The sequence below is a fragment of the Meriones unguiculatus genome, chromosome 14 (genome assembly GCF_030254825.1).
Source record: "Meriones unguiculatus strain TT.TT164.6M chromosome 14, Bangor_MerUng_6.1, whole genome shotgun sequence".
Taxonomy (NCBI): domain Eukaryota; kingdom Metazoa; phylum Chordata; class Mammalia; order Rodentia; family Muridae; genus Meriones; species Meriones unguiculatus.
In genome coordinates this window covers 3,431,630-3,571,085 of record NC_083361.1, presented here as the reverse complement: position 1 = coordinate 3,571,085, position 139,456 = coordinate 3,431,630, and the positions used below count along the sequence as shown (strand labels likewise).

At 52.5% G+C, this 139,456-nt stretch overlaps 4 protein-coding genes and 2 long non-coding RNA genes across 11 annotated transcripts; 1 reads left to right on the top strand and 5 right to left on the bottom strand.

The window, feature by feature from the left end:
• Positions 1-20,112: 20,112 nt before the first annotated feature.
• LOC132647109 (uncharacterized) lies at positions 20,113-29,117 on the bottom strand. Its single transcript, XR_009585384.1, has 2 exons — positions 28,835-29,117; positions 20,113-20,349 (listed from the first exon to the last, which is right to left on the bottom strand). It is a non-coding gene; the product is annotated as an uncharacterized LOC132647109 (long non-coding RNA).
• An 844-nt stretch (positions 29,118-29,961) lies between these two features.
• On the bottom strand, positions 29,962-38,120 carry Dyrk1b (dual specificity tyrosine phosphorylation regulated kinase 1B). 4 transcript variants are annotated; one of them, XM_021660297.2, is made up of 12 exons: positions 37,151-37,329; positions 35,918-36,081; positions 35,073-35,192; positions 34,787-34,975; positions 34,384-34,531; positions 32,761-33,047; positions 32,055-32,201; positions 31,834-31,974; positions 31,518-31,553; positions 31,238-31,433; positions 30,780-30,886; positions 29,962-30,699 (listed from the first exon to the last, which is right to left on the bottom strand). In XM_021660297.2, the coding sequence occupies exons 1-12, from the start codon at positions 37,230-37,232 to the stop codon at positions 30,328-30,330; spliced, it is 1,989 nt and encodes a 662-aa protein (XP_021515972.1). In that variant the 5' UTR covers positions 37,233-37,329; the 3' UTR covers positions 29,962-30,327. The 4 variants fall into 4 exon arrangements, with proteins under 4 accessions (XP_021515972.1, XP_021515974.1, XP_021515971.1 ...); XM_021660299.2 differs by lacking the exon at positions 37,151-37,329 and adding an exon at positions 37,956-38,120 and having other exon boundaries at positions 31,238-31,553; XM_021660296.2 differs by having other exon boundaries at positions 31,238-31,553; positions 37,151-37,368.
• Positions 38,121-38,325: 205 nt separating this feature from the next.
• Fbl (fibrillarin) lies at positions 38,326-47,261 on the bottom strand. Of its 2 annotated transcripts, none has more exons than XM_021660303.2 (9): positions 47,121-47,261; positions 43,018-43,200; positions 42,814-42,921; positions 42,627-42,721; positions 41,703-41,873; positions 40,161-40,293; positions 39,175-39,287; positions 38,542-38,687; positions 38,326-38,449 (listed from the first exon to the last, which is right to left on the bottom strand). In XM_021660303.2, exons 1-9 carry the CDS (start codon positions 47,128-47,130, stop codon positions 38,425-38,427), a joined length of 984 nt encoding a protein of 327 aa, XP_021515978.1. In that variant the 5' UTR covers positions 47,131-47,261; the 3' UTR covers positions 38,326-38,424. The 2 variants fall into 2 exon arrangements, with proteins under 2 accessions (XP_021515978.1, XP_060222520.1); XM_060366537.1 differs by having other exon boundaries at positions 41,766-41,873.
• On the top strand, positions 38,573-38,997 carry LOC132647108 (uncharacterized). Its single transcript, XR_009585383.1, has 2 exons — positions 38,573-38,711; positions 38,910-38,997. It is a non-coding gene; the product is annotated as an uncharacterized LOC132647108 (long non-coding RNA).
• Positions 47,262-53,146: 5,885 nt separating the features above from the next.
• LOC110563270 (Fc gamma binding protein) lies at positions 53,147-89,717 on the bottom strand. Its single transcript, XM_060366536.1, has 19 exons — positions 89,663-89,717; positions 87,254-87,603; positions 82,612-83,182; positions 80,137-80,741; positions 78,261-78,822; positions 76,317-76,909; positions 73,077-73,662; positions 72,774-72,973; positions 68,849-68,990; positions 66,650-66,987; positions 65,852-66,425; positions 64,933-65,549; positions 63,894-64,437; positions 62,364-62,932; positions 60,973-61,546; positions 59,457-59,656; positions 55,133-55,516; positions 53,406-53,677; positions 53,147-53,305 (listed from the first exon to the last, which is right to left on the bottom strand). Exons 1-19 carry the CDS (start codon positions 89,715-89,717, stop codon positions 53,296-53,298), a joined length of 7,746 nt encoding a protein of 2,581 aa, XP_060222519.1. The 3' UTR covers positions 53,147-53,295.
• An 11,540-nt stretch (positions 89,718-101,257) lies between these two features.
• On the bottom strand, positions 101,258-138,699 carry LOC110563269 (IgGFc-binding protein-like). Of its 2 annotated transcripts, XM_060366534.1 has the most exons (20): positions 138,637-138,691; positions 136,615-137,862; positions 134,705-135,054; positions 130,122-130,692; positions 128,887-129,491; positions 125,734-126,301; positions 123,491-124,083; positions 120,195-120,777; positions 119,890-120,089; positions 118,670-118,811; positions 115,968-116,305; positions 114,791-115,364; positions 113,873-114,489; positions 112,834-113,377; positions 111,299-111,870; positions 110,419-110,989; positions 106,875-107,074; positions 104,104-104,487; positions 101,517-101,791; positions 101,258-101,416 (listed from the first exon to the last, which is right to left on the bottom strand). In XM_060366534.1, the coding sequence occupies exons 1-20, from the start codon at positions 138,689-138,691 to the stop codon at positions 101,407-101,409; spliced, it is 9,000 nt and encodes a 2,999-aa protein (XP_060222517.1). In that variant the 3' UTR covers positions 101,258-101,406. The 2 variants fall into 2 exon arrangements, with proteins under 2 accessions (XP_060222517.1, XP_060222518.1); XM_060366535.1 differs by lacking the exon at positions 136,615-137,862 and having other exon boundaries at positions 138,637-138,699.
• Between the last annotated feature and the right edge of the window lie 757 nt (positions 138,700-139,456).

Here is a 139,456-nt window from a genome sequence, read left to right as displayed (position 1 = left end):
CCTAAGCTCAAGATTGCAAGCCTCCATAGTGTGTATGCTTATACTAAAGGTTAAGATCAAGTGAGTTAGTTTCCCTTTTACTTCATAAAAGGCTTTTTGCCTTTTCAGAGTTCACCTTAAAAAATACTTACGCTGTTAACACAAATGTGCATGTCTACTGCCTTTTCTACAATGTATATTTCAATGCAGAGTTCAATTGTGATACTAACATGTCTAAAGTTTTGTCTCCTTCTCAAAACTTAAAAGTAATTCTTGTAAGCTACAGAAAGTCCACCTACATCCACCTCTCAGGACAACTGGACTCCAGATAAGTACTGCACTTACTGCCTATCTCAAAAGGTGGGACTCCTCCCCTTTCCCTGGTTTTGGGACTTCCTTTCCTGGCTACCAGACTGCTGTTTACTGCATGCAACCACTGGCTAGATTGGTGAGTTCACTCCATTTTCTCAGCATACACGCCTCTCTTGGTAGGGGAAGCTTGACCACAGAGCTCTGGCAACTTCCTACTGTCTTTTGAGACGGAGGGACCCCCCCTCAGCTGTAGCCTTAACTCTCTAGGTTTGACCCTAGCTGACCTCCATTTTAGGGCCACACTCTCCCTTGGGCGGTATGCCCCCTCTCTTCGGTTCCTCCCCCCCCTCGCTTGCTCGCTCACTCATGAGAAGGTCCCCTCTCTCTCTCGTGGGAAGACCTAGCTAGGCCAACCGTCGTGCTCCAGCCGTGCCTCACTGGGCACTGAGCCCCGGTCTCTGGCCAAGAGCTGACGAGCTATTGACCAGGCAGGACCCTCGCTCAGAGTTACACCTTCCCTTGGGACGACACTGGAAGGTCTTGACTTCTCTGCCCCCAATGGGAGACGCCCAGATGCCCGTCCTTCCAGATAGGATCTCCTCTGGAGAATTTCAGGTTTCTAACCTAGTGCCAGCTGGCACCAGGGCCTCTGAGTTTACATGCTTCTGTAACCAAACCTCACCTCAATGACAGATCAAAAACAGCCTTCTTTAAACATTGCCAGTGACTGGGTAAATAAAGTCCCGTCCAGGTAGATAGAGGTTCCCATGCACAAGCCTCATCTATCCAAACCTTTCGATGTATACCTACAGGATTTTTCTCCCTACTCAACTTTATCTTTTGCCTATATGTGTGTTTCAGTGTCCTGCCAGACACAGATGTTTCCTATAGCCACAACATCGCCAAAGCAGCTACAGGTGTTCAACTCCGACCTCACGGACTTCCAACAAGCTGCAGGTGTTCAGCTCTGACCTCACAGACTTCCAACAAGCTGCAGGTGTTCAGCTCTGACCTCACAGACTTCCAACAAGCTGCAGGTGTTCAGTTCTGACCTCACAGACTTCCAACAAGCTGGACCTTCCAACAAGGGACCTTCCCTCCCAGCCACTGGTGTTCTCACAGACCTGGGAAAGCATCAAAGCAGCCTATTCTTCCTGGACTTGGCCAACATTTCAGCCTTTTGACCTCCCTACAGCGCCCCCAGTGTCAGCAGGAAGTATCCAGAAGTATCTGTTATTCACTTGTTGTTAACAAAATGCTGAAGTGGTGTGCTTCAGGACCAGGACAATCGGCTCCAGATTTTCCCAGTGTTCCCCAGTTCCTACCTGCTGCCTTGCATGGCTGGCAACTCTCTCTGTCGACAACCCTCTACCCTAAATTTTCCAGGGCAGAGGCTTCCCCTACTCTTGACCTTGCAATGTGACCATTTTGTTGCTATAATTCTTCTCTCTCAACCTCTTGCATGACAACCAAGAGCTGCTTCCAATGAGCCTAAATTTATATACTTTAACTTACCTTATAAAAAGCAGCCCAAGCTCCCCATTTTTTAATTATAGAAAAAGGGAGGAATGTTAGTATTTTGGAACACAACCTGCTTCTTAGTTACCTGGCAGCCTATGATGTCATCATGTGTCCCCAGCAAGCCAGGTGACCACACCTGGAAGGCGTGCCCCCTTAAAGGTCTGATACCGACACGTGGTCCCTCTCTTACTCTCTTCTCTCTCTCTCACTCTATCTTACACTCCTTCTCTTTCTCTCAGGGCACCCCATCCCTCCTTTCCCCCTCTCTTTCCCCACCATGCCCTGCTACCCACTTCCTCCATACCCCCCTAATAAATCTCTTGCAGAGAATATCGGTTGTTCCCCTGCTTCTTCTTCTTTTTAGTTTTTAACAGGCTCCATCACTTAGCCATGCCCCCAGCCCCTGACTGGGGAATTCTAGAAAAGTCCTCTACCCCCTAAGCCACAACCCCAATACCCAGTCATTACTCCTGGAATGAGTTTGTTTCTGAGTGTTCTGGTACTTATAGCTTCTACCTGAGGGATTGCATCCTAAGTAATTCTAAACACCCTAATCAGAAAGGGCATGGGTCCATGTGAGTCTCCCTAGGGCATGCAAGAAGAGCTGGATGAGCAAGCACTAGCAGCTCATGCTGAGAAGTGGCTACAGCCTGTGGATTTCATCTCTCCTTGGCAGGGATGGCATTACTCTTTCACCTGAGCTTGGTGGTCATGCTTCTAACTCACTCCATCAGGGAAACGGAGTTCCAGAAGCTAGATGCTGGGAAGTCTTCCTGAGCAACAATGCTTTGAAAGGAAACAGGGTAAATCTTCCCATCCTGAGGTATGAAGAAACTGAAGGGGAGAAGCAAGACCAGCAGTAAGCTGTCTAGAAAGCATGACTCTATCTTTAAGGACACACAGGCATCAAGTGTGGGGATGCCTGACCTCGGCCCATCCCCCTTCAAGGCCAAAGGCACACAGAGTGGCTGAGACACCTGACCTGCTCCTGCAGAGGACCCTGGTCAGATTCCCAACACATACAGCAGCTCACAGCATTCGTAACTTCAGTCCAGGAGATAGATCTGCCGTCCTCTCTGGCTCCTGAGGCCACTGCATGTGTGTGGTACTCACACATACATACATACATACAGGTAAAACACCTATGCACATAAAATACAAAAAAAGAAAAAAAAAGTGCAAAACCTAAGCACACCAATCAAGGTTTGGGAGTGAGGCACGGTGATACATGTCTGTGATCTCAGCGCTTGAGCCACTGAGGAAGAGGAAACACCATGAGTTCCAGACAAAAGAGCCAGGGCTACTGGGTCTGAAAAACAAGTAAGCAAGCAAACAAATAAACAAAGCAAAGGCTGGGGCTGTAGCTCAGTGGTAGTGTCTGGCCCTGGGTCCAATCGTCACCACCACTTAAAACAACGTACAACAAAATACCATAACTAGGTCCGAGAAGTGGTTCATTTGGTAACGTCTGCTATGCGGACATGAACACGTGACCCTGAATTCCCAGGACCCTTATAAAAAGCCAGGTGTGGCTTGGTGCAGCTGGGGAGGTGGAGACAGGGGACCTTTGAGACTGGCATGTAGCCCTTGTTTTTAAACCTCTCCCTTATTTGGGGTTCCTTGAAGCCTCTCCCTTCCCACCCCCAGCCTGAGCCTGCCAGCAGAATTGAACAGTTCTTGAGTCGGGGGTGAGGATTAAGATTAATAAACTAACACACAATACATGGGACCTTTCTGAGAGGCTCTCGTGGAGATTAGACTCAACCAGCCCCTGGCTTTATTGCAGAGAGCTTTTAAGCCAGAGTAAAAACAGCTCATAACAATGGGTTAAATTTACAAGGAGGTGAAGCAAGAGGTGTGATCATGACAAGCTCTCCCACCTGCTGTCACAAACAAGGAGATGGACTTGCAAATTCTTCCCTGACTTCAGTGAAGGCCTGGTAAAAGCAGTCTTTCCGCTGAGATTTCATTGTCAAAGTAGCTACTAGAATAACGGCTCCCAACAGGTCTGCCTTTTTTATTTTTTAAAATTTGACCATAACTTAAGAGTTATGGAGCAGAAGATTGGGCCTGTCTTAGGTTGTTTCTCTCGTAAGATATATTCTTACCAGTCATCGGTACATGAATACCATCATTCATGCTCTCTCTTGGGTTGAATACATCCCAGAGAAACATTACCCATCTCTGACTACCAACCTCTGCTAGGGTAGACACTGGGGTTTGATCTTATGCAGATCAGATCAGCTTTAACATTCTAAAAGGCCTTCAGGCAGGTTTTCATTGTCACCGAAAGGAGTGCATCTCCTATCACAAGCCAAGTCCAAAATAACACTCCATAAAAGTGACTTAACAAATGACTCCTTGTGTAAATTACCAAGTCTGAGAAACATTCACAGGAACCATAGTAAAAGGCTGTCAAGCAATCAGAACCATTTGAAAGCTTACAAATACAGTTTGTTAGTTTACATTGAAGGCAGGAAACATTAAAGTTTGAATCTTGTTAACATTTCCAAACAACAAAGCAAAAGGAGAATTTACATAGGCAGTTACAGGGCCTCCCAAGAGTTTTTGAAGCAAGCTTGTTTTGGTCTGCTGAAAACCAGAGTCAGACCAAAGTTTGACAGTCAGTCCTCTTTTTCATTCTTCCTGATTTTGTTGAGAATTGTCCTTAATAACAGAACAATCAAGTCCAGTCCATTGTATAAGAGGTTTCTCTGCATGACATCTTCTCCCAGGAGCAGAATGAAGCAAAAGGTGGGTCAGGAGCTTAAGTCCAATACAGCTTTTCAATTTCAGTCAAGGCAGCATTTACTACTGTCCGCAGCCAGAACATCCTCCTCCTGGGGAACAACTCCTGCAAATCACACCAGCCTTTCTGGGACCCACCTGGCTCCTTCTGCATCCTGTGGAAAAACACAAACATACCCTCTTCCCCATATTAATATGGGGTCAGGGCCCTGACATATTCCAGTAATCAGATCTTTCCATTTTAGTTGGGCATAATTATCCTTGGTAATTAGGATGCCACAATTGATCAGCCGCAGAACAGCCTTGTATATCCATGTTCAAAAATTTTAAAATAAAGAGAGCATGATTAAGATTTAGAAATATGACTCCCCCTTTTTTATTTTTTGCAATTGGTTCTTAAGAGATTCATGGGCCCGTTCCACAATTCCTTGTCCTTGAGGATTATACGGAATGCCCGTTTTATGATTTATACTCATTTGTGCACAAAAATGCTGAAAAGCTAGGCTCAGATATCCCGAGCCATCATCAGTTTTTATAATGGAAGGAATACTAATTGCAGCAAAACACTTTAAGCAATGACATGTTTGGTGGCTTCTCCTGTTAAGGGAGTTGCCATAATAAATCCTGAAAAGTGTCAATTGGGACATGAGTTACATCCATTTGCCACAAATGATTGGGAGTCAAGCCTCTAGGCTTGACACCATAATGAGGTACATTAAAATGTTCAGGACAAGAGGAACATGATCTTACAATTTGTCTAGTGGCTTCTCTGGTAATATTAAATTGTTTTCTTAAGCTCTTGCTATTTTCATGATGTAATGCATGAGAATTTTGAGCCAATTCTTGTTGAGTTAATCCAACCAAACATGTGGCTTGATCTGCTAAATCCTTCCCTAAAGTTAAAGGTCCAGGAAGCCCTGAATGAGCTCTAATATGCCCTACATAACAAGGCTGTACATGGCTCCAAATACTTTGTTGAATCTCTCTAAATAGATCTTGTATTTGTTTATTAGCTGTATTAACATATGTTACAGTCTCTAGGACTTGCAAAGCTCTAGCTATATAATGGCTATCAGTATACAAGTTGAAAGAGGTAGAAGCCATATTTTTAAAGACTGCAGCAACAGCTCGTAATTCTACAATTTGAGTTGAGGCTGGCAATGTTTGCAAAACAAAAGTTTGTCTCTGCACCACATATATAGCTTTTCCATTTGAAGATCCATCAGTGAATACTGTTGGAACTTGAGGTAATGGCTCTTGTTTAATTATTTTAGGAAATACAAAAGCATGCTCATTGGCAAATTGAAGTAATTGATCTTTTGGATAATGATTGTCAATACGTCCTAAATAATGAGTAAAAGCTATGGCCCAACAATCTGCATTTTGAAATAAACAATCTACTTGCTGTTTGGTAAAAGGGACTTCAATTAAGGAGGGCTTTCTACCAAAGTACTTGTGAGATTCTGTGCGAGCCATTTGAACTAAACTAGCCACTGCTTCATAATATGGTGTCAGAACTCAAACAGGAGACACAGACAAGTGCAACCATGATAATGGTCCTTCTTGCCACAATACAGCAGTTGGAGTATGAACAGTAGCCAAAATATATGCACCCCATTCTTTTGAATAATGAATATATTGAACATGCTGCTTTTCAATAGCTAATTCTATCTTTTGCAAAGCATCACGAGCTTCTTTGGTAAGTTCCCTTTTAGACAAAGGATCAGCCTCTCTTTTTAAAATGTCAAAAAGTGGTTTTAGCTCTCCTGTAGATTTTTTTTTTTAAAAAAATTTATTTCATGTGCATCAGCACGAAGGTGTCAGATCTCTTGGAAATGGAGACAGTTGTGAGCTGCCATGTGGGTGCATGGGAACTGAACCTGGATCCTTTGGAAGAGTAGACAATGCTCTTAACCACTGAGCCATCTCTCCAGCCCTCTGTAGTTAATTTTAAATGGGGTCTTAGCCAATTAATATCACCTAACAACTTTTGAAAATCATTTAAAGTTTTTAGGCTATCTTTTCTTAATTGAATTTTTTTTGAGGCATAATGATCTGAGGATATAATTTATGGCCCAAATACAAATAGGGTGGCTCTGTCTGCACCTTTTCTGGTGCAACCACTAAACCTAGATCCTTTAAAGCTTGTTGTAAGTGTGTAAAAGCACTTAATAAAATCCCTTCATTTTTATGAGCCAGTAAAATGTCATACATATGATGAATAATATACACAGAAGAATATGCCTCTCTAGTTTTAAAAACAGCTTGAGCCACAAATTTTTGACATAAGGTCGGACTGTTTGCCATACCTTGAGGTAATACAAGCCAATGATACCTCTTCATAAGTTCTTTAAAATTTACTGATGGCACACAAAAAGCAAATCTTTTACAATCTTGAGGAGCAAGAGGAATAGTATAAAAACAATCTTTTAAATCTAGTATATTTTTAAAAGTATCTCTAGGTATAGCAGAAGGGGTAGGCAATCCAGGTTGTAAGGCTCCCATTAATTCCATGGTTTCATTTATTTTTCTGAGATCTTGTAAAAGTCTCCATTTTCCTGACTTCTTTTTTTTACAACAAAAATAGGGGAGTTCTAAGGTGAGTTTGAGGGAGCAATATTGCCGTTATCAAGCTGTTTCTGTACTAACTGTTCAGGGGCTTTAAATTTCTCAAGGGAAAGAGGCCACTGATTCACCCACACAGGATCATCCACTTTCCATGTTATTGGATCTGCATGAGTTACAGGTTGTTCAGTGACCTCCCCTAAAAATGACCCAACCCCTTTTTAGAATTTCTTGGGGTAGGTATTAATTGCTGAGCTTTGCCTTGTCCAGATTTTTCCAATCCTGAATTAAGCATCTGATTGGGAACTGCATTGCTAGGACTGTAAAGATACACTCCCATATTACTCATCACATCTCTCCCCTACAGATTCACAGGAAGGCCAGGAACAATATATGGTCTAAAGGTTCCCTGTGTCCTTCCTCATCCTTCCAAGTTAACTCATCACTACTTTGTCCAGGACATTGGCTTTGTCCTATTCCTCATAACTGTGTAATAGAGGATTGTTTAGGCCAATGCATAGGCCACTGATCAGCAGTAAAGACAGAGACATCAGCTCCTGTATCCAATAACCCTGTAAATTTTCTTCCATTAATTTGTAACACTAGCTCAGGCCGATTGGGACCAATAGCTTGAACCCAATTAGTATCAGAGGATCCAAAACCTGCATCTCCTCTCCTATCCTTTTTACTTGCATTTTTTGTCTGAACTTGGGGGGGCAATTGAGCTAATCTTTGACCTTGATTTATTACAGAAATTCCATTGGAGAGTGTGTCATAATTTTTATCTCCTCTTCAAAATCAGCATCAAGCTGGAGAAATGGCTCAGTGGTTAAGAGCACTGTCTGTTCTTCCGGAGGACCTGAGTTCAATTCCCAACACCCACATGGCAGTTTACAACTGACTGTAATCCAGCTCCAAGTGACTTGACACACTTACAAAATCAGCATCAATTACCCCAGGAGCTACTAAAATTCCCTGCATAGTTAGTACTACTTCTTCCTAATAATAATCCCATTGTCCCTCTAGGTAATGGACCATAAACTCCTGTAGGTAGGGCTTGCATCCCCATTTCAGGAGTTAATACTGTGTAGGTGGAGGAACTGAGGTCCAGTCCTGCTCTACCTGTGGCTGCTCTACAGAGGTCCTGAATGGATTTCCTTGCTGAGGGACCATGTTCTGTAGTGCCTCATAATACTGTTGCAGGGCCTGGGGCTGGCCCCCTTTCCAGTTTCCCTGTATTAAAGGGTTTCCTGCAGCATCTCTTTTAGACTTACAGTCATTAGCCCAATGCTGTCCTCTTCTACATCCTGGACATAGACTGGGTTCCTTTTGACTCCCTTCTTTTTTACTAGCATCAGGACAATTTTTTCTTTGATGTCCCATTTGCCCACAATCGTAACAATTTCCAGATATTCTATTATTTGGGCTTTTTTTTTTTCTGCAATAATGCTTCTTTAATAGACTTCCCTTGTAGGGCTGCAGCCATAGCCACTCCTTGAGTATAAAACAGCCCGATGTCTGAACATAACCTAATATATTCAGAAATATCTCCTTTCTTTCTAAAGGGTCTCAAAGCTGCTTGGCAAGCACTGTTAGCATTCTCAAAAGCCAATTGTTTTATTAAAATAATCCAGACTTTCATCGTTTATAAGTCTGTTTGCTGCTTGCATTAATCTTGCCACAAAATCTTGAAATAACTCACCAGGTCCCTGACAGATTTTAGACAAATCCTCCACCTGTCTACCTGCTTGTGGAAGCTTATTCCAGGCCCTCCAGGCAGCAGTATTTACCTGAGAATAAACGGCCACAGCAACATCCAATTGTTGTCCTATTTCCCTGTAGATTCCTTCTCCAAGCATGTCATAAATTACAGGAATTCCCTGAGCTCGATTAAGTTCATCTGTAACTTGACAATGCTCTGCAAATTCTGACTTCCGTAATAAATGATCTCTTCCTGATAAGCATGCTCTTGTTAACTGTTTCCAGTCCCCTGGGCAGAGGGCCTCAGTAGACAAGGACTCCAACAGAGCCTGAGTGAAAGATGCTGTAGGACCATATTGAGAGCATGCATCTTTCAATTCTTTTAATTGTTTAAAAGGTATAGGAGCATGGACTCTCGCCATATTACCCTGTCCATCAGGTTGCTCCAGAACTGGAAAACCATAAAACTCAGTTATATCTTCTCCATTCTGCCTAGCTTCTTGTAAAGAAGCTTGCAAAGGGGATACAGTTGCCCGCACAGTGGACAAAGGAAAAGATTTCCTTGTCTTTTGGGCCACTGCAACTGTAGCATTCCCAAGAGGAGGGTCCAAACCTGTAACCAATGATGGAGTTGGAGTAGGGGATTGAGCCTCATTTTCCCTAGTAGTTAATTCTCCAATTTTTCTGTTTATTTCCTCCAAGCCCCATTCCAATCTTTTAATTTCTTTTTGCCAAGGCTTACGCTTTTTAACATGCATAGCCTGAATTGGAGGGTATCTCTCAGAAGAATACTGATCTGGTTCTTCCTCCAACTCTGCAACCTCATTAGGACCTAAGTCTTCCTCAAAGTCTCCTTCTGGCAAGAAACTACTGTCATCAGGAAGGAAATACAACTCCTCTGGAGGAGCTGATGGTCTAATATAATTTTGTCTTGAAGCCTGCCATTTTTCTAACCTCCTTCTCTCTGAGCCTGAAAGTTTAACTTTCTCAGTTTCCTGCTGCATAGATAGACTACCTTTAAGTAAGTATTATACAAGTATTATTTTTGTATCTATACAAAAAACACTAGGCTAATGCCTTGTCCCATTTTTATTCTCGGATCTACTCACCGAGCCCTTTCTACTTAATGATGCGAGCTCGCCAACAACCGCAGTGTCCTTCACTGATTCCCTGTATCTCAAGTCCCACGTCCGGGCACCAATCTGCCAGAGCCTGCCAGCAGAGTCGAACGGTTCTTGAGTCAGAAGTGAGGATTAAAGTTAATAAACTGACACACAACACATGGGACCTTTCCGAGAGGCTCCCGTGGAGATTAGACTCGACCAGCCAGCAGCAGCCTGGCTTTATTGCAGAGAGCTTTTAAGCCAGAGTAAAAACAGCTCAGAACAATGGGTTAAATTTACAAGGAGGTGAAGCAAGAGGTGTGATCATGAACAAGCTCTCCCACCTGCTGTCACAAACAAAAGGAGATGGACTTGCAAATTCTTCCCTGACTTCAGTGAAGGCCTGGTAAAAGCAGTCTTTCCACTGAGATTTAAATATCAAAGCAGCTGCTATAATAGCGGCTCCAAACAACTCCCAACTCTAAGTAGGAGAGAGAAGGTTAGTGGGGAGAAGAGACACAGACCCCTTTTCTTCTCCTGGCTGTTTAGGGTCAGTGGGTTCTTTCAGGGCTCTATACCAATCTCCATCAACAGCAGACGAAGCCAGCAGGCTCTTCCAAGCCACTGTGCCTGGAGTGTTTCTCTCATATTTATATCCTCAGAGCCCTAGACCACGCCCCTCTCTGTGCCACACAAGCTATCAAAGGTGGTGCTCCGCATGAGACTAAATAAATAAATAAATAAAAAATCTGTTGTGGACAAACTGAAGCCCAAGTAAAACCCCACATTTGAAATTAAAACAAAAACATATTTACTTAACATCACTGAGTTTACAAAGAAGCTAAAACTTCCATTACACTGGCAAGCTAGCCTAGCATCATTGCCTAGGCTCATTGAGAGACCTTGCCTTAGAGTTACTGAAGATGACAGTCAGTGCTGAACCCCAGTTTGCAAGTGAGTGAACACACATGTTCACCGGCTGCCCACCACACACACACACACACACACACACACAGAGAGAGAGAGTGATAGATGGATTCTCTCATGAGATTGTCAGTGGCATCATATGCTCTCCATACCTATGGAGGCTGGAGGCAAAGGGACATGTCCCATGCCAGCTGTAGGTGGTCCTGTCCAGCCCTGGTTATTGGAAAGAAAAAAATGCTGAAAGATTCCTAAAGGCATTTTTGAAACCGGGGCAACTAATCTTCAGTCTTTCATCCTACCCAGCTGGGTGACATTGCTTCCTGGCCTGGGGCCAGCTTTACAGGGAAGGTTTGGCTTCCAATGCCCTTCTTGGGATGGGTTCATGCTGTGTAGTTCAATCTGGCCTCCAATTCACGATCCTTCTCCCTCAGCGGTGGAGCCCTGCCTAGAACCCCCCAGTGAGGGGCTGGGGTGTGGCTCAGTGGTAGAGCCCCTGCCTAGAATCCCCCAGTGAGGGGCTGGGGTGTGGCTCAGTGGTAGAGCCCCTGCCTAGAATCCCCCAGTGAGGGGCTGGGGTGTGGCTCAGTGGTGGAGCCCCTGCCTAGAACCCCCCAGTGAGGGGCTGGGCTGTGCTCAGTGGTAGAGCCCCTGCCTAGAATCCCCCAGTGAGGGGCTGGGGTGTGACTCAGTGGTGGAGCCCCTGCCTAGAATCCCCCAGTGAGGGGCTGGGGTATGGCTCAGTGGTAGAGCCCCTGCCTAGAATCCCCCAGTGAGGGGCTGAGGTGTGGCTCAGTGGTAGAGCATCAGCCTAGAGTCCCCCAGTGAGGGGCTGGGGTGTGCTCAGTGGTAGAGCCCCTGCCTAGAATCCCCCAGTGAGGGGCTGGAGTGTGGCTCAGTGGTAGAACACTTGCCTACATAGAATGCCCTGGTTTCTATCCCTAGAACCACAGGATGTGAGGGTGGAGAAAAAGAAAAAAATTGTTGTCAGAAGTTTGACCTCTTGTAGCTTCCCGACAACAAAACGTGAGAGCTAGAAGATGCAGGGGTTTTTCGGGAACAAGAGTGTGAGCTCATGGTTTTGAATTTGAACCAGAACTTTGTTGCTCAGGTCTTTTCCCTTGCATAGATGGGATTAGGGAGCATCCCTGCTGTAGCTCTGCTCCCTCGGGAGTGGTGACAGTTCTAACAAAATACTAACAACAAACAGTGTCGGGAGGTGGGGGCTCCTGTCTCCCAGTCGTTCCTGGGTGAATACCTACGGACAAATCTTTAGGTTCCAGAAAGTTCTCAGATGTCCACAGAAGAAGTCATGTTTTCCATCATTGTGGTTATGGCTTGGCAAGTGTCACCAAAGAAACTCATTGGATTTTATGTTCTAGTTCTAGAGTGTGCTTTCGCTGACATGTGATGTGCGGAGCAAGGGAGACCCACACAGACCCAGGGAGAGGAGGTGTGTGGTGGGCAGTGACTGGCTCAGTGAGTCTTGGGTCGTCTTTTGGGTAAGAACGGAGTTGGGGGGAGAATGGCAAACATCTGGAATTACCGCTGATGGCCTCGAGACACTGGGGACCTCTGGAAGGTACTGAAGTGTGTGTGTGTGTGTGTGTGTGTGTGTGTGTGTGTGTGTTTGAGATGAGGTCTCATTCTATATTGGCCTGAAATTGATGGCAATCATCCCGTGCCGGCCTCCCAAGTGCTGGGATTACAGGCAGGGGCCACCACGCCTGACTTCTAAAAGCAAACGTTTTTGCGGCAGAGGGCTGATGCCTCAGTTTCCCGCCCGCCAGAATGTTCCCTTCAGATATGTGCAGTCAGTGGCGTATCGGTTATCTGTGATGAAGCCGTACAGATTAGGGCCTGGCGAGATGGACCAGTGATTAAGAGCATTGGCTGCTCATCCAAAGGAGCCGAGGAGGCCAGGAGAGGATGTCAGAATCCCTGGAACTGGAGATGGAGGGTCACGAGCCACCGCAAGCGTGCAGGGAATTGAACCTGGGTCCTCTGCAAGAGCAGCCAAGTATTTTTAGCCACTGAGCCATCCTCTGCTCTCCTCCAGGGGCTCTCTCCTGGGAGCTCACTGATCTTCGTGAGGAGATATAAGGGTTAGTTTTCCAAGAAACCTGGGGCATTTTCAGCTAAACTTACAGAGACAGGGTCTTGGTATGTAGCCCACGCTGACCTTGAACTCAGGGCAATCTTCCTGTCTTGGCCTCTGAAAGGACTGAGGTGTGAGCTCCAGGCCTGATATCTTGGGAATGTTTCCACTCGTCTCTCCCTGCCCTCTCCGGTGGTCTTGAAGCGTGGGGGTTTGCTTATTTTTTATCATTCTGTTCTCTCTCTGATCTTTAGACTACATAATTGCTATCTTGAGGTTTGAATAACACTTTCCTGTTATTTGGGATCTATTGTTGTAGAGGACTTGTGCTATGGCTAAAGAAACTCCATTTTATGCTAGGCGTCCATCTTGGTACCCACCAGCCATTTTTCTGTCACTCCTGTCCCTGGAAGATAAGTTCCCAGCAACCCTCACTCAATGACGCATACCCAAAAATGGACAACCCTGACTGTCTACTTGTGATGATAGGACTAGCTTTTTTTTCCCCCTCTGTAACTTGCTTACACAGATACCCAGAGCTTGTTTGGCATTGCCTTAACCACTTAACTTGGCAGAACAAACCAGTTTTTTCTTGCTTCCGTGAATATTGAAGGTTTTCTGAGGGCTGGGATTACAGTACCTCTGCAACTGGCTGTTTGAGCGTATTTCTCTTTTTGTTTCATTTGACGTGGGGTTTCACTGTTTAGCTCAGGATGGCCTCAAACTCTTGGCGATTCCACTGCGTTGGCTGGGATTAGAGGCATGACCCACGAGCCCGGCCTTCTCGAACAGGTGGTTATTGAGAAGGCATTGAACATTGCATATAGTGTCTGATCATTCTCACAGACACCCTTTGTGACTTGCTAGTGTGAGGTGCCACGGTTCTTCTTTTAGACTCCACCTGCTATCCACAAATGACAGCTGCTGGATGAGGGGAAATTGTTTGTTTGTTTGTTTGTTTTTAATGGAGCAACACAAAATACATCAGCCACAATCCGGGGCAGGGCCCTTGCCCAGGAGTATTTGGTTAACACAAGTTGGTCACCATGGTTTTCTTTAGTGCCGTTTCCTCCCGCCCTCCCTTGAAGCAGGGTGTCTCTGTCTGGCACTGTTTCCTAACCTGTCCCTTTGTAGTCTGCCCGCCTCTGCCGCCCGAGTGTTGCATGAAAGACGTGTGCGCACCTCCTATGTGAAGCTGGGTCAAAAAGGATCTGGGAGGACTTGGGGAACTGTTGCTTCTCCCTCCCTTCCACCAACCCCCAACACTAGGTACGAGAGAAGGTTAGTGGGGAGGGGGTGCAGACCCCTTTTCTACTCCCGGCTGTTTAGGGTCGATGAGTTCTTTGGGGCTACACCAATCTCCGTCAACAGCAAATGCGGCCAGCGGTCTCCGCCAAGCTGCTGCGGCGAAGCCTTTCACTCCATCTGTCTCCTCCAAGAAGCCACACCTCTGTCCCAGGTCTTTGCAAACTGCCACCCCTTTCTCTCGGTGCCCTCCTATCTAGATCCTCAGAGCGCTAGCCCACACCCCTCTGCGTGCTGTGCCAGCCAGGCCATTACCAGCTGGCAAACACCACACCCCAAAGAAGGCAATTATCAGCAGGGGACAAACTAAAGCCCAAATTAAAACCCCGCACTTAGGATTAAAACAGAAAACATGTTTACATAACATAACCAAGTTTTTAAAGAAACCGAAACTGCCATCACAGGAAACAGAAAGGAATAGGATACAAAACAGTATATAAAATCATCAAGGAATAAAATAAAAACAAGCAAACAACAAGACAAAACGTGGTGTTGGGGAGCCGGTTCAGCAGTTAAGAGCACCGACTTCCTTTCCGGAGGACTTGAGTTCGGTTCCCAGCGCGCACCCACGCGGCAGCTCGCCATCTTCCGCCGCTCCTGTCCTAGGGAATCCAGTGCCCTCTTCTGGCCGCTGTGGGAGCTGCACGAGATCATTGAGCAGATGGGCAAGTGGGTGAAATTCATGGAACACAGGAAAAAGGGGAGGGAAGCAAAGCGCCCTGTTAGGTTCAATCGTGAGCTCCACCTCCGCACCCAAGGAACCGGACGCTTCATTCCACCTTGGACGGGACCCCAGCCACCTTTGCGCATGCTCCGAGCCTCAGGCACGCTGACCTTCGGTCCCCGCCAGGAGCAGTTACCTCGTGGAGGAGGTTTAATTGGCTCTTTATTTGAGACAGTTCCTATTAGCGGGTCCCCTGGGGACTGGGTAAGGGCTTGGGTGGGGCAGCGGCTGTTCCAGGAACGAGGTGGTAACTGCAGCTCCCCAGGGGCTGGGAAGAAAGGCGTCTGCTTATGTAAGAAGGCTGGAGACAGTTCTGAAAGTCACCAAAAAAGGAGCAGGAGCGGCGCGCGAGGCATCAATCAGGTGCCCTGAACAGGTGGAGGCCGGCGACGCAGCCGGCTGCAGGGCTCCAGTTACCAGCTGTGGGAATCCAACCACGACAGCTGATGCCAAGGGGGAGGGAGAGAACGGACGGAGGCCTGAGTCAGGGGAAACGTCGACTGCGGAGCACCCGAGGTGACTGCGGAATCACCAGGCGGCGAGCTCGAGCCTGGAACCCGCAGCGGTTCAGGCAGAGGGCGGGAGCGCCTGGGCCAGCCGCGGGGCGCTTCTGGGCTTCCCCTTACTTCACTATCTTCCTCTTGATCTCCCCTGCCCCCGTTAGTGGGGACTGCACACAGAGCCTTCTGAAGAGTGGATGGGAGCTCTCCCCCGGGCCACACCCCCAAACCCACAAAAGGGAGTCTAGGCGGGTCTGCTGCTGAGCTGGATTCCCAGCCCCTAATTTGTTTTGTTTGTTTGTTTTAGTTTAAATTTATTCTATTTATTTATTTATTCGAGGCAGGGTTTTACTGTGCAAGCCTGGCTGTCCTGGAACTCGCTATGTAGATAAGGCTGGCCTTGAATTCAAAGATCCCCTTGCCTCTGCCTCCTAAGTGGTGGTATCAAAGGCCTGAATCACCATGCTCAGCAATTGTTTCCTATTTCCTCTCTCTCTCTCTCTCTCTCTCTCTCTCTCTCTCTCTCTCTCTCTCTCTCGGTGGTGGTGGTTTCGAGACACGGCTGCTCTGTGTAACAGCCCTGGCTGTCCTGGAACTGCTTCGTAAACAGGGCTGGCCTCAGATACACAGATTGCCGCCTGCTTCTGCCACCTGAGTGCTGGGATTATTAAAAGCATGTGTCACCAAGTCTGGCTATTTTTTTTAAAACAACAAAACAAAACGGAGTTTCCTTAAGTTGCTCAGGGTGGCTCTGAGTCTGAAAAGTCACTCTGGCTACAAACAGACAGACTTTGAACTTGAGACCCTCCTACCTCAGCTTCCCAAGTACCTAGGATTACAGGACCGTCCACCAGAGCTGGTGGCTTTCTGGTTTGTTTATTTTTGTTTTGTTTTGTTTTTGTTTTCTTCTTTGTTATTTAATAATTTATATTCTGTTTTATTAATAAATTTTGTTTACCAGTTTCAAACTAATAATGCATTCTTGGTCACTCTCTCCCCCATTCTTTCTTATTTTCCTCCCATCCCGGCCTTTTTCTTCTTGACTCATTTGCTCTGGCAAAGTCGCAGTCCTCCTGCCTCTGGTGTTAGGATCACAGGCATGCAGCTCGAAGCCCCGTGGCAGCCAATGTTTTAACAAGCCCTCTAGTTTGAATTCGTTGTTTGTTAGGTCTCAGAAGCCCCGTGGCAGCCAATGTTTTAACAAGCCCTCTAGTTTGAATTCGTTGTTTGTTAGGTCTCAGAACCACTAATCTCACTTTGAGCTTGACTCTTTACCAAGGAAGCACTATCTTGAGATTTCTATCTCAATGAATTCATCGGTTCACAGAATAGCACTAGAAAACACAAGTTGCCCTGGTAAGCAGGACTCCATTTGGTGGGGCTATCTCCACACCCCCTTCCTAACAATAACGCAGTGGGGAGCCTGAGACTTACCAGCATTCGCACCTAGCAAACTGCTCGCAATGCAGGGCCCACTCCTTCATCTAGCTGCATGCACAGCTTTTTCCTGCGCAAGGGAGCAAGTTTTTCCTACCCTTAATAACCACCATTAGATTCTACTCAACTGTCTTCTTCTTATATCTCTGTATGAGGCCAGAAGGGCCTATCCAACCTGAAATAGTTTCTGGGTGCAGGTGTAATAAGGAAAAAAAAAGTGTCTATAGGTGGCTCCTTAGGGAGCCTCTTCTAGTTATTTTATGGCTCTGCACAACTGGACATGCATCTGATAGATGCGTCATGGGACATATGCAGCAGAGAAATTATCCTATAATCTCTAATCAAAATAGAGGCCACTCAGGCCAGACATGCTGGCATAAACTTTTAATCCTCACACTCAGGAGCAGAGGCAGGAGGATCTCTGTGAGTGTGAGGCCAGCCTGGTCTTCATAGTGAGGACAGCTAGGGCTATGCAGAGAGACTTCCTCTAAAGAAAGAGAGAATTGCCCAAACCACACCCCTCAGTGACTAAGCTCTCTTTCCTTTAGACCTCATGGAAAGAGCCCCCAGGCTGTGATCCAGGGCCCTTAAGAATCTTTTTAAAGATTTTTAAATTTTTAGATTTCGGCGTATGATTGTTTTGCCTGCATATGTATATGTCTGGTGTGTGATACGAATCCTTCTGCCAGTGAACTGAGCTAATTCAAGACATGTTAAAGTATTTAAATGCAGGGTTATTGGGAGCTAATTCAAGACATGTTAAAGTATTTAAATGCAGGGTTATTGGGAGCATTGGTTCATTGTTCCTAAAGACCTAGGCCAGGGACGCCACCATGGAAGGGAAGACAGAAAAGCGGGGTGGGGGGTGGGGTCAAGTGCATGTACACCAGGAAGAGAGAGGGGGAAGAGAGAGAACGAGAGAGAGAGAGAGAGAGAGAGAGAGAGAGAGAGAGAGAGAGCGAGAGAGAGAGAGAGAGACAGAGAGAGCGCAAGAACCAAAATGCCTGAGTTATATAGTGACTATCCTCTGGGGGATATTCCAGCCCTTCCCCCGCCTGCGGGCTGGAAAGTTCGGGGTGTGCCAGGCATGCGCTGTACAGGTAGGGACTGAGGGATGCTGGGAGAACCTGGAAGCAGGTCCACTTTGGTTACAAAGGCACCTCAGCAGCTTGGCCCAGGCCTGAAGCTCAGCGGGCGGTTGTCCTCCAAGGTCGAAGAGGGCACTGAAGCCCCGGAACTGGAGTTAACAGGCACCAGTGAGCCACCGTGTGGGTGCTGGAACTGAACCCCGTCTTCTGTAGGCGCAAGGAGTGCTCTTAGCTGCTGCGCCATCTCTGCCCTCCCTGTGTATGTGTGTGCCGGGGCAGAGGGATGTCTTCCCTGTGGCTTGAGCCTCCTGGAGCCAAGCTCTTCTATCTGCAGCCAACATGTATTGACTGGGGCCCACAAGTCAGCTCGTCACAGCCAGCCTTTGGGGGAGCTCAGAAGTGTCAGGCCCTGGAGACTGAGCAGGAGGACTGCAACGTGAAGGGTGGACGGTGTCACATAGTGAGTCCCAGGCCAGCCTGGGCTACCTGCCGAGATTCTCAACAATAAGGAAGCAACCCACAGGCATGCAGCGTGCGCGCACGCACCCCCATTGCCTCGCGCGGCGCTCTGTGGCGCTGAGGGGACCGTCTGTCAGTGTCACTCAAGTCCTCCTGGGAAATGCAAACTTGTGGCCCCCCGGCGGTCCAGCCTGGTGCTCCTGGAAGGCCAGGGTTGTGAGGTCAGAGCATGTGCGTGGATGGATCACCCCCTCCCTGCACATCTCTGGTCTTAGTTGAGCTGTCTCTCCAACTGCAGACACCGTCGGTAGTTGGGGTCTGGGTCCGGTGTTTCCAGGTCCATGGGCTGTTCAAGAATGAAACGGGGGGTTGGGGGGACGGCTCCAGTGGTTAAGAAAACCACCGTGCTCTTCCAGAGGACCTGGACTCAGTTCAGCACACACAGGCGGCTCACCACCCCCGCTAGCGCCATCTCTGGGGGATCCGAGACCTCTAGCCTCTAAGGCTTCTGCACTGGCGCCCTCCTGTGCATATTATCCTCCCATAAAAAAATAAAGAAGTAAAGGCCCGCACAGATTGCAAAGCAGCAAGGAAACTACCAAAGGGTCAGAGTGACAGCACCCACCAGAACACACTGCAAGACGGAAAGGGCCGCAAAGCTAAGACACTCTTCTGGGGCTGCTGGGGCCTCGCTCCAGTTCCAGGGACCCAGGGGACCCTTCCGCCCTCCACAGTCACAGTCACGCACACAGACACATAAATCAATCCTTAAACCAAGGTGGGCGGCTCCCGAGGAACAGCCGAGGGACTGTCTTCTAGCCTCGCCTGTGCGCGCGCACACAGCCTAACCGAATACACGCTAACCAGTGGAGTGACATTATCAAAGGAAACATGTTTTGCCTGCATGTATGTTTGTGTACCACACGTTCCTTGTGGTCCGAAGAGGGCACCAGATCCCCTGAACTGTAGTCGCAGACAGTTGCTAACAGCCATGTGGGCACCGGGAGCCAAATCTGTCTTCTTCAAGCATAGCAAGTGTCCTTAAACACCAAGTCACGTAACCAGCCCTAACCAACGGGCATTTTCTGATGACTTTAAATTGGGTGGCTTGTAATCCCAATGGCCAGAGGACAGGGACAGGATGGGGACCCCTGCAGCAAGCTGGCTGCCCAGAGGGGCGCAATCAGTGAGCTGTGGGTTCAAGCGAGAGACCCTTGGAGCCACCTGGCATGCACACACATGTACCTAAAATGCACGGACGCCCCACACGCGACGACACACACACAGATGCCATGGTGTCCCAGGGCTGCAGCAGGGCAACCCACGGAGCTGCGGAAACCAGCAGAGCTCCTGAGAGCTTCCTTGGGAGGGCTGTGGAGGAATCTCTGGAGACCTTTTGAGACAGGGTATCATGTAGCCCAGGCTGGCCTCAAAACTGTGCTCTCAGCGCCCAGGGGGCCGGGAGGACAGGCATGTACCACACCTACCCAGGAAGAAACCTACTAACAGCAAATTCAGACACCCAGCTGCAGAGAGAGAGAGAGAGAGAAGGCACCAAAAAGGTGGGAAGGCGTGGAAGCTGTGCTGATGGGTGCAGAGGGACCTGGGCCAGCGCGACCAGCAGGACGACGTCTAAAACACAAGCAGCCAGTGTGATCTGATTTTATTATTAAAATTTGTTGCATTAAAAACATATTCGTTTTTGCATGTGTATGTCATGTGCCGCAGAGGCTGTATGGAGTCCAGAGGACAACTTGAGGGGGCTGGGTCTTTCCTTCCAATATGTGGGCTCTGGGACTTGAACTCAGATCCTCAGGATTGGTAGCAAGTGTTTTCGCCTGCTAAGCCATTTTGCTGGTCCTAAGTTTAAATTTTCTAGTAGCCACTTAATAAAAACAAATATAAGTTAGTTTTAATAATATATTTTATTTAACCCAAGATATCCAAAATATTACCATATCAACATGTGAGCAATATAAAAATTATTTTTTTGTACCACATCTTTCAAATTGGGTGGGTATTGTACACTTAAAATATATCTCAATTCACACGAGCCACATTCTCAAGTGCTCCAAGCCACTGGACCTGGTGGCTCCTGACTGCACGGCACAGCAAGACCCTTGCTGTCTCAGGCCGTCGCACCTTGGGCCCCTTAGAAGTGTGGTATCTTGGGCCCTTCCCAGATCCCAGAGAAGTCAAATGCACATTCAAGACTGAGGAATTGGGCCAGTTCTGCTGAAAACACTCCTGTGGCCGCCTATTGCTCTCATGGTAAGTGCCTAACTATTGAGCCTGGCAACCATCCATCCAGCTATCCATCCATCCATCCATCCATCCATCCACCCACCCATCCATCCATCCACCCACCCATCCATCCACCCACGCATCATCCTAACAGCACTCATTCTGCGTACAGCCCCTGAGCACTGAGTGCCAGGCCCCATGGTGGACGGTCTGGGTGGTGCTGGGGACACAGCAGGGTAGACAGGCTTGACTTATGCCCTCTTGAGGTTCCCAGGCAGGCAACAACCATCATAAATACTCCTTTTGACTAGTGTGGATGCCATGTGCTTCTTACAAAGTTACAGTGAGCGAGGAGTATCCCAGGAGGCCTGACCTGGCCAGAGTGGACAGGGATCCAGAAACTAAGCCAAATAAGGGAAGCGCCACAACCGCGGCAGCAGCCACAAGCAGATTAAATGTCCTGCTGCAGGGGGGCAGGACTGCCAAGCAGCCGGCCTGCCGTTCGGAAGGGTCACTTTCAGCTGGAGAGAGGCGAGCAGCCAGGCCCTGAGCATAAGGTTACAGGGAGCTCTCCAGGGTGACGGCTGGAAAGTAGGAGAAAGGGAACAGAGGACTAAGAAGGTGCTCCGCTGGCCAGAAGATGACCAACTTGGGTCAAAGAACTGTGGTGAGCCGCTCTTTAAAAAGCTTTTCCGTTAGCCAGGCATGGCAGTACACGACTTTAATCCTAGTGCTTGGGAGGCAGTTCAGGACTGGCCTCATCTACAGAGTAAGTTTCAGACCAGCTAGGCCTAGGCTACACTGCCTCAAAAAGAAAAAGAAAAAAAAAAAGTTCCTGCTATTAAAGATACTGAGTTTGCTATGACAGCTGAGCAGGGGATGAAGCCGGCGGCAGAGATGAAGTGGGGCCTTTGGAACACAGGACTATGTTAGGGCTTTCTGCTTCTGTGTTTGAAATTTTCCCTGAAATGAAGAATTCTTTTTTCTTCAGACAGCTGAGGACACTGGGAAGTCTTAGCCACTGTGAAGGAAGGCACCAAAGCTCTTCCTGAAGGGAGAAGTCACAAAACCAGAGCTCTGACCCTCCTCTCAGAGGAGTCCGTGAAGAATGGGGCTAAAGGCACACGCGAGGGGCCCAGGGCGCCTACAAGCTAACAGCCAGTGGCACAGGCCTAGAAGCCCAGCATGCTGGGAGGTAGCAGCAGGAGAATCAGGAGTCAAGATCAAACCACATGGTGAGTTTGAGGCAAGCCTGGGCTACGGGAGGCCTTGTCTTCTCTTTTGAGACAGGTCTCACTGGGTAGCTCCCCAGTTGGTCTGGAACTCTCTATGCAGACCAGGCTGGACTTGAATTCAGAGCCCTGCCTGCCTCTACCTCCCAAGCATTAGGATTAAAGGCTGACCCACCATACCCAGCTTTTAAAAAAATATTTATTTTCTGTGTATGAATGTTTTGCCTGCATATGTATGTATGTATGTATGTGCGTGCCCATGTGTGTCTGGTGCCTGTGGAGGCCAGCAGAGGGCACTAGAGTCTCTGGAATGGCAGTTATGGATGGGCTGCTGGCTGCCTTGTAGGTGCTCAGAACAGAAGCGGGATCCTAGGAAGAGCAAGCGCTCCTTACTGCTGAGCTCACTCTCCAGCACCGAGACTCCTGCCTTAAGCAAAACAAAACACTGAGTTTCAACTCCAAACGCCTCAGTGAGAACCTGGGAAAGTAAAGGTGACTTCCTTTTGGGGCTGCTGCAAGGTGACTGTGTGTCTGGGTGTGACTGGGCTGTGGAGTGGCCGAGGGTCTGTCGGGGCCTGTCGGGGCCTGTTCCCAGCATGTCTTCTGGAGAGCTAAGTGGCAACTGACAAAGTCTACAAAGGGCTCAGGAGCTGCGCCTGGCGTGGAGACACCACCACGCATGGTTGGCAGTTATTGCTACAATTTGGGCTTCTGAGACCAGTCTGGCCTCAAATTTAGGATCATCCTGCCTCTGCGACTCAAGCGGCGGCACAGGCCTACGTTACCACACCTGGCCGCTAGCTACTGTACGACATGCATTCTCCACACCGGTCACTCTAAGATGGATCAGGTGGCCACACTGACAGCTCCTGGACCCTGCCCCACTGTCCTCACAGCCAGACTCCACAGTGGCACTCTCCTCAAGAGCCTGTCATCTACTCCGGATGCTGCGACACATGGCAGAGGCCTGACCTGAGTCAGGCTTATGGTGACATCTCAAGCAGGCGCCTGGTGGGCAGCTGGAATGTGTTGGTGACAGGAGCTGCAGTGTAGATGGGGCCCTTGGACCATATGGCGGCCAGAGCAGCACAGTCCCTCCCCCCCACTCTGCAGAGCCTTCGCAGGAGCGAAGCTCTCCCCAGACGCTCTTTTCCGCGTGGCCAGACACTGGCCACTTCTGTAGTTAGCTTTTCCCACACTGAGTTTAAATGGGCTGAGAAGGGTGCTGGGAGTGGGAGAGGAGGGCAGTGGAGGAGGCTGAGCGACAGGAGATGCACCCCAGGGACAGCTGTGTGGGCTGATGGTCACACTGGGGCAGGGAAGAAGAGAGAAACCAGAACGACTCTCTCTGATGACCATGCAAGGGCCACTCGGAGAGAGGGCAGGGTGAGACAGCTCATAGAACTTAGGGCCCAAAGATCACTAGGGCCAGGGGCAGCTTAGCAGGCCTCAGGACCCGGAGAAGAAACACTGGCAGGCAGGAAACAAGACTGTGATTGTGAAGTGGCCTGGGAGTGAGGAGGGCCCACACGGGACTTGCTAGATGCTGTCTCTGGGGCCAGCAAAGTGGCAGAGTGTAGCTGCAGGGAGAAGGGCAGGCCTGGGCCTCTGCTGGCTTCTGCCGAGATGACCAGTGAGACGAGAACAAGGCGCACACAGGGGCAGCCTGCTTGCCATAAAGAAGGTACAAAGGAAACAGGAATCTGTGTGAATACTGAGTGCTGACCTGAGCCACACACACAGAGGAATGCAGAGATGTGCATGTGTGTGTGCGCTTACAAAGATGTGATGTCATAGCTAGCCATCAGCTAGGACACAAGGCAGGGCATACCTCACGCCTGGAGGACAGCTCACGAGCCCCTCATGGTGCAGGGGCAGAGGGAGGGAACTCAAGGAGGGAGAGCAGAGCGGATGCAGGAGCCTGCTGGGAGACGACAGCAGCTGAACAAAACAACCTGAACCACAGCACTGGCTCTACCGGACAGTAACATCCCTCCAGCTCATGCTGACGTTCAACTGTTAGAGAAATACGAGAATTCTTATAAGAATCCACAGTGGCTGCTGCCAGCCAGAGCCACTGGCGAGGACTGCCGACAGGGGTGTAACTCAGGAGCACACAGCCCCGCAGCCTTCTCCTGAGCTTGCCAACCACTGTGTGTTACACCCTGGGAAAGCCTGGTACATCTGGGGACAGCCTCTGCATGATCCCTGGCACTTTTCTACAAAGCTAGAATTATTGAACAGGAAAATTTCCTCCCTACGGACTTGGCTCCTATGGTCTCCAGCTATCCCTTCTGACTCCCGCAGGCCTCACCTCCATCTGCTTTCCTTGACACCTCACACTGGCCAGATGTGGACCCTGGGTTCCCACAGCCCTTTGCTCCTCTTCATCTTGCCACCATGACTTGCCCAAGGTTGCTTTCCTATTTCAGCCTTGACTACTGTCTGCCTTGGCACTGGCTCGTGAGCTCTGTGCAGGCAGAGGCTGGCTCTGCCGTCACTTTGTCTGGCTCGTAGGAACACATGGAAAGAAACTGGGACTGGACTGCGCCTGACCTAACCTTGAGCCCTTCTCAGCTCAGAGACCCCTGGACTCCAGTTTCCACAGGGACGCCCGCCAGGCTACTGTTTCCTGCCCACTTCTCAGAGCCACATACATAAACGGTTCAGCCCCTGACCAACCAACCAGAGTTTAGATCCTCCAGCCGTCACAGCAGCTGTCAGCACATTCTGTGAGACTTGGTGTGCCTGCCTAGCAGAGCGCCTTTTGCAGTAGACACACATCACCTCAGCCCTTCAGCCACATAGCAGGTCCAGCACGGCCCTCCTGACCCTTGGAATTCAACTCCTGCTGGTCAAATCGGGACCAAGAATGGAGGAGCTGTGGGGAACTAGGCTGGAAGGGCATACAGAGTTGAGACAAGGGTTTCCTCAAAAGTAGTCGGCCACCCTCAGAGAAAGAGGAAGCAGCAGCGGCTCAGAGGCAGAAGCCTGCCTCAGCCTGGCAGCAGGAGAGCCTAGGAGCTGTCCCAGCTCCGGACTCAGCCCTACTCCCGGAAGGGCCTTCCCTTCTCATGAGCAACCCATGAGGCAGGGGGACTTGAGCTCAACACTCCTCAGACCCAGTAACCGCTCAGCACACTGTGCCCGTCCATGTCTGTCACCTCACACAGAGATGACTTGGCCAACCCTTCTTGGGCTCTGTGCTCTTATTCTTATACCCACTTCCGTGTTCCCCCTGTGACCTTACAGGGCTTTCACACTAGCAATATGGTGCCCATTCTCAAATGTGCTCTTCCACATAGCCGGTGCCCTCCTCCTTCCTACACTCAGGCTGCTCTAGGCCCCTCTCACCCTGCGGCAAACTTGCCCTCCACCGGACTGACCAGCTCACCTGCTACCACTATGGCCAAGCCAATGCATCAACGCCAGCTGGACTGAACCACTGGAATGTTTCCACACCTCTTCCCACGGGCTGTCAGGTGGCCTTGAACACCCTTAGAGCTCCAAGGGGCTGATGCTTTCCATGGCACTTGGCATCAAAGTCAAGTCCCCGCCACGGCTGCCCGTGTTCCTTGACCTTTTCCCCTACACGCCTGTCCAGTTTCCATCCTCTCCAGCATACAGTGGGGCCTCTGAGCTGGCTCTACTTTCCTGGCAGGGATGTCCTTCCTTTAAGACTCTCCTGTCTCCGTCTCCTGTCCTTCCAGCTCTCCGTGTGCACAGCTCTCATCTCCAGCATTTTACCACCATGCGCCCTGACCTGGGAGGCGGCTTTGGAATGACGGGGCACTTGTTTTGCTGCTGTAGCCCTGGCACTCCCAACAGGGCTCACAAAGGGGCAAACGTCTGTGATCGGGTAAACCAACAAGCAATGACAGGACTCAGGGCTCACTCGGACATCATGGCTTCCCGGTAATAAGAGGCTCAATTTGACTTGGCTCTAAAACAACTTGCTGGATTCCCTCTGAGCAAGTCAGAAGCAAGCTGACGCCACGCACTCCAACAATACCAAGGCCTGGCTGCTCTCCCCATATTGCCAAGGAAACAGCCTACAACTACACTCCTAGAAGTGAGTTGGTGATGCTTCTGCTCACCTGTCCACGACCCCCTCAACATCTACCTTAATGCTGCCAAACACAATGTCGATAGTGATAACTGAGGACTTACTAAAGGTAAGATACTTTGCAAAGTTTTAGAGACATCTCTGTGCCTCAGTTCTTCATCTGTAGGATGGGTATAACAACAGGACTATTTAGCTCTGAGGATTCAATTAGCTATCACATAATTACACAATCTTACTGTGTATGATTTTAAAAATACCTCCTTACTTCAATTGGCTATTGTTGAGTAGCATGGCATCCTAAAACAGCGTCATAAAATCACAATCGTTTATTTCCTAATTCTGGAATGTGGACAGGGGGAGTGGCCTGAGGAGGGTGCTGTTCCAGGGCAGTGTCAGCTGGGAGAGAAGATCCACCATGCTAGGCAGCTATCTGGCACAGCTGAGGGACAGATGCTGGACCTCTATGAAGAAATCAGGGAGCTGGTTGTGGTTGTGGTGGTGTGTGCCTTTAATCCTAGCACTTGTGAGACAGAGGCAGGCCTCCCAAGTTCTCTCAGTTCGAGGCCAGCCTGGTCTACAGACTGAGTTCAAAAACAGCTAGGGCTACACAGAGAATCCCTGTCTTGAAATACTAAAACTAAACCAAACCAAACTTAATAAAAAAAAAAAAAAAAAAACACCCCAACACCCCCCAAAATAAAGAAGCTGGGTGTGGCAGTGCATGCCTTTAATCCCAGCACTCTGGAAGGCAGAAGCAGGCAGATCTCTGTGAATCGGAGGCCAGCCTTGTCTACAGAGTGAGTTCCAGGACAGCGAGAGCTGTGCAGAGAGACCCTGTCTCGATAAACAAAAAACAAAACAAAACAAACAAAAAATCAGGGCACCAGGGGTGATCAAAGAGGCTATCAGGCATGTTAAGGCCATTTGGCTCAAATTACTGGCCCAACCATTACTCAAGGTCAGGGGCTTCCCTTTCTTGAGTAGAAACAGGAGAGAATGGGGACTATTTTTAAGTGCAACCATTGTAAAAACCCATCAGTGGAAACTTTAAAATATACAACTGGGGCTGGAAAGATGGCTCAGCAGTTAAGAGCACTTGCTGCTCTTCCATAGGACCTGGGTTCAGTTCCCAGCACCCACACAATGGTTCACAACTAGCCAACCCCAGTTCCAGGGGATCCAATGTTCTCTTCTGACTTCTAAGGGTATCCAGGCACGAATCTGCAGACACACTCGCAGGTAAAATCCTCATACACCAAAACAAGCACCAACACAGCTAACCTTACACTCTGCCCCACTGATTAAACTTCTGCAAATCTCCGTACATAGCCGGGGTGTGGGTGGGAGTATGGAAGCATGGACAATGACTCACAGTCCTCTCAGGATGGGCAAAGTGTGGTCCCTTATTCCACTTCAGCCTCTGGGTGCCGGTCATCACACTTCTCTCTGACCAGAGCCAATGCCAACCCTATGGTCTGGAACCTCATCCTAGGAGCCACATTAAACATTGCTCTCAGGTGTCCCTTCAGTGCTCGTGCTCCTGGCCACTTCCCAGGGAGCTCTGCTGTGCTCCCTGACTAATCCTACCTTGACAGCCAGTTCTTTCAAGACCGAGAAGCTAGCCTAGCTTCTCTGCTGTGTTCCTGCATCCCACACCACGGAAGCAAAACGCCTCCTGTTGCCTGTCCTGTGCTCTCAGAGGTGTTCAGCTGTACAGAGGGGATGAGTGGAATGCCCAGGAGGCTGCGATCGGCTCTGTGCTCATTTCACAGTGAGCCTGACGGCTGCCACACCTCCTTCCAGGTGGGAAACAAAGACTTGTTTCTAAGAAGTTCAAGGTTCCCAGAAAGGGGGGGGGGTTGAAAGACAAATTTTAGCCTGTGCCAGCAGCGATGTGACTGACACAAGGAAAGGGTTAAAGGAGGAATGGACAGGGATGACAGCAGTATAATTCCGAAGAGTGGTCAGGCAGGGAGTCTGGGCTGTCTAGACAAATGACCAGGAGAAGAGAATACTAAGTACAAAGGCCCTGAGGCCAGTGTGGCCGGAGCAGAGAGCGATCCAGCCAGCTCAGACAGGTGAGAAGGGCAGATGGTGAACCCTGCAGGTCACAGAAAGGGTGTGGGCTTCTACCCTGAGGAGATGGGAGTCCAGAGGGATTCTCAGCAGGGAGGGAAAATAGAGGTGCTGGAGCCTCTTTGGTTACATGGGAGAATGGCAAGGGCGGGAAGACCATTGAGGAGGACGTCACAGACTTCCACCTGCCTGAACTTACGAGAGTACCCGGAGATAATAACCAAGGAGGTATGAGGTCAGCCTGGAGCCTGGGGCACTGGTTCTCGACCACAAATACAAATGATACCCACACCCACTCCAATGTCCTCACAGGGCCTTCCGCTTGCCCTGCAGATGCCTCCAGGCTCAAAACAACCTTGTGAAATCAATGACTGGCGCGCACGTGTGCACGCGCGCGCGCGCACACACACACACACACACACACACACACACACACACGCCAACCTGAGCCTACTTCCTAGATGTGTGACGTTAGGCAAGTTAACAACTTCCAATTGCCCTCAGTATCCCCAGACTCGGAGAGGCCACTGCAGTTCCTGTCCTCAAGAACTCGTCTTTCAGAATCTTTTTACTGGGAGGCTGGGTGTGTAGAATTTGTGTAGATTTCTTGGGTTCCACCCCCAGCACCACAAAAACACAATAAAAAACAAAACCAAACCCAAACTATCAATGGGGGCACTCTACGTGCCGGAGACCGCCCTTCCCTGGCCCTCTCCATGGCATCCTTCCACTCAGTCGTCTGGAAAGCTCACCTGTCCTTTCCTGGCCTTCTCGGCACCACCCCTGTCCCGTCACACCCTAGGCGATGCTCGCCTAAGCGCCTGCTGCCAGCGGCCAGACCTGTCTTTTTCCGGCAACGTACTTCCGTATTGCCGCAAAACGGGGCTCCGCACCTTCTCGTGGGGCTTCGGGCCCTTGGAAAAGTCCAGCTCTCTAGGTAAAGATCCCCGACAGACCTTCAACGGTATTCTCCAAGTGATCACTGCCATCAACACTCCATGACTTGCTCGCCTCGGCCTCTGCACGTGCCCTCCCCTGCCCGGCCCAAAGACCCCACCCCCACCCCCACCCCGCAAGGCCGGCTGCCTAACGCTCTCTCTACCCAACCTGCTCCTGCGCACCATCCAATCACCAGCCGCTCTACGGACCCTCCAACATCCGGGCCTTACTATCAGACTCCTCATGCAACGCCTGTCCCCAGCCACGTGCGCAAAGACTTCTGGGCTTTGTCGTTTCCCAAGAAAAGGGAGCAAAGAGCTGGCCTTGTAGAGCTCCATTTCCCAGGAATCACTGCGCCCGCCCGTTGTGCGATCCTAACAGTTAAAACCAGGTGGTTTTTACAAGGCTGGTTGGGAGACAGCTGGTTCCAAATTGCCATGGAAACAAAAAAATCACTTACCTGGAAGGCAGGGAGCGTCTTTTTGCCCGGGAATCTCATACTCTGCAATGACTCCAGAGCGGGTTGGACACAGGTGGGGTAAAACCTGCCCACTGCCTGTCTGCTCCCGGATGGTATAAAGGCAGGCCTGCCGAGCACACCCAGAGCCTACCGGAGGGTTGCCTGACACAAGAAGCCAATTCTGGGTGGACTCTACGGAAGCCCTGACGGATAAGGGCAGAACATGCCAGTTCCTAGCAATAGGCCAGAAGGGGGCCTTTACTCTGGAAAAGGCAGGTGTGGGCCGGGACTGTTGTTTCCAAGATGCGTCTAGGTGCTCCAGCCCACTAGCCTCGGGCTGCCCCTCGCCTGCACCAAGCACTGTGATGTCCCCAGGAAGGATATACCCACACCACGAAGCACCCCTCCCACACCACCTTCTCCACCATGCCTCTGAGGTCAGGGGAGGGGGCCAAGGCCCTGCAAACGCTCAGGCAGGCATGTGAGAAAGCTTTTTACTGGGGGTACAGCGAGGAGGAGCAAGGCCATCTCCCCCTACCTGCCCCCACCCCCTCCGAGGGCCCTGGGGTAAGGGGGAATCTCCCCTCTAGCGGACCACCACTGTCTTTGGTACAATAAATAGAAAACAAGGGGGTGGGGGGAGCCAAGGGTCCAGGCTTAGTGGGAAGGGTGCGGCCAAACCCCTCTCCCTTGACCCCCTGCCCTGGGCCCCAGTCAGTGCAGGCCTCACCCACCCCAGCTGGGTAGCAGCAAGTCCAGTCAAGGGGAGAGATGAGGATGGGAGCCCAGGGCCCCCGGATGGGGGTGGGGTATGGCTTCAGGAGGGGCCCCAGGGAGGGGGCAGGGTCATGAGCTGGCTGCTGTGCTCTGGGGTACACCATGGAGGCCCAGGCGAGGCCCCAAAGTAGCAGGGTCGTCAGGGGGTGGGAGAGGTGGTCGGCCTCCCGTCATCCGAGTCCGGAGGGCTGAGGCAGCTGGGTGCTGGGGGGCAGGTGCTGGATGAGGTGGGGAGCAGTCTGGAGGGCTGCCCACCAGGCTCACATCCATCAGCTCTGGGGGGGGTGGTGACGTTGGTGATGGGGGTCGTCCAAGGCATCGGGGTTGGGGGGGTAATTGGGACCCAGTCCCCGGCAATGTCGAGGCAGAGGCAGGGGCTTGATGTGTCTTGTGGGGCACATCACCCCCCGCCCAGGGGCGCAGCGGCTGGGAGGGTAGGACCTAAAAGAGCAAAAGGAGTCAGGGTGCTGAGACCCTGAAACCCCAGGCACCTGCCACCCACCTCCAAGGTTTCACAGTACCTGGGGGCTGTTCATCTCACAGTCGGCGATAGGGGGCCCGGGGCCCCCACAATATCGGTTGCTGTAGCGGTAGGCCCTGTTGTCACTGGAGGAGCCACTGGAGCCTCCTAGAAGCACCAGGTCAGGAGAGAAGAGGGCAGAGGCGGTAAGACGACGGCAAGGGGCGAGTCTACTCACCACCTAGCCCCTAAGCTCAGACTTTGAGACCAGAGCCCGTGTGAAGGCTCGAACACCCCAACTTGGAAAGCTAGGGTCAGAGTTGTGTGGGAGGCTAGCGTCAGTTTTAGGGGGTGGAGTCTCAGGCTCAGATCCAGTCAGAGGTCCTGTTGGTCACGTGGGACTGTCCCACCCCACTGCGGAGCTCAGGATCCAGTAGCTCCTGGGCTCTGTGACAGAGGCCCAGTGGTGAGGCCACCCGGGGTGGGCCCTGCAGCACACATCTGACACTGGGCACCCACCAGAGCTGGAGATGGAGCTGGCGGTGCTAGAGGAGGGGCAGGTGTCGAGGGGCGCCGGCGAGGTGGAGGCACTGCTCCCTGCCGGGCCTGTGTTGGTGGCCTCGTCGGCCGTGCGGCGGAAGAAGCCATGCTGCAGAGCGCCCAGCGGGCTGATGCGGGCGGCGGGCTCATACTCCAGCATGCGCAGCACCAGGTCCTGGAAGCGGAGGTAGTCGGCGGGGCTGTGGCCCGGCTCCCCCGCCCGCCGGCCCCCGGGCCCGCCCGTCTGCACGCCCAGCACCTCCTGCAGCCGCCGTGTCCCGGGGCCCTGGTAATCCTGGCAGGGAGGGGGTGGGAGGGGGGGCAAGAGAGTGGCCGTCAGTGGGCAGGAGGGGCAGGGAGACACACACGGGGAAACAGAGGCACAAGAGAAAAAGAGGAAAAGAGAAGCTAACAGGAGCTGTGGGGTGTGGGGGGGTGATGGGGTGGGCGGGAGAGGAAGGAAAGGACAGACAAGGGTGAGAGGAAGACAGGGAAAGACGCAGGGAGAGGGGAGCCCCAAGTGTGAGTGAGGGGCCACCCAAGGAGGGTTAAGTGGCACAGGGCAGGGGCCGCACCTTCCTGAGTTCCTTTGTCCTTCGTAGGGTCCAGCCACCCCCAGGCAGCCGCTCAAAGTACTTTCGAGCCTTGGGTGCTTGCTCCAGCATGGGCGCGGGCGGGATGCCCAACACCTCCACAATGCGGCTCATCTGGTCCACCTGTGGGCACGCGGCGGTCAGGGGCGCCAGGCCGCCAGGCTCCACCCCTCCACCTCCAGCACACCCCTTCCAGGGCACACCTCATTGGAGCCACTGAAGAGGGGCTCTCCTGTGTGCATCTCCACAAGGATGCAGCCCAGGGACCACATGTCGATGGCCAGGTCGTAGGGGGTGCCCAGGAGCACCTCGGGGGAGCGGTAGAAGCGGCTCTGGATGTACTGGTAGATCTGGGGGAGGGACAGTGGTCAGGGCACCTGCGCCCCTGCTGGGTCCACTACATTAACTGAAGACAAGCCCCTGCTTGAAAACAGGACAGAACCCCTCTAGCTCTTGAGGTCCTCAGCAATGTTGCACAAGCCACGGTCACTGTCTTGCTCATCAGCCTCTGGTCCTCGATGGCCTGCTTTAACCCTGTCTCCGTCCCCAGGTCTAAGAGGGCTGGCCATCCCACACTGTAGAACAGTAGCAAAGCCTTGGGACTTGGCCTGTTCACAGCAGGCTGCAAGGCTTCACGGTCCCCTACCCGTGACATGAGAGCAGTCAGCAAAGCGCTGCTCAGGCTCAGATCACAACTGCATTCCTCTGAGGAGCTGCCTAGCCCTCAGCTTCACCTCTTCTCCTCTTTGCTTGGGTCTTCTCTGCCCCCTTAACCTCTGATGCCCTCCCTCCAGGTGGGCCTCCCTAAGACCAGTACCATTTCTAGGGCATCAGCTTCCAGGGCCAAAATGAAGCTGTCCCACGCCATCCCACCCGGGCCACTGGCCCTGCCCAGAGTCAGAGCCGCACCCGCTGGCCAAGCTGGCAGGAGCTGCCAAAGTCCACGATCTTGATGGCGCTGCGCTTAGGATTGCAGAGCAGGATGTTCTCAGGCTTGAGGTCACAGTGGATGATGCTGAGCTCAGGTGTGGCCAGAAAGAGCAACGCTGTGCAGAGCTGCTGCGCCAGCTTCCGCGTCAGGTTCAGCGAGACCCCTCGGAAGTGTGTGTTGCGCAGGAGGTCATACAGGTTGTAGGACAGCAGCTCAAACACCAGGCACAGGTGATTCCGGAACATGAAGTGTCGCTTCAGGTGCACTGTGGGGACATCCGGCAACAGGTCAGACACGCTGACAGTGCAGGTGGCCGGGGCCACACAGCCGCCACCTCTGGGAAACTGCAGTGAGCCTTCAGGTGTTTCTGCACCCACTCACTGGACTGCCAAAGCATGTTAATTCTCCTGAGGCTCTCACACCTTCCAATTTTTACCAAATGGAAGGTTCCTGCCAGGAGGAGCAGTGAGCTTGACTGTAACCCCAGCACTTGGAAAGATAAAACGGAGGATGGTGAGCTCAAGGCCAGCTTGGTTTACACAGTGAATCAAAAAAACCCACCCCCCAAAAAGCAAACAAGCAAAAAATCAAAAAACAAAACCACAGGGTGGTGTCACTTAGCGGTTACACTACTGTAAGGTAGGGGCTGGCCAAAGGGTGGTAGCATGTTTGCCTAGCGAGCACAAGGCTCTGGGTTCAATCCCCAGCACTGCAGGGGGGGGGGGGAAGTACTGTTACCTCCTAAAAGAACTTCAGAACAGTTCTATGCCTCATTTCATTTTATAACACGGAACCAGGCCTGGTGGTATAGGCGTGCTGGCCCAGGTCTTTGCACACTGATGCTCCAAAAGTTTAAGCTCAAGGCCCATCTGGACAACTCAGTCAGTGGGGCCCTATCTCAAAATAAGTAATAAAGAGGTATGGAGCTGGGTGCAGTGGCGCACACCTGTAATCCCAGCACTCAGCAGGCAGAGGCAGAAGTTCAAGGCCAGCCCGGTCCACAAAGCAAGTCTATGACAGCCAAGGCTACAGAGAGAAACCCCATCTCAAAAAAAAAAAAAAAAAAAAAAAAAAAGGTCTAGAGATGTAGTTCTGGCATGCGTGTGTGCGCGTGCGTGTGTGCTTGCCTAGTATAAATGAAGCTCTGGGTTTGATCCCCAGGATAGCAAAACAAAACTTTGGCAAAAAAAAATTCCAAAAGTACCACCACCAGCAAAAAACAAAAACAAACCTACACAAACAAATGAACCTGCTTTCCTCTTTGCTGTATCTATCTTTGTGGCAAAGGCCGCTGGCTAATCTCTTTAGAGTCTCTTCCTGGAGGAACTGAAGACTGGGACACATCTCAAGAGTCAGAGCTCCAGAGGCCACTGCTTCTCACATTAACTGTTGAGTATGAACGGTCACCTCATGTACATGACAGCCTTGGTTTCTTATCTCCAAGACATGCACAAAATTGCCCTCTCTCTCAGCAGGTTGGGGGAAGTTAATTCAGCTGAAGTGCTCGCAGCACAGTCTGGCCTGAGCTCAGCAGGAGCATCCCCGGGGCAGGGAAGCCGCAGGTCCTCACTGAGGCGCGTCTGCTCAGGTGCCGCCCTCACCTATGTAGTACTTCATCTCCGTGTCGTGCTGGTTCATGAGCTCCAGCAGCCGCAGCTCGATCTGCGCCTGGTTCAGGAAGGCCTTCTTGTTCTTGATGATTTTGATGGCCACCAGCTCCTGGGTCTGGTGATCATACGCTTTTACCACCTGCTGAGACAAGGAGAGTTACCTGGGGAGGGGAGGCCCGCCAGCCACACTTTCTAACGCTACAGCTCTCAGCCGTGCTCCCACCCCTTGCACTGGATACAAAATGACACGCTTCTCTTACAGGAGCCTTGTTGTTTATACTTTTACAGAACAAAGATGGAGGAAACTAAGTGGCTGCTAGCAGCAGTGAGCCACTGCAGGTAAGTGAGCCACCAGTAAGGTTGGTGGCCCACACACGGGGTGCGTGGGGAGTACCTGGCCAAAGGAGCCTTTGCCAATGAGAGAGTCGATCTCGTAGCGCTCCAGCCAGCGCTCGCCACTGCGCACAATGTAGTCGTGGTTGTCGTCGTCATAGCCGTGGTTCAGGACCTTCTTCTCCTTTTTGGTGCTCGGGTCCTGGGGTGGCGCCTGTTGGGCCCGCCGCTTCTTCTTCGCATAGTATACCTGCTCAGGCACCCAGGAAGGCAGACCCTTGAGCGACCCGGGCAAGAAGCCAGGACCCTCTTCCACACCCAGCCAAGGAATCCCATTCCCCACCCACCTCATTGATGTGCTTGTAGGTCTTGATGAGGTCCACCGAGAGCTTGCGCAGTGGGGCTGAGGTGGCGTCCCGGAAGGCCAGGGGCAGTCTCCGAGGCAGTAGCCGCACATCAGGCAGTACCTGCAGTAGAGCGGGGAAGACACTGAGCACAAGCCTTCACCCTCGACGTCCAGGGAGACGGAGAAAGCTGACAACACACTGCCCATGCCCACATCCATGTACTTCTGCTCAAGGACAGATCCCACCCTGTAGAGCCTGACACACACTGGGGACTTCCCTAGGCATCTGTTCATTGTGCAAAGAGTGACTGACCTCTGAACTACTCAGCCCCTGGTCTGCTCAGCCATATATGGGTTCTGTCCCCCAAATGTCTGCATCTGAGATCACTGTTTCTGGGAACCAGGCCACCAAATCCCTGTATCTCCATGTCCTCACCCTCAAGTGAGTGTTACTGCCCAGTTCCTAAAACTCTTGGTTGGCATTGGACTCCCTGGGTCTCCCACTGACCTCAGCTCAGTTCCTTCTGATCCTTCCACATTTTTTCACCCCAGACCTCTTCCTTGTTATGAACTCTCAGACCTGTGTTTCGGTCTGCTGAATGCCAGTTCTAAGCCTGACCTGCACTACACTTGCTTAACCCTCAAAACTGCCCTGAGAGAGGGTTGTGGAGAAGCTCAAGAATTCAGTCCTCAGCAGTAATGAGGGCGGACTCTCCAAACTCCAACTACCTCAAATTCTTCCAGCATTGTGAGGCCTCCAAAATCTCCAGAGGTCCTCCAACAATCATGCTGTTGTCTGGAGACCCTTCTGTCCTCAGGCAGCTGAGAAGCCAGCTGAATGCCTACCTGTGTGTGTTCCTGGGGCCCTGGAAAGCCAGAGAAGGGACCATGGCCTGGTGGGACGGCCATGGTGGGCTCAGAGGGCCGCAGGGGTGTGAGGCCTGGAGCGGGAGCCCGGCCTGGGGGCGCCTTCTCGCATCCTGCACCTCGGCTGCCACCGCCGCTGAGACCTGAGAGCAAGTAGGAAGTGGGGAGGAACATGGAACAAGGCGGTTTGCAGGTCAGGGCCAGGGAGAGAAGAGGTGGACATGAAGAAGGGGGCAGGGCAAGCGGGAGGCAAAACGAGTAGGCAGAGCACCAGCACCAGGCAGCAATTCGGAGACAGAAGAGAGCGACAAACAGGTTGACTTAGCCATGTCCCTCAACAAATGATGGGACAAAAAAATGAATGAGGCAAAACATGGAGAAAATGCAAAAAGAGTCATTAGAGACATACGGGTGTGTGGGAGGGTGGGTACAAGGCCAGGAAGGAAGGGTAGAAAGGGGCCAGTAATTGGGAGAGCAAACGAGAAGGCAGAAACCGTGTAGAGCCTGGGAGGCAGAATTCATTCTTTCTTTGAATTTCTGCTGGTGGCTGCCCGGAGTCGCTCAGAGGCCCCGCCCTCACATGCTCGTCCCTCAACACCCAGGGCCCAATTTCAAGTCCGCTCTATGCACCACTTCTTTCTACTCTAAGGAGCATAAGCAGCCCTGTGGACCTCCCAGCGAAGCCAAGGTTATCTGACAACTCCTTTACACGGGAGTGTTACAGATGGCTCAGCCTCCACGGCACATCCTGCCCCGGCATCCACTCTGTGCTCCGAGGCCGCTCCCATACAGGGTCTCCTGCAGCAGCGGCCTTCTACCCGCTCTAGATTTACCCCTCTAGGCTTTCTCCCTTTCTCCCGGACCTCGACTCTTCAGGAAACAAGCGGGCAGGGCCATTTCTCAACAGTTTAGAGTCACTTTCTCTCTCTTACACTGGGACCCTTGCTATCCCTCTAGCAATATTTCTAAACCGGATCATTCCACAATCGAGTCTATTCCTAGAAGGGCCCAACAGCCAAATCCCTATATATCACACAAGACTTCTCTCTCTGAAAGTGTTCTCCGGAACAAAATCCTCTCCCTAGGAGCCTCCCTATGTCAGATTCCCTCCGAGCCTTGCTACTCCAGGTCCCCTTATTGGGGCTTCACCGACAAACAACCTCTTCCCGAGCCCTCCCACACTAGGACCGGCTCTTCCAGCTCCCACCCTACCCGGGTCAGGGCTGGCGCTGGGCCCACGGGGGGCTGGAGCAGTGCGGTGGGGCCCCCAGTGCGGTGGGCGAGCGGCCAGCATGGCGATGATGGTGGCGGCGGTGGCGGTGACGAGGTGGCGGCCGCCTGTCCCGGGCCCGGCTGGCCTGGCCAGCCCTCGGCGGTGAGGGCAAGCGGGACAGGCGGCCGGGTGGGTGACAACAGCAGCCGCCGCCACCGCCGCGGGGGGAGGGGGGGCGGGGAGGGGGGGGACGAGGGTCAGACCGGGGCACGAGGGGGTGGGGTGGGGTGGTGGAGAAGGGGACAGCAGGTGGACGGGGGAGGGGCGGGCTAGCCCTCGCCCTCCGGCCCAGCCCCACCCCGCGCGGCCACCCGCCCCCAGGGACCCTGGCGTCCCGCCCCCCACCCCACAGGCCCGCCCCGGCCGGTGGAGTCCCGGCGGGCGGGGCCCAACTGAGCCCGGCAGGCCGCACCTCCCATGGCAACAACCGCACTATTGGTCGTTGCCGCTAAAAGCTTAACCAATCAGCACGCAGGGCAGCTGTTGCTAGGCGACAACGAAGCGGCCAGCGCAGCCGAGCCCAAACAAAGGGCGGGAGTGGGGCCGGCCGCCCCCTCCCAGACTCCCTCTCTAGACGGCTCCCTCGGGCTCGGCCCCTTCCAGGAATCCGGCCGTGCGGCGCCGGGGCCCGCCGCGCCGGCCCGAGCCCCCTCCTCCCTCTTGCTCCTTCTCCCGGGGACGGGCAGGGCGGATCCCGGCCGGCCCCCACCCAAGCGTGCCGCCCGCCCGCCGCAGCCCCGTTACCTGAGGGCGTGGGTAAGGGGCCTCAAACTGCTCGGGGAGCCCGAGCTCAGACCTGCCCACTGGCTGCGGGTGTCCGGCGGACGCGGCGAGCCAGGGCCCTGATTACCCAGTAATGCAACCAGCAAAATGGCGACCACAACAAACCGGCCCCCCTGCCCCGGCTCCGCCCCCACACCGCTCACGTGACTGGGGGAGCGCTGTGCGCTTGCGCCTTCGGGCGCTGAGCCGCGCACATGCGTAGCAGCCACCAACGGAGCATGCGCCATGTGACCGGACGAAACTTTCCAAGGCACCCCCCAAGCGCACCTAAAAGTTGATTAAGGGCGCATGCGTTTTGCGGCCAATGAGCAATCAGCACCAAGACAGGGGAGACAGATGAGTCTTTTAATAGAAAACAAAAAAACAAAAAACAAAAGCACACGTGCAACAGTAACGACACAGTTCTTCCTGCTCCAGACAGCTCGGAGTTTCAGTTCTTCGCCTTGGGAGGCGGCCTGTGAGAACATCAAAGGGCGTCAGGTCGGAAGCATTCGCAGGAAGCATTCGCAGGTCCCGCGCGGGGAGCACAGGCTGCTTCGGCACTCACCTATACACGCCCACAACCACAGCGTGGTCCCGTTCGTAGGGCTCCAGTGTCAGCTGCTCCTGCGGCTTCATGTTCTCCTGCTGCATCTTCTTCACTTCAGACGCAAACACAGCTTCTGCTGAGGCCGTGGAGTCGATGCAGTTGGCCTGGAGACGAAAAGGGACTCAAGTGTGGGTATCATTTTAAGCTAAAAGTATGTTTCCGTTACAGATCTGGAGACCCAGGGTTGAGCAATTTTGTAACTTCATGAAAAGTTTTAAAATTTCAGTTTATTTAGTTTACATCCCAAGGGTGACCCCTCCCCAGAAGTTCCATTTATCTAAAGCAGTGTTTACATTTGTGACTTTTCCTTCCCATCTCACCAACAGCTGAAACCCACAACAAGCTGGCAGTTTTCAACATGGTGAAGATGCCTGGGAATTTTCTGTATTTCAAATAAAAATGTTTTGAAAAATGCACCTGTTGCAGTTCCTGTACAACTCATTCTATATCACTATCTGTTCCAAAAGTTTCATATGCATCAGTCTTTCTTTCAGCCCTAAAGAGAGCTAATAAACTGAGTCAAATAGGCTAAGCAGTATGCTCAGACACAAGAGATCAAGCACCCAGCCACTGTACAGTCCAGCCCCACACCTTAATGGAAATCACAAAGTGTCCTCCATTCCGTAGGAAGGTGTGGGCATTCAAGGCTACAATCCGGGTTTGATCTGGCTGGGCCACATCAGCGAAGATCACATCCACCATTGCTAAGGGAAAAGGCACAAAAGTTTCAAACAGAAGCCACCAGAGAACCCGCCAGAGCTTCCCATCACCACCCAGTTCCTGGGAGTGTCCTGCCTCCAGTCTTCCTCCCCACCATACACCCTCCCTCCAGAGCACCCCAAAGGCAGAACCGGAACCCAGTCACATGACCCATCCACTCCTCCCGTAAACCATAGTGGCCACCTACTCTGTGGCCAGCCCTGGGCTGGGCAAGGGGAACACAGAGATGAGCTAGACCCGGACCCTGCCCACAAGATCCTCCTGAGTCTGGCGGAAGACAGACACATCATCAAAAAGGCACAGGAGAAAGACTGGACATAGGCAGGGCTATCACATGACCAGAGGAGAGGCTGAGCGCTCCAATAAAATGCACAGGAGAAACCCAAACCAACCAACCAACTAAAACCCCACAAAACCCAAATCAAACAAAAAAAAGTATAATGAAAAGATGTTTTAAGGTAGTATAATGTAAAATAATAACAAATACATGATGGAATGAAAAACTTTAAGAATCTGGAAACGAAGATGGCAAGTACTGGGTACCTCTGGAGGAATTCAAGAGGCTCTCCAGTTTTATACTGGACCTTTGAGGTGTTTTTAAAAAACAAAGCCATTGAGTCGTAGTTGCTGTGCTCAGGGCGGGAATCTCATCAGATAATATAAGGGAAGGCAAGAGGCTTTGAAAAACAGACCAGGACAGTGTAAAAAAAGTGTCATGTGTTAGAGAGGACTCAAGGAAGAGCAGAGGTGAGCCTGCTGCGCTCCACCTGCAGATCCTCACCTTCCTGCAGCCAGGAGGCCCCTGTGGGAAGCACACAGTGCTCACCCCAGCCTCCCCGGGTCCCCGAGCCCCTCACCGATAAGCATGCGGTACTTGTGTGGGTGCCGGGCATCTTCGATCACGGGGATGATGTTGGTCCTCTTCTTGGCCAAGTTGATGAGGTCACGGCCAGAGCGGTGGGAGAACTCAACTGCATAGACTAGACCATCCTACAATAAAGCCAACAGGGATGAGTTCTCCGGGACGGTTGCCAACACTGGGCCTGTGGCGCACACAGCACACCCTCAGACCCTCACTCAAAACCCTACTTTGAATACCTGTCACTGTGTCTGCAGTGGGGATGAATTAATGGGTCTAGGGACGAGAAGTAACTTGCACGGTTATTCACAAGCAACAGAGCCACAAGAACCTAATTTATCTGACCCCTGAGCCCCGGCTACCACACCAGCTAAAAATTCAGGCACCCAGGGAGAGAAGAAGGAACAGAGCTACCAGCATTTGTAACAGGCCAGCACTTACAGGACATGTTTAATTTTCAAATAATCTTATTCTCCACCGGGTTAACCGCTGGCTCGAGGAGCTTGGTTGCCTCGCTAGAGCCACACATGGTCAAATGCCTAAGTCTGAGTTTTGTTACTGTTGGTTTTTAGACCAGGTCTAAATATGTAGCTTAGGCTACGATTACAAAGGTGTGTGTTTTCACACCCAGCCAAGCACAGGGCTTTCACTCACCAGATAAAACAGCTTGTAATTCACCCAAGCAGCAAGAGGCTGTGAAGTGAGACACACATGCTCTCTGCCCCGGGAAACTGAATTGCCAGAGAACGCAAGCTCACCAGTAGAAACCAAGGGCTGGGATGTGACTTGGTGGCAGCCACCTGCCTCAAGAAGCCCGAGGTTCCACCCCCAGTGCAGGCTGATGGAGGGGGAGCAGAACACTGGATTTGGGAGACACAGTCTTTGCTTGTGTGTGTGAAAGCCAGGGGACAACATCAGGCACTTGAGCAGCTCTACAGGTCCTTTTTGTTTGTTTTGGCACAGGGTCTCTCTGTGTAGCCCCGGCTGTCCTGGATCTCCTCTGTAGACCAGGTTGTCCTCAAACTCAGAGATGTGCCCGCCTCTGCCTTCCAACTGCTGGGACTAAAGGCGAGTACCAGCTCCCTGCCACTCCCCAGTCCTATTTTTGAGACAAGGTGTGGAGCTATTGGACAAGCAGCTGCCGATCAACACGCTCCAGAGACTGGCCTGTTGCTGCACTCCTAGTGCTGTTACCAGGAAGGCACATCGCCACAGCTGGGCTTTTTTTCTCTTAATGGAGTCTGAGGATCGAAATCAGGTCCTCAGGATTGTGTGGTGAGCACTTTAATAACTGAGCCACTCCTTTCAGCCCTAGGACATAAATTTTTCAAGAGGGCAACCAAAATAGTTTGGCATGTACACTCCCAGCTCTGTGTCATTTTAACACTGGCTTACGATTCTTAAGGACCCAGGAGCGGTACCGGAAGGAACTCTGCTTCAGGCTGTCCCTCTCACAGAATAAATACTGCACCCGGCTCTATCTCTACCACACACTGCAGGGGAACGGCAGGCCAGTTCCCTCCACCTCCTGCCCACTCACCGGGCCAACAATATCAGACACGTGGGAGACGGTGGTGCCCGAGGCGGCGCCAAGGTACAGCACCTTGGCCCCAGGCTTGATGTGGATCTGGTCTACACCGCCCAGGATTGCTGCTGCTAGCTTGGAGCGGAAGGGGTTCCAGGCTCGGTATTCAATCTTGTCATCTCCCTCCTGAGCCAGGAGAGAAGGGACAGCATCAGTGCTGGGTTCCTGTGCAGAACACCTGCAACCCGAGGACCCTCAAGAGAAATGGCGCATTCCAGTCACTGCCTAAGAACGGGGTGTAGATGTACAGCAGGGACCGAGACAGGCACCCTGCCCTCTCACGGAGGCTGCTGACTCGGGGAGGGAACAACACACAGATCCTGCCCTGAGAGATAAGTACCCACTGAGGAACGAAATACAAACTGGCACAGGAGATGGTGACAGGCTGTAAAGACCAAGCCAGGAGAGACACGTGAAACTGGAACAGAACAAGGAAGATGTGGAAAGAAGGAAATGGACCAGGAAGGGCTGGGACACTTTTGAACCAGACCTGGAGGTGAAGAGGGAGGCACCCACTCCAGGAGAGGAGCAGGGAGACAAGGACGGGAAAGCTGGGCTGCGGTTCTGGGGACTGCTCTAGACGAGCAAGGTGGAGTGACACAGCCTCCTCAAGGACTAGGCAGGGCCTGCCCAGAGACAGAGGACAAGGAACCAGTTCACTGTAGAGCTTGGAGACAACAGGGGCAAGGCCAGGAATTGGGAGGGAAGCTGGGAACTGCTGCAGCTCGGGCGTGCAGTCTCAAGGGAGGAGGGAGCATGGCCTGATTTGCGCATGAAGACAACCCCCAGCTGTCATGTGTAAGACACAACAGGAAGACTAGATTGCAGGTGACACTATCGGCTGGGGCCTGGTATTTTGGACAGGGGTCCAGGACTCACTGAAATAGAGACTCTCTTCTCTCCATACACAGACTCTCCAGGGACCAGATTCTTTGTGACAAGAGCATCCTCCTTTCCACGACAGATAAAGACGCCTGGTGAGGAGCGCAGAGCAGAGTGCAGCTGAGGACTCCGTGTGGCCACGGTTCACCTTCGACTAGCTATGTCCCTGCCTGCCACAACTCACCTTCATGCCGGTGTGGCTCCACCAGCACATTCTTCCCTGACTGGTTTCCTCTTTTGCCTCCCCGGCCACCACCTCGACCCCGGTTGCCCCCAGACTGGAAGCCTCCACCTGCAAGAGAGAGCTGCAGTAGGAGAGGGGCCCCACCTCTTCCCTCCCTACACCCTTCGAGAACCTGCTCCAATCCCCCATGCCAACCCCACTCACCTCGTCCGCCTCCTCCTCCGCCTCCTCGGCCCCTGAAGCCACCACCTCCGCCTCGACCTCGGCCTCCACCAAAACCTCCCCGTCCACCGCCAAAGCCACCTCGGCCTCCTCGACCTCCTCCTCTACCGCCTCTGTCACCAAAGCCTCCTCTGCCACCAAAGCCACCACCACGGGGGCTGAAGCCTGTAGCAGAAACAAAAAAAGGGATTAAGGCGATGGAGCTTATGATGTTAAACAAACTTACCCGGTAGCCCCACAGACAAGAGAAATCAGCCAAGCACACGCTGTGTGCTCCGGGACACTTCTACTGCAGCCAGTAACACAGGCCGAACCCACCGTGTCCCATCAGCAGAATGGACACAAGAGGAGGAATAGCAATCAACCATGATAACGACCCTCAGTTTGGTACAGCAGGGATGAACAAGCCAGAACCTCCCCAAAGCAAAAACAAAAACAAAAACAAAAACTATTTCCAGAAAACTAAACCCATCGACAAGTTTCCTTGAAACAGAATGGTGGGAGTGAAACAGGGAATCCAGCACCCCATACTAGCCATAAGTCACCATGCAGCTCCTAGTCCTCCTGCCTCCACCCCCCAAATGCTGTGTTTATGGGCCTGCATCGCTGGAACTAGCACCATATCCTTCTCATCATCAGCAAGGGGCCGCTAAAGGCAAAACATGGTAGGCCATGGGGTGATGCAGACACCCTGGCTTTCTTTGTGGGGCAGTAGACCCACACGACTCATTTCACCCTTAGCATTAGCGAGTCCACTGCGCGCGCGCGCATGCACACACACACACACACGCTGGGTAGCTACGGGATCTCCTATGCCCTCACAGCATCTTCAAGACCTCTGGATAAAAGCCCTCCCAACCTCAACCCACGGCTCAGTTCAAGACTGTAACACCCCTCCCAGCACAGGGGGAAAAATAAGAAACTTCCCAAAATGTCCTTTTAGGGATGGACAATGATCTAGATGGGCAGGTCAGAGCTCATCAGCAAAGCAGTGTGGGCTTAACCCCGGGTGTAGCAGCCCACACCTGCGACTCCAGCAGTCCAGGCTGTGGAGGCAGGAGGCAGCAGTCGGCTACAAGCCGAGACCTTGTTTCACAAGGAAAAAGTCTGGGCTGCATCCGCAGCTCAGCAAATGTCCACTGGGCAGCAAACAGTGCATGGGACTGGACTTGATGCTGTTACTGAGTTTGATATTTAACTTTTCTATGATGGTTCCAAAAACTGGTGTGCAGGGCACAAGAGTTGATCTGAAAGCACAGCTTGAAGATTGGCAATGGCTCAAAATAACCTCACTTGATGTACACTGTCAGTTATAAACCTGCTTAAGTTTTTGTCATGGCACCCTGCGACAATACCCTACTGACAAATTCAAATTAAAAAAAAAAAAAAAAAAAAAAAAAAGGTTCCGCCTGCACATGTATCTCCATGCGGTGTCGGAGCCTCTGGTACAGAAGTCACAGACAGCTGCAGGCTGCCCTGTGGGTGCTGGGAACTGAACATGGCCCTCTGGTAACCCCCGAGCCATCTCTCCAGCCTTCTTTTCTGGGACAATCTCACTATGTATCCCTGACTAGTCTGAGCTCCAAATGCAAGGCCAGGCTGGCCCGGAACTCAAGAGCTCCACCTGCCTCTGCCTCCCAAGTGCTGGGATTAAAAACCTGGGCCACCTTACCAGTAATTTTAGTGATATTTGAAACAGGAAAAACACCTTTTCTCTTTGTTCACTTGTTTTTGTTCCTTTTGTGACACTTCACTTAAGGGGCTGGCACTGTAGCTCCAACATGCCCAAGTCCAACTCCCCAGAGTTCAAAACAATAACGATCCTGCTGTTTCCATCTTCCCCACTTTACCATCCCCAATAAAATCAGACTTCGTTTCTTCAGAGTCCCTGAGAAGGACATTTTCTTCTTGAGTTCCCTATAGGGCTCTGGTGTACCGCCATCGTGCAAGGACCTGCCCCCACCCGGCTTTCTGACTCGAGGCTCTCTGCCTCCCCACCCTCAACAGCCAGCTTCGAAATCTCTCCCACAAGCTATTCCCACTTTCTGGCTCCTGTCCACCAAGAGGGGCATGGCACTCCTGAGTCCCACTGCCCTCAGGCTTCTTGTGAAGTGGGAGAGACAGCCCCCGCTCCCCCCCATCCTGCTCGTTCATCATAGTACATTTAACACTGTCACTCACTGGCCCCCACAATGATTTCTACGGTCACAACATTCCAGCACCATGCAGTCAATGCCAGCCAATGTCTAATGATGACTTTATTTCAAGTCAGGGTCTCTGAACTTTGTGATGGAGGATGAATCTGAATTTCTGATCCTCCTCCTACCTCTGAGTGCAGAGCGCCACCATGTCCACCTCTCTGGGGCATAAGGGATTAAATCTATGGCTTCCTGCACGCCACACCCTCAGTCCCCAAGGCCTAGGATCCCGCCTCACAGAGAAACCACTTGTTTTCATTCAGAAGAGAATGGTGTCCTGGTTCCTCCTCTCCTGTAGCTCATATAGGATGGCCATGCAAGCATCGCTCGGGCCCCTCAAGTGGGGAGGCTGCATGGCAATCAGTTATGAAATCAAATGACTCCACATACACAAGAGCACTTAGAGAAGCCACTAGCCAGGGTCTGCGTCTCAGCGCGGGCCGGACAGACAGAGGCCTGGCAAGCTGTGTGCACCTTCACAGGGCGCAGGGGGCAGGACCGTCAACTCTCAGTCTCAGATACCCAATATGTATCTTGATCCACTTCCGGTCCTGGAGTGTCTAGGAAAATGATCCAAAAGGTCTCACTACGCAACAAAACAAACTCCATGACAACACAGAGTGTGCTCTTTTAGAATCCGCTTCAAACATAAAAACAACAAAGGGCCTTGTTTAAAAAAAAAAAGCCCAGACTCTGCAGCACACCCCCGTTTAAAAATCTGCAAAGCTGCTCCTGTCACTCAAGCCTCAAACTGTCGCTGAAGATTCGACTGCTGGAAACCTCTACAACCTCTATCATTTGACAGAGAAAGGGTGGAGGCAAGAGGATTCCTGGGAGGAAATCACAGATCAAAGCATGCCCGCAGAACACAGACTGGTGACCTCTCCACCCTCCTTCAGCAGAGTCCCAGACAGTCAACACGTCTGTGAGGAATAGCATGGGCCACTATCTCCTGCATCGATTCTCATCTGTCCGCGGGGACATGTGTGCAAACACTAGACAAAAACCTGTAATAGTGAGAACTGATCCTTCCTTGGGCAATGGTGAAAAGCTCAAGGCATCACCACCGTGGCACAGTGTGGTGTCAAGTTCCTGATCTCCCCGCCTCGGCTTCCCAAGCGCTGGGATTGACAAGCACGTGCTGCCACAGCCCAGAACAGCCTATCCATTAGGAATCCAAGAGCGAAACGAGACCTTTCTACTGTCAAAGCCTGAACTCTCACCACCGTCCACCAAGCAGCGGGCTCCTCAGAAAAACGCGGGAAACGGCTGAATACATGTACTCCAGGTCAGGCATGGTGGCACACGCCTCTAACCCCAGTGCTGGAGATCTCTGTGAGTTTTGAGGACGGCCTGTCTACACAGCAAGTTCCAGGTCAGCCAGAGGTCACATGGTGAGACCCTCTCAAAACAAGAAACGAAACCAAGCCCTCTCTCTTCCATTCGCCCAACCGCTGAGCTTCCCCCGGCGGCAGCGTAGGGCTTCCCAGGTCCCCAGATCCCCAATCCTCCAGGTCTGGGGCCCCGCCCCTCCCGGAAGCGGCGGGGAGCGGAGGTCCTCGTTCACCGGGGAAGCCGGGCCGGGGATCGAGGTGGCGGTGCGGGCGGATGACGGGGGGCGATGACGGCAGCAGCGAAGGCTCGGGCTGGGGACAGGGGCCCCCGGCCTCAAGCCCGGGGCCGTCCCATCTGCGCCCCGGCCGAATGGCCGGAAGCCACGCCGCGAGCCCCCGCTCGGGGTCCGGGTCTGCGGGCCGCGCCGGCCGGCTGGTCGGACGCGGCGAGCCTGCAGGCCGGTCTGCGGGCCCCGAGCCGCCGCGGCCCCCGCGCCCCGGGCCCCCGCGCCCCGCGCCCGGGCCCCACTCCCGCTCGCACCGCGGCACCCACCTGGCTTCATGCCTGCGTTCTAGTCGCGCGGCCCCGGCAGTCCGCGGCGCCCCCGACTGCACGAGTCTCGGGCTTTCCGCACGTGGGAAGGAGCGCATGCGCGCGGCGACGCACGGCGCGTGACGGAAGCGCGCAGCCCCGCCCCTCGCGCGCGCTCCCCTCCCCCGGAAGTGCTAGAGAGGCCGACTCGGCTCCTGGCGTTGAACCCAGGTCCTCTTGACCGCGGAGCCGTCTCTCCGGCGCAAACTGGGGTTTTTGTTTTTTCTTCCGCTTTGTTTTATTTTTTCAAAGATCTCTTTCCTTTTTTCTTTTCTTTTTCTTTAAACCCTTGGGCCATGCAGTTGCCGAAGAGCCACTACGAGTGTTTCACCACCAGGGGGCAGCACGGGAACGGCCGGGGCCCCAGAAGCCGCGTCCCCACAGCCGCAGCGTACGGCCCAGCCTCGTTGCAGCTGCGGGACCGCAGGTGCTCATCGCCGACTTTTTGTCGGGTTTCCAGGAAAAGTGTTGTCCCCCGGCCTAGGCGAAGTGGCCGCTAAGGTCTACAGAGGCTTCCCATGGCAAAATGTCCATGTGAGCGGTTGGGAGGAGTCAGGGCTGGACTGGGGCCTTCTGGAGCAGGAGCTGTGTTTTAGCCTTGAGCGGTTGCAGCTTCCTGGAGGCGCCCACGGAGCCTTCAGGAGCGGCCAGGCTGCCGTGACGGCAGACCAGCTGGCGGCCAGGAGGGATCCTTACGGTAAAAGCCCGTCGTAGACACTGACGATGCTTTTATCTTTACATTTAGTGATCACAGAGGCCCGTCGAGGGCGCTGGGTGCCCTCTCCCCCTCTCTGCCTTACTCTCACTGAACCTGGGGCTAAGCTGATGGCCAGGAAGCCTCCCATCTCAGCTCTGCCTCCCCAGGCTTGGGTTACAGGCACACAGGGAGCCACTTCAGGGTTTTTACACAGGTGCTAGGATTTGAACCCGGGTCTTCATGTTTGCCCAACAGGATTGCTTACCTGCTGAGACATCTCCCAAGCCCCCGTATTTCTAAGAAAAAAAGAGAATCAAAATCTTCATTGATAAATAGTTTACACGGTGTTGGTTTATACAGTTCAATGACTTAGTGTGGCGTATTCAGGAATTTTAGAGCCTTTTTTTTGAGAATTCAACATGTATGTGGTGTATTGTGCTCACAGTCACACTTTTAACCTTTTAATCTTCCAACTCCCATTGGCCCCTTTATTTCTCCCAATTAGCCCCCTCCTCCTTTCATGTCATCTGTCTGTCTGTCCATCCATCTACACACACACACACACACACACCCATCCATCCATGCATCCATCTCTCTGCCCACCCTCTACCTACCTACCCACCTACGGTGGATCTTATTTAGGTAGCCACAGCTGCCGCTGTGTGTTTGCGAGTCGGTGGTCACAACGTGTCTGGTTGTGAGGCTCTGATGCGCCTCACAGCATCACCCAGCTCGTAGAGTCTTTCCAGCTCTCTTCCCCAGCAGAGCCTGGGCCTCGGGGATGACGGAGATGCCTCGTTTAGGACTGAATGAACACTCAGCAGTCACTCACTCTCAGTGCTTTGACAAGTTATGAGTCTCTGAATTAGCTTTCGCTACTGCAAGTGGCTGCTTCTCCGTCCAGGGCTGAGAGTAGCACTGTTTTATGGGTTTAAGCCCCATTCTTAGATGTCCGCTTCACCCAAACATGGCGGCCCTGCCCCACCCACCTCTTCTGGGGCCTGTGATCTCGGCCGTGCGCTTTTGACAGGGTTTAGAGTACCAGGCGGGACTTCCTTCCTAGGGAGGAAGCCTTAGCTCCAATCAGAAAGCAGTTAGTTGCCCCTGAGCAGCCATGCCGATGCTGCAGCTGCTGGGCGCGGCTTGCCCGGTCAGCTGGGGTTGTAGAGGCAGGACCAGTTGGGTTAAACCGCTGACACCGGGAAGCTAGCCAGGGAGCTTCAGGTCTATGCTTGGTGTCCCTGTCCTGCAACCAAAGTGTGTGGTGCCCTCAGCAATATGATTTTACCATCTGCCTCCGGTGAACAACCCCAAGAAATGGTCTGTACTGTCTGGAGGGCTTTGACGACCCCCCTACAAAAGACTCACAGGGAGGTGTCTCGTGCTTGGCGCAAAGATTAAGCGTGCAAATGCTTTTAGTTTTTATTTTATTTTTAGTTTTAATGTTTTATAAATTATGTATTTTTAGATAGTTTCCTTATTTTTTCATGTCTCCTCAGTTTCAGTTAACTATCCCCCATACCCCCTCTGTTCCCCACCCCCTGGCCCATCCCCATCTAACCCTCCCATACCTCATAGCCCTCCCTCTTTCATGTCACATGTTTTCCTGCCCATATCCTTAGGCTCCCTTCCTCATCATGGTTCCTTTCTTGCTTCCTGACCTTTGCTGATTCTTATTACAGTTTGAGCACAGAACCTGAAAATTCGGATCTAAGGTTCACAAGTGAGAGAAAGCACGTGGCATCTGTCTTTCTGTGCTCCGGTTACCTCAGTGTGATAGTTTTCAATTCCATAAATTTGTATATGACAAAGTATGGTAATTTTAGTATATGTGGTCACTAATTTTATGTCAACTTGACACAAACTATAGAGAGCTGAGAGGAGGGAACTTTCACTCCCCATAAGTCAAGCCAGTAAGGTATTTAATTAATTAGTGGTTGATGGGGGATGGCTCAGCCCACTGTGGGTGGGGCCATCCCTGGGCTGCTGGTCCAGGGTTCTATAAGAAAGCAGGCTGAGCAAGCCATGGGGAGTGAGCCAGTGAGCAGCACCCTCCATGGCCTCCCTGTCAGCTCCTGCCTCCCGGTTCCTGCCGTGCTTGAGTTCCTGCCTCACTGCTTTGGATGGGGAACAGTGCTATGGAAGTGCTAGTAAAATAAGCCTTTCTCCCCAAGTTGCTTTTGGACTTGGTGTTTCATCCCAGCAATAAAAACTCTAACAAGACAGGATACATGTAACTTTCATGTTCTTATAAAACAGTAACTACGGAGATGGAATACGTGAATGTTTTTTCTGCTGTAATTCCTTAGCATATAAATATCAAGTTGGTGTATCTCTGGATTTTATTGTATTAGAAAGTTTTACTTTAAAAAAAAATTTTTTTGACAGGGTGTCACTATGCAGACCAGGCTGGCCTCAAACTCACAAAAATATACCTACTTCTGCCTCCCTAGTGTTGGGATTAAAGGTGAGTATTACCACGCCTGGCTACATCTGTTTTGTTTTGTTTTGTTTGTTTTTAGGGTGTCTCTGTGTAGCCCTGGCTGTCCTGGAATTCTGTAGACCAGGCTGGCCTAGAACTCACAGAGATCCACCTGCCTCTGCCTCCTAGGTGCTGGGATTCTTTTTTTTTTTAAATTAAAAAGTTAAATAAGGTCTGAACTTGGCAAGTAGTATGCAAAAGTTGGCTGGGTGGCTCTGCTTGTGAAGGTCTGAAGGGGTCACAGACAGCAGCTGAGATCTGGCGCATGTGGCCAGGTTGGGGCCCCTGTGGAGAGGTCACTGGCAAAGGGCAGCCTCAGTGGCAGTGGAGACCCAGGGGAGATGCCAAGACTGTGGCGTGTCCACCAAGGACGGCAGGTGCGGTACCAGCCCAAGCCTGAGCCAAGCGTGTGCTGAGGACACAGCCTCCCAACTGCGGTTTTGCTTTTGTTTTGTTTTGTTTTTCTCTTGGAGTAAGAAATTATGAAACTTGTTTTCCATATTTTAGGAGCCATGCTTTTGGTTTCTTTTTCTGTTTTTATTTTTATTTTTATTTTTTTTTTAGAATTTTAACCCCCTCCAGCCCCTCCCTTTCTTCCCAGCATGCCCCTTTTCAACTTCATTTCTTTTCTTCTTTTTCTTCATAACTCACTAAGTCCTATGGAGTCCTATGGCAGCCTATGGAGTGGGCCATGGCAAAACTACTCAAAACATAATGAGATTTTCCCTCTCTCAGAATCTGAACACCACCGATAGCGCCTCGGTGTGGAGTGGGGAGGGTCATCTACACCGTCCACGTCGGGACGCTGGCTTTGGCACAGTGCATGAGGAGCGTGACAGCAGGGCCGCGTCCAGGAGACGGCCTCCCCTCCCCCGCTCCTGCATTCTTCCTGCCTCCTGTGCTGTGATGTACTCAGCCTTGGTGGAGGTGGTGGGGTTGATGCAGGGCTGAGCATCTGATAAAGAGACCTTGGGCTTTTAGAGTACTGAAAAATTTCAAGACTTAGACGTTTGACTGTGTTTTAAATCGTGATATTAACACAGAATTTGGGGGACAAGGAATTGAATGGTTATGCTTAAAATGATGTGTTTGTCTGTCCAGTTGATAAGGGATGGGATGGCCCAGAAGAGCCCACTGTGGCTGGTGCCATTCCTAGGCAGGTGAGCCTTGGCTGAATAAGAAACCTGGCTAAGAATGAGCCTGCAAAGGAGCCAGCAAGTGCTCCTCCATTTTTTCTACTTCAATGTCTCCACTGAGTTTCTGAGTTCCCTCAAGAGTTGATTGTAACCTGTGAAATGAAATAAGTCCTTTCCTCTCCTAAACTGCTTTGGTCATGGTCTTTGACACAGCAACAGAATGAAGCTGGAACATGAGATTAGACCCTCAGTCTCCGGCTGCCTTCGCCCCACCTTTCTCTCTGCTTCCTGGCCAAGCAGGTGACTGTGAAAGCCGAGAGGCTGTGGTCCCACTGTTGTCACCAATCGATCGATCATTCTCCAAGTTATGTCTGCTTTCCCCAACATGCCCCCAAACTACAGTCCAGTCCAAATCTCAGCTGGGTGTATCCCATTTTCTGCGGATCACCTCCTATCTCCTCACCTTACTCCTGCGGATCACCTCCTATCTCCTCACCTTACTCCTGCGGATCACCTCCTATCTCCTTACCTTACTCCTCCTCGAGTGCCATTGTCCCAACCATGGATCCAATAACCTGCTCACCTCCTCATCACGCCCTTACCCGCTTGTGACGGCCCTGCCCCAACCACTATCAATCACACAGCTCCACTCAGCCTTAAACTGTAAAACCGACTCCCCTCTCCAACTACCCCACCAAACCGTCCTGAAAGTTGAGTGTAGAAGACTGGCTGCTTCATGATAATAATAAAATAAAACTTACATGTGCTATAGTCACCGTTGTACTGTTTCTTGGACCCATCCTAATCGCATCTTTCCCTCCGTCATTCCACCAGATCCTCAGTGAGGACTCGAACCATGCTGTCATCTTGGTCTGACCCTGAGCATGCTATAACATGAACTTACTGTGCTCTCCAAACCCTGTGTTCTCTGTGGTGGCTGGAAGGGGAATGCCCCCCCCCCCCCCCCCCGCCAGGGCAAGTATTTGTACACCTGGTTCCCAGCAGGTGGCGCTCCTGAGATTTGTCGGAGGAAGTGCCTCTCCAGGGTGGGTTCTGAGAGATGAGAGCTTAGCCTAGCTTCCTGGTTCCCCTCTGCTTCGGTTGGCAGTGTCATGTGGTCTCTCAGCTTGCTGCTCCAGCCACCTATCTCTGTGATTCTTCCCTTATTCTCCCCTGGAGCCATGAGCCCTCCAAAAAAGTCCTTTTGCTGTAAGTTGCTCTTGGTCATGGCGTTTCGTCACAACAAAAGGAAAGCAACCCATTTACTTTCCTAGCGCTATCTCTGCTCAGATCTTTCTGGCTGAGAAATTCCTACAGTAGTCCTAATTGTAAGCCCGTGAGAAAACACTAGCTTTCTATTTAGAGTTGACTTCACCAGGTCAGAGAGACATGGCAACACGCTGGCTTATAAACGGTTAGCCAGAGTCTGCTTGTCTTTCTCTGTCCACCTCTTCCCCCTTCCGGTCACTCACCACTTCATCCATCCGCTCCTCCAATCATGCTCTCTGTGACTCTCAACCTCCCCAGTGCCTCTCCCACTCTGCGCACCGGACTCTGCATCCGCTCACGCACCCACGCATGCAGACATTTGTCCTCTTCTCATAAAGACTCGGCGGCCATGTCTCCCACGGGGGAGAAACTGGGGAGACAGCAGGAGGCAGACACTCTGGCATGCAACTTGGGTCTCGATATTTACTCAGATTTGGCCTGAGTGGCTCAGCGGAGGGGAGGAACAGGGGAGGGACACCCAGGGCGTCCTTCAATCACGGTGACTTCTGGGAGGGCGCAGGTGTGGGCATCTTCATTGCCAGTCATGACTGATCAGCTGGAGCTGCAAAAGACACACACTTAGCACTTCCTCCTGTGGGCTAAGCAGCCACCCACCTCCTTCCCTGCTCCCCAAAAGTCTGGCTCCCTCTCTCCATCCTCACCATGAGGAGAAGTCCTGTGCTGTCCACTTCTCCACTGAAATCTTCTTCTGAAATCTACGCACATCATTTATCTGTTCCCCATCAAAGTTTCCACAGGCCCCACACAGCTTGGCTGCATGGTTCTCACTGACCATCACGTCCAGGTGCCCATCTTTTCCAAGCCACACCTGGACCCCAGCATTCTGTCTGACAAGCATGGATCCATCGGGCAGCCTCCTCACAGACACAGATGTCAACACCTTAGCTGGGAGGTCCACTCGGAGACCGTTCACCTGGTGCAGGGGGAGGGGAAGCGAAGAAGTGAGACTTGAGTGACAGGAGAGCTGAGGGGCCACCAAGCCACAGTCCTCATGCACAAAAGCGGTTCAAGCAAAGGGGCAGGTGCCGGAAGAGATGGGCCCTGGAGAGGAGGGGTACACGGGAGGGACGGACAGTGGGAAGACAGCTGGAGATGTGTGTCCATGCGCAGCTCACTGCTCTGCTTATGCACGCAGCAATGCAACTCCCAAATTAATTTACTAATATTTCCAGAATCTCTTTGTTTGGGATGTAAATTGCCAGGGGGTGGAGGATGGGTCACCGGACCCTTATAATATTCCGAAGTCAGGGGGAGTGCTCCTTGGATCTGGCAGATAAGTAAGCAATCCAGCAAATCGCAGCTCACTTAGCACATCCTGTTTGACACCTCTTTCCCCTTGCATTGTTTCTCCATATCCTCTCATTGTTATAATTCTCAGTAACCAGAACAACTATGTTCTGAGTTGATAGAGGGGATCATGGAGCCTGGAAATAGACTTGGAGATCCCAACACTTCATGTGATGCCAGCTTGGCCAAGCAGAGCATTCCACTCCCCAGACTAGAAGTAGGCAGGCAGTCCAAACTCCCTCAGTGAGACGCAGTTCTGGGACTTCTGTTGGATCAGTGTCTGTTGAGGGGGTCATGGTGGGGTAGGTGGTTCTTCCCTTCATGAAAAGAAAACTGTCTGAGAGTGAGGTTGAGAGCTGGGCGGTGATGGCACATGCCTTTGATCCCAGCACTCGGAAGGCGGAGGCAGGCAGATCTCTGTGAGTTCAAGGCCAGCCTGGTCTACAGAGCAAGTTCAGGGCTACACAGAGAAACCCTGTTTGGAAAAACAAAAACAAGAGTGAAGTTGAAAGCCAGGCACAAGGACTCTCCTCTTTAATTAATTCCAGAATTTATGAGGTAGAGACAGGTGGATTGTCTTAGTTCCAGACCAGTCTGATCTGACAGTGAGCTTCAGGATAGCCAATGTTATACAGATACATACACATATCCTGTTTCAAAACAAAACAAAACAAACAAAAACTGCATTGACTTCAGGGACAAGATTGAAACCTAAGGTGTAAACTCCCGACAGTGTATCTGAGTCCAGACACTTGGAGGGCTCGTCTCTGGGTTTCTCATTATGGAGGCAGTCCATTCAATTCCCCTAAGGCCATTTGTATTTGGTTTCCTGTCACTGCTAACCAGTGGAGTCTTGATTAAAACCAACAGCAAAGCTATCCTGTTACTTGAATGTAAAAACTCAGGCCAAGGAGAGGGACCCAGGCTGACATAGAGAGATGGGTACAAATCCAGAAAAAGTGCAGAGACCTGGATGAAGGAAACAGACTGCAGGACCACTGGGTAGCCAGGCTGTAGGACACCATGACAGGCAGAAGGAAAGCCCAGGGAAGTCGACCCTGCCCTCTGTGCCCGGGCTTACCCACACGCCGTTGCCTGGGGTCACAGTTATTATCCCATCCTGGAAGAAGATGTGGACCTCTCCCACGACCTTGTCATTGCCATGGCAAAGCTTGACATCAGCAACCACACGGTACCAGGGCACATCCATGTGGAGTCCCGGGCAGCGGGAAGAGAGCTCGTAGACCCCAGGGGAGCTGATGGCATTGCGAGCTCCATCGAAGGTAGTGAGGTTGGCGCCCACAGAGAGGGAGCAGAGACCTTTGGCTGGCCAACAATCCCGGACTCCTGCTTGGATCTCACAGACTCGGCCAGATGTGCAGCCAGCTGCATAGCATGTCAGGCTGGTACTTGGGGAGCAGTAACAGCGCTCACTGCAGTCTGAGTTCATCAGTGAGGAGTTCACCTGTTCACAGAACAAATGGTCTGCATCTGCACAGAGGGAGTGCACAGGAGTTCCCAGGAAGAAATGGCGTGTACCCCTCTCCCCAGGAGTCTCAGTGGCCCCAGACTGTGATTTGTAAATAAAATACAGCAGAAGCCAGACTGTGCGGGCTCATGTCTTGACTCAAGAGCCCTGACAAGTCCTCCTCACCACCTCTGTCTCAGCTTGTGCCCAGTTGCTGTGAGCACCAGCCTGGGCTAGGTGACTGAAGCACGAAATAGCACATGACAGACAGTGACCCCAGCTCAGGCTGCTTGCCTTGGCTTGCATAAGACTTGTTCTCCTGAACCATGCAGGACTTTGGTCCTTAAGGTTTTGTATGAATGTCTTGAAGAGGGTGGAGACCTTGTCCATTGAGGAAGTGCTGGGAGCCAAAGCTATTTACTGAAGCCAAAGCCAAATAGTGAGCTAAAGCTATTTAGTGGAGACAAAGCTATTTACTGAAGCCAAAGCCAAATAGTGAGCAAAGGTCATTTAGTGGAGACCTAAAGCTATTTAATGAAAGAGTTATCTAGGACCCTAAGTCATGGGTGATAGATTTGTGAGGACATCCATCTGTTAGTTTTAGAGCATCCGTGAGATATCTTAAGAAAACATCCTTATGGTATCTTGCAGGTGCAATATTCAAGCCACGAAAGCACTCTTGCTATCTCCTGCAGCAGTAAATTAACTTCCCCCTTTCTTGCCTTCTCCTTATATAAGTTGGGTAAAAATTTCTAATAAAAGAGGCTTTGATCACACAAACAGACTTGGCCTCCTTCTCATCTCTCTGTCCCACCATTCTTTTCACCCCCCTCTAGGACCCCATTGAACTCCCAAGGGTCGGGACAAGGAAGTTTAGCGTAGGGGCTCTGGATATGTTGGGAAGCAGGAATGATTCTAGAAGCTCCCACAAAACTAGCACTAGCCTATGGCATGTGGTCATTACGGCAGCCCAGAAATCTCAGACATAACGGTTCTTAGTGGGGCACAAAACCACCTGGAACCAAAGGAAAACAGGGATAGTATATGGCACAAGCAGACCCGGCCGCAAGGAGGCTGGGTGAGCTCTGACTCAGTAGGAAATAACTATTTTCAAATGTCATTACAACATGGTTATTTTAGAAAACATGATTAGGGCTGGGTGTTGTGACACACACCTTTCATCCCAGCACTGGGGAGGCAGAGGCAGGAAGATCTCTTTGAATTCAAGGCCACCTTGGTCTATATAGCAAGCTTCAGGACAATCAATACTACATAGTAAGACCCTATCTCAAATATATATATATATATATATATATATATACACACACACACACATATATATATACATATGTATATACATAAATATATACATATATAAATAAAATATATATACAAATATATATGTTTGTTTGTTTTGTTTTGTATTTTTATGCCAGAAATTGGGCAGATGCAGGTTCAGAAGCCAGGGAGACAAAGCCATAAAGACAATACGCATGACCAAGTTTTGTAAGGAAAGACTCAATACTCCTTGGCAATGCGGAAAAGGGAAGGGACAAAGAACTAAGGATGAAATGGTGAGAGTACCTTCTTACAGCCCTTGACCTTAAGTAAGAAGTAGAACACGGGTGGCCTTTGGAAGCTGACTACAGCGATAAAGTCTCTACGATGCTGTATCCACGATGGGGGTCTTAGGGCTTTTTAAGGAGAGAGACTATATGTTCACAGAGACACGGGGATATGACGTAGCCAACAGAGCCTCCCCAGAGCCTGCGCCATGTTCTTTGGACTTCCAGGGTCCAAAGCTGAGAGTTAAGCAAACCTCCTTTACCCACCAAGCAGTCCTCCTTAGGTACTGCTTTACAGCAACAGGCTCGCAGCCTATAGCAGCACCCCTGGGCTGTCCCGCTAGGTGACAAAGAAGCTCAGAGGACTGGAGGACTCCCGCTCCAAACGGCAGCCACAGGATCAGAAACACAAAAGCCCTCATTGTTTTAATCGAGCACAATTTGTAGAGATTTATTAACACATTAATCATATGAAGACACTTATTGCTAGAACGCATATAAAACTTATGGCAGGACTCATGGTGGGTGCTGGAAACCTCTGGAAATGAGTGGGCCTGACAATGCCTTTCCCTGAACTGGGCGTCTCTTTTGCCCATGTTCTCTTGCTTTCCCAGACCTCAGACCTTTAATCCCCTTGCCCTGATCTCAGTCCTCAGGCCTAGTTATTGCTGTTCCCTCCCTGCAGATTTCATCAGATTTTATGAACAGAGAAGAGCATCTTCCTCCTCAGGGGCTCTGGTTCAGAGAGGGTAACCATTACAGATGAAGTCAGCTGACAACAGCATTGAATAACTGGGAATTTTCTGCTTATGGTCATTGTCATCTGTCTCGTAATCGAGTTCCTATTCTCACAGAACCCAGAGTTAATGACTTCAGGATAAAGGAGCCACCATGTTCACAAGAAAGCCTCAAACAGAAGGTGGTGAAGTGAGCGTGGACTCGTTGGATAAGCCTCAGGAAACGGTACCCCTCCGTGTTCGCAACTGTTCTAAAGTTAGATTATTTAAAAGAACACAAAACTTTGAAACCTTTGCAAGAAAAAACAAACAAACAAAAAACAACAAAAAACATCTGCAGTTATCACAACTGAGTCACCCCTTGGTCCAGAAGCCCCCAGGGATACTGGATTGGGGGATGCTAAATCCATTCTCCACAGCAGTATAGTTTTGCAGGTAGCCTACCACATTCTACCGGAACCCTGCGCCGTGCCCACCAGAACACTTAGTGTGGCGCTATGGTGGTAAGAAATCAGTTCTGCACATGCTCAGGATCTTGTCACAACCCCAACATTTTGCATCCAGGGGAGGAGTTCGTTGACATGCGTGCCAGAGAGCTGAGTGTCCCCCTTGCATTGGGAGGACTCCCACATTTGCATCTCTCTGTGGCCTGTCCTCCGGATGCTGGCTTTACAAACCCCAAAAAGCTTCACAGTGCAGAGGCCAGGGATGAGCTGGGAAGGCGCAGGAAGAGTTGGGGGCAGGAGAGAAGGCGTGGAAATGGAATGTGGGCACAAGAATAGGGTCAGAACTGGGAGGCAGATGTGAAAGTCCAGAGGAGGCAGCAGACCTAACCTAGGGGATTCTGAATGGCTTCCAGAAGCAAGTGAGACCTGAAGGAAGGGCCAGAAATTTGGTTCCACTTGTAAACTGCACAAGTTAGCACTGCTTCCTAATGACTATAACCCTAACCCTAACCCCTAACCATAGCTTTGGGATGGCTTTTCTATTGCACAGCCTTCATTTGTAACGGTCTCAGATTGTTGCAATCACAAGAGAAGTTAACATTATCAAACAAACTTACATGCACAAAGCCTCAACAAGAATCTTAACCACCAAATCCCAAAGCGCACTGCTGAGTGACTGGTAGTTGAGCCATCCACCGCACTACCATCAACTCTATCCTTTTTGCCGAGTGTGATGCATGGCAGGAAGAGGCCTCCATTCACTGGGTACCACTGCCCTGAGCACCAGGCGCCTATGGAGCCAGGATGCTGCCTCAGCGATTCTGCCGGTGAAGCTCAGAGTGGGAAGGGTAGTGGAGGAATGGAGACGTGTGTCTGCAGTGTGACTAAGGCTGTGTTGATGGAGACTGTCCTGGTCCTGAAGGTGGGAAGTCCCCTGAGCACTCACAAGAGAACTACACGGGGAGATGTCGTGCAGAGACAGGAGGGTGTGGCCAAGCCAAGAACTGGCCGAGGCCCCCATATGGTGGCTCGCCTGAGTCCCAGCCTCCAGAATCCTGGGGAGCTGAGAGTCTGGGGTGACCCGGCAGAGCAGCCACAGCTGGGAGCAGGGGGGGGCCCTGGGTCCCAGTCCTTGAACAGAAGCCCCTCCAGCTCCCCTACCCACCCTGCTGCTGCAGCCGCCACTCACCGGCATGTACTGGCCATTGTGGGTGCAGCCACAGTCGCGGGCAGGAATGCACACGCCCTGGGAGAGCAGGAAGTGGTCGTCACACTCACAGCCTTCAAAGCACTGGCTAGCGCACTGCAAGAGGCCAGAGAGAGCAGCACAGGAGCCCTGGCAGGAGCGTGTGCACACAGAGTAGTGGCTGTGGGCAGGGCACTGAAGAGCTGCGGGGAGAGGAGGCAAGGTGGGTCACAGCTGCTGCAGGGCGCCGCCTGAGCTCTGGCCAGTCCTCAGCCCCGCCTTACAGAGCTCACATCCAGGTTTGTGGACACCTAGAGTGTGCCCTGCTGCACTGGGAGAGAATGGGTAGAGGGGCCTGTGAATACGAGGGATCTGACACAGAGGGTCAGGCCTGGAACATGGAGATGCTGGGGAAGGATGGGAAGGCATGGGAGAAGGCTGGGCTTGGGCTTGGAGGATCAGCCATAAGACAGGGATGGGATGAGAGATCCGGAAAGGCAGCGTGGATAGCGTGGGGAGGCCCAGAAGGAGGGTGGGGGTGGGGCGGAGTGGGCAAGTGGACTGTGTGGAAGGGCTGGGGAGGTGAGGCAGAAGACTCAGGTGGCAGCGGGGGGTGGGGGGTGGGGGGGGTGGCGCTCCAGCAGAAAGTTCTGACCACATCGGGAACACTGAGTTGGGATGGGGGAGGACAGAGCGGCTGGGTGAGACAGGAGGTGCAAGCCCAGGGTTGGGACAGCACAAGAATGGGTGGGGCAAGAGAAACAAGACTATGGGAAAGATACAGGAAGATATCAGAGGGAAGGCTCTGGGCTCTGAGTAGCTCAGGCTGGCCTGGTTTCCATCCCATAGTCCCAGGGCAGGAAAGAAGGGTCAGGTTCGGGGTGAAGTTTGATTTCAGGTGGAAACACAGCAGGTGCAGAGACGGTAAAGACCACCAGGAGACATGCTCAGAAATACAGGGAGTGTGGGCCTAGCCTACTGTCTGAGCTAGACAGTGTGCACAGTCAAACCGGGACTGTTTCAATGCCGTTCGGTAGGTGTGGCCCCGGGTCTGGGTCCTCCTAGGCGACTGAAGGAGAGCTGGCTCTTCACCGATACACCAGGGGCCGTTGCTTTGACATGGGGCATCAGAGGGGACCTGTTCCCACCCTGTACTTTGGAAGAGGGTGTGTGGTCCTGGATTGGGGGTCTATGGCCTGTGGCCTTGCACTTTGGAAGGGGATGTGTGGTCCTGGATTGGGGGTCTGTTGCCTGTGGCCTTGCACTGAGGATGTGGGAAGATACAGAGCCTGTGGGAGGGGTCAGTGAGCCAGAGACTCAGGACTCCCGTGGGCTCTCAACACATCTGACTCCCTTTCAGGTCACTCTGGGAAGACCTCGGAATCTGCCTGGGAAGAGGTGCGCGTGACAGCTAGGCAGAGTGGGCTCTTGACCGGAGTCTGAGACCCCAGAGCCAGAAGGAAGGATAGAGGATGCTGGGTCAGGGCTGGAGGGTCGCGCGAGGGGCCCACAGACTCACGGCAGAAGCTGTCTGTCCTCCAGGGCTCCACTGTTGCACCAGCTGCCTGACAGGCTGCAGTGTAAGCTGCCAGGCTACGGCAGAGATAGGATTTCTTGCCCTTATGAGCACACAGGTCATACACACATTGGTGGAAGTATTCAGAGGGACTCAGAACCTGGTGGCAGGCTGCAAAGGGGCCTTGGGGGTCCCGGATCTTCCCACAGGATTCATTTTTCTCATAAGCTTCTCTGTTCTCTGCCAAGCACACAGGGCAGCCTTGGGGCCCACAGCCTTCACCACAGCCCAGGGAGGAGCCGGGAGCTCGCCATGCAGTTCCAAAGGCTTCCACGCTGGGGGCCGCCACCCCACTGGGGAGCACAAAGTCATCACTCCGGTTGCCATTGAAGTTCCCACAGAGGCCACAGATACGTCCACGGAAGGGACTAGGGATGGACATGAGGATATGGCCATCGCCATCAAAAAGCACTTTCAGCCCTGTTTTTGTCTGTAGAAACATGTTCCGGCTTTCAATAGTTATATATATGGAACCCACAACCACGGGGAGCATGACAGCTTCACTGTCCACAGTCACCTGGGTGGGAAAGCAGGCAAGTTGGGTCAGAGAACATCAGTTTAAGGAAGGTCCTTATAGTTTTGGTAAGGAACTGTGTCCCTCTGTAGGCGTAGTGCTACTGTGGACTGTGTAAAGATTCAAATGCTGATTTCTGTGCCCCCCTCCCCCACATCTGTTTGCCATCCTTGTTCAGAGACTCTCCTGTCTAAACTTTGCTCCCCAGTTCCCTGACAGGTCAATAAAGCGGCTTGACAGTGACTGAGCAGGGTTGAGAATAGGGCTGGATTTCTGTGCCAGGGAAGGAGGAGAGAAAGAAAGAAAGTGGGGACTCAGCCAGGAGGAGAGGTCCAGGAGACACCAGAAGAGAGTATCCGAGGCAGAGAAAGCCAAAATAAAGGCAAGCATCGTAGAGACTTTTGCTGGGAGGAAGCCAGATTAGCCTAGACGGTAAAACAGATTAATACAGCTCAGTTCTTGTGCCATAAAGCTTGTCAAATAAATATGATGGTCTCAATTATTTGGGTGCTAGCCAGGTTAAAAGAGAAACTCCAACATAAATTTAAAACAACCACTAACATCCTTTAGACACTCAAGGCAGAACTAAGTGCTTTTTAGTGGGAGCAGAATGGAGTCAATTTAATCCCCCAGGGAAGGGTTAGGGCCATGTCTCCAGCGGGTTGCAGGGTGACACCTTTGCCTCACAAGCTGATGCTCTCGGGGCTCTCAAATTGGTCAACATCCCACAAGACCCTCCAAAGTAGGGGAATGACTTCAGATGACCCCATGTGTGGGGCTGTGTCCCAGATCAGGACCACGGGCAGGCGTGTCCACTCACGTGTGGCCCTTGGGCCAGGACGACAACCTGGCCTTCCACAGTAACCACCAACCGCTGGAGGTCACCAGCCATGTTCTTCTCGAGCACGATGGAGAACTCCTCGTCACCAGGTTTTGGGTAACAGACTCTGGCCAAGACGTAGGAGCAGGAGCCATGGAGGTCATACACCAACCCATCAAGTGTGGCGTAATGAGTTCCATCAAGGACCAGCATAAATTCAGAGCTTTGGGGATAGCAGCCCCGGACTCCATCCTCCATCCGGCACTCCTCATATATCCCACAGGTGTCTATTTTGCAGCTGACCTGGCCGTCTGAGGCACACTCACAGCGCCGCTCACACTCAGGGCCTGGGTAGAAGGTGGCGCCGAGCTGGTAGTAACGGCCACTGTAAAGGCAGCCGCACTGGCCCACCGGCACACAGGCATCACCGCTGAGCACAAAGCCAGAGTCACAGACGCAGCCTTCACGGCAGGCGGTTTCACAGCCCTCGGGGGCTGACAGGGACGGGCAACTCACAGGGCAGGAGTCACCACAGAGCTGGTAATGACTGTTGGCAGGACACTGGAGCGCTGTGGGGAGAGAAGAAGGCAGTCAGGCAGAGGCGATGGTGGGGTCAGGAGGGCTTGGGTGTGAGGGCCTGACCGAGGCAACTCGCTGCTCTGGCTCCCCATGGACTTGACCTAGAACTTGTGACAGGGGCACTGCTATGGGAGCTCAGGTGTGGGGCGTGTCCCTGGGATGGGTGTGTCACCCTGACAGGTACTTCTAAAGCAAGTGGCTGTCTGGGGGATCCGGCCAGCAACTGAGCAGAGCGGCCTAGGACCCACCAAGGCTGTGTGAGGTGACTAAAAGCCTTGTGTGGGAGAGACCAGTCAAGCTGACTGAAGAAGGTGAAGACAGTGCGGGCATGATGGGAGCGCCCTCTGCTCTCTCCAACATGCTCTGTTTCAGGGTGGTGTGCCAGTGTGTGTGTGTGTGTGTGTGTGTGTGTGTGTGTGTGTGTGTGTGTGGTTGGGGGACACTGAGGGGGCCTGAGCCAGCAGATCTGCCTGAAAGAGCTGCCCCACAGCTCCTGACTCAGTCTGCTTGGATCTGCCGAGAACAGGTCCTGAGCCCCACTGAGCTGGATTCTGCTGTCTGAGCAGCGTGGCAGGCAGTGCGGGGTCTCCCAGACACCACTGGGCGATCTGACCACTTCTGTGCTCTATTCCAGGGTGGGAGATGGTCCAGGCCTGTGACCAGGAGTCCCTCACTCGGCCTCTGACAGGGGCTCCTGCTGAGCAACTGTCACTGGGTCCTCTCCAAGTCCACCAGAAGGAGGAACCCCCAGAGCGGTGTGCACCCGGCTCTCTGACTTTGGGTCCTCCTCAGCCCACTGCTGCTTGTCAGTCTCCGTGCCAGAGTGTGTCTCTGACAGGAGGGGGTGGGGATGGGCACTGAGCTCCACTGAAGCGACAGGGCTCTTGGCTTAGGGCCCCGGAACGGGTTGGGGGCCACCCTGTGAGTGTAGCTGCACGGGTCAGTACTCACGACAGAAGTCTGGCTTCCTCCACTCTCCAAGCTGGGCCCCAGCAGCCTGACAAGCTGCCACATAGGTGGCCACGGCAGGACAGAGGCCTCCTGGGTGGCCCTGAACCTGACAGGCATCCAGCAAGCAGGCCTCCAGGTACTGCGTGGGGGGCACGAGGTGGTGGCAGGGTGCTAGTGGGCCTTCGGGGGCGGAGATTATGCCGCAGGCGTCGGGGCCTCGGAAGGGCTCCTGTTGCTCAGGTGTGCAGGGTGTCGGGCAAGGTCCAGGCTGGCACTGGTCACAGCCTGGGGTTCCGCCCACCTTCCAGCCTTCAGGTTTCCCATCCACCGCTGCCAGGTCATCGCTGGAATTTTTGTTGTAGTTCCCACACAGGCCACAGAGGGAGCCCGCATAGGCAGCAGGCACGCGCAGGCGCACGAAACTGTGTCCGTCAAAAGCCAGGGAGATGCCTGAGGCAGTGTTCACCACCACATCTGCTCCACTTAGGTAAATGCTCAGCCGCTGGTCCATGCGGAAGGGCAGAGAAACGAACTCTCCGTTCACCTGTGGGCCGAGAGACGGTAGGCTGTGAGAGGCACTGAGAGCTTTGCAGCTGTTTCTGCGACTTGTGAGTTATGGTACCGAAGTAGGTCACTTCCCCAGCTAGCATTAAGGGAAGGAGACTTGGAGTCACGGACCCCTTTTGTTTTCCCTCCTTTGTTTGCTGCTCTCTGTCCCAAAGAACGGCTGTGGTAGCTGGTGCAGGTCTCTGCGCCTTCCTGCCTCAGCCTCTGGCAGCTGAATTACCAGAGCTGAACCACCATCACACCACCAGATCTAGAGCTGCCCAGAAGCAGGTACTTCCCACAGTCCACCCTAGAGCAACACTGGAAGGCCGAGTCTGGGGAAGCTGCTGCTTCCAGCCCTCCGGGTCCCACAGGCTGCAGGCTGAGCCAGCCTCCTGCTCCTGCCAAGCTGGGAAAGGTGCTTTGGGGAATGGTCACCTCATTCTCTCCTGTATAGGCAGAATGGCTTCTGTGTGGCCCACAGCTCACTCACCTGTATCCGCCCTGGCCAGTGGGCACTGACGGTCAGGTTGAGGCCATAGATCTGCAGAGTGACACTTCGGGTGTAGCTGACAGCCTGGCCGCCCCTGTGCTCATTAACCACAGTGACTTTGAAGAATTCGGTCCCCTTGGGTGCTGCATGGCAGGGGGCGCTCAGCAGGTACTCACAGGTGCCTTGGAAGTCAAACTTGTACCCATCTAGGGTGGTGTAATGGGGATCACCCCAGGCTTGGCACTGAGCTGTGCTTGTAGGTTGGCAGCCTAGCTGGCCAGAGGGCAGCAAGGCACACTCCTCACCCAGTCCACAGCTGGCAGGCTTGCAGACCAAGGAGTTACCTCCAGGTCCACAGTGACACCTCTCAGAGCAAGTGGCATCAGTCCAAAACTCGGTGCCTGCTTCATGGTATGTGCCATTGACCCAGCAGCCACAGCCGCCATCCAGGGGAACACACTGCCCAGCACTCAAGACAAAGCCCTGGTCACACTGGCACCCCTCCACACAGGGCCCGTTACAGACAGCTGGGGTTGTGTGGCGTGCTGGGGGTGGGCAGACGGCTGGGCATGGTGGGCCACAGAGCTCATAGTGGCTGTTGTCAGGGCAGGAGATCTCTGTGGGTAGATGAGGGAAGGAGAGAAAGAATGATGTTGATGTGGCCTCTGGGGACAGAGTGGGAAGAGGCATCAACAGAGACAGAAGGGGACAGAGAGCTTACAGATCCAGTGACACAGCCAGGCAGGACACAAAGGCAAAGCAGAGCAGCTGGACTGAGGAGCAGAAGACAGATGATGAGATAGAGACACAGACACACACATCTGGGGGACAGACGAACAGGATCCGGATGAAAGACCCCAAAGGGTGGGAGTGAAGCTAGCCCATGTGCCCCCCCCTTGCCCTGCTCCCCACCACTCACCACAACCAGCCTGAGTCCTCCAGCCCTTGATCTTGATGCCTGCAGCCTGGCAGGCCTCAGCATAAGTGGTCAGTGCCTGGCACAGTATTTCTTTGACTTGACCACCCAGGCAAAGGTCCAGCACACAGCCCTTGAAGAAGCTTTCAGGAGGCACATGGGCATGGCACTTGGCAAAGGGGCCCACTGTGTCAGGGGACAGAAGGCCACAGAAGCCGGGGCCCCCATATTCCTCCACTCGGTCCTCTGGGCACATTGGACAGGACCCCTGACATTCATTCCAACAAAGAGGGTCCAACCCTGGAACCTGCCAGCTGCCGCCCCAGGTGGGTATTGAGGGTGCCAACGTGCCATTAGGGAAGACTTGGTCATTTTTGGGGTTTTTGTCCATGTTTCCACAGAGCCCACACACTGCACCATGGTAGCTACTGGGCAATGTGACCTGCACTCTCCAGTTCCAGTCATAAGTGACCTGAAGCCCGAAGTCAGTCTGCACCACAGCCTTTGAGCCTCCGTGAACCACTGAAATCCTCCCACCAGCCAAGTGGACAGGCAAGGCTGTGAGGACACCATTCACCTGGGGAGACAGGGAGGCCAACAGAGTCAAGGGAGCAGTGCGAGCTGAGCTGTCGCCTCTGCTGTCCTGGTCCCCTCTCTGCCAAGGGCTTCCTCCTGACTGCTGTTATGGCTCCTGGGAACAAGACCTAGCTTTGGAGTGAGTCTATTTTAGATCTCCTGATTGACGGAGAGCCCAACTGTAGCCTCCTCTGGGTGCTTGCAGGCCCGCCCTGCTGGCCCTACCTTGACTCTGCCGATCTGTTTCTTGAGGATGTCGATGCTGGTGTTGTGGGTTTTCACGGTGACCTTCTTCACATTGGATATGGTAGGGGTGCCCTGGCTCTCATGCTTGGTGACGACCGAGAAGGGGGTCAGCCCCTCATCGCTGACCCCAGGACAGCTGCTCCCTGCCAGCAGGTAGCTGCAGGTGCCGTGGAAGTTAGTGGTCCAGCCGTCGAAGGAACGGTAGTGGGGGTCTCCCCACACCCAGCACTTGGCGTCATAGTTGGGTATGCACACTCCCTTGCCATCTTTCTCTTCACACGTTTCCTGCGACCTACAGGTAACACCTTGGCATGGGTCTGTGGATAGCAGGAGACATTCCTGAGGGGCTGCCCACCACAAGCATGGCTGTTCCCAGAACCTCCGTCCCAGAATGTACCAGCGATATTGGCTTTCAATGTCGCCACAAGCGAGACCAGATCCCCCAGCAACAGTGTTGATACCTAAGCCCCAGGCCCTAGGGTTGCTGTGGAGAAGTGGAGAGATGGCTCTGCAGGTAAGAGCATTTGCTGCCTTGGCGGAGGAGTATCCCAGTGGAGGCTCACGGCCAAGCAACTCCAGTTCCAGGGGACCAAACTCCTTCTTCTGGACTCCAGGTCTCTCAAGTGTTAGTATTTAGGCGGCGTGCTTCTGGGTTGCCTAGCAACCTATGATGTCATGTGTCACCTGCCAGGACCTCACTCCCGGGATTTCCTGGTGAGATTTCTGTGTCTGGGGCCCCAACATTACACACTGTGACTCAGTCCCCAGTCTAAATCCTGAGGCGCTAGCTCCATTCATGGGTGGCGCCGTGCTCTGCCGTGGGAGTCTCATGGCTGAGGCTTATCTTGGAGCGCTCCCATGTCCAAGGCTCCATGGGCTCGTACACTATACCCACGTCTCCGGGAAGGGGCACGCGGGCTCCCTCTGGCCAGGCGTGCAGCCTTCAAGCTTGCTCCTCTGTTTGCTATCAGCCTGAAAAGGTTGTCAGCAGAGGGCGCTGGGGAGACTGAGGGAGGGACCCTGCCCTCACAACCTGCTCCGCTCTTCCCGCAGCTGCCCGCAAGCGGGGCCTGAGGCGGGAGGGACGCCGGCTCTCACCCCAGGGGCTGCTTCCAGCTGCTTTCATCAGCACTTCAGCGGGGGCTTCACTCCCGCAACCCCATCCTGCTGGATCCTCCCCGCCCAGAGGCGCTGCAAGGGTGCCCCTTCCAGCGGGGACTGGGGCAGCCTTAGGGTGTGCCCCTTCCTGTGTGGTGAGGGAGCCCTGAAGGGGCCACTCAGTGCATCTTCGACTGTCTGAGTGCCCCTCGTGTTCCTCTCTACCCGGTCGCAGACAGAGCCGTAGCGCCTTTCCAGGCTCTTGCTCGTGCTAGCGGGGAACTCCAGGTCCAGGCACTGGCTGGCCACGCCCTGGGCCACACCCCTAAACATGCAAATCACTTGTCCTCTCCGGCTGTCTTCCTCCCTGATCAAGGTAGCCCATTCCTCAGCGACTCTGAGTGTCGCAGCCTGGCCCTCAGCTCTGGAGTTCTCATTATTTGTTGCAGGAGAGGGTTCCATTCCTGAGAAGGTGGCGTGAGGTTAAGGTTCTGCACCCCCGCCCCCGAGTTTGAATGAGGGGGCCCTCTTCTGAGACCTGCGTCTCTAAAGCCACGACCTTTTCCTTGATTTCTGCCTCTGCCTCTGCCCTGGGAGCAACAGCCTCAGAAACTCAGAGCTCTGATTTCCCAGTGACCAGTGGACCCTTGATTCTGGTGTCTGCAGCCCCGTGCCTGATCCAGTGAGCGGTGGCCAACAAATCATAGCCCTTCCTGCGGCTTGTCGCTGTGAATCAAGCTGTGTCGCGGTGAAGAGCTGTGCTCTAGGGCATGTGGCCTGCACACTTAAGCGATTGCCACTGCACTAGAAAGAAAAAGCTCGCCTAGCCCTGCACTACTCCATCCAAGGGCCTTTGGCAACCACATCGAAATCTTGCCCCGAGGTTCCCACACCTGGAACCCTTCCGCTCCCTTAACTTAAGGTTCCCAGACTCTGCCCTGGGCTCCCGGAATCCCAGCCTAGGGTCTGACCCCTCAACCCACAGACCCCTGCACCTCTCACCACGCAGTTCCGTCCCCCTCAGCTCCCAGCCCGTCCTGTGACCCTCCTCCCCACCAGCCCAGCCCCTCTGCCCAGCACCTTTGGTGACGCAGGTCAGGACGCCTCCTGAGGGCTCGCACACCTGTCCTGGCTTGCAGCTGTGATCCTGGCACACCATGCCTTTGCCTGCGTGGCACACACAATGCTGCTGGCAATTTTCAATGAGCACTGACTCCTCCGGCTGCGGAGACAGAAGGCACGTCATCAGCGAGCAGAGAGGGCGCAGACCTTGGCATCCCCAGTGTTCCAGGCACAGAGAGGGCTGGGGAGCAGCTCTCAGCAGTGTGGTCCACTGAGTGAAACTGGGGCACGGCATGGCTTTGAGGCTCCGCTCACTCATTTCTTCATTCATTTCTCCGCTCATTCATTCTAAAATCCACTGTTTAGAAGAAATAGCTAAATAGTCGATGAAAACAAGGCAAGCCAGGCACAGTGCTGGATGGCATCGTCCCATCACCAGGGAGGCTGAGGCAAGGGCGTTGCTGAAAATTTGAGGCCAGTCTGGACTACATAGTGAGTCACTTAGGGCCACACCCAGACCATCAAAAAAAGGAAAGAAGGAAGGGAGGAAGGAGAAAGGAAGGAAGAAAAGAGGAAGGAAGAGAACCAGAGCAAAGATTCTGTGAAACCTAAGCTAAGTGCTGAGCAGGTATATGGCGCTACATTTCCCTATTCTCCTAACACCGCACATTTGACGTCATAATGAAAAGCCTCTCTCTCTGCGTGCACCAGACAGGTCCACGGTCGGTGCCGCCCACACATGTGCTTTCATTGCTGTTGTTCATGGCGGGAGAACTGCAGGGAAGGTACTTAGTCTTCTTGGTTCTTTAGAGAAGGCAGAGTTCCGGTGTGGGTACGCGCGTGCACCCACCCACAGGTTAAGGCAGAGTTCTGTTGGGGGTGGGGGGGAATAAGAGGAGGAAGCAGAGGGATGAGTATCTGCTGTAACACGAGAGGTCTCCTCTTTGTGGGTGTGGCACAGGGTGTTTTAACGGGGGGGAAGGGCTGGAGAGATGGCTCAGTGGGTAAGAGCCCTGGCTGCTCTTCCGGAGGACTTGATTCTCAGCACCCACACGGCAGCTCACAGCATCTGGAGCTTCAGCCCTAAAGGATCTGATGCCCTCTCCCAGCCTCTTTGATGACACCCACTAGGAACACCCGTGGTGCGCAGACATACACAAACACTCATACATAAAATAAAAGTAAATCTTAAAAATCACTGTAATCATATCGTTAAGATAAATTCGGTGCTTTCTTGTGGTAAGCACTCTTTCTGGTGTTCATTTTCTTGCAAGTAAGAGAAGATATTGGAGAATCAGGCAATTCGATTCCCTACTTGGAATCAGGTATTGGACCCTTGCTGCTGTGGCTGCCTTGAGCAAACGAACCAGCCATATTAAGCTGGTTTTAATGATATTAAGCTCATGTCAGCTGCTGTGGTTTCGAGCGCTGCATGGATCTGTGGAGAAGGTCACAGCTGGTGGTTCTGGCCCCTGAAGTACTCCCACCACAAGCATGGCTGTTCCTAGAACCTCTGCCCCAGAATGTACCAGCGATATTGGCTCTGAATGTCAATATCACTTGCTTTTCAATATTGAGGGCCCAGCTGGCAACGTGAAGAAAGTGACAAGACAGCAGCGTGCAGTGGCCACGGGGACACCGAGTGGCGATGACAGCTGAGCAGTGAGCAGGCCCAGGTATCAAAGCTGCAAAGCTTGATAAAGAGGAGAAGAGGCCAGCTGAGCTAGCGCTGGACTGCAAAAGCGGCAGGGCAGCAGGCTAATTGACAGCTGAAGAATGGGAGACAGAGCCGGGGGGGGGGGGGGGGGGTAGGACAGGGGAGATGGCAGAAGCAGGAAGGACAAAGAACTGAAGTCAAAGGAGGCTGTAAAGAGCCAGGAGAGAAAAGCAGGCTCTGGTGGCTGGCAGATTTCCACTGAGCTTCATGGGACTCTCAAACCCCAGACCTACAGTGGAACGTTGGCTGCTGCTAAGGCCTAAAGAATCCTTGACCTCTTAAGCCTTTGAAAGAAACTGTGGCGCTTCCAAAGCTAAGGGTCTTGTCACCTGAGCCTGAACCAGAGCTGTGGCATTAGAGGCTCTTGACTGTTTGCCACTTATCTGTCAGGAATTGTCAGGAACCAAATACACTCATGCACCTTCAGAAGCCATTCAGAACAGAGGGGTTCAGTGGTCATGTGGGCCTTCTAGAAGGCCTGAAGGCCTGTATGGAACACACCCCAGAACTGGTTGCAGCCTCTGGCAGTTCTTTCAGTGCTGCTATATCTCTCAAGAATCTGGTATGATGTGAACTCCCACTTTCTGGGTATTTCCCCACTCTGACTGAACAAGCCCCTACGGGAATTTATGAGGAGGCACTGCAGTTAGGATGAATTAATTCCTGATAATGGGATTCCTGGTTTGATTCAAACAATTTTAGAATTTAAAAAGCTAAATAGTTGATATAAAGTTTACAGCTGCAATAAATACTTTTGTGGACCTCAGATGCCTCACAAGAGATAGGCTTGAGACAGATCTGTGGCTTCAGATAAACTTTCACTCCAGAGATGGTACCAGGGACCCTAGTATATACCTTAAGTATTCACAAGTTGGTTTGAATTTCCCGTGAACTCAGAAAATAATGGGACTACACAAACCTTAATGTCACAGAATAGAAACTGTTTCATTGTAATTCCTTATGCCTTGTCAGCCCGTGAACTCAGAAAATAATGGGACTACACAAACCTTAATGTCACAGAATAGAAACTGTTTCATTGTAATTCCTTATGCCTTGTCAGTTTACCACAGAAGATACTGTTGTTTTAAAACTGCAAAGCTAGAGGTAGGGAGGGTCAGCTTAGCACTGAAACGTGCAATCACTGAAAATCCCTCCCACTGTAACAGTTCTGTCTGTCTCTGTGATAAATCTCTTTGACTATGAGGTAGTTCTTTGTCTGATGTAGAGAGCTTTTACTCAGGGTATAAAAAGTGTAACCAGGACAATAAAGTTCTTTTTGGGACCATTTGCCTCACCCATTCCTTCTCTTGAATGTGTGCCTGTGGTGTATATGTTCTATTTTCTGTCTCTTTATCTCTTATTACCCTGTAGATTCACAAATAAGTTAACAGACTCGGAGCTGTGCCAACAGCCCCTCCATGAGCAGGCACACGTTAGCAGGAGACCTGAGCTGACCCCCACACCAAAGAGCCTCATTCACACCTCTGGCTAGGAGCCCCTTCTCACAGCTCCGTCTCTGACTGCAGCAAAAAAAAGTGGTCAGTTTAAGTTTTGCTCATCAGTGGTAGAACAGCCTGTCCTATGCCACAGAGAGGAACCCTGTCTCCCTCCTGTCTCCCCTGTCCTTACTGGCTGCCTTTTGCAGCCTCTGAATTTAAAAGGGTTTTTGAATGTAGGTATAGAGCAGGAGAAAGAGATGTCAGTCATCAACAGACCCCAAATGAGAGAAAATGTTAGTCACCAGGTCTGACTGACTCCAAGAGAGGAAGACCCCCTAACCACTGCACTGTGCATCTCAGTGGTGGTCTGTGGGCGCCAGGGCGGGAGCCCCGGCACTTCTCAAACCCTGTGGATACACAGTGCCCGGATCAGCACCTGAACAGCCTCCCTACACACCATCTTTTTCTCAGCCCAGCAGAAGGACCCCAGCCAGATGATGGACATCTTTGCCCAGACAGGTACACAAAGGTAAGTCTTGACATCGGGAACCAGGGGGAGTTTGAAGCATCCATACCCATGGCGACATTTGGAAAGGGATTTCCTACTGCCATGAGGACTGCAGACCAGAGAGACCAAAATTAAGGACTGGATGGATGAGGACAAGGGGTACCAGGTCAGGGGGAGGGCAGGGGACAGGCTTGGGCAGAGGGATGTTCAGGAGGGCTGATGATCAATGGGGCTGGCTTCAGGAGGGAGCCCCAGGCTCCGTGAAGAGGAGGTTCCTACCTCATAGTAGCTCCCCCTGTGGTGGCAGCCGCATTTCTCGGCCAGCACACAGGCTGTGGCGCTGTGCAGGAATTCCGGGTCACACTCACAGCCCTCAGCACACACGTCCGGGCAATTCACTGGCGTGGTGATGGTTGAGCAGCCCAGGGAGCAGATGTCTGTGCACACCTTATAGCGACTGTTAGGAGGGCACTTCATTGCTGTGAGAAAGGGAGTGCCAATCAGGGCTCCGGGGCAGAGGTGGGGGTTCTACCCCTATCCCCAACCTCCCCACTCCCTACCCCTCAGTGTCCCGCAACTCACGACAGAAAGTCTCGGTCCTCCAGGGCTCCACTTTCCCCCCAGCTGCCTGGCAGGCGCTCACGTAGGCGTGGATGTTGTCGCAGAGAATGCTCAGGTTCCCGCCACCCAGGCAGAGATCAAACACACAGTCTTGCAAGGGACCCTGGGGGTCCAGCCGCTGGTGGCAGTCAGCCATGGGCCCCGTGGGGCTGGTGAGCAGCCCACAGAACCCTATCTCGCGATACTTACTCTCCAGATCTGGGCTGCACTTTGGGGTGCAGTCCTCTCCTGGTTTGCAAGCGGGCCAGGGCTGGCAGGGAGAGCCGGGCTGGGCCTTCTCCCACGAGTTACCCAGGTCCTGGGGGTTGGCTGCCTGAGCGCCATCGGACTTCTGGAAGTCGTTCTTGGGGTCCTCATTGTAGTCCCCACACAGGCCGCACATGTGTTTATAGTAGTTGCGGGGCACGGTGACGCGCACATTGTTTTTGAGATCGTAGGACACTTGCGGGCCGAATCTGGTCTTGACCACCACATCTGTGCCGTGCTGGAAGGCCTGGACCCTGTCCCCATCCAGCATCACAGGCATCTTCATGTTCACACCATTCACCTGGGAGGCAGAAACGTCAGGCTCACTGCGCTTCCCTAGTCTGTTTCTGGATGTCCTTGTGCGACACTGACATCCTGAGTGACCCCATCTTTCTGGCCCCCCGTTTCCGTCTCCACAAAACATGTATGATAACAGTGTGGTGTGCGAACCAGGACCTTGAAATGTGATCATATTTGGAAAAGGGTCTTTGTTGGTGTAATTAAAGATTACAATCTGACACGAAAACACCACGGAGCAGAGCGCACCCTAAATCCAATGACAAGAGTCCTGTGAGGCAGTGGAGTAGGGCGGAGGTCACAGCAAGAGTGGTGTGGGGGGACCCCTCGTGCTTGTGGGCCGGGGTATCACCATCACCTGTGTTTCTCCCTCCTGCCTGTCTAGGGAGGATCAGGTACCTCATCTGCAGAGCGTCATCTAGGGAGTCCAGTACCTAACACGCACAAAGGCTTGCGCTGTAGACACGGGCTGGGGCTGGGGCTGGGGCTGGGGCTGGGGCTGCAAGTCTTCCTTCTGGACAGGCAAGGGCACTCAGAGCTGCTGCTGTAAGTGTGGCTGGAGGCAAAGGGAGGCTCCATCCCTCCTCTGAAGATCACCTGAGGGCTCTGGCTGCTGACCCCGATCACCACAGGCGCCCTTCCTCATCACACACACCCTGCACACTGGCTTCTCATAGGTGTGAGGAGACAGGGAGGGGGCAGGCACAGACATGCTCTAGGCATGTCTGGAGCGCCCTGCCGACATCAGCAGCCATTCCTCCCCAGCAGGCTGGCAGTGCATGAGGTAAGTCGCTTAGCCCTCCGGGCTCGGTGTCTGCCTCTGCACTGAGGGACAGTCAGGGAAGCCGGGGCTGGGGAGGTGTGGGCAACAGGAACAGAGACCACGTGTTCCCACGGGTCTGGAGCTGCTCACTCGTCGGGGCTAATCTCGGAGCGGAGCGCGGGGCTTGTTGGGGAAGACACTGCACCCCGCAGCCCATGTCCAGCGCATGTGGCGGCTCTGTCCCTACTGCTACCACAACAGGGCTGTGTGCTGCTTGCCAGTGGGGACATTCCCAGCGTTTCTCAAACGCCATCTCCCTGTGAGACGCAGTCTCCCTACTCTGAAAAGCAACAGGGTGCAGTGCAGGAGCCTTTCTCAGCAGCCTGCATCTTGCCTTTGCTAAAGGATTTCAACAGTGATGGGACTGTGTCTTTGAAACCAACAGAGCCAGTCGTGGCACCTTCTCCAGCCACCACTGCAAGGCTAAATTGATAGTGGGTGCCAGGCACTCAGCAGCCAACGGGCCGAGGGGTAGCATGCAAAATGAGGAGCTGATTTACTGTTGTTGCGATTGTTGTTAAGGGATGACGGGGTCACAGATTGTCCTCTGTCCTCGAACCTTTCCCACCTATGAAGTTTTCTATGCTGTGACTGAATCAAGTGTTCCTTATGGTTAGGAAACCAAGGAGTTGGCTTGGGCACTTCTGGGTAGCAATTTCCTGAAAATACATCTCATCCTTGAGGGAGGCTCATTGGGGCTCAGAAGGTCTAAAGGGAAGCTCTAAAGACTAAGGAAGTGAATGACTCACAAATCTCAGGAAGTTCCTAAAACTTAGCAGATACTCGAGGCCCCTCCCTCCCCAAGGTTATATAAGCAGTAGGGACTGCTTGGAGACTCTCCCACTTACAGAACTAGCAGAAGATGGTTCAGAAAGCTCCAGAGTTTCAGCTTTCCCCAGTCATCGCCTGTACTGGGGCGGACTTCTGTTTTCCCGCTTCCTTGGAGTTGTGTATGCTCCGTGAATGTATATGCCTTTAAGTAACCCAACACACTCATCGGTTCAGCAAGCTAACAGCACTTGAGCGGTATTGTTACTCTGCCCTGTTGTCAGTTCCGCTCTAGGGGTGAGGAGATGTTTGTTCATGTCTTTCCAGAAACAGTGTAATACAACAGGCAAGGACCAGGTACGGTGCGGGGAAGACGGGGAAAGGGTCAGTTAAGCGTGCAACAGAGAGGAAGACAAAGCCACCTCCCTCTCCGCTCTCCGTCAGTGCCTCCCCTTGTGGAGGTTGCTAGGAAGCGCTTCTGCCCAGGTTGCCGTCCAGCACGACCAGAAAGCCCTGAGCTCAGCTTTAGATGGAAGACACCCCTTGCCAGCAGGCCTTCATCTTCTCTGCCTGCCCTCATGGGGGGGGGGGGACTGTTCTTACACACAGGTGTCTCTAACCACGTCTAGGATATGACCTTTGGCACAGTCCCTGAAAGCACACCTCCCCCCCTCCCCCCGTTCCCCCCCCCCCCCCCGTAGGATAATTAGGTTCTGTTTTCCCATTCATATGACAGGACTGCGCTGCCAAATGCAAACAGAGCATCCTCGGCATTCCTAGCCCCCAGGCAACAGTGCACACCTATCCTGGAAGCCCACCCACTCCCTAAGAACTTTCTAGCCTTTGTTCATCCCAACAAAGTTGAGCGGTCTGGCTGAAGCCGGTCCTGGAGGTCATTTAGTCACACTCACGGGCCCCCTGAGTCCCCAGTTCTGCCCCCAAGGTCACACTTCCCATGCATTCTCTTGGGCCTCTGACACCCACTTCTGGACTGAGCATTGCTCACGTCCCACTCACACATTGGCCCGCAGGTCCACCCTCCTCCCACGTCCCGTTTCTGCTCGCACCTTGACCCTCCACTGACTCTGCTCCAGCCGCAGGGTGTAGCTGGCCACCTGGACGGTGACCCCCTCGGTCACAGTGCCTTGCTTGTTACCCCAGGCCACGTTCTCCTGAAGTATTGTGAAAGGCTGCAGGCCGGGCCGGGTCCAGCAGGTCTGAGCCAGCACGTACACGCAGGTGCCAGTGAAGTTGAAGCGGAGGCCGTCGAAGGTGGTGTAATGGGAGGTCCCCGACATGTGGCAGGTGGCCTCGCCCACAGCCACGCATCTCAGGATGCCGTCGGACACCTTACACACTTCATGCGGGCTGCAGTACGAGGGCTGACAGGTCACCAGGCCGCCCTTGTGACAGTGGCAGAGAGAGTTGCATTCGGGGCCAGGATAGAAGTCGTCCCCTGCCGGGTGGTAAATGCCCTGGTGTACGCAGCCACAGGAGGCCAGGGGCACACAGATCTCCCCACTGAGGACATAGCCGTCGTCACAGACACAGCTCTCGTAGCATTTTGTGCCGCAGCCGCCAGGCACCAGCATGTCTCCGCAGGTCAGTGGACAGCCTCGAAAACAGATCTCATAGTGGCTGTGAGGAGGGCAGTTCATCGCTGCAGAGAGAGCGCCATCAGATCAAAGACTTTTACCCTCGGGTTGACACAGCCGATTCCCCAAAATATACAAGTATACACCACTATACACACGCGCGCGCACACATGCACACACACACACACATACACACACGCACACACACACAAAGTGGTCTTATTTCAAGAAACCGCTGTGTTCAGCAGGGCCAAGGGAACAGTTTCATAGTTTCTGAGCCTCAGAACTAAGATTCAGTTCTGATGCACCTGTGGGTTGGGCCGTGTGAAGCGTCTTTAATGACACTGCTAACATTGGGCGTGAGTGCTGACGTTACATGTTTTAAATAAGCGTAGGCATGCATGTGTGCAGGGCCCACACAGTATAAGAGTGACTACAGTATCTTCATTTCACAGAATTAATGACACATTAGTAACAAATATCAATAAAGTATTACGTAACATGTAGTAAATAAAAACAACTATACTACATTTTAGTGAAAGCATCTAGTGTTGCAATGAGCCCCAGACAGAGAGGGCTGGAGAGATGGCTCCACTGTTAAGGGCACTTCCTGCTCTTGCAGAGGAGCTGGGTTCCGTTCCCAGCGCCCACATAGGGCTTCACCAGCATCTGTAAATTCAGTCCCAGGGGATCAGATGCTCTCTTCTAACCTCCTTGGACACTGCACGCCCACCGGGGCGTAGACATACATGCAGCAAAACATTCACACATATAAAATAAACACGAAAAGCCCGAGCCACCAAATCAGACCATCCCTTGTTCCCCTCCATAAACGCTAGTCAAACTTTTCAGTCCGTCAGCACCATAAAAGCAAAAGGAAGCACCAGGCCAAGCAGGCTGGGCCGGAGCTCCCCGGCAGAGCTCGCCAAGCTTGCATCGGGCTCTGTGGTCATAGTCTGGCACCACATAAAATTCATACTGAAAAGGACGCCCAAGCCCCAAACTGCTGGCACTCAGCCAGAGGAGGTCCCCACCCCATGCTGTTGGGGCGCTAGCTATTGTGGTCTCTAGGCACGCTGGTCATTTCAGTGACAGTAAAATAAAGTGAACCAAGAGGGAAGAGCCAGGCTCCTGGTCACCACAGCCTCATTTCAAATAGGCAACAGCTTCCTGTGACCTCTGGCTGACCTTTGCCACTGGCAAGCAGACTGGGGGCCACCAGATGTCCTCCGTCATTACTGCTGTTGTCTAATAATTCTTGGGGTCCAGTTGCCACCCCTCAGTTCCGTGGCATGAACATAACCCCCTCCCCACCAGGAGGGGAAAGGGTTAAACATTGCTACTTGTATGTTAATGCACAAACAGGAGCTCCCCGCCCTGCCCCGCCCCCGGCTGACCTCGCTCTCGATTACTCACGGCAAAATTCCTTAGTTCTCCAGGGATACACCACGATGTTGTGGTCCTGGCAAATGGCGGTGTAGGTGGCCAGCGAGTCACATATGGGCTTGGTCTGGCCTGGCATTCGGCAGTTGTCATAGATGCACTCGATGAGGGCGCTGTTGAACGTGGGCTCCTTCCAGCAGTGCTTGAAATGGCCCTTCCTGTTGCTGAGGACCCTGCACTGCTCGTTGTTCAGCTTCACGATGTCTCTGTTCATGTTGGGGCACACGCGTTGCTCGTCCGTTCTGCAGCCAGGCCTGGTCGCCACCAGCCACTTCCTCCCGAAGTCTTGAGGGTCAAGGGCTAGGCTGTGGTTCTGTTGGCCCAGGTCGTCCTGGGCATTCCCATTAAAGTTCCCACAGAGCCCACACACGGCCTTAGCGTAGTTGCTGGGCACCTTGGTGGTCACATGGGTGTCCCAGTTGTAGCTGACCAGCAGGCCAAAGTCCGTGCGCACGAAGGCGTACAAGCCCCGGCGGTAGGCTATGATCTTTCCACCTACCGCTCGGAAGGGTAGGTACTGCTGGATGCCGTTCATCTGGGGGGAGACGCAGGAGGACCGACGGGTCAGGGTGGCTGCCTCTCCTGTCTCCCAGGGACTGACAGCACTCCAAACCTCTCCATTTCGTCTGGCTTCAAAACCTTTGCAATTACTCGTTTTAACACATGTTGTTAATTAATATTCAAGCCTTAGGTAAAGTGTCCTTTCAGAGGGGTGGGAGAGCATTAGTACCTATCTAGAGCCTTTCCATACCAAACGCTGAGGGATGCAGAGCCTAGCACAAGGGAAGTTCTGTTTCCCACTTTTAACTTGTCTACCCTTTTTATCTCCTCAAGGCACAGGCCGTCACCCACACTTCTCTATTATAATTGTGAACTATTGTTTTGAGTATCCAACAACTTATTTCTCCATACACACACATATAGGTTTTTTTCTAATTTTAAAAAATTATTCATTGGTTTTTTATTTACTTTTATGTATATGAGTGCTCTATGTGCCTGCATGCCGGAAGAGGGCACCAGATCCCAGTACAGATGGCTGTGAGCCACCCTGGGGTTGCTGGGAATTGAACTCAGGACCTCTGCAAGCGCAGACAGTGCTCTTAACCTCCGAGCCAGCTCTCCAGCCCCGATTGTTTTTCATTTTAATTTTTATTCTTTTTAGCGGGGTCTCTCTGTAGCACTGGCTGTCCTGGAACTCAGTGTGTAGACCAAGCTGGTCTCACAGAGAACGTCTCGTCTCTGCTCAGATTAAAGGTGTTCACCACTGTAACAGGGTCTCTCTCTCTCAATATACATACGTATGGATTTACTATATATAATATAGAATACGGCACACATTGCATATGGGGTCTGACTGTGTGTCTCTAACTGGCCTGAAGCTCAGTGTGTAGAGGTGTGGCCTGTGTGGGGGCTGCACTGATGGCCCCAGAATGCCCTCCAGAAGGCCAGCGGTTCACAGGCTAGGCTGCAATTTGGGGGATCTGTCTGACTCTTCCCTTTGAGCCAGAGTTTGTGTCACCAGGTCTGGCTGTTACTTTCCTTCCTTCCTTCCTTCCTTCCTCCCTCCCTCCCTCCCTCCCTCCCTCCCTCCCTCCCTCCCTCCCTCCCTCCCTTTTTTTTTTTTTTGCTGTTATTTTATTTTATTTTTTCTTTCTGTCTTTCTCTCTGTTGGGTGAGGGGTGTTTGTGGACTGGACTTGACCTGTGGCAAGATTCAAGAATTTCAGCAAAGCTCTCTTTGATCACAGATCGGGACTTACCGTGGATGTGCGTGCGAAACCTATTTGGAAAGACTGAGCGACTGAGCGCTGGAGCCCTCCCAGCCCGCGCACGCGCGCCGCAGCACTCACCAGCACTTTGCCGGGGTAGTCTCGGAGAATCTCGAACTTCATCTCATAGACCTCCAACAGCACGGACCGCGCGAAGCTCACGGTCTGGCTTCCCCGGCGTTCGTTCTCTATGATCACTCTGAAGTCCGGGAGGGACGGGTGCTGGCCGCAGGAGGCGGTAAACAGGTACGAGCACGTGCCCATGAAATTGAAGACCCGCGAGTCCAAGGACATGTAGTGCGGGTCCCCCGAGGCCCGGCACTCGCCGTAGTACTGGGGGAAGCACCCCAGGAAGCCGTCCTTCGGCCCACAGCGCTCGCCGGGCAGGCACCCTGATGTGTCCCGGCAGGTCACCTTCTGGGTGGCTCCATCACACGTGCAGCGCCGCTTGCATAGGTCGTCGGCGAACACTTCCTGACCCGGGGCCAGCAGGCGGCCCTCGAAGGTGCAGCCGCACGACGACACAGGCACGCAGAGGCCGCGACTGGCCAGGAAGCCCGGAAGGCACACGCAGCCCTCCACGCAAGGGCGCCCAGAGCAGTTGCTTGGCGCGGCCTCTGCGTTGCAGGAGGCTGGGCAGGCGGGGCTGCAGAGCTGGTAGTGGCTGTTGGCTGGACAGGACAGGGCTGGAGAGTTCAGGAGAAAAGGTGGGTCAGGCCAGTGTGGTGCTGCTTCCTCAGAGCTGCCTAGCCCTCAGCTAATGGCTCTCTTACCTTCTTGCTGCTCAGGCCCCAATGTCCTGCTCCACCCCCCCCCCCCCCCTGGGCAAGCACTCAGTGGGCAAATCCTGTGACCGTCCAAGCCCACGGACAATCTGCCTCCACAGCAGCCTCCTGCCTGCTTTCCTGCTCCCTGTGCTAACTGTGCTTCTCACAGCAGCCAGAGAGACTATGGATGCAGGATCAGAGCAGGCACCTCATCTCCTCCCCACCCCCACCTCCTGTGGCTCACCTCACTCAGGGGGAAGTCAGCTACTCCCAAGGCCCAGGGCTTGCCCTCATCGCCTCCCAGTCCCGATCTCTCTCACGCCCCTCCTGGCTCACTGCGCCCCGGCCTCAGTTGTCTGGTCCCGAGAGCCCCCACCTCAGGCCTTTGTACTCAGCAGCCATTTCCTCTACTGTTGATACTTTCCTCACACAGACTTTGCAGGTAAGAGCAAAGGCTACAGGCGTCCAGGTGGCCTGGATTCCAACCTCAGCTCTCTCCTTGCCAGCATGTTCCTGAGCAAAGGGAACCCTAGAGCTCTGAGGGTCCGTCTATACCTTAGCCTTGATTGGGTGCATGGGGTGTTGCAGTCCTGACTTCACTGGTTGTGTGGCTGGAATGAGGGGTGACTTAGCTGACTCCACCTGGCTGTGCCCCGGGACCCAGCATCATTGATTTCCTTTGTCTTCCCTGAGCTTCCAGAAGCTACTGCAGGATCCTGCTTTCTTTGCTCTGATGGCATTTCATAGCTGATCTGCTAACTGTCCCTCCCCACCCAGGATGTAGATTCTGCTGGAGTTGGGACACATTCTGACCCAGCACACTGAATCTTCAGCACAGAGCAGAGGGCCTAAGAAATGCTCATTCGGGCCATGAACTCTGCTTTCTCCTTTGTTTTGAGTTTGGGGAGATGCAGAGAAGGAGGCTTATACGACGAAGAGACATAATAGTGACGCAGGCAAATCCAAACAGTGGCTTTGGACTTCTGGCCCCTATGAAATCCTGGTCTTAAGCCCTGGGCCTTGCCAGTTTCTTCCCTCACCATCCTTTATGCCACTTCAGCGTCTCTCTGAGCTGTCCTGCAGGCCACAGACAAGCCAGCGTTGGCCTTCCTCTGTCCTCCACATCGCCAGCACAGAAATAGGCCGTTGTGAGGACGGGACCTGTTTGCTGACTGAATGCTTTAGTTGGTGGGCACCTGGCTAGGCATCTTAGGTTTAGTCCAGAGGGCACTTGGGAGTCACAGGAGTGTTACAGGCAAAATTTATATATTTTGCTTTACAAAAAAAAAAAAATTACAAAAATTGCAAATCACTGAATTTTATCTTGCAACTTGGCAGATCACTGTTCCGGCCAAACCTCTGAGGCTCCCTGGGCCAGGACCCCACATCCTTTTCCCCCTTTCTGGCTATTCCAGTCCTTCCCTTGGATTTCAAATTAGACATTTTTTTTTTTTCTAGGAAACACCTCCTTGTAACTTTCCCCAAGCCTGAATCTGAAACCTTGCTGGCATCCTTTATCGCTCTTGAGCTCCCCTGGTCTTCTCCTGCACCCTCTCCAGCTAATCTCCAGCTTTGCCCGGCACCTTCTTGCGCCAGGCCCCACTGCAGTCTCTCTGCGTTCAGCACTGTGTGTGTCCCAGCCTTGGGCTCACTGCAGCGGAGCTGGCGTGTCTCGGCCATCCCTGCATTGCCTGTCCCTGGGCTGAGGCGCAGCCAATGCTCAGGTACCAAGCAGAGGCAACGGCTTCCCTGACCCTCGCCAAGGCTCCCTGTCCTGGTTGTAACTCACGGCACTTGGTTCGTGACCTCCATTCTCGGACGGAGATGCCCAGGTCCACACAGGCTCGAGCATAGGCACTGAGGCCATGGCACAGCGTGAGGCGCTCCCCTCCGGTCACGCACATGTCATACACACACTCCTCCAGAAAAGGCTTGGGGTCCAGGAATTCATGACAGTCAGCAAATGGGCCTGTGGGAAGAATCAGCAGGCCACAGAAAACATCGTTCTGGAAGAGCTGAGCCTGGCTTTCGGTGCAGGAGGGACAGTTGCCAGAACAGCCGTCATCACACAAGACATCCCCGTTAGCCACCTTCCAGCTTTTGGTAAAGTTCAGGACATCGGCAGCTTGCTTCCCATCAGGCGTGAGGAAGTCATCAGCAGGATCTCCGTTATAGTTGCCACACAGCCCGGACACCTGGTCCTGGAAGCGCTTGGGCAGGCTCAGCGTCAGCTGGCGATCCCAGTCATAGGTGACCACCAGCCCAAAGTCCAGCTCTATCACGCCCTGTATCCCACTCTGGAACACACGCAGGCGGCCCTCACTCAGGGACGCAGGCAGGCTTGAGTGCTGGTAGTCAATCTGCAGAGAGACGGCAGCAGCGGTCAGACCCCTGTGTAACTCCCCTTCAGCCCTTCATCTGCTCCACTCAAGTCCCCAGCTCTAGCCACACAGGATGCCTTTCTTCTCTGCCACCAGCTGACCCTAGGATGCTTGCTCTTGCTGGCCTGGAGCGCTCTTCCCCGAGTTGTGGCTCGGTGAGGCTGTCCCTGCTCACCCTTTCAGCAGCCCCTTCCTGCTGCCTCTCCTCCTCTGTTTCCCAGTCCCCACGGCTTCTCCCACAACATGCATGTTTCCCACGTCCTCCATCTGTGTGAGCAACCAGAAGGCCACCTCACAGTTTTCTCTCCAGTGCCCCCAACAGCGCCTGGCAGAACGGCAGGCTCAATACAAGCATGAAGCCGGTGTGAGGAAGGAAGCTGGCAGGCCTGGTGGCAGCAAGGGGCAGCTGCAGGGAGCCAGGGAAACAAGCCGGATTCATGATCGTGAGGTGAATGGGTGAGAGACAGGAGGCGGTGGGCAGAACCAGTCAAGAGACAACCGCCAAGATGACAAGTCTGCTGGAGGGCTCCTGCTCATGGAACCAGCGTCTCAGGTAGCAGCGGGCTGTTTCCTCTCTGTTAAAGAACCAGCTTGTTCTTTAAGCTCTCTTATCCAGACCAGGCCCACATGCCTAGGAATGGTGCCGCCCACAGTGGGCAGGTCCATCCCACATCGCCCAATAGCCACAACAGTCCTTCACAGCCATGGCCACAGGCCAACTTGGTCTAGACAGGTCTTCCTGAGGCTTCTTTAAGCTGCGTCAAGTGGACAGTTAGGGCTAGCTAGCACAATCAGCAGGGGCAGAGCTGGGCACAGTGGACAGGTTAGCCCCCGGTGGGACGTCAGCTTGCCAGCCACCCCAGTTCATCGCTTTGTTTGCATTTGAGATCTGATCAGCTCCACTGCTTATGTGCGGAGGTGCCCTGGTTCCTACCTAAAATCCTGATTGGCCGAGAGCTTTCTTTGGACTGAGGGATCTGGTTTCTCACCTCCCTGTGTCTTTCTGGTGGTGAGGACATCTGTGTCAACCCTGGAAGCTTCTCTGTGTCACCTGGAATGTGACTCCTTTCGATTCATCCTGACTGACATTTAGCTTGCTGTTTTAATGTACGTAGCTCATGGGGGTGCCCCTTGAGCCCCAGCAGAGCTCAAGTCATGAACCAAGTTCATGACTGCATCTGCATAGAATGGGGTTAAAGTCTCTTAGCTAGTTGCAATGGAGATTTAAAATTCCCTGTTACTAAACTTAAAAATTAAAAAAATAAATTTCCTCTTAGGGGCACAATACTGCAATATTATATGGCCTAAGTGTGCATTATGTGCAAAAGAGACTTGATTTTTAAATGAGCCATTGGATTTTTATACCATTTTACAGTTGGAATTGTTTGTCAAAAGTCAGGAATGTGGAATGAGATACATATTATATACACACACATATATATGTATGTGTGTATGGTATGTATATATATGGTATATATATTATGTGTATGTGAGAGAGATGGACAGACAGAAAGACAGACAGATGGAGAGCAGGTGTCCACAGGGCCTAGAGGCAGCAAATCCCCTGGAACTGGAGTTGGGACATTGTGAATCACCTTGTGTGGGCGCTGGGAACTGAACTTGGGTCCTCTGGAAGAGCGGTAGGTGCTCTTCACCATTTTTATATAATCAAAATTCTTCTAAAAGGCCAGGGCAAATCTAGGGTATAAAATCAGACTTCAGAACCAGAACCCCCTCCTGGTTCACAACAAAAGCCTTGAAGGGAAGGAACCAGTGTCGCTGTAACGTTAAGCCCCGAAGATCTCCGATTCTCAGAAAATGTGCTGCTGCCGTTTGGTGGACGTGAGCTCGCTCCTCTCCCCATCAGTGAAGCTGCCGGGCATCAGGAGAGAGCACTTCTTCATATATTGGCGATTCTGAAACAGGCTCTCCCCGCAGAGTCCATCAGGGCACCCAGTTTTCCCAGTGTGCCCAACTGAGTGAGGCAGAGGGGAGCTCCCACTGAGCTGCGCCTGTCGGGACAGGCTAATGCCCAAGGCTAACCCAGGGGTTGTTGGATCCACACCCTGTTTCTACTCACAACCTGTTCAGTTGGTCAAAGGCTGGTGAGGCTCCTTGCTAGCGTTTCGGCTACACAACGCTGCTCTGGGCTGCTGGGAAAGCCCTAGTCTTACACAGGCTACCGTGATAACTGTCAGGTCACCTCCATATCCAGATGTGACACCAGTAACGAAACAGGAGGGACTCAGAGTCCAGCAGCAGCGGGTGCTGCCCGGGCTCTATCACAGAGATCTTTTCAGCCTCGACATAAAGACTCTACCAAGCCACAGGCAATGAGCTTGTTACGTTCAGAAGCCTCCAACAGTGTTTGGATGGTCTAGAGGTTACAAACAATTATGGAGGCAGAGGCGCGGACATCCCTTGATTGGCAGACTCAGCCTAGAAAGTCTACAGTGACCAAGGACATAAGAAGACCAAACAAGCCACCACCTCCCTCCAAAACATGCAGAGCTGAAAACACTTGGGAACTAGAGCTTTGCCCCCAACGGGAAGAGGCTCCTGCTCCCCGTGAGAACTAGCACGTCAACGGCAGGAGTCCAGAACAACCTGGCCAAGGGCTGAAGAGGCTTGGGGGTGCCCACAACCCACGTGGCTTCAGTGGTCCCTCCCCGTCACTGGGTAACAATGGACCGCGAGGGGCACGCTCAGAAGCTTCGTGACTGACACGGTTTTAACGCCCCTCTAATGCACAGAGCTGATCGCACTGTGTCCTGTTGTGAGAGCACCAGGGAGCTCCTCGGGGCCCGCTCTCCCACAGCCACTGCAGTGCAGCCTGGCTGTCCACCTACATTTCCTGTACGTACCAGAACGTCCAGTTTCACATTTGCTCTGTGACTCAGTGCCCAGGCCACCCTTTTCCCAGGAAATGCAGACAGAGGTGACATGGAGCCAGTGTGGTACCTAGAAATGAGTCATTGCCCTTGAAAGCCATCCGTTTGCTGACCAGGAAGAAAGGGATGACGGGACTCCACATGGAGCCTGCTGGGGTTCCACTGAAGAAGGGGCATCAACTCCCCTCTAGAGCAATGCCTTGTGTAACAGGAGGCACTCCGGGGAATCCGAGCCACGCTTCCGAAAGTTCCCAGGTGCCAGTTGCTCACCTGACTGCTCACCTTACAGTGCTCCTGTTGTGGCAGAGGAGAGCCATTTGCTCAAGACATAAGGTGCCAATGAAGCTGTCGGAGACAACCACTGGACAACTGGAGCTTTGCACAGCTCCCAGCGCTCCACTGCTGGGTCTGAAATAGCCTTACCTGTTTTTGTAAACATGAGTGTTCTCTGAACGCGTGTGAACCACAGGTACTGTCCACAGAGGTCAGAAGAGGGCATCAGCCCCCAGAACTGGACTTATGAGCCACCTGACGTGGGAACTGAACTCCAGTCATTTTCAAGGACAGCAAATGCTTTTGAGCCCTCTGAGCCATCTCTGCAGCCCTCTCCTTTGACCTTGTTTTGCCTCTAATTTTCATTCCTCCTCAGACTCTCCTCTTCTATAGATCGATAAACATCTACACGACGGGACCAAAGCTACTCGTACGCAATGACAAGCCTCACGGGATGTGTCGCCATACTGAGACGCATCACCCCAGATGAAAACTGCTGCCGCAGGGGTCAGGGCAGAAGTAGGCACTTTAGAGACCGATCTCCTCCAGAGACGCCAGCAACACCAGAGTCCCCAGACCCCTCCTAGAACGGGAGCCGGAATGATGGCTGTCCGTAAGGTCTGATCCCATAAGCCCACAGAGTAATTGCCGTGACCTTCAAGAGGGTCTGAAAGTCCCATGTTCTCCCCAGAGAGGCCACCTTCGGTCAGTCTCCTTTCTGTGCTTTCACCACCATCACCCATCTCCTCGGTTGGCTCATTTGGATGGCGGTAGAGCCTGCTCGTCCACAGCGAAAAGGGACTGTTTGGGGATCTAACACCAAGGGCATGGCTCCTTTTTTGGACTGGTAGCTCCAAGGCTAAGCTCACAGCCTTGGGGAACTCACCCGGGCCAAGCCTGTTTCTCCGTAGGCCAGGGACACAGTGTGGTTGTAGACGGACACGGTGACCAGGCGCACGTAGGAGGCTTTGCTGGTGCTGCGGTGCTCATTCTTGGCTTCTACTTTAAAGGCCAGCAGGGCCTCCTTGGCGCTGCGCAGCTCGGCCATGGTGTAGGTGCAGGTGCCCATCATGTCGTAGCGACGGCCGTCGAAGGTGGTGTAGTGGGGATCGCCGTGGGCGCGGCAGACAGCTGTGGACTCTGCCACACACCTGGCCTTGCCACTCACCATCTGGCAGCGCTGGCCAGGTGAGCACTGAACGCCGTGGCAGGAAGCCTGCGCTGGGGCGAGCCGGGCTGGGGAGGGAAGAGAGTTGGAAGCAGAGTTAGAGATGTCCCTGAGGTCAGAGCCTCCTACTGTGTCAACTCCGCACAATTGGCTCACGACCACCCTTTCACGGGCTGAGGCTGAGGCTCGCAGGCTCGTGGACATTGCTGCTCTGAGCTTCCTGACGCCTCAGGGTTCCTGACTCCACAGTTTAACACAGCGTGGCCCCGAGGAACGGCAGGAGTGGAGAAGGGCCAGGAGCAGCCCCTGAACTGTTCAACTGCTCATACCATAGCCCTCTTCCTTGTCTTCCCAGCGGGCTGGTAGGAAATGGAAGACGGGACAGGGCAGTGTGGGTAAAGTGATTCCAGCCCAATGCAGAAGCCGGGCGTGGTGGCAAGTGTGTTCCTGGAAGGAGCAACGACAGGCAGATCCCGGGGGCTATCTGGTCAGCCAGTTTAGCTGCCTGAGAGCCCCAGGTGCAGAGTCTCAAAAGCAGACAGACAGGGTGGAGAGGGGTCAGAGGAGGGTCACAACATTGACCTCTGCCCTCATACATGCTGGGGTGTGCATACCTGCAAACACAGACACATGCAGAACACACACACACACACATTTTTTTTTTTTTTTTTGAAGGAAGGCAGAGACACAGGCAAAATGGAAAAAAACCATGGTGCAGGCGGCCTCAGTCTAAGTCTTAGCCAAGACCCCTAGCACAGTGCTCTATAGTAAGTGCTCTGGCCTGCGTGGTCTAATTTGCTAAGAAGGAAGCTTCTTCACAGAGGATGGTGAAGGGTGTTGTAAGGTTGTAATAAACTAAAATGGCAGCAAGATTTAAAACTGAACCCAGGACAGAGTATTATAATTAACTGTTATAATTATTTATTATGTACTCACCCCCGTTCTAATATTCAAACCCTAAGTGTCCCTTGAAGCGGGGTGTCTTTTTAGCCAGGCTAAAGAACCCCTGGGTCTAGGTTCCCAGTTTGCAGAAGACCATCTGGGAAGAAATAGCCCTTCCTGGTCAGCCTCCAGCCCTCAAGAACTCTCTCTTTCTGACCTCCCACCCACAACTGGGGGTCATCCTATACCTCCCTCATCTCTCCTCACAAGCTGATCTAAGGACTTTGCTCTACTCTCACCACAGGCCTGTTGCAGGGGGAGGTCTGGCTTTGCCCCTACTTCATGACCGCAGAAACCGAAGCCTAAAGAGTTGGAGTGACAGGCTGAAGGCCACACAGGCACTGCTGGGGTTAGCCCCAGGCCCTCTGGCTCTGGCCCTGTGTCCTCACAGCTCCCTGGTGGCAGCTTCTGAGTGGGCTGAGCCTGAAGTCACACACAGGGCCGGGTCCTGGTCCTGTCAAAGGACTATGGACCTTTTAACTCTGTCAAAGCGCAGGAAGCGCCCAGGGAGGCTGGAATGCAGAGCGGCCCCATCCTGGGGTCCTTTGGGTGACTGTCTCTGGATCCTCTGACTTTGAGCAGCAGCAGTCCTACCTGGGGGTGCAGAGCAGCAGTCTGCAGCAGCTCCAGCTGTATTAGCTGCTGAGGTATCAAAACATCGACCAGCCCCTCCCAAAGCCTTCCATCCTGGCTCCCTGGTTTCCATTCTACAACCTCGCCACAAACCAATGTACAAAGGCTGAGGCTGGGACAGTGGGGGAGTCTCAGTACAGTGCTCTGATTGGTATGCCCTGCGTCGCTCTGGCTGGTAAATATTTTGAATCTTATTCTTGGCGGAAAGGAGAGAATTAAGGGAGGATGCTTACGGTGAGAGGTGGGTAGGCCAGCTGATGGTGAGAGCTGGGGAAGAATAAGGAGGAAATGTAAGAAAGGGGTGAGCATGGGCTCAGTGTCCAGGGCTCCAACAGGCACAGAAGCATCAGTAGACTTTTCAACGCTCCAAACATGGCAGTGGTGGCAGGGAGGGGAGTTCCACCTAATTTTCCTGCAGTTTCTCACTTCCGTATCAGCTAGCCCGGGAGGTACTGGGACATGATTTATGGAAGGTTTACACGGGGAAGATGCTAGCCCAGGCAGCTATGAACAGCTATGAACAAGGACGTGTATGGGTTCCATCTTACTTACCCCACAGGAGGGTTGCTCCAGCCCAGAGGGCCCACCAGCTCCACAGGGATCCCATGCCTGCAGCAGGGAGAGACAAGGCTCGCATAAGGTTCTACTGTCCTGTCAGAGACCGTCATGGAGACGACAGAAAGGGGCTGTCCTGGGACAGGGGATGCTGGGTGGAAGGAAGGCTGAGGCAGGGAAGAAGGTTGTGTAGATAGGACCAGGTGTGGACTGCTGTCTATCCAGTATGTTGGGGAGTGAGTTAGGGGAGTCAGAATCCAGGGAAATGGCTGTAAGAACTGGATATCCAGATGCCCTGAGGGAGGAGACAGAAGGTCTAGAAAAAAGGGAAGGAGGAAATCATCTGTCCTACTTCCAGAGAGAACCTCATTCCTTCTCACCTGCTGGATCCCGGAGCTGCAGGGTCAGACTGTGGACTGAGCTATATAGTGGAGTATCTTGTTCCCTCAGGCCACATCATGGCCCCCTGCCAGGCAGATGATGCCAGCTTCCTGGAGGAGGCTGCTGATATCAGGCCTGAATATCATGACCTGAAGTCGGTCCTGAGGTCCTGTGAAGGGCAGAGACTCAGAATAGCCTGTGTTCTGGGCTGGGTATGAGGTCAGCTGGTGTCTGCACCCCAGGAGCTCTGGAAAACTTTGGTCTGGAAAGAGTGATGTCCTTAGAGGGACAGCTGAGGGGCAGTGCGCCAGTGGACTGGTTCCTTGAGCAAGGCGGTGGGCAGTGAAGGGTGAGGTAGCATTGCTTATGTTTGCTGGCTTGCTGGCCAGATTCCTATCTGCGTTCCATAACTAGAACAGTATCTAAAGGACCATATCCGGGTTCTGGCTCCTTGTAGTCCCCATGGGCTGGTTCCTGGTCCGAAGCCACCCACAGCTTGCTTCTAACTACCAGAGAGGGCAGTTGTCTGGGGATGTATAGTCTGAGACCATGGCTTGGCTTCTGGTGTAGGACATGATTTTTCTACTTCAGAGAATGATTTGGTTTGGTATTTCAGATATCTGCCTAGTCCCTCTCTCTCCATGAAGAAGGACTGGCTAACTCTGGGGTGAACTTACACCTACCTTAGAATTTTCTTGAGACTTGATATGGGATTTCAGGATCCAGAAGTGGCAGAGAGAGAGTGTGGGCTTTCTGGAATGCAGTCAGAGTCTCTCAAAATGCCGGTACAACCCATGATATTGTTGGAATACCTCTCACAGGCTATTGTATTTTTGAATGCGGTTGTCACAACAGAGGTTGTGGTGTATGAGGTCTGGGACATGAGGCCTCACATGAGAGCAGGCTTCTAGGGGCAGGCCTTGAACATTCTGTATGCCCCTGTTTCTCCCCTGCTCTGAGTCTCGCTTGCCTGAGACAGCCGTGCTCCCGCTTTGGATGGAGTCACTCCGGCCCTGCTGCCCTGTGTACCATGGCGGACTGTGTCCTTTCAAACCAGGAGCCAGAAGAGTTTCTTCCTGTTACTTCCCTCACGTGGTTTTACTTGTTCGTTTATCTACTTAATTACTTATTACAACAACAAAAATAACTGATACAGAAACTTGGTCCAGAGAAGACGGGGCTGGGGGTGGGGTTACTGTAACTAAATCTGACCATGTGGTTCTTGTGCTTTGGAACTGGTTTGTTCCAGAGATGGACATGGAAGGATTTTAGAGGCAGAGGCTGCGGACGCCCCACAACGTGGTAGTGGAGCATACAGGGCTAATGTGGTGGAAAAATTGAAGGCCCAAATGCCACCAGACATAAGGACAATAGAGACCGTACTCAATGAGGTTATTGGGAATTGGGGTAAAAGCCATTTATACTGTGTTCTGGCAAATACTCTTGCTGCCCATGAAAAATTGAGTGAGGCAGAATCTCAAAGTAACGGAGTATTTGTTTGGCAGAGGAATTCTCACTGGCTGCCTCTAGTCAGGTGAGACTGGAGGGAGAAAGTGGAGCAGGGAAGTGATTTGTAGTTTGGGAACCCGAGAGCATTTAAAACAGCAGACAAGGCGCGGACGAATACAGCAGATGCAATTGTTTAAAATGCCAAGTACAGCTAAAGAGAAGCTTCACACAAAGGGGAGTTGCCTCAAGGAAGATACTCCTCCCACCAAAGCTTCCAGGCTTGCACCAAGATTCCAGAAAAAAGGATCTCTCGGGCTGTGTGTGGCAGAGACAGACTCCATGTGGGGTAGTCCTCCTGAGTCAGTGCCTGAAGCCGTGGCACTGAAGAGCAAGGTGGGCGCCCTCGGGTGGCGGTGATGCCAGGATCATTGTGTACATGTCAAGGAAAGCTCCGGGCACTGCCTGGAGCCAGGGGGAGTAACTAAAGAGAAGTCACATGTCATGTGTGCTGCAAATGGCAAGGCCATAGGGTCACGTATGACCAAGCCCTTAGAACCCAGATGGTGTCAGTGATGCAACCTTGTGCTCTGAGTTCTGGACCGTAGCTACAGTGTTTAATATTTGCCCTGCTGCTTTTGGGAATGGCTTTTTCCCAGTGCTCCCCTATTACCCTCCTAGTCCTCTCTCGTAGAATAGGAAACTTAGTCTGCCGGGTGTTGGAAGAACGTAACGCTTTAGTATTTAAGACATTACGTCAGCTAATAGCTGACGGCACCTAGAGTCCCAGAGGGGACTGTTGTGCTTTTGACTAATACAGAAACTGGGGAATCTTGAAGTTGGATTATGCATTTTGGCGTTTTGCATTATGGGGTGGCCATGTGCCTGCTGGGACCAGAGGTGGAGTATTATGGAATGAATCTGAAATGCTCCCCAACTGATGTGTTCAAACACCTCTGTGTAAGGAATGTTTCACTGCTGTGACAAAATATCTGAAATAAACAACCTAAGGAGGGGACCTGAATGTTGTTACTCTTGATAGCAGTGATTTTAGGTCATGGCCACCTGGGTCTATTGCTTTTCCGCCATGGGCAAGTCAATAACATCATGGCAGTGGGTCAGGGTTGAAGAAAAGATAGATAGATAGATAGATAGGTAGGAGGCCTTTCAAGGGCATGGCCTACTTTCTTCAACTAGGCCCTGCCTCTTGGTCTCCACCACCTGCCAATAATCCCATAGAATATGTAAGTGCACTGATGGATTAATCCACTGAAAACGTCAAAACCCTCACAATTAATTGGAGGAACTGAGGCGGGAAGAGAGACGGGAAGTAGAGAAAACTGCAGTGGCAGCCTGTAGCGTTGCTGTTGCCTGCAGCCAAAGTACTGTTCAGGTTGAAGATCCAGTTCTGAAAAGCTACAGTTAAGATCTTTCAGCTGTATTGACGCTAAGGCGCCAGGATCTGTCTCAGCTGCTTCACGTGTGCACTAATGAAGAACCTGCATCCTCAGAGGAGCCTGGCTTAGTTATAACACCTCTCATGGGCTTTTTAAGAGGCTCATGGGAAGAATCTATGATTCAAATGCATGATTCGAGAGGGTCACCTTGCCCCGATGACGATTCTATCCACCTCATAAATATGCATAAAAGTGCCTATACAGGTATCAAACCTACGATGTGATGTTGCTACCCTCTCATTTGGGTCAGCCTTCCAAACCTCTCAGGAGTACGCCATCTTTTTGCCTTGCTTTCCTGAACAAACTTCTTAAACTATCTGTGATGCTGAGCAGAATTATTTCCTTCAAGAACACAAGAACTGAGGAAAACCTTCATCCCGGTACTGTTTGGGCACGTGCGTGTTTCAGGGCCATACTTTCCGTGAGCGCCTCCGGCTAAGGGCATACCCTCTGCTCTGGCTGTCTGCAAAGCTTTCCTGGGGGGCTTTCAAGGTTGGCGCTTCCTGTGAGTTGCAATCCTTGAGGAGGATCTTCTCAGGCACGAGCAGCAGCAGCATTGAGCTTATCTCCCTACTGTTGCTCCAGAGAGCCACTCAGTACTGGCTGAGGAATGCCTCTAGTGCTGAGGGTAGGGAACTCTGGGGTGACTTGCTCGGAGAGGACGTGGTGGTTGGAGGCTCGTTTCTTGCAATACCCTAAGTTACTTTCTTGTGTTTGATAAAAACCAGGCCAGCTCTCTCTGCTAGATGAGAAACCGGAAGTGACCCGCTGTAACTGGCACAGTGCGGGACCTGAAACACATTAAGGTGTCCTCTGCCTTGCAATCTGACACTACGGCACAGCCCTTGCCCAATCTCCACTACCACGCAGCCTCACTATTTCACTTCTTTCTCTGACAGGGGTAAACACCCTACAGCAGCCATTTTACCAAAGCCTCTGGTAGAACTTTGTGTGTGTGCGCACAGGGCATGAGCAGTTTGGCTATAAGCCCTACTTGAAGCCGGCCCAGGGTCTCCGACTCGCCCCTCCTCCACCCCCATGCTTAGCTTGTTTCCTAATGCGCTGACATGCTGGAATTACCGTCTGTGCCAAGGAGGAGTCGGTGCTCTCACTCCAGCTTGGACAGGCTCTAACTTTCCTTTCCCTGGGTCTTTCAGTCCGCCCACTTAACCTGGCCTTGGGTGAGCACCGTCATGTCTTTCTAAGGGGGACTGGGACAAAGGGGACAGGACAAGCAGGATCCCAGTCTCAGGGACTGCACCCAGCCTTGCCCTGTAGTTAAGTGTGCACAGGTGGAAGCAAAGGCAGCGGGTGACTAAATCTGAGGCCGCTGGGATGGAGAGGCTGCTCTCAGCTCTCCTCCCACACCAAAGGTGTGACTGAGGGACACCTCTCCTCACACTGTCCTGTTTTTCTCTTCTGGATGTGGACTCAACTATCCATCCCCTGGGACTTGCTTTTTGGCTACATCAAAAAAAAAAAAAAAAAAAAGAAGGAAGGAGAAAGAAAAAGAAAGAAAGAAAGAAAGCAAACCATTTGCACTTCCTCCACACAGCTTGGGTGCAACAGGATGGGTGATGGGGAAGTCTGGCTGCAGCAGGAGTCTAGGTTTGACACTATCTAATTGAATCTCATCTTCTCCTTTCCCAGAACTCGGGGAAGTGGACAAAGGTTCCTCATGTTCAGATCTTTATGGTCTTAAAGCGCAGCCCTAACCTCTGTGTATGCTGTCAGTTGGGTTCTGATCCAAACACTTTATTGCTATTAGCAAGCCTGCTCTACCACCTAGTGTACTTGTCACTGGACAGAAGTCTGCTGGGAAATAGATTAAGTATAACTTCATTTTATAAAGATAGTTTTAAAAGCATTACAAGGTCCCTCTAAGACCAATCCCTGCCCCCAGCTCCCTGATAGCCTTTCACTGTTTCTAGTTGAAAAGGATGATCATGCAAATAGGAAAAATGGGAAGACGAACAATTAGACAAATGCTGAGTCCTGAGATCTACGCCCAGGACCATAAACCCCTAAAAGGGCTTTGGAGACTGCAGATGGTGGAACCAGGGCACCAATTCCAAGACATGGGATACACAGGTTCATGGATTACCACTAGCTAATTCTCTGTTAAGTAGAAAATACTGTGAAAAAGGACAAATGTTCTGGGTTCATCTTTCTCTTACAGACTCAGCAGTGAGGTTCCTGCAACTTGTACCACTGTGTTCTCTCTCCCCTGGGTCTTCTATGAAAAATAATCATTTGCTATGTCCTCCAGTTCCACAGAGGAACCCGCTGCACTCCAAGCTGCAGTTACAGGGGAACCACACAAAACTTGTTTTCTCCATGTATTTTCTCTTTCTTTGCTGGTAGCTGGTAGTGAGTTTTGCAGTTCAGTTTTGCAGTTTCCTTTGTCCTTTGAAAGCTTTGTTATCATGCAGTGCTCTTGCTGGAATTTAACATGCTGCATATGTCAGTCCATGCCTTAGGCCCTGACGAGGAGGAGGTTCTGCCTAAGACCCACAGTAGATAAGAACCTTATGCGCTAACATTATGAAGACAGGTGACTGTCGTTTCTCTTCTTCTGTCACAAATGTGATTTGGGTTCAACTTTCCTTTTTTCACATTCAAATTCATAGACCCAAGGAACGCTTCACAAATTTTCACATCATCCTTAAACAGGGGCATGCTAACCTTTGTGTCGTCCTGTTTTAATGTATGTCCTGCTGAATCTAGGAAGAGAGCAAGGCAGAAGGAAGCCAGCAAGCAGGGGGGAGATGCAGAGAAGGATGTGTATGGTGTGTTTTTGGTAAGAAGGAACAAAGAGAAGACAGGAGCTTTGAATAGGAAAGTATTCTGTGCAGTGAAGTGAGATTTCTGTTTTAGAGCAACACCACTGGATTCTTTCCAAAACGGAAAAGGAAAGATGAAGGAAACCAGAGACCTGAAGCAGGGCAGAAAGGCCAGGTAAGTGGACAATGAGACTTCAGAAATACCACACACACACACACACACAAACGAGTTAGATTTCTTGCCATGCTGAGCAGTGGTGGTGCACGCCTTTAATTCCAGCACTTGAGAGGCAGAGGCTAGCCTGGTCTACAGAGTGAGTTCCAGGACAGCCTGGACCACACAGAGAAACTCTGTGTGTCAAAAACAACAACAAAACAAAACAAAAACAAAATGAGTTTAAGTTTCTTAAAGTCAAAACTCAGCACACTGTTATAAAACTGAAACCTGGTTCTCTATTTAGAACAACGAGGTTTTCATAAGATATTGATCTATTCTTGGTAACATTTATAAGGACTAGTTTAAAGAACAAATATTTCATATTTATCAAGATAATTACTTGTGTTTTCTGTTGTTTACTGGGCTTTTTAACTGTAGGAACTGAGTCTTTAATAAAATCAGGACTTACTTAAAACCATGTTTATTTTGAATGTTACAGAAAGGTTGGAATAAAGCCATCACTTCCTCTTCAGGACTGGTGCAAATTTCCTTTATTTTTGGAGAGGGTTCAACCAAAGCTTGAAGGTCAAAGTCAAAGAGGATATGGGGACTAAGAAGACAGCCAGTGTTGTGGCCCTTGCCCTGCAAGATCATCCAGGACCTAGGAGATGGCATGACTTCATTATAATGGCCCTAAAACTCAGATGTCACCCATCCTGTTGATCAAAGAGGCCATGGAGTCATCAGGGGTTATATGTCAACTGTGCACATCCTGTAAAGAGGAGAGTCACCGAGGGAGGAAATGTCCCCTATCCCTCAAGAGAAACCACATGGTCAGTAATAGCCTGACACATCCAGCACAGCTGATGGAGAAAAAGCTAATGGACCCAAGGGTACGTTCTCAGGCCCCAAGGATGACCCCACTGAGTCCTATCTATACATCCTTCCATCCATCCATCCATCCATCCATCCATCCATCCATCCATCCACCCACCCATCCTTCCATCCATTTATCCACCCATCCACCCACCCATCCACCCACCCATCCATCCACCCATCCATCCACCCACCCATCCACCCACCCACCCATCCATCCTTCCATCCATCCACCCATCCATCCATCCATCCATCCATCCACCCATCCACCCATCCACCCACCCATCCATCCACCCATCCACCCACCCATCCACCCACCCATCCACCCATCCACCCACCCACCCATCCATCCACCCATCCATCCATCCATCCATCCATCCATCCACCCACCCATCCACCCATCCATCCTGTTTTTTTCAAGGCAGGGTTTCTGTGTAGCCCTGGATTTCCTGGAACTCACTTTGGAGGCTAGGGTAGCCTCAAACTCATAGAGATCCACCTGCTCGGATTAAAGGTATATGCCACCATGCCTGGCTGAGTCTTGATTATCTTGACAGTAAAAGAAGAAAAGATTAATTGTTGGTCACCTGCATGGTCTCAAACACCTAACAGGAAGGTATAACTCAATTGTGAAGACAGCTTAGCAGGAAAGAGCACTTCCCTTCAACCCCCGATTCCTGAGTTTAATCTGTGGGACCCACATGGTGAAAGGAGAAAAGCAACTCCCACAAGTTGTCTTCTGACCTTCACATATGTTCTCCCTCTCATATAATAGAAAGTAAAGTTAACTGATAATATTAAGTATTCTACAAGTGCCCAACCAGGACTCTGACCTTGGCCTGGTGGAGCTGAAAGCCCCTAAGGCATTTCTGATTGTCATTTTCAGCCCACCGAAGTCTAGAGTTCTAGCAGGCCTGCGCCCTGCACACACAGGCCCAAGCCTGGCAAACATGGCACCGAAAGATGTTTAACCTTTCCCCTCACTTGTTAAACTGTTAGATCTCATCTCTAAAGCTAGCTACCAATGTCCGTTCCTTCTCTGGCCACTTTGCTACACCTGACTCATTCCTGAAACTGATTACCAAGGTTCAACTACCAAAACATTAAGGTCCAGCAAGAAAACTTCATTATTTTGAATAAACTAATTAAAATACCCAATCAGAACTAATCAACGTGTCCTAGCTCATTATAACACAGACCTTTTTTCCCTCTTAAAATTACACTCGCAGAGCTATTTGCTGCTATTTCTGCCTGCCTCAGATTCAGCCACCTTGTCTTTTTGCCTTCATTAATAAAGGATCTCTTTGTGTTTGGTTTGTGCTTGGAAACTGGTGTTTGGGTGTGGTCTGTGCCTAATCCGGGGTCCAGAGGGGTGCACCCCACAGCGCTCAGGTTCCTGTAAGTCTTCCAATGGTTGTCAGTCATCCAGGGTGTTACTAATTTGGTTCACCTGCCCTTCATAAAACCCTATTTTCTAGAAAGTGCCCATGGAGAGTCCTGTTCAGGGCAGAAAACCAACAGAGAACTATGTTCTTTAAAAGGAACATAAAGGGCCAAAGTCAGTATCTATGGACTCATGATCATAGCTCCTGGTTTTGGAGTTTCCTGGTGGGATGTGTTTGGATAATATCTATGCTCACCTATACCTGAACCTCACCAAACAGTCATTTTCTTTTAAGATGTTGCTAAACTAATAGCTCCGAGTGAACAGAATACATTTCTGCTCAGGATCTCTTCTGTTACTACTTGGAGGAACATCACCACAGCTTTGTCTGTCATTCTCATCCTCAGGCTCCAATCTACAGCCTCTTCTTTATTCTAATCTTCAAAATGTATTTGATAATGTTCAGGCTCAGGGACCCTCAGGGAATAGCGGAGTAGTTCGCACATATTCAATGTTCCTAGCTAAATCCATTTCCTATGCTGGTTCCCTTTGCCTTATGGGGATTTCCAGAAAACAAACAAACCTATATCACAACAGCTTTTGATCCCTGTTCTCTTCCCTCGTGGGTGTTCCTGCCCTCAGGTCCCTTTTTCTTGCAACTAGAATTTCCCAACCATTCCTTAGATGGATGTGGCCATGGTTGCCTCTCTATTCCTCTAATAATATATATTTCACTCTGCAATTTTGGTTCCTGCTTTCTTTAATGGCTACCCTGGTTTGGTTCTCCCAGAATTCAACAGATTCAGCTTCAGGGGCTCATTCAATGAAGATATTGGTCCATCCCTCCTGGACCAGATCTCAAGGCATCATGCTCTGAGTAGATTAAACAAGATAAAATTTCTGTGAGACTTTCCAGACAACAAAATAAGCAGCTATTTATACCAACAAACTTCCATACTTTATCTAACTGCCTTGGTTACCAGCAGAGACAGCAATGTCACTGGGTCCATAGATAGAGAGAAGTTACTGCAGAGACTTCCACTTTGCCCTCTTATAAAAATGTAAGGGTCCATATTGATTGAGGGAGGAAATGAAACCAGGCAGGCAGGGGGTTAGGCATGAAGAAAGAAACTGCAACTGTTTCTTGGAAGCTGTGGCTATTGATTGTCAAAATGTCCCTTGGTGATTCAGCATCCTTGAAGCTACAGTTAGGTTCTTCCCACTATGCCAGAAATAAAGACTTCAGGGAATTTCCCAAGTGCCCCATACTCTAGTGGAGGTCGATGTCTTCAAAAGACCCCGGCTTCATTACAATATAATTCACACTGCAACTTCGTCCTCCTGCCTCCCCAGAACTTTTCAAGGGAATCACGGGAAGAAATACCTTAAAAGGATGAACAGTTTGCACCATAATTTGGGAGAGGAAAAGGTCATTTCATTCTTGTGAATATCCATTTATAAATATTTATATTAAAAAAACTCTTAGAAGAATAGCAAATACACAGTCTCTTGCGGCTACCCCATTTCATTGCCCTCTCTAAGCACTTTGGCAAAGAGCATCACTTTGCTTTGCCCAACATACTTCAGCTCACAGTGTTAATGCTTCTCAGCTGAGTTCTTTCCTTTGGGAAGAAAAGAAACGAGGAACTCTCTAGTGTGTTCATGGAATCACCAGTCCAAAGGCCACCTCTGGATACTGTGTTTGAGGCTGAGCCACAAACACATGACAGTTTATGAGGGACGTTTCCTATTCAGGCAGCAACAGCTTCCAAAGCTCCCTTTCCCTCTTCTGCTCTACCCACCCCTTGCTCTCCTTTGAAGACATGGCTTTCCCTCCAGCCCTGCTAAGCTATGACAATTTTGCCTCACATTCCCTGTGAGACAGAAGGGATCAGGCTCTCATCCCTTGCCCTTCAGTGCCATGCTGGCATCCCGCTTTCCCTCCATCCCTTAAATTCTAACACTGAAGTCCACTGTCATATGGAAAGATGCCCTTCCAGATTCAAGTGGATCCCATGAACACTGCGGCTTCTCAGTACCTCGCTTTCCTCTCGTCCGGTGATCATGTCTCAAACCGAGCTGCCAATCCCATGTCCACACTTATGATTTCTGCTGGGAATTCAGTGGAGCTGGTGACAGCCCCAGAGGTCCCAGCCTGCTAGAAGAAATTACTCATCTCTAGGTAATAACAGTCCTGAACTAGCCCATCCAGACCCTCAGTTCCAGGCAGTTCGCTCTCTGTCCACGAGCTTCTAGCTCTCCACCTTACTCTCTTTAGCACCAATGCTCCAAACATCCTTCAGCCCCAGCTTCTGTTAAACTATCCCCAGCTCATGGTTCTGCACCTCCTTCTGCCAACACTGCCCTCGGCACCCCCAAGTCCCCACCCGTCAGCATCTCAGCTCACGTCCTCAGACTGTCACCTGACTCCAGCTCTCCAACCGCTCTGTCCCAGCACCCCAGAAGCTGGATGTAGAGGGGTAAAACACAGGGCTCCTCGGGCTAGTTCATAATGAAGCTCCTTGAAAGAAAATTCTGTACTTGCTGTCTTCATTTCACCTCTATTTCTTGGACTCCTTCCATCAGCTCACCGAAAGTTAGAGAACACCACCATGCCACTAAAGCCCATGGTGCATTTTCTGTGCCTCTGACACACAGTCCACCTTAGTGTATTTGTTTCCACTCGGCCTTCAATGGTCTCCCTTAGCTTCTCTGTTCATTTTTGCCTTGTTGATTGGATTCAGGAATCAAATCCTCACTGTAACTCTGTGAGAAAACACTAGCCTTCCTTCTATTTAAAGTTGACTTAACCAAGTCAGAGAGACATGGCAACACGCTGGCTTATAAACGATTAGCCAGAGTCTGCTTGTCTTTCTCTGTCCACCTCTTCCCCCTTCCGGTCACTCACCACTTCATCCATCCGCTCCTCCAATCATGCTCTCTGTGACTCTCAACCTCCCCAGTGCCTCTCCCACTCTGCGCACCGGACTCTGCATCCGCTCACGCACCCACGCATGCAGACATTTGTCCTCTTCTCATAAAGACTCGGCGGCCATGTCTCCCACGGGGGAGACACTGGGGAGACAGCAGGAGGCAGACACTCTGGCATGCAACTTGGGTCTCGATATTTACTCAGATTTGGCCTGAGTGGCTCAGCGGAGGGGAGGAACAGGGGAGGGACACCCAGGGCGTCCTTCAATCACGGTGACTTCTGGGAGGGCGCAGGTGTGGGCATCTTCATTGCCAGTCATGACTGATCAGCTGGAGCTGCAAAAGACACACACTTAGCACTTCCTCCTGTGGGCTAAGCAGCCACCCACCTCCTTCCCTGCTCCCCAAAAGTCTGGCTCCCTCTCTCCATCCTCACCATGAGGAGAAGTCCTGTGCTGTCCACTTCTCCACTGAAATCTTCTGGCCCTGAGAGTCTTGCACGTCATTGATCTGTTCCCCATCAAAGTTTCCACAGGCCCCACACAGCTTGGCTGCATGGTTCTCACTGACCATCACGTCCAGGTGCCCATCTTTTCCAAGCCACACCTGGACCCCAGCATTCTGTCTGACAAGCATGGATCCATCGGGCAGCCTCCTCACAGACACAGATGTCAACACCTTAGCTGGGAGGTCCACTCGGAGACCGTTCACCTGGTGCAGGGGGAGGGGAAGTGAAGAAGTGAGACTTGAGTGACAGGAGAGCTGAGGGGCCTCCAAGCCACAGTCCTCATGCACAAAAGCGGTTCAAGCAAAGGGGCAGGTGCCGGAAGAGATGGGCCCTGGAGAGGAGGGGTACACGGGAGGGACGGCCAGTGGGAAGACAGCTGGAGATGTGTGTCCATGCGCAGCTCACTGCTCTGCTTATGCTGCTCTAAAATAAAATGAAATCAATTAATTAATGTGTTATGCACAGGCCTTGAGAAAAGTGTGGAGGTCAGTGGGCAACTTGTGGGAGTTGGTTCTCTCCTTCCACTCTGAGTTCCAGGGATTCAATTCAGGTCACAGAAGCTTAAACAATCTCACTGGCCAAATAATAACTTATTAATCTTTGGAGACTATCTTTCTGTACACGTTGATAAGGATAGGAAGAAGAATGGAGGCAAGGTCCAAAGTGTCTCTACAACTTTCCAAGGCCGAGACAAAATATATATATATTTTTTTTACTAGACAGATAAACAAACCAGGAATTCAAGGCTTAAACTATTAAGTTATAGTTTTCAAAATGAAAGACTCTCCAGATTGTAAGTAACTGGATCTCTAACAAAAAGCAACTTTATCAACTCTTTTTGTAGGGCTTCTGTCTGAATCAAGACAATGATCCTAGTGATGTAATAATCATGCAGGGAATTTTTAGTTTCTTTTCAAAGGTTGGACTCAGTAGCCTTGTGAGCATTTTCCAACTTTTGTCTGTTTTTTTTTGTTTGTTTGTTTGTTTGTTTGTTTGTTTTGATGGATTACGCTTTCTGATGTTAGATTTCTGGGTGGAATTTTTTGGAAAGAGATGTTCCCCCTCTTTCCCAGATGTTTTTGTGCTTGAGTCTCTCTGACACATGATTGGGGACATAGGTACATAGACAAAGGTACATGTTTATGTACATAGATACATAAACATAGACACAAATACACAGGCTGGAGAGACATAGACAGATCTGAGAAATCGGATGGGTGAGTGGGAGGGAGGAAGGAAGAAAGGGCCTAAGAATGAATGGGTATAGATGCTGGAAGCAAGGAAGGACAAAGAAGGGATGGATACAGGAAAGGGCACTCGGAGAGGGCACTTGGTGGGCAGAAAGCCTCACTGGCTACAGGCTTTGCAGTAAGAATTGGTTGAGTCATGTCAGTGACCCAGCACAGGGGTTTGCACACAGGTAGAAGGGCTGAGTGTTTTTTTTTTTTTTTTTTTTTTTATAAAAGCTGAGATCTCATGGTACTGCCAGGCTACCAGGTTGTGATCTAGGTACTGGCAAGATGTGGTGATCTGGATCAACTGAACTTATACTCTCGATGACAACAGTGCTGAATGCCTGCATGTTTTTCCGGGAGCCTGAAATTTTTGTCCACACTAGGCTGCCAATGTAACCAACAAATAAACTTGAACTGATGTTTATATGACCTTCCCTGAAGATATTTCCCAGGCTTCGTCTTGACTATTGCCAGAGGATCTGAGGGCTCTGTGTGACTCCAGAAGTAGGGACTCTTCAGAGCCGGCGCCTGTGTCCCTAGGATTGCACTGTGTGTCTCCTTCCCTCTTGCTGGTTTTGCTTTGAGTCCTTTTACTGTAATCTTTCTTAGTTATTAGCACAACTGTATTGCTGAAGCCTCTGATGGAATCATGGCTCCTCCCTGAGAATGGCTCAGGGAGATCCCTGACATGTGACCCCAGGCTGGCCAATCATAGCATTCTATGCTTAAGACCACAGTGATTCATTTCGGGCGAGGGCATATATCCCAAACCAGCCTAGTGAGAAGTACTGCTGGGACTTTTGTTGGATCACTTTGTGCTAAGGTAACAAAGCTAGCAGACCACAGGCCTGGGGCAGACACTGGCCCCTACAGGAGGAAAAGTGGTAAAGAAGCCAGAAAACTAAGGTGTAAACTCCCGACAGTGTATCTGTGGTGTCTGAGTCCAGACACTTGGAGGGCTCGTCTCTGGGTTTCTCATTATGGAGGCAGTCCATTCAATTCCCCTAAGGCCATTTGTATTTGGTTTCCTGTCACTGCTAACCAGTGGAGTCTTGATTAAAACCAACAGCAAAGCTATCCTGTTACTTGAATGTAAAAACTCAGGCCAAGGAGAGGGACCCAGGCTGACATAGAGAGATGGGTACAAATCCAGAAAAAGTGCAGAGACCTGGATGAAGGAAACAGACTGCAGGACCACTGGGTAGCCAGGCTGTAGGACACCATGACAGGCAGAAGGAAAGCCCAGGGAAGTCGACCCTGCCCTCTGTGCCCGGGCTTACCCACACGCCGTTGCCTGGGGTCACAGTTATTATCCCATCCTGGAAGAAGATGTGGACCTCTCCCACGACCTTGTCATTGCCATGGCAAGGCTTGACATCAGCAACCACACGGTACCAGGGCACATCCATGTGGAGTCCTGGGCAGCGGGAAGAGAGCTCGTAGACCCCAGGGGAGCTGATGGCATTGCGAGCTCCATCGAAGGTAGTGAGGTTGGCGCCCACAGAGAGGGAGCAGAGACCTTTGGCTGGCCGACAATCCCGGACTCCTGCTTGGATCTCACAGACTTGGCCAGATGTGCAGCCAGCTGCATAGCATGTCAGGCCGGTACTCGGGGAGCAGCAACAGCGCTCACTGCAGTCTGAGTTCATCAGTGAGGAGTTCACCTGTTCACAGAACGGGACAAATGGTCTGCATCTGCACAGAGGGAGTGCACAGGAGTTCCCAGGAAGAAATGGCGTGTACCCCTCTCCCCAGGAGTCTCAGTGGCCCCAGACTGTGATTTGTAAATAAAATACAGCAGAAGCCAGACTGTGCGGGCTCATGTCTTGACTCAAGAGCCCTGACAAGTCCTCCTCACCACCTCTGTCTCAGCTTGTGCCCAGTTGCTGCGAGCACCAGCCTGGGCTAGGCAACGGGAGCACATGGAGATAGTGGCCCAGGCTGGTTGTTATTATGTATGCCGAGGTTGGAAACATCCTGCTTAGAAGCGAAGACTTTGGGGTGACTAAGAAAGTCCCCAAGGAAGAACCGTCATGATTGAATTCTCTTTGGTCTGGTGGCTGTTTAAGAGTAGGGAGAGCACACATTGACAGAGGCATCCACAGGCTCTGGAGTGCTTGAACTTCCAGCCTCCAAAACTGTGGGCTTCATAAACCCATTTTCTCCAAAAAGTAGCTTGCATTAGGTGTTTTCTTACAGCAACGAAGCAGGTACATTACTTTAGAAACCAAACAAAGTTCATGTGACCAATCAGGAGAACAGAATATGCAAAAGCAAAGTGAGAAGACAGCAGAATACTTGGCCCATCCAGAAACAGGGTTACAACACAAACAGAACTGGCCTAAAGCAGCATGTAAGAAATGATCTGTAACACTGCAGAAGCTAACTTTATACATAAGGGTGGGCAGTGTTTCCCCACAGTATACTGCTAGCGATAGCACAGAGGGCACTGCCCTGGGAATGCATTTCCTTGTGTAACAGCCCCCAGGTTTTAGCACAACTGATGCCATGTTAGAGGCACCATGCTGACCTTAAAACCAACACACAGGCTCCAACATCTGCCAAAATGGAAAAAAGACCTAATCCATCAAAGACCTAGTGCACAGGTCCAGAAAAGTCCCTAAATGTACTAACCTCACTTTGGGCTTTCGTAGTTCTACTTCTTGGTAACTGAAGTGTGACAGTCAGGAAGTGAAGTTGGAACATAAAAGGTGAATGGCTACAAGACTTGGAGCTGCGTGATTTGGACAAGTTCCCATGCAGACACTGGCTGACAAGGAAGGCTCTGTTTTCAGCTTTGAGAGTATCTGTGTGGTGGTCTCACCTCACAACATGTGAACCTTCCCCTGTGTCTCTCCTTCACCAGCTACTGCTTCTCAATGCCCTTGCCAGGCTCTGTCTCCTCTCACAGATGCTGACTGGCCGTGGGCTCTGCAGGCAGTCTTCCCTTCTAGCTACTTGCACTATATGGTGACTTTATCGGAGACTCTGACCCTCTGTTGGCCCCGAGAGAAGCGATTGCTACAGATGACTTTACTAGATCAACTGAACTATGGTTAAAACTACAGATTAGATAACAGCACTGAGTCAACATTACTTTACTGTTTTGATAACAGCCATCTGTATCGTATAAATAAATTTCCTTATTTTTAAATGTGAGATTGGGAGGTGTGGGCAAATGCTCAGGGATAGGCCAGGAGGTAAAAGAATGAGGCTGGCATGAGATGGGGACCACAGCTCAGGGTGAGAGCCCCAAGAGGCTGCTGACCTAACCTAGGGGATCCTGAATTTTTTTTTCCAGTAGACAGTGAGATACAAAGGAAGGAATAAAAGTTTGGCTCCCTTTGCAATTGCTACACATTCTCTGAGGAACAATTTCTCTGTAAAGTGGAAAGAACAGCAATCATACCTACCTTGTTGAACTGTTATGACTATAAAATCAATTAACACTTGAAATGAGTTATTCGTACAAAGAGCTTTCAAAAAGCCTCAACAAGAATCTTAACCACCAAATCCCAAAGCGCACTGCAAAGTGACTGGTAGCTGAGCCATCTACCACACTACCATCAACTCTATCCTTTTTGCCAAGTGTGATGCATGGCAGGAAGAGGCCTCCACTCACTGGGTACCACTGCCCTGAGCACCAGGCGCCTATGGAGCCAGGATGCTGCCTCAGCCATTCTGCCGGTGAAGCTCAGAGTGGGAAGGGTAGTGGAGGAATGGAGACGTGTGTCTGCAGTGTGACTAAGGCTGTGTTGATGGAGACTGTCCTGGTCCTGAAGGTGGGAAGTCCCCTGAGCACTCACAAGAGAACTACACGGGGAGATGTCGTGCAGAGACAGGAGGGTGTGGCCAAGCCAAGAACTAGCCGAGGCCCCCACATGGTGGCTCGCCTGAGTCCCAGCCTCCAGAATCCTGGGGAGCTGAGAGTCTGGGGTGACCCGGCAGAGCAGCCACAGCTGGGAGCAGGGGGGGGGGCCCTGGGTCCCAGTCCTTGAACAGAAGCCCCTCCAGCTCCCCCACCCACCCTGCTGCTGCAGCCGCCACTCACCGGCATGTACTGGCCATTGTGGGTGCAGCCACAGTCGCGGGCAGGAATGCACTTGCCCTGGGAGAGCAGGAAGTGGTCGTCACACTCACAGCCTTCAAAGCAGCGAGTGGTGCAGCCAGTGAGGCCAGAGAGAGCAGCACAGGAGCCCTGGCAGGAGCGTGTGCACACAGAGTAGTGGCTGTGGGCAGGGCACTGCAGAGCTGCGGGGAGAGGAGGCAAGGTGGGTCACAGCTGCTGCAGGGCGCTGCCTATCCGAGTCTACTGAATCTCAAGCCTGGGGCGAGTGATTGCTGTAACGGTGCTCCCCACCCCCGCCCCCCCGAAAGCAACCCCGGCTGGTCTCCAGCTGCTGTGTTGGACGACTGAGAGGCCTCTGACCTATTCAACGCGTTCATGTTTGAGAGTACTGGGGGGCTGCAAAGCCTTTGGTGGGAAAACCTAGTTGTGGTATGTAGTTCGCAAGGGCTCTCTCTTGCCCCAGGTTTTCCTGCCTCTTTCTGCTTCTTGGCCACTGTGACACAAGCAGCTCTGTTCATTATGTTCTCGCTACCATGATCTGCCCAGCACAGGCCTCACTAACAGGCAAGTCATCCCCATACCTGTCAGTCACAAACCAGAACAAAGCCGCCCTGTTTTTCAGAGGTCCAGGTATTTCTTAGGGCCATGAGGAAATTGTTAAGGAGACCTGAGGCCATTGCTGTGATGGTTCCTGGCTATGTGGCCTTCTGGGAGGTGTTTGGAGAAGCGGGCTAGCAAAACCTGGAACACTGTGAGTGGGCTTCCTGCCAGTTCTGGAGGGGGTTTGGAACGGAAGGCCAACAGCATCCAGATGGAGCACTGGAGAGGTGTGGGTGAAAACCAAAAGTCTTTTGGAAACTGGAGTATCAGCCATTGGTGCTACACCCTGCCAAGGAATCTGTCTATATTTTGTCTATGTCCGGAGAAGTTTAAAATAAAGGAAATAATCTAGTTAATTGAACAGAGGACATATCTTGGCAGCACAGCATTCTGCTCAGAGCATGGTGTTCCTGCTGGTTTCAGTCAGCTTTATAGTCAGTATCAAGAGCAGAATCAGAGCATAAATATTTGACAAACTTACAGGCTGGTCAGAAAAAGCCCGTGTGTTTAGGGCTGAGAAAGGCATGGCTGCTAAAGGGGTCAGAGGAACTAGAAGAAAGCCAGGTCTGCTGCATGGATAGCAGGCGCCATGATCTGAGGATTTCGTGGAATCCAGACCCGACTCTCCTAATCTGAAGGGGGAAAGGTTTTTCTCCCTCGAGGAAATAGAGCAACTGGGACGCTCTGCTCACACAGGATTGTTCCCACAGTTACCTTCATCATGCTCACTCGCCTACTGCACAACCACTGCAGACACGGCCAAGGGAGACAACTGCCTCAGCTGGTGACAGTGACGTCATCTGCATGGAGGTGAGTTTGTGGGAATGTACAGTGCAAGAGGTATGGGGCCAGTGGCTTCCACCAGATTTCAATAGTATCCCCAAGGGGCTGGGCCATGTGCAGCAGGGATAGGATCACTATGCAGAGCCTCTGAGAGGAAGCGCCACAAGCTGGGAGAATGAAGTTGAGGATACCAGGGAGCTAGAGAAAGCGGGGATGTGGAACAGGTGGAGGAAAGCAGCAGGCAAGAAGAGGGAGGGAGGGAGGGAGGGAGGGAGGGAGGGAGGGAGGGAGGGAGGGAGGGAGGGAGGGAGGGAAGGAGAGCGAGAGAGGGAGAGGAATCGGGGAAAGAGGTGGGGGAGGGAGAGAGCACAAAGCCTGCAGCTGGCAAGGCCTACAGGCTAGGGACCTCCAAAGCTCTGTGGAGTGCCCACCGTGCCAGTATTTCCCCTGCTGGATCCCTGTCTGACTTTGGCCCCATCTCTCCCTTATATGTGCCCAACCTTCCTTTCTCGTGTAAGAATGTGTAGCCTATTATACCATGCATGTTGGAAACATGCAGTTGCATTTTTATGTTTGCAGAAGCTCACAGCCAAGGCTCTGCACCGAGTCTCGGCAACGACTCTGGATATGGAAATGTAAGCAATCCGGGAACCATAAAGGCTTCGGGGACTCTGGGAGATGGACTGGACACAGTTTTCATTATGATGAACTATAAAGGCTTCGGGGACTCTGGGAGATGGACTGGACACAGTTTTCATTATGACGCAGATACGAGTCTCTCGGGATCAAGGGTGGAATGTAATGGTTTGGAGATGATTTTCCCCAAAGACTCATGCGTTTAGGACTAGGTTTCCTTGGCAGTTGACTCATCAACTGGTACTTGAGTCATGAATGCTCTGGCTTTATTCATGGCTAACCCACTGGTGGATATTACTGAGAGAATATTGATGTTTTTAGAGCCTGGGCTTGGCTGAGGAAAACAGGTCCGCTAGAATGTGCCTGTGAAGAATGCCTATTGCCTGCTGCCCGCTTCCGTCTCTGCCTGCCTCTGTTGTTGCTATTTCTGTCTGCTTCCTAGTTTCAGTGAAGCGTCACAGTCCTGTCACAATCCTGCCCTGCCTCAGGCCCAAGGCATTCAGCTATCTTCAACAGTCCATCCGACGCCCTGGGCTGGCACAAATCCTCAAAAACTGTTTCTTTCAAGCATTTGCCACAGTAGAAAACGCCACACAATGTTGCAGAGCTCACAAGCACTAAGGCGCCTGTGCTACAGACCCGCACCAAGCTGGATAAACAGTGGCAGCTAAAGTGACCATGGTTCATTGAGAAACTCAGAGAGAGGCTCGAAAGGGCAGGGGAGTCACAGGCAGAGGGTTTAGGCATGAACAGGTGAAAAACAGGCACATCCTTGGGCTCTAGCTAAGTAATTCCAGGCCGGTGTGGATATCATCAAATGGGCACTGGGATAGAGAAGAAGAATCAGATTTGGGATGAAATGTTATATTCAGATGGATCACCAAAAAAATTACCCCGAGGGCCATAGCTACACAGGCCTAATGTATTATGGCATTAATATTTAGTCCTCAAGAGGAAGTTCAGAGTTGGAGACAGTGTGTACTGTTGTCACTGGGACAGCTGACATGTTATGGCATGGATGATGGCCATGTGTCAAGGTCTTGCTCTCAGAAGACTGAACAGAGATGGCTGTGTCATGAAACAAACATAAGTGGCCACAGCCTTATCGTGTAGAGTCTGAAGGCACCTGTTCCCACCCTGTACTTTGGAAGGGGGTGTGTGGCCTGGATTGGGGGTCTATGGCCTGTGGCCTTGCACTTTGGAAGGGGATGTGTGGTCCTGGATTGGGGGTCTGTCGCCTGTGGCCTTGCACTGAGGATGTGGGAAGATACAGAGCCTGTGGGAGGGGTCAGTGAGCCAGAGACTCAGGACTCCCGTGGGCTCTCAACACATCTGACTCCCTTTCAGGTCACTCTGGGGAGACCTCGGAATCTGCCCTGGGAAGAGGGGCATGTGACAGCTAGGCAGAGTGGGCTCTTGACCGGAGTCTGAGACCCCAGAGCCAGAAGGAAGGATAGAGGATGCTGGGTCAGGGCTGGAGGGTCGCGCGAGGGGCCCACAGACTCACGGCAGAAGCTGTCTGTCCTCCAGGGCTTCACTGTTGCACCAGCTGCCTGACAGGCTGCAGTGTAAGCTGCCAGGCTACGGCAGAGATAGGGTTCACACTTATGGGCACACAGGTCATACACACATTGGCGGAAGTATTCCAAGGGACTCAGAACCTGGTGGCAGGCTGCAAAGGGGCCTTGGGGGTCCCGGATCTTCCCACAGGCATTTTTTGTCTCATATGCTTCTGTCTCCTCTGCCAAGCACACAGGGCAGCCTTGGGGCCCACAGCCTTCACCACAGCCCAGGGAGGAGCCGGGAGCTCGCCATGCAGTTCCAAAGGCTTCCACGCTGGGGGCCGCTGCCCCACTGGGGAGCACAAAGTCATCACTCCAGTTGCCATTGAAGTTCCCACAGAGGCCACAGATACGTCCACGGAAGGGACTAGGGATGGACATGAGGATATGGGCATCGCCATCAAAGAGGACCTTCACCCCCTTCTTTGTCTGCAGCACCATGTTCCGGCCTTCAGCAGTCACAGTCACATGGCCTATAGCTACAGGCAGGGCCACGACTTCACCATCCACGGTCACCTGGGCGGAAGAGTCAGTGAGGATGAGGGTGACAGTACCTCAGTTCGAGGTACTCTCAGCTCCCAATTACAGCATTGTCGAGCTTAGATCTTCCTGGACTAGAATCAGATCCTGTTAAACTCCCGGGATGGGCCATGTCTACAATGGACTCCCAGGTGGCACCTTTACCCACAAACCCAGAACTGTCAAGAAAGGGCTTAGCTATTCTCATACTCTGGAGTTTGCCAAGGACTACTGAGGCCCTATAGGGTGAAGCCTAGATGGGGCCACCTCACTATCAGAAACATGGGCAGGCCTGTGTCCACTTACCTGTGGCCCTCGAGCCAGGGCCACAACCTGGCCTTCCACAGTAACCACCACCCGCTGGGGGTCACCAGCCAAGTTCTTCTCGAGCACGATGGAGAACTCCTCGTCACCAGGTTTTGGGTGACAGACTCTGGCCAAAACATAGGAGCAGGAGCCATGAAGGTCATACACCCGTCCATCAAGGGTGACGTAATGAATGCCTCCATTGGCCAGGCAGTGGCCACAGCCAGAGGGATGGCAGGCCTGAATGCCATTCTCTATCCGGCACTCCTCATAGGGTTCACAGTCTGCACCTTCCTGGCAGCTGACCTCGCCACCTGGCCCACACTCACAGCGCCGCTCACACTCAGGGCCTGGGTAGAAGGTGGCGCCGAGCTGGTAGTAACGGCCACTGTAAAGGCAGCCGCACTGGCCCACTGGCACACAGGCATCACCACTGAGCACAAAGCCAGAGTCACAGACGCAGCCTTCACGGCAGGCGGTTTCACAGCCCTCGGGGGCTGACAGGGACGGGCAACTCACAGGGCAGGAGTCACCACAGAGCTGGTAATGACTGTTGGCAGGACACTGGAGTGCTGTGGGGAGAGAAGAAGGCAGTCAGGCAGAGGCGATGGTGGGGTCAGGAGGGCTTAGGTGTGAGGGCCTGACCGAGGCAACCCACTGCTCTGGCTCCCCATGGACTTGACCTAGAACTTGTGACAGGGGCACTGCTATGGGAGCTCAGGTGTGGGGCGTGTCCCTGGGATGGGTGTGTCACCCTGACAGGTACTTCTAAAGCAAGTGGCTGTCTGGGGGATCTGGCCAGCAACTGAGCAGAGCGGCCTAGGACCCACCAAGGCTGTGTGAGGTGACTAAAAGCCTTGTGTGGGAGAGACCAGTCAAGCTGACTGAAGAAGGTGAAGACAGTGCAGGCATGATGGGAGCGCCCTCTGCTCTCTCCAACATGCTCTGTTTCAGGGTGGTGTGCCAGTGTGTGTGTGTGTGTGTGTGTGTGTGTGTGTGTGTGTGTGTGTGTGTGGTTGGGGGACACTGAGGGGGCCTGAGCCAGCAGATCTGCCTGAAGGAGCTGCCCCACAGCTCCTGACTCAGTCTGCTTGGATCTGCCGAGAACAGGTCCTGAGCCCCGCTGAGCTGGATTCTGCTGTCTGAGCAGCGTGGCAGGCAGTGCGGGGTCTCCCAGACACCACTGGGCTATCTGACCACTTCTGTGCTCTATTCCAGGGTGGGAGATGGTCCAGGCCTGTGACCAGGAATCCCTCACTCGGCCTCTGACAGGGGCTCCTGCTGAGCAACTGTCACTGGGTCCTCTCCAAGTCCACCAGAAGGAGGAACCCCCAGAGCGGTGTGCACCCGGCTCTCTGACTTTGGGTCCTCCTCAGCCCACTGCTGCTTGTCAGTCTCCGTGCCAGAGTGTGTCTCTGACAGGAGGGGGTGGGGATGGGCACTGAGCTCCACTGAAGCGACAGGGCTCTTGGCTTAGGGCCCCGGAACGGGTTGGGGGCCACCCTGTGAGTGTAGCTGCACGGGTCAGTACTCACGACAGAAGTCTGGCTTCCTCCACTCTCCAAGCTGGGCCCCTGCAGCCTGACAAGCTGCCACATAGGTGGCCACGGCAGGACAGAGGCCTCCTGGGTGGCCCTGAACCTGACAGGCATCCAGCAAGCAGGCCTCCAGGTACTGCGTGGGGGGCACGAGGTGGTGGCAGGGTGCTAGTGGGCCTTCGGGGGCGGAGATTATGCCGCAGGCGTCGGGGCCTCGGAAGGGCTCCTGTTGCTCAGGTGTGCAGGGCGTCGGGCAAGGTCCAGGCTGGCACTGGTCACAGCCTGGGGTTCCGCCCACCTTCCAGCCCTCAGGTTTCCCATCCACCGCTGCCAGGTCATCGCTGGGATTTTTGTTGTAGTTCCCACACAGGCCACAGAGGGAGCCCGCATAGGCAGCAGGCACGCGCAGGCGCACGAAACTGTGTCCGTCAAAAGCCAGGGAGATGCCTGAGGCAGTGTTCACCACCACATCTGCTCCACTTAGGTAAATGCTCAGCCGCTGGTCCATGCGGAAGGGCAGAGAAACGAACTCTCCGTTCACCTGTGGGCCGAGAGAGGGTAGGCTGTGAGAGGCACTGAGAGCTTTGCAGCTGTTTCTGCGACTTGTGAGTTATGGTACCGAAGTAGGTCACTTCCCCAGCTAGCGTTAAGGGAAGGAGACGTGGAGTCATGGACCCCTTTTGTTTTCCCTCCTTTGTTTGCTGCTCTCTGTCCCAAGGAACGGCTGTGGTAGCTGGTGCAGGTCTCTGCGTCCTCCTGCCTCAGCCTCTGACAGCTGAATTACCAGAGCTGAACCACCATCACACCACCAGATCTAGAGCTGCCCAGAAGCAGGTACTTCCCACACTCCACCCTAGAGAAACACTGGAAGGCCGAGCCTGGGGAAGCTGCTGCTTCCAGCCCTCCGGGTCCCACAGGCTGCAGGCTGAGCCAGCCTCCTGCTCCTGCCAAGCTGGGAAAGGTGCTTTGGGGAATGGTCACCTCATTCTCTCCTGTATAGGCAGAATGGCTTCTGTGTGGCCCACAGCTCACTCACCTGTATCCTCCCTGGCCAGTGGGCACTGACGGTCAGGTTGAGGCCATAGATCTGCAGAGTGACACTTCGGGTGTAGCTGACAGCCTGGCTGCCCCTGTGCTCATTAACCACAGTGACTTTGAAGAATTCGGTCCCCTCAGGTGCTGCATGGCAGGGGGCGCTCAGCAGGTACTCACAGGTGCCTTGGAAGTCAAACTTGTACCCATCTAGGGTGGTGTAATGTGGATCACCCCAGGCTTGGCACTCAACTGTACTTGTAGGTTGGCAGCCTAGCTGGCCAGAGGGCAGCAAGGCACACTCCTCACCCAGCCCACAGCTGGCAGGCTTGCAGACCAAGGAGTTACCTCCAGGTCCACAGTGACACCTCTCAGAGCAAGTGGCATCAGTCCAAAACTCGGTGCCTGCTTCATGGTATGTGCCGTTGACCCAGCAGCCACAGCCGCCATCCAGGGGAACACACCGCCCAGCACTCAAGACAAAGCCCTGGTCACACTGGCACCCCTCCACACAGGGCCCGTTACAGACAGCTGGGGTTGTGTGGCGTGCTGGCGGTGGGCAGACGGCTGGGCATGGTGGGCCACAGAGCTCATAGTGGCTGTTGTCAGGGCAGGAGATCTCTGTGGGTAGATGAGGGAGGGAGAGAGAGAATGATGTTGGTGTGGCCTCTGGGGACAGAGTGGGAAGAGGCATCAACAGAGACAGAAGGGGACAGAGAGCTTACAGATCCAGTGACACAGCCAGGCAGGACACAAAGGCAAAGCAGAGCAGCTGGACTGAGGAGCAGAAGACAGATGATGAGATAGAGACACAGACACACACATCTGGGAGACAGACGAACAGGATCCGGATGAAAGACCCCAAAGGGTGGGAGTGAAGCCAGCCCATGTGCCCTCCCTTGCCCTGCTCCCCACCACTCACCACAACCAGCCTGAGTCCTCCAGTCCTCGATCTTGATGCCTGCAGCCTGGCATGCAGCAGCATAGGCGGCCAGTGCTTGGCACAGTATGTCTTTGTTGGCACCACCCAGGCAGACATCCAGCACACAGCCCTTGAAGAAGCTTTCAGGAGGCACATGGGCATGGCACTTGGCAAAGGGGCCCACTGAGCCAGGAGCCAGAGGGCCACAGAAGCCAGGACCCTCATATTCCTCCACTCGGTCCTCTGGGCACATTGGACAGGACCCCTGACATTCATTCCAACAAAGAGGGTCCCACCCTGGAACCTGCCAGCTGCCGCCCCAGGTGGGTATTGAGGGTGCCAAAGTGCCATTAGGGAAGACTTGGTCATTTTTGGGGTTTTTGTCCATGTTTCCACAGAGCCCACACACTGCACCATGGTAGCTACTGGGCAGTGTGACCTCTACTCTCCAGTTCCAGTCATAAGTGACCTGAAGCCCGAAGTCAGTCTGCACCACAGCCTTTGAGCCTCCGTGAACCACTGAAATCCTCCCACCAGCCAAGTGGACAGGCAAGGCTGTGAGGACTCCATTCACCTGGGGAGACAGGGAGGCCAACAGAGTCAAGGGAGCAGTGCGAGCTGAGCTGTCGCCTCTGCTGTCCTGTTCCCTCCCTCTTCCTTCCAAGGACTTCCTCCTGATGTTGGAGTTAGTCCCGTTACAAATATCATAGACATCTCTTCTCATCCATCCCAATAAATGAATCCTCTATTTGCATGCCTTTGTTGTTTTCTCTCCGAATTCACACTCTTCCTTTTCCTCCTGGTCCTACTCCTCCAACCCTCCGGATCTTTCCCCATCTCTTCCCCAGGTCTGTCTCTCTAGAAGTCCCTTTCTGGTCTCTATCTCTTTGCATTTCCTCCCCACGTTTCTCTCTTCCTTTCCCTCTGCTTCTCTCCTCCCTACATCTCTCTCCTAGATGTCTCCCTTCACCTTGACTCTGCCCTGCTTCCGCCGCTCTGTGAGCCACTGTTCACCTACACCTTCGTTGTATCTGCAGAACATTTTCCCAGAAAAAGCATGCTCCTTTCCTGCAACGTGGAAACTGAAACTTTTCAGCTCCTAATTGCTGCTATCAATATCAGGACTCATTTGGCTCCATGCCCCAGGGTGTTCCTGGGCCCATCATTCTGAACATACCCGGACTTTGCCAATCTCATTCTTGTGGATGGAGATGTTGTTGCCGAGGGTGGTCACAGTGACCAGTCTCACATAGGACACGGCAGGGTTGCCTCGGTTCTCATTCTTGGTTGTGACAGTGAAGGGAGTCAAACCCTCAGCACTGACCCCAGGACAGATGGTTCCTGCCAGCAGGTAGCTGCAGGTGCCCTGGAAGTCAAAGCTCCAGCCGTCAAAGGATTGGTAGTGAGGGTCACCCCACAGCCAGCACGTGGAGTTATAGTTGGGCACACACACGCCGTGACCGTCCTGCACTTTGCAGGTCTCCTGTGGCCGGCAGGTGATACCGTGGCATGGATCTGTGAGGAGAGGACAGAGCATGTTCGGGGCTGCCCACCACAAACACGGCTGCTCCCCGCATCTGCCGCTCTGTGCTAGCGATGCCAGTGCTGACTGTCACTGAAGGCGTGACCAGATCTCTGTGTCCTGACACCTAAGCTCTAGGCCCTGAAGCTGCCGTATGTAAGACCAGGCCTTGAGAACCCAGCTGTAGGGTCCAGAAGTTTTCTATCTTGTGCCTGGGGTCCCCACATCTAAGTCTCTCAGCTGGGATTCCCACAGTGCAAAACTCCATCCGCCTCAGAAGCCTCATTTCTGAGGACCTGTCCTCAAGGACTTTCCTGTTCAAGACCCCACTAGTGGCTCCAGCACTGTGTGCAGCCTTCAAATTTGCTCCTCTATCTTGTTTCCTGTTTGAAACTAGCCTTGAAAACTTTGTCAGCAGAGGGTGCTGGGAAGTTTTCAGGAAGGAGGGACCCTGTCCTCACAACCTGCTCCGCTCTTCCACAGCTGCTGTGCTGTGCGGCCTGAGGCGGGAGAGACGCTGGCTCTCACCTAGACACCCCAGGGGCTGCTTCCAGCTGCTTTCATCAGCGCTTCAGCGGGCCTTTCACTCCTACAACCCCATCCTGCTGGATCCTCCCCACCCAGAGGCCATAGGATGGTGGAGGCCTTCTAAGCCCCAGCTTTCCCCCAGCATCTGGGGTTAGCTTTAGGTGGGCTCCTGTGAATTCTGTGCTCCTCTCACCTGAAAGCACCCTTTGAGAAGCAGGTCTTGAGAGGGAAGGTGGCGGACTACTCCCACACACCAAATACTATCATTTCTGAGGAAAGAACCAGGGACAGCAGGAAAGCAGCCTCTGAGGGGGGCGATGGCAGAGACACACAGTCTCTCTCTGGCCTCTGCCACCACCCTCCCCCCGCCATGCAGGTGCTGGAAGCTGAACCCAGGGTCTCTGAAAGAACAGCCAATGAGCCACTGAGCCATCTCTCCAGCCCTAACCCTTAATTTTTAATCTTTTCTTGCTCCCAACATTTTTATTTACTATCTTTGATAAAATCAGTTTTCTCCCTCTCATCTTTCCCCTTAATAGAGGACAGAAACACACACACACACACACTCTCTCTCTCTTTCTCTATTTCTCTCTGTGTGTTTCTTTCTTTCTCTCTCTCTCTCTCTCTCTCACACACACACACACAACCTTGTACAAAAATCAACTTAAGACCACAGATATTAATGCAAGTCCTGAGATTTTGAAACTGGTAGAGAAAAGCAATGGAAAAAAAATAGTGAAAAAAAAGCCGTGAGGAATCACAGCTTTATGAATAGCTCAGGAAATAATGGCAAGAATTGGTAAATAAAAATTTAAATAAAATTTCAGTAAATTAAAAAGCTTCTGCACAGCAAAGGAAGCAAGTAACAGAGAGAAGAGACAGCCCACAGAATGGGATAAAAATCTTTGTCAGTCATTGAGCTGACAGATTAATAACCAGACTATATAAAGAACTTAAAAAAACAAACAAACAAACAAACAAAAAAACCCCACAAAACGGCAAGTGATACAATGAGCAGATGGGCAGGAAAAGAACAGGCAATTTTCAAGTGAATCACACAAATAATCAGTGAATAAGTGGCCAAAACCCTTTTTTTAATTTAAAACAATTGAGAATTTCCTGTCAGCCCAGTAAGAATGACCATTATCAAGGAAGCAAGCAACTACTGGTAAGGGCGCCAGGTAAGGAAAACCTTATCCAGACCTGGGAGGAAATGTTAATTGATGCAGCTACTGTGAAATGCATGAAGTTCCTGATAAATCCAAAACTAGAAGTACCACACGACCCAGCTCCATCAGGAGTGTCCCAAAGGAGTCTAAGCGACTTTACATTAGAGGTTCCTCACAGCCACGTTTGCCGTTCAGTGTTCACAATACCCGCGTGAGGCAGTGGGCAAGAAGCTGTGGGTCACCTGGTGCTTGTTGCTGCAAATAAAGTTGTGTTCCAGCACTGACCCTTCGTTCGCACGCACTGTCTCTGGGTGCTTTACATCATCAAGTCAGGAGCTGTGCTCTAGGGCATGTGGCCTGCACACTTAAGCGATTGCCACTGCACTAGAAAGAAAAAGCTCGCCTAGCCCTGCACTACTCCATCCAAGGGCCTTTGGCAACCACATCGAAATCTTGCCCCGAGGTTCCCACACCTGGAACCCTTCCGCTCCCTTAACTTAAGGTTCCCAGACTCTGCCCTGGGCTCCCGGAATCCCAGCCTAGGGTCTGACCCCTCAACCCACAGACCCCTGCACCTCTCACCACGCAGTTCCGTCCCCCTCAGCTCCCAGCCCGTCCTGTGACCCTCCTCCCCACCAGCCCAGCCCCTCTGCCCAGCACCTTTGGTGACGCAGGTCAGGACGCCTCCTGAGGGCTCGCACACCTGTCCTGGCTTGCAGCTGTGATCCTGGCACACCATGCCTTTGCCTGCGTGGCACACACAATGCTGCTGGCAATTTTCAATGAGCACTGACTCCTCCGGCTGCGGAGACAGAAGGCACGTCATCAGCGAGCAGAGAGGGCGCCGACCTTGACATCCCCAGTGTTCCAGGCACAGAGAGGGCTGGGGAGCAGCTCTCAGCAGTGTGGTCCACTGAGTGAAACTGGGGCACGGCATGGCTTTGAGGCTCCGCTCACTCATACCTTCACCCGCTCATTTTAATACAGCAGTGAATCACTGTTGCTTAGGAGGAGCAGAGGTAAGTTGTCATTCAGAGCAAAACTCGTGGAGCACAGGGCCCAGCTGAGCGGGGTCCCACCATTCCCAACTATATGACTGAACAGCATTGCCTCAGCTTCCTCATCTGTAAATGACTGCTGGTAACAGGACCACTCTGAGAAAGTAGAACTGAGGTAATCAGATGGGTAAAGTAGAGAGGGAACCAGAAGGACCTCTCCAATACCTCAGCCTGGCTTGGAAAGGGGAGGAGAGACAAAGCTGGGCTGGGAGCTGACGGCCGAAGGGATTCCAGCACTCCCCCAACAAATGCACATCTGAGAATTTTCATAATATGAAGGCAGGATGTTCATGTATACATACATGTGTGTGTACTGTATGTACATAATAAAATAGGTTCATGGTAAGCCCCACGCACACATCTGCTTGCACTGCCCTCAGAGAGTCCTCACTCCTGCAGGGGAGCCAGACTATAAGCAAACACACTCAAGCCCAAGGGCTCCTGCGGGAGGGAAGAACAGGGAGAGCAGAGGGAGGGAGCGTCTGCCGTGACACACACGTCTCATCCTCATGACTCGGGAGAACATCTCTGCTAAGACCTGGGACCCAGCCAAGTGTTCATCTGGGGAGACAGTGCAGGGTTGAAGACTTCAGCACCCATGATCATAGTTAAAAAGATCTCACGGGGAGGTGCAGCAAAGGAAGCAAAAGAGGGGACTGGGAAAGGAGGACAAAATGGACTGAAATAGGGTTAGGGGAGGGGACAGAGGTGAACAGAGCGATGCTCAGAGGCTGACTGGCGGGAAGGCCACCGTGCTAATGAGCAGTGAAGCGGGCACCCAGGGAGAGGCCCTGCGTTCTGTGCTAATGGCTGCGTTCTCACCTCATAGTAGACCCCATTGTGGTAGCAGCCACATTCCTGCATGGGCACGCAGGCTTTGCCATTGTACAGGAAGCCAGGGTCACATTCACAGCCCTCAGCGCACCCTTCTGGGCACTTCTGGGGTGTGCTGAGAGCCCAGCAGCCCAGGGAGCAAGTGTCTGCGCAGATCTCATAGTGGCTGTGAGGGGGGCACTCCATCGCTGTAAGAACAGAATGCCAACCAGAGTGCAGGGTTAGGGTTGGGGTTCTACTCCTTCTCTACCCCAACCTCCCCACTCCCTACCCCTCAGTGTCCCGCAACTCACGACAGAAAGTCTCGGTCCTCCAGGGCTCCACTTTCCCCCCAGCTGCCTGGCAGGCGCTCACGTAGGCGTGGATGTTGTCGCAGAGAATGCTCAGGTTCCCGCCACCCAGGCAGAGATCAAACACACAGTCTTGCAAGGGACCCTGGGGGTCCAGCCGCTGGTGGCAGTCAGCCAGTGGCCCCGTGGGGCTGGTGAGCAGCCCACAGAACTGCTCCCCGTGATACTTGTCCTCCAGCTCAGGGCTGCACTCGGTGCCACAGTTGTCTCCTGGGCACGGAGGCTCTGGCGCACAGGGAGAGTCGGGCACAGCTTCCTCCCAGGAGTTTCCAAACTCACTGGGGTTGGCTGCCTGTGAGCCATCGGGCTTCTGAAAGTCATCCTTGGGGTCCCCATTGTAGTCTCCACACAGACCACACATCTGCTGATAGTAGTTGCCTGGGATGGTGACCCGCACATGGTACATGAGGTCAAAGGTCACACGCAACCCAAAATCAGTTTCAATCACAACATCAGACCCATGCTGGGAGACACGAATCTTGCCTCCATCAAGCACCACTGGCAGCTTCATGTCCACACCGTTCACCTGGAAGACCGGGAATGCCAAGCTTCAGAGGGCGTATATTGAAACAATCTGTTCCTAAATGTTCCTACCTGTGTGACCTCATTTCTCTAGGCTTCAGCTTCCGTATTTTTAAGGTATGTATATTAATAGTGTCTTACAGTGGCTTGAGTAGTTTTAGAAAGGTAAGTCTACCCAGGAGCTGGAGAGAGGGCTCAGCATTTACTGCAGCAGGACTCGGTGGCACACGCCTTTAGTTCCAGCACTTGGGAGGCAGAGGCGGGCGGATCTCTGTGAGTCTGAGGCCAGACTGACGTACAAAACTAGTCCAGGACAGCCAGAGTCACCCAGGAAAAAATAAAAACACAAACAAAAAGAAACAAAATACATTCGGCGCTTTATCAGAGGACCAGAGCTCAGACCCAGCACCCACAGCCAGCAGCACACGAGCTCCTGTGACTCCAACTCCAAAGACTTGGTGTACGTGAAGCTGTAAATATGTGCACACAACAGTAACGATAAATAAGAAGATGCAAAGATTAGTCCACTCGGAGCTTCGGAATAACCCTGTCTGAGGGGTATCACAGCACGTGTAATCATAGGTATTGTCTTTACCTGAGATAATCCTATCAGGCTGGACTCCAAGTCCAGGGAGGGGAAGGGAGGGGAGGGGAGGGGAGGGGAGGGGAGGGGAGGGGAGGGAAGGGAAGGGTAGGGAAGGGGAGGGGAGCAGAGCATGGAGAGAGGGAAGAATGAGGTAGGGACCTGAGTGCTGACACTACAAGCCGGGGACAACTGGAACCACCGAAAGCTAGAAGGGCAAGGTTTCTCCCCTTCAGGCTCTGGAGGGGATGTGGCCTCACTGCTACCTTGATGTTGGACTTGTGGCATCCAGAATGGTGAGATATATAAGTCTGTAGCATTTTGTCACCGCGGCCACCAGGAAACTATTACAGGTTTCAGTGGAGTGACGGATCCCCTGAATGAGGACATCCTCCATTAAGAGTTGACATGGTGACTGACAATGCAGGGACTGAGCTTGGAGCACATGACTGGGACGAAGTACAGCCCTCCTTTTAGCCCTCGTGCTCGTGGGCAGGAGACCCAGCTGTGTTTCTCCCTCCTGCCTGTCTAGGGAGGATCAGGTACCTCATCTGCAGAGCATCATCTAGGGAGTCCAGTACCTAACACGCGCAAAGGCTTGGGCTGGGGCTGGGGCTGGGGCTGGGGCTGGGGCTGGGGCTGGGGCTGCAAGTCTTCCTTCTGGACAGGCAAGGGCACTCAGAGCTGCTGCTGTAAGTGTGGCTGGAGGCAAAGGGAGGCTCCATCCCTCCTCTGAAGATCACCTGAGGGCTCTGGCTGCTGACCCCGATCACCACAGGCGCCCTTCCTCATCACACACACCCTGCACACTGGCTTCTCATAGGTGTGAGGAGACAGGGAGGGGGCAGGCACAGACATGCTCTAGGCATGTCTAGAGCACCCTGCCGACATCAGCAGCCATTCCTCCCCAGCAGGCTGGCAGTGCATGAGGTAAGTCGCTTAGCCCTCCCTGCCTCTGCACTGAGGGACAGTCAGGGAAGCCGGGGCTGGGGAGGTGTGGGCAACAGGAACAGAGACCACGTGTTCCCACGGGTCTGGAGCTGCTCACTCGTCGGGGCTAATCTCGAGCAGAGCTCGGGGCTTGTTGGGGAAGACACTGCACCCCGCAGCCCATGTCCAGCGCATGTGGCGGCTCTGTCCCTACTGCTACCACAACAGGGCTGTGTGCTGCTTGCCAGTGGGGACATTCCCAGCGTTTCTCAAATGCCATCTCCCTGTGAGACGCAGTCTCCCTGCTCAGAAAAGCATGAACCACGTGGATTCTGGGTGTCAATCCTGCTGCTGTAGGAATGGCCTCCCAAAGGGCCATGTCTCCCTGCTTGGTTTCCAGCTAACGGCACTGCTTAGGCACGTTCTGGAAGCTCTAGGAGGCATGACCTAGCTGGAGGACATAGGCCACTGGAGGCAGGACCTTACGGGCATCTTACACCTGGTCCTTTCATCTCTCCCTTCTTTTTGTCCTCTACCATATGTCCCCACAGCCATTATGTTCTCCCCAAGCACACAGGGACAGACGACCATCGTCTAAACTCTCTAAAACCCTGAACAAAAACAAGTATTTCTTCCATGAAGCGGTTCTCCAGATCACTGCAACAACAACAAACACTGAATTTCCTCAGGGACCTCAGGACAGAGGTGGGAATACTCCCTCCGAAAAAAGAAAGTAAGCTTCAACTCCACCAGGACGGTGTGTCTGCGCCAGCAGCCTAGGGCAGTGTATGAAATCTGTGGCTGCTTTGTTGTTGTTGCTATAGTTGAGGGACAATGGGATCACAGAGCGTCCTCTTCTTTGAACCTTTCCATCTCTGAGCTTTCCTCTGTGTGCTTATACTATGCCCCATCTATGGTAAGCATCCAGGGAGGTGCCTGGGGCAGACACCCATACGGGATGAAGACAGATGGAGTACTCGGAGAGATGAGGAAAGAGAATGTCAGTGGGGATAGTCTGTAGTGTGGGAGAGAAGGCAGGGCCACGTGGGAAAAGGTCCCCAGTTCCTGGCCCTTGCTCTGGCCTTTCCACCAATACCTCCTCTATCGGACCTCCATAGGCTCCGTGTGCTCTCTGGGGCTTCCCACATTCAGCAACCCCCCCACACACAGGGAGCCTCCTCCCGTGCCCTTCCTCAGCTCTCACCTTGACCTTCCACTGATTCTGCTCCAGTCGCAGAGTGTAGTTGGCCACCAGGACAGTGATCGCCTTAGTCACACTGACTTTCCCATTACCCCAGGCCACGTTCTCCTGCAGGACAGTGAACTGGTGCAGGCCGGGCCGGGTCCCGCAGGTTTGAGCCAGCACATACACACAGGTGCCCATGAAGTCGAAGCGGCGGCCGTCAAAGGAGGTGTAATGAGGGTCTCCTGACGCCTGGCAGGTGGTAGTGCCCACAGCCACACAGCCCAGGACTCCATTAGACGGTTGGCAGGCCTCGTGTGGGCCGCAGGACGAGGGCTCGCAGGAAACCAGGCCACCCTCCTGGCAGTGGCAAAGAGAATCACAGCCAGGTCCAGGATAAAAGTTCTCTCCTGGTGGGTAGTAGGTGCCCTGGTGTATGCAGCCACAGGAGGCCAGGGGCACACAGGCGTCACCACTGAGGGCAAAGCCCTCGTCACAGACACAGCTCTCTTGACATTGTGAGCCGCAGCCTCCAGACACTGGCAGGTCTCCGCAGGACAGTGGGCACCCATAGGAACACAGCTCATAGTGGCTGTGTGGGGGGCAGGTCAGCGCTGCAGAGAGAGGGCCATCGGATCAGTAACTCTTTCAAAGGGCCACAGCAGACCCCCGTACACCATTTACACACACAAGCAAGTGACTCAGCTGCAAGATGTCTGATGTTCAGTAGGGTTGGGAGAACCTCACACTTAATTTCATCCTGTCAACTAATAGTTAAGTCTAATACCACTGAAGTTTGTGACTATCTCTGATGACTTTATTCAAGCTGGGTATAAAGTGCATGCGGTGCATGTTTTAAACACGCACACACGTACATGTGAGTTATCTATGCAGCGTATCTGTGGATGTTGTATTTCCTTTCCACTTTCTCTCCCTCACAACCTTTTCCTGCTTCTGCATTTTCTTTAAATTCAGAATCTTTGACATTCAAGAAAAGCATTCTACCATTCTCCAGTGGTAGCTCTCATATACCTACACACACACTCACTCACTCTCCCACCCAGACCCACACACACATACTCACTCTCTCTCACACACTCATTCACTCACTCACACACATACTCACACACACACTCACTCACACACACACACACTCACACTCACACACTCACACTCACATACACACTCACACACATTCACTCTCACACACACACACTCACATACACACACACACTCACACACTCAGACACTCACATACACACACACTCACACTCACACACACTCACATATACACTCACACACACACACTCACATACACACACACACTCACACACATACTCACTCACACACACACTCATACACACACTCACACACACACACTCACTCACACACACACACTCACTCACACACACACTCACACACACACACACACACACACACACACACACTCACACACACTCTCACTCACTCACTCACACACACTATAATAGCAGTTTTCGATGATAATACCCTGTGGATCTTTGTGGAAACAGGACGACGGCATGCTCTGTAGTAGGTTCAACATTTCCCACAATGAAAGGTTCTTACAAGTCAAAGATCGCCACTTTCTGGAAGTTTCAGTGTTTGCACTACCTGCACTTGAGATGGGGCAGCTAGAGGTGCCCGCTCCACTCAGAGTTCAAATCCTCAAAAGGAGAGCAGCAGCTCCCTCCAAGGGTGGGGAGCCCAGCGCCCTAACACAGTGTGGCCTCACGCTGAAAGCTAGCCGAGCTGTTTGTTTATGCACACAAGGAAAGCATGCTCACTACAGGGCACACCTGAGCCAAGTGTAAAACTCAGGAGATGGCTGCGTGGCTTTCCAAACCTCTGCGGAAGACAAGCAAAACTGCTCGCCGACCCTTCCTGCACCCACACGGGAAGCAAAGATGTGCATGGCGAAGTGGCCGGAGGGGACCTAAGGCAGTGGCAGAGGGATCCAAGCTCGTTCTAAGTGCAGCGCCACTGCTTATCTCTGACCGACGGCTGACCCTGGCAATCCGACTCAGGGCCTCCACATATGCCCGGTCGCCAATGTCACTGCTGCTGTCTCGACTTCCTAGCTGTCCTTACTGCAGGCACAGAACTGAAAGTTGGTCCCCTCAGCTCTTCTAGGGTATAAGCACAGCCCCTTCCTCACCCGGCAGCACAAGGATTAAGCAATGCTACAATGTTGTTAATGAACAAACCTCAGACCCGACCCTAGGGTTGCCATTCTTGGTACTCACGGCAGAGTTTCTCACTCCTCCAGGGATGCACGGTGCCGCCAGCAGCCTGGCACGCAGCAGCATATGTAGCCAAGGCATCACACAGCGGCCCAGACTGACCGGGCAGCAAGCAGAGGTCATAGACACAGTCACGTACAGCTCCCTGGGGGTTCAGCAACTTGTGACACTCCCGGAATGGACCCTCAGGATCAGCAAGGATCCCACATTCTTTTTTGCTTTGTAGTTGCTGGGTCACAAGGGAGTCCAGTTGGGGACAGTCACCAGGATTAGTTGCTCCACATCCAGGAATTATCTCTTCCTGCCAGCTGTTCCCAAAATCCAGTGCGCTGCTAGCTTGGCCTCCACCCTTCAGAGCCAGGTCATCGGCTGGGTCCCCATTGAAGTTCCCACAGAGCCCACACACAGCGTTAGCGTAGCTGCTGGGCACCTTGGCGGTCACACGGGCATCCCAGTTGTAGGTAACAGTCAAGCCAAAGTCCGTGCGCACGACAGCATCATTGCCCTGGCGGAACACCTGAACCTGCCCACCTGCCGCCTGGAAGGGCAGGTGCTGAAAGATGCCGTCCACCTGGGTAGAGATGCAGACCAAGGACAGGTCAGGGGAGTCATGCTCCGCTGGCTCCAGCCACCCTCGGTTCCACCTCAGGACGCCACAGCGCTGTTCCCTCTGCCTGGTACATCACCCATCACTCCTCACCCTCTAAACTGAAACCCAAAGCCCTGGCTGCAGCTTCCCGAAGCTGCCTCCCGTCGCCCAGGCCCCTAGCCCCACAGGCTCATGGGTCTGAGCGTCGTCCGCAGCTGCCGGCGCTGCCTTCGGAAGCTCGGGGACGGTTAGGAAGCAAAAGCCGGGAGCCGGGAGCAAGGCCCTCCAGGGTGTGACCTGGCCCTACTTCCCACCGACCCCCTCTCTGCCTTCTGCCCCACTGAGGTGTGAGCCACCTCTCCTCACACCCCAGCCAGTAGCCACGCCTCCTGCCACAGTGCGCTGTCTACCCTCCCACCGTGAGCCAGAGCGCATCCGCACCTCACGCTTCTTCTTGTCACGCATTTGGACACGGAAAGAAGAGTGAGTAACTCATCTTGTAAGCTTTCCTGTTAAGTCTAGCCTCGAGAGCTTTGCGTTCTGCCGAAACGCCACTCACCAACCCTGCTCGTTCTGCTTTATCCTTCTGGGCTTACCTGTGGTTCAAGCCCCTGACACTGCCACGCCTGGCTTTTGTCTCTGATGTTACAGCCCTGGCCTCTGCTGAGCCCTTTCTGGAACAGCACTCTTCGCTCTTCACCCTGCTCTCTGCACTTCCAGTTTTCAGAGCCAAACCTCCCAGTGGGCCTCACATGACCCAGATGGTCTGAGCCCCGCTTCGGTCTCCCAGCTCAGCCCTAACCCTGCATCTCCAACCATGCATGCACTTGAACTCACAGAGCTCAGGCCAGACGGGGCGCCCCTGCACTTGCTGTACCCCTGCTACAATGTTTCCATTCACTTCCACGTAGTTCTCAAACAGCTGCCGACGCTGCCTGGCATCAAGCTTCTCTACCCACGCGCCTACTCTGTGCACTCTGCTTCTGCAGGTCACCTCCCAGTGTTGCTCTCGGGAGTACTCTCTCCCTCCTAGCGCTGTTCTAGCCTCTTCACTACTGCCTGGCCTTCATAGCTGCTCTTCCCTCTGCCCAGGCGGTGCCACCATTCACCTGGCGGCTACAGCATTGTTCTCCAGGCCTCGCCTGACTTCAAGTCAGCGCCTGCCTCAGCCCTTCCCTGGCCATCTCTGCTCCCCACTCAAGGCCCACCGCATGCCTGCTGCTTCTCACCCACTCCAGCTTATCCCTGCTCCGGGATCTTCACACACGCTGTCCTTTTCCTGGGATTCCTTTCTGCCTGTTCCGTATCTCACCTCAAGACAAGCAGCAGAATATAAGAACTCTCTCTCCTGCAGGCTGGACAGACAGCGTAGTAGTTCTTAACATGAACTGCTCTTGCAGTGGGCTCAAGGAGCTCAGGTCTCAGCACACATGCTGGGGAGCACACTGCCCCCCCCATTAAAGATAATAAAATCTTTTTTAAAAAAGGATGAACTCCAGAACAAAACAGCTGGGTTCCAAACTCTAGCCCTCGGGCATCTCAGACTCACCAGTCCTCTCGTTAGTACACACTGTAACCCTCTCCAGATGACTACCTCTGCTTCTACTCCCCTTGTTTGCTGTGGAGAGGAGGTGAGCAGATGTGTGCTGCTTACTTAGCCCACTGAGGTAAGCAGTGACGGTGCTGCTGCTGTCAGCACTCAGGCCTCACGCAGACGCCATTTCAGAGAGCAGAGAGACAGAGACCATAAACAGAGAGCCCCTCTCCTTCTGTGGAGTGCCACAGCTCACACTTGCTTATGGGCAAGATTTCCTTCACTGGAAGATTGCTTTGGGGACTAGAAGTGAAAGGCTGTGAGAGGGACCTGGGGCCAGAAGCACAGAAAATTCTCTCTGCCCCCCTTCCCGATGTTTCCATCCCCCTCCCCAGGCATGGGCCAAGCTCTACCTGTTGCCCCAACTTCCTGGCTCTCAGTATGCGACACCATGTGAATGCCCGCCCGCTCACTTTCCCAGGGCTGTGTCTGAAGTCTGCGGAGGAAGTGAGCGCTTCTCCGCCATGGGCGGGGGCTGGGCCTTCTCAAGACCACCTGGACACCTGAAAGCCCCGCTCCCTCCTGCTCCCGGAGGCCAGGTGAGGATCTGGGTTAGCCTCCAACGTGCCCACCCATGCACACTGGCTTTCCGTGGGTCAACTTGCTCTCAGCCACCATCTTCCAGAAAAGGCACAAACCTACTACTCTGAAGTTTCAGAAGAAAGACAGCACCCACCAGCATGTACAGGGCACCGCGTGGGCACCACGGCATCTTTAAAGACCAGACAGACTTGAGTTCATCAGTCTCACAACCACCCAGCCAACAGCGGGGACTGCTGCTCCAGGACGAGACAGACATCCTACTCCTTCCCTTCTCAGAGGAAAGTTCAAAGGTTGGAGACAGAGCTGAGAAGAGATGGCACTGGCCGGCTCCACAAGAACTTTTAGTAAGCCCCTCTACCCCAACCACAGCCACTAGTCTTTTGTGGGATTCACCACCCCCACCCCCAGTTCCTTACCCCACAGCACTCACCAGCACCTTTCCAGGATGCTCCCTCCGCACAGCCACCTCCACACCATGGGCCACCACTCGCACAGCCCTCGTGTAGCTCACGGTCTGGCTGCCTCGGTGTTCATTTTCCACCAGCACCTTAAAGGTGGGCAGCGAGTCGTCCTGACCGCATGAGCCCACCAGCAGGTATGTGCAGGTACCCATAAAGTCAAAGCGCCTTCCATCAAAGCTCACGTAGTGCGGGTCTCCTGATGCCTGGCAGCTGGCAAAGTTGTCTGGGTAGCACCCCAGGAGGCCATTCTGCACATGGCAGCGCTCCCCAGAAAGGCACCCTGATGTGTCCCGGCAGGTCACCTTCTGGGTGGCTCCATCACACGTGCAGCGCCGCTTGCATAGGTCGTCGGCGAACACTTCCTGACCCGGGGCCAGCAGGCGGCCCTCGAAAGTGCAGCCGCACGTCGACACAGGCACGCAATCACCGCCACTGGCCACAAAGCCCGGAAGGCACACGCAGCCCTCCACGCAAGGGCGCCCAGAGCAGTTGCTTGGCGCGGCCTCTGCGTTGCAGGAGGCTGGGCAGGCGGGGCTGCAAGGATCATAGCAGCTGTTGGCTGGACAGGACAGGGCTGGAGAGTTCAGGAGAAAAGGTGGGTCAGGCCAGGGTGGTGCTGTTTCCTCAGAGCTGCCTAGCCCTCAGCTAATGGCTCTCTTACCTTCTTGCTGCTCAGGCCCCAATGTCCTGCTCCACCCACCCCCCTGGGCAAGCACTCAGTGGGCAAATCCTGTGACCGTCCAAGCCCACGGAGAATCTGCCTCCACAGCAGCCTCCTGCCTGCTTTCCTGCTCCCTGTGCTAACTGTGCTTCTCACAGCAGCCAGAGAGACTATGGATGCAGGATCAGAGCAGGCACCTCATCTCCTCCCCACCCCCACCTCCTGTGGCTCACCTCACTCAGGGGGAAGTCAGCTACTCCCAAGGCCCAGGGCTTGCCCTCATCGCCTCCCAGTCCCCATCTCTCTCACGCCCCCTACCCATTTGTCTGTGCCTTCCCTATCTTAACCCCTAATCGCTCCAAACTCTCCCTTTCCAGTGATATGTCTGTCCCAACCCTTTGACTAACTTTGGCAAAGCTTGGGTGTGTGGGCTGTGTCTCTGGCATCGCCCAGCATCAGGCTCAGTCACAATCATGGCTAAGATACTGAGCAAATGCACAGGGTTCCTTTTCCCTCATCACGGGCTCCCATGATGTTACTTACGGCAGCTGGCCTGTGACCTCCAGTTTCCAAGAGAGACACCCAGTTCCATACAGGCCTGGGCATAGGAGCTAAGGCTCCGGCACAGGCTGAGCCGCTCTCCTCCAGTCACACACAGGTCAAACACACACTCCTCTAGGAAAGGCTGAGGGTCCAGGAACTCATGGCAGGCAGAGAAGGGGCCTGTGGACAGAGTTAGCATGCCACAGAGGCGGTCTCCCTTATAGTGCTGGACCTGGCCTGCGGTGCAGGAGGGACAAGCGCTGTGGCAGCCGTCACCACACAGGTCGTCCCCATCCTCCAGCTTCCAGCTATTTGCAAATTCCAAGGCATCAGGAGCCTGGTCCCAGTCGGGCGTGAGGAAGTCATCAGCAGGATCTCCGTTATAGTTGCCACACAGCCCGCACACCTGGTCCTGGAAGCGCTTGGGCAGGCTCAGCGTCAGCTGGCCATCCCAGTCATAGGTGACCACCAGCCCAAAGTCCAGCTCTATCACGCCCTGTATCCCACTCTGGAATACACGCAGGCGGCCCTCACTCAGGGATGCAGGCAGGCGGGAGCGCTGATTGTCAATCTGCAGAGAGACGGCAGCAGCGGTCAGACCCCTGTGTAACTCCCCTTCAGCCCTTCATCTGCTCCCCTCAAGTCCCCAGCTCTAGCCACACAGGATGCCTTTCTTCTCTGCCACCAGCTGACCCTAGGATGCTTGCTCTTGCTGGCCTGGAGCGCTCTTCCCCGAGTTGTGGCTCGGTGAGGCTGTCCCTGCTCACCCTTTCAGCAGCCCCTTCCTGCTGCCTCTCCTCCTCTGTTTCCCAGTCCCCACGGCTTCTCCCACAACATGCATGTTTCCCACGTCCTCCATCTGTGTGAGCAACCGGAAGGCCACCTCACAGTTTTCTCTCCAGTGCCCCCAACAGCGCCTGGCAGAACGGCAGGCTCAATACAAGCATGAAGCCGCTGTGAGGAAGGACGCTGGCAGGCCTGGTGGCAGCAAGGGGCAGCTGCAGGAAGCCAGGGAAACAAGCCGGATTCATGATCGTGAGGTGAACGGGTGAGAGACAGGAGGCAGTGGGCAGAACCAGTCAAGACCGACAACCGCCAAGATGGCGACAAGTCTGCTGGAGGGCTGCCGCTCATGGAACCATTACTGTAGTATGTCAATCATCTTAGTAAGATCCCTGCCCAGGGGCAGCTAAAGAAAGCACTGGCACATTCTGAGCTGTGCACAAGGTGGCACATGTCCCTGAATGCCTCCCCCCTCTCTGTGAAGCAAGCAGTCTGCTATCTTTCTTTTCTGTAACACACCTTCACTTTCCTTTCCTTGAAAAGTGTCTCATCCCTTTCCTTCACCTAGCCTGTGGCAACAGCTATGAAGAAAACTCACTATGTTCGGGCCCTGTGCTCAGACACCACTTGGGATGAAGCAGGGAGCCAGCATCAGCAAGCAAAGCAAGCTGAGGAGTCAGGACTGGGATGGAGCAGGCACTAGCAGAGGGCTTGGGGCTGGACTGGAAGACTCGAGAAAAGGCCACACTGAATTCTGCCAGTCAAAGGAAGGCTCCCCAAAGAAGGCGCAGTTGGATCAAGCCTGAAAGGACCAACAGGAGTCCCAGATATTCTGAAGGAGATAGGAGGACTGCAAGTGTGAGGCCACCTGGCAACTCAGTGAACTGTGTCTAAAAGGAAGAGACGTGGGATACAGCTCAGCAGCACAGTGCCCATCTAGGCATTGTAAGGCACGAGTTCAATAATAACATTTTAAAAGGGACTGAAGTTGTTTCTTGTATGGAGGAGAAAAAAATCCCAGATAACGTCATATGCACAAACAATATGTTTTATAATATGCCCTTTTACGAAGTTCTCTATGCGTTTCTATACTCACTATGTAGATGAGGCTGGCATCAACCTCACAGATACCTGTCTGCCTCCCAAGCACAGGATGGCATAACTAATCTATGGGGGAAAAATCAAGATAGTGATAGCCAGGAGAGACTGGCTGAAGACTGTTTGGAAAGCTGCTGTAGGGAATCGCCCAAGGTGATGAAAGAAATATTTATCTTCAGGGGGTTGCAGTGTGTCACGTTGATTTTCAGAGGGTGCATGTGTGTTACTGTGGATTGAAACTAGGGCTTTCCAGGTGTGATGGTGCACATTTTCAATCCCAGCCCTCGGGAGGCAGAGGTAGGTAGATCTCTGTAATATTAATTCAGAACACAGCCATTCTGGCAAGAGATCACGTCCAAAGACCTAGCTCTGTGTGATCTGGCTAGAATACAAACAAGCCTTTAATCCTGAAGACAGAGGCAAGCAGATCTGAGTTCAAGGCCAGCCTGGTATAGAGCAAGTATCAGATAAACAAAAGCTTAGGTCCAGGCATGAAGATACACACCTTTAACCCCAAACAATGAAGGTAAAGTTAGTTTGTAAAAGGAAGCACCCGTGTTTAAAAGTGATGTCTAATTGAGTGGCAGAAAAAGTGACCAATCAGAGAAAGATTTGACAGAATAGGATAGACCCAACTCTCAGAAGAGGAAAGTGGAAAGGGAAGCTACTTAGGGGAGCAACACAGAGAATGAGACAGAGAAAGGAGGCAGCTTTGCCTGGATAGAACAAGCTAGACACAGATGACGACACAATGAACACAAAGAGAATGAGAAGGAGCCAGAAGATCAGAAAAGATTGCTGGAGTGAGTTTGAGGCCAAGAAGAGCAATTCAGAGGCCTAGAGAGAAGCCAGATTGAATAGGTTAGCTAAGAGGAGAGTTTGAGCCAGAACAGTTTGAGTTGAAGAGCCAACCAGAGTTAAAGAGGAACAGAAAGGGTGAAATTATTAAGCATTAAGTCTCAGAGGCTGCAAACAGTCTAGGCCTAGGTTCAATTGTACGGAGGCTGGAAGCTTCCAGGATGAGGCCTAGGTTAGCAGACAGAGGCAGCAGGCCCCTGAGACAACAGCTGAAACAGGACAATAAAAGCTCCTTTAACAGGTCTATGCAAGGTTCAGGCCGTTCTGATCTACACAGTGGGCTCCAGGCCAGCCAGTCACATGGCGAGACCCTGAAATAAAAGTTAAGGCAGAGACTAGGACACGGTGCATGCTAGGCAAGTGCTCTGCCACGAGCTATGCACCCAGCCCCTCATTTGCACAGTCCAAGCGGGGGCTGTGCCACAGAGCTACTTCTCGTCTTTCCTTTGCTTTGCTTTGCCCTAAGTCGCCCGGCCGGGCTGTGCTCACTACGTAGCCTCTTGAGTGCTGGGCTCGGGCTCATCCTATACTGCCCAGCTCTGAGTTTTAATACATATATAAATTTATCTGAAAATTAAGCATAATTACTTAAACACTGCATTCTAGTTAAATATATTTAAGTCATTCTGGTGCCGTGCTCTAATGTCTGGAATTGACTTTCAAGTACATGAAAAAGAGACTCAATTTGACAGGCATGCACGGGTGGGTATCTGAGGCAGGTGAGGAATAATTAAAGTGTGTGGAATCCATGCAGGGTAGGCATACAAGTGGTCACTGTCTAGACTACATACCCTTGACTCAGACTTCTGAAATGTGAGATAATAAATGAACCTGACAGTCTCCGAGCATGAAGATGTCTCACATGGGTTGGTTCCCCAAGGCCGGAAAGAGTGCTAAGATAGAAAAGCATGTGCACCGAACACAGTCTATAAAATTCAGTTAGGGTGAAACCTAACTGAATTCTGTGTGTAGGCTTGGGTCGCATCACAGTATGGACATACAAATATTTCAAAAAATTTCAAGTCGAAGCATTTCTGGCCTCAGAGTCTCAGCTAGGGCACCATCAAGCTGCGCGGTGACTCTGCTTCCTTAGAGGTTCCCCGTTTCCAGAGACGTGGAAGGGAAGGCCGAGAACTGCCACCTGCTTTGACTGTGAAGCAATGGAGCCAGCAGGCTCAGGCCAGAGACCCTGCAGTCCAAGTGTTACCAGGAAGACGTAGCTCCCAGGCCCTGGGAGGGGCCACTCGCGCCCTTCCCCCGCTCTCCTCGCCTGTGCCTGTTCACAACCCAGTGCCGTCTCAGACCCCGCTAAGCATTAGACACAGGGTGCATCAAGAAACGGATCTGGGGCCAGCACATGGCCACTAACTGACTTCATCACAATAGAGCCCTATTGCAGGACTATTACTGTTAGATCATTTCCTTTTCCATTTTCCCCTTTTTGCTCTTCCAAATAGCGTCAGATTATTTTCTTTCTAACCATGTCATTAAATGTCCTTGACATTTCCAGAAGTGGAGTTGGTAAGGGAAAGGTTTTCAGGATCTGCTCCTGTTTTTTATTTTGTTTTCTTTTTGGTTTTGCGAGACAGGGTTTCTCTGTGCAGCCTTGGCTGTCCTGGACTTGCTTTGTAGACCAGGCTGACCTCGAACTCGCAGCATTCTACCTGCCTCCGCCTCCTGAGTGCTGGGATTAAAGGGGTGCACCTGGCTATCCCAGGTTTGCAAGTCTCACCAGTTTCCTACCACTCACCTACCAAACAGAGCTTGAGTTTGAGGGTCAAACGCCAGGCCTTGTCCCTGTTTTTTGACTGGTCGCCAATGAGTGTCAAACTCTGAACACTTACCCGGACGAAACCAGTTTCCCCACGAACCAGTGACACAGAGTGGCTGTAGGCGTAGACGGTGACCAAGCCCACATAGGAGACTTGACGGCTGCCCCGGTGCTCATTCTTGGCCTCCACACTGAAGGCCGGCAGGGTCTCATCCTGCCCACACAGCTCGGCCATGGTGTAGGAGCAGGTGCCCATCATGTCGTAGCGACGGCCGTCGAAGGTGGTGTAGTGGGGATCGCCGTGGGCGCGGCAGACAGCTGTGGACTCTGCCACACACCTGGCCTTGCCACTCACCATCTGGCAGCGCTGGCCAGGTGAGCACTGAACGCCGTGGCAGGAAGCCTGCGCTGGGGCGAGCCGGGCTGGGGAGGGAAGAGAGTTGGAAGCAGAGTTAGGATGTCCCTGAGGTCAGAGACCTGGGGCCTCTTACCGTGTCAACTATGCACAGTCGGCTCACGACCACGCTGTCATGGGCGTGGAAACTGAGGCTTGAAGGCTCGTGGAGAGAGCTGCTCTGGGCTTCCTGTCACCTCAGGGTTTCTGTCTCCACAGGTTAACACAGCATGGCCCCGAGGACCGGCAGGAGTGGAGAAGGGCCAGGAGCAGCCCCTGAAACATTAAACTGTCTATAGTTCAATTTCCCCACTTCCTTATCTTCCCATCAGGCTAGAAGTTGCCAAAGGATAGGAAATGGAAGACGGAATCTTCAGGAATATGGAGACAACTGCTGCAGAGGTGGCCTCAGGAGAAGTCCTAGCCCAAGCACCCAAGTCTGGGCCACTGGGTAGATTATGTCAAGTGCTCTGGCTTCAGTGTCCTGTTATATGGGTCTGACAGTAATACTTTCTTCATAGAAATTTGAAGGAGACATTGCCATATTTGGACAAGTTGAAGCATAAGTTAGGTTTGTAACTGAGCCTATATAATTAATATGATTAATAACCTAAACCCATCCCCCGTTCTAATATTTAAATCCCAAGTGTCCCTTGAAGTGGGGTGCTTTTTTTTTTTTTTCCAGGATAAGGAGCTCCTGGGTCTAGGTTCCCAGTTTGCAGAAGACCATCTGGGAAGAAATAGCCCTTCCTGGTCAGCCTCCAGCCCTCAAGAACTCTCTCTTTCTGACCTCCCACCCACAACTGGGGGTCATCCTATACCTCCCTCATCTCTCCTCACAAGCTGATCTAAGGACTTTGCTCTACTCTCACCACAGGCCTGTTGCAGGGGGAGGTCTGGCTTTGCCCCTACTTCATGACCGCAGAAACCGAAGCCTAAAGAGTTGGAGTGACAGGCTGAAGGCCACACAGGCACTGCTGGGGTTAGCCCCAGGCCCTCTGGCTCTGGCCCTGTGTCCTCACAGCTCCCTGGTGGCAGCTTCTGAGTGGGCTGAGCCTGAAGTCACACACAGGGCCGGGTCCTGGTCCTGTCAAAGGACTATGGACCTTTTAACTCTGTCAAAGCGCAGGAAGCGCCCAGGGAGGCTGGAATGCAGAGCGGCCCCATCCCGGGGTCCTTTGGGTGACTGTCTCTGGATCCTCTGACTTTGAGCAGCAGCAGTCCTACCTGGGGGTGCAGAGCAGCAGTCTGCAGCAGCTCCAGCTGTATTAGCTGCTGAGGTATCAAAACATCGACCAGCCCCTCCCAAAGCCTTCCATCCTGGCTCCCTGGTTTCCATTCTACAACCTCGCCACAAACCAAAACATTGCACAGCACTTCCTGATGCAGTGCTGTGGGTAGCTGTGCCTTGGGTCACTCTTGTTGGTAAATATTTATAATCAGTTTCTGTAGGGGGAGGGATGGGATGAGAGGAATTAAGGAAGGGTGCCATGGAGGAGAGAGAGGTTAACTGAGTCAGGAAGCTAAAGAGACTAGGTAGGGAAGGCCTGGCCAGGAGGACAGGCCAGGGATCATCTCCCACCACTCACCCTGGCCACAGGCAGCTGCTGTCCCATAGCCCGCAGCCTGGGCCAGCCCGAAAGCGAGCAGTCCAAAGCTGGTGGAAGCCCCGGCTGTGTGCACCTTGTCAGCAGTGCCAAGGTCCACTTCTGCATAGGAGAACTCACTGCCTGGCACAGGCACCCAGGTGAGTTTCTCTCCCAGTGCCTGCCCATCCACGGTTAGCTCGCTGGTGGCCTTTGTCGGCGCAACCAGCAGGGCCACGCCATCAGCGCCTGGCATAGTCTTGATCACATAGGCAGGACAGTAGGCTGCCACATCCGGGATCAGGACCAGGTAAGGGTCGTACGTAACTTGGCCCTTTGTGGCCCCTGTGCCAAACAGCACCACCTGGATGCCCACATCTGCAGATAGGTAGAGTGGCCGGGTTGGCCGGACCTCGAACTCAATCACATCACCCATATGGAGACCGCGAGAACCGATGATGCCCCCATGGTTGTAGGTCAGCTTTGTGGTCTGGCTGGCCACAACATAGGCCAGATCATAGCGGGACTGGGAGGCCAGCGGGGGGACTACATAGCGGGTTCCCCAAGCAGATGTGGGTAGCAGTTGCTCCACCAAATGGTTGCAGTTTGTGTGCTTGTAGGCACAACTGTGGCCAGAAAGAACAGCCACTGGGCTGCTGGCTGTGACCCTTGACCCGGAGAGATCTGCTGTGCTCTGGAACTGGGCTACTTCATAAGGCTGCAGAGTCACACTTAAGACACTGCCAGCTGGATGGAAAGTGCCCTGGAAAGTCACTGCTGCCTTCAAGCTGATAGTAACTGAGGCACTTGCCCTGCCAGCCACCACAGCAAATTCCTTTGCATGCTGGGCAGAGATGCCAGGGGGTGTGAGCACGAAGTACTCTGTGCCCAGGGCTCCAACAGGCCAGAGCAGCGTTAGCTCTGCTGTTCTGGGCTTGGCATTTAAAGCCTGCACAGAGATGGGGTGGTCGGCGTGGACCACTACGGCACGCCGGAAAGTGCCACTACCGGTCATCTCTGCCTTGGCACTGATGTTGACCATGACCGACTCCCCGGGCTTCACTGTGACCTTCTGTGAGGTGTCGTCGGCCTGGCTGAGGATGGAGACAGAGGTGGTGCTCTCTGACAGACTGGAGATGAAGAGGCAGAGATAGGCCTTGCTGTGCCCGGGCTGGTAATTCTGCAGGAAGGCCGTGAGGAATTCCTCCCCACCAGTGTTTCTGGAGTCCACTGTGGCCTCCTGGGTCAACCCTGAAGAAAATGCAGTGTGGGTCCACTTACCTAGTCCTCCCCATGACACACCCATCCTGCTGTTGAAAGGATTCCCCCCTCTGGATCCTATTTCCTTCCTTCCTTATTCAGCATCCATCCCTAAGCCTCTCTGACCTTTGCTGCCCCAGAGCCTGAGCACTTTGCACAGGGCTCTTGAACTCTAATGCTGCAGGGCAGAGGAGGAACAGGAGTGTGTGAGAGAGTCCGGGTGGCGACCCTGGACACGGGAGCACACACTCCACCTGAAGCAGCTTCTGATGGTTGTTCATACGAAAGATTGGAGCCTTTCTAAAAAATGCCACGCATTTGCATTTTTCAAGGAAATCTGACTGGCTGGCTGAGATTCTAAATGAAACCTCTGCCCCATCTGTGGAGCTTCTGTCTTAACATGACTTGGTGGGCTTTGTGAGGAAATGAAGGGGAAAAGCAATTGTAGGAGTGTGGCCAGAGTGCCTGTGAGAACTAGAGTAGAGGGTAGTGGGCTTCTTGGTGTGTGCGTGTGCGTGTGCATGTGTGTGTATGTGTATGGGGGGGGGTTGCAGAGGCACACGGAGAGATGTGTAAATGAATTCTATCATACTTCTTCCAGCATCTAGGACCTCTCTTCAGTTTCAGCTAGCCTCTTTCTCATTTAAGTTAGCCAGTGGGAGCGGGGAGCACTGGGAGGTGGTTTGTGGAGGTGACATAAACTGAGGGTGCTGAGCTGGGCAAGCAAAGTTTCTCAGACATGAATGGGGGCTTGATCTTACTTACCCCACAGGAGGGTTGCTCCAGCCCAGAGGGCCCACCAGCTCCACAGGGATCCCATGCCTGCAGCAGAGAGAGAAGGAGGAGATCAGAGGATACTGTCTAGTTGGAGAGCATTCCAGAGGGGAGGAAGGGACAGTCTCCGGACTAGAGCCACCTGGGTGTAAGGAAGGTTCAAGTGGGAAGGAAGTTGGATAGGACCAGATGGGTTTGGGGTGTGGGTGCAGCTGGACGTGAGGTAAGGAGGGCAATGTATGGGGTACTGAATATCCTGGGGTCTGAGAGCAGAGATAGAAGAGGCAGCCTAGGGCCCAGATGCAGACCAGGGCATTAGCTGTCCCGCTTCTGTAGAGAGCCCATCCCTTCTCACCTGCGAGGGTCCTGGAGCTGCAGGACCAGGTTGCCAGCTAGGCTATATAGTAGATTCCTGGCTCCTCCAGCCACACCCTGGGCCACCTGACAAGCACATGTTGCCAACTTCCTGGGGGAGGATGCCGATCTCAAACCAGGTGGAATGGGGAGCCCTGAAGACCTGCCAAGGGTGGAGGATGAGTCTCTGGCCTGTGTTCTGAGAGGGGTGTGAGAGCAGCTGGTGGCCGCACCCTGAGAGCTTATGGATCAATTCAGTCATGGAAGGGCGTAGTCCTTGTGGAGACAGCTGGCGAGCAGTATGTTGAGTCCTGGGTCCATGGGCAGGGGTAGGCTAGTGGGCAAGGTATGAAAGCAAGATGGGAGGTGGTGACTGGTCATGTTTGCTGGCTCAGTGGCCAGATTAGTTTCTCTGACCCCTGCCAGAAACAACAGTAAAGGACTCATATCCGGGTCC

What these genes read in the sequence shown, in the direction of transcription:
- LOC110563269 (XM_060366534.1), bottom strand. Translation starts at nt 138,691, where the DNA reads ATGGGATCCCTGTGGAGCTGGTGGGCCCTCTGGGCTGGAGCAACCCTC. An exon ending in GAGGAGTGAGAAACTCTGCC is followed by an intron (nt 124,084 to 125,733) that starts GTGAGTACCAAG and finishes CTCTCTCTGCAG; the next exon opens with CGCTGACCTGCCCCCCACAC. An exon ending in ATGAGATTGGCAAAGTCCGG is followed by an intron (nt 115,365 to 115,967) that starts GTATGTTCAGAA and finishes CTGTCTCCCCAG; the next exon opens with GTGAATGGAGTCCTCACAGC.
- Dyrk1b (XM_021660296.2), bottom strand. Translation starts at nt 37,232, where the DNA reads ATGCTGGCCGCTCGCCCACCGCACTGGGGGCCCCACCGCACTGCTCCA. An exon ending in CCTGCCAGCTTGGCCAGCGG is followed by an intron (nt 32,202 to 32,760) that starts GTGCGGCTCTGA and finishes TCCCTCCCCCAG; the next exon opens with ATCTACCAGTACATCCAGAG. An exon ending in GTGAGATGAACAGCCCCCAG is followed by an intron (nt 30,700 to 30,779) that starts GTACTGTGAAAC and finishes TTGCTCTTTTAG; the next exon opens with GTCCTACCCTCCCAGCCGCT.
- Fbl (XM_021660303.2), bottom strand. An exon ending in GGAGCCACACCGGCATGAAG is followed by an intron (nt 42,722 to 42,813) that starts GTGAGTTGTGGC and finishes GCTCCTCACCAG; the next exon opens with GCGTCTTTATCTGTCGTGGA. An exon ending in AGAAGAGAGTCTCTATTTCA is followed by an intron (nt 41,874 to 42,626) that starts GTGAGTCCTGGA and finishes CTCCTGGCTCAG; the next exon opens with GAGGGAGATGACAAGATTGA.
- LOC110563270 (XM_060366536.1), bottom strand. Translation starts at nt 89,717, where the DNA reads ATGGGATCCCTGTGGAGCTGGTGGGCCCTCTGGGCTGGAGCAACCCTC. An exon ending in AACAGATCGGCAGAGTCAAG is followed by an intron (nt 66,426 to 66,649) that starts GTAGGGCCAGCA and finishes CTGTCTCCCCAG; the next exon opens with GTGAATGGTGTCCTCACAGC. An exon ending in ACTGGCCAGGGCGGATACAG is followed by an intron (nt 64,438 to 64,932) that starts GTGAGTGAGCTG and finishes CTCGGCCCACAG; the next exon opens with GTGAACGGAGAGTTCGTTTC.